At 39.8% G+C, this 144,179-nt stretch overlaps 2 protein-coding genes across 2 annotated transcripts; one reads left to right on the top strand and one right to left on the bottom strand.

The window, feature by feature from the left end:
* The first annotated feature begins 15,105 nt into the window (after positions 1–15,105).
* LOX (lysyl oxidase) lies at positions 15,106–22,814 on the top strand. Its single transcript, XM_086629723.1, has 6 exons — positions 15,106–15,832; positions 16,315–16,423; positions 17,703–17,840; positions 20,088–20,244; positions 22,472–22,567; positions 22,695–22,814. Exons 1-6 carry the CDS (start codon positions 15,106–15,108, stop codon positions 22,812–22,814), a joined length of 1,347 nt encoding a protein of 448 aa, XP_086485849.1.
* Positions 22,815–32,681: 9,867 nt separating this feature from the next.
* On the bottom strand, positions 32,682–117,758 carry SRFBP1 (serum response factor binding protein 1). The gene is made up of 8 exons (XM_086629534.1): positions 117,696–117,758; positions 84,996–85,084; positions 83,886–83,958; positions 57,044–57,115; positions 36,105–36,186; positions 34,422–35,163; positions 33,962–33,999; positions 32,682–33,227 (listed from the first exon to the last, which is right to left on the bottom strand). The coding sequence occupies exons 1-8, from the start codon at positions 117,723–117,725 to the stop codon at positions 33,040–33,042; spliced, it is 1,314 nt and encodes a 437-aa protein (XP_086485660.1). The 5' UTR covers positions 117,726–117,758; the 3' UTR covers positions 32,682–33,039.
* Positions 117,759–144,179: the final 26,421 nt, after the last annotated feature.

Below are 144,179 nucleotides of genomic sequence, written 5' to 3'. Positions count from 1 at the left end.
CTGGGGCGATACACCTTGGGAACACGTTCCTAACCTGCAGTTGCAGTCCTCCTGAGCACAGCTGCTTTCAGACCACTGGGTTCAATAGATGCTTATGGTTCCGTCTTTCATTGTTTTCTCAACTCGTTTCACAACTCCTGGATTGTGGTCTCTATATTATCCAGCATTAGTGAGTCCACAGGGTAATTATATTCTAGTGAAAAAAAATCTTTCTTTTTTAATACGTAAACTTGACAATGGTCATATTTTTGAGTACTAAAAAATTTTCTCTCTATTCCCCTTCTCTGCATCAGCCACGATTTTTAACCTCTGCCATTCCACTGCCTTCATCAGTTTTCTCCTTTATAAAATGAAAGGTCTTATTCTAAAGAACAAGCTCATCAGATTAGAACATGGGAAACTCTGGCTTAATATTAAGAAAAATGATTTACTGTGAAGGTGGTGAAACTCTTGAATGGGCCCAGAAAGCATATGGGAATCTTCATCCCTGAAGACAGCCAGAAATTGTCTGGGCATTGCCCTGAGCAAACTGTTAAAACTGGGCCTCATGTTTCACCAAGAACCATAACCCTTCTGCCCTCTGAGAGATCCCTGCCTGTAAATAAATTTTATCTCATAAGGGCTTCCTTTTATTATAAGTATTTAGTGCAGGATGTTATCAAAAGCAATTTTTCGAGTTCAAGTGTTGCCCAGTTTTCTGTAAGTACGTGTCACAGATAAATACTACAACATGGGGAGCAAACAGAGTTTACCAGGTCTGACCCGAGTGCTGCCTTTTAGCGTGTTTCCAGGGCACTGACGAGAGAGGTAGTTTGTACTACCTGAAAAAACACATTCACAAATCATATATTGTCATATATTTGACTGGAAAAAGAAAAAAAAAATCTGTCGGAGGAATGCATAATATTCTCAGGAGACCTGTTTAGGATATTTTAAACCCCCAAAATTACCAGATTAAACCAGGAGAGGGCAATGAGCACACAGAATACTGTCGATAGCTAGAAAGGCTAGAGTTCCTGAATGGTATGGTATTTTCCTCTTTTTAATCAAGGGGTTAATACCTATTTACCCCCTCATTGGCTCTAAAGAAGCTGCATTTCTGAGGTTAAATATCTTTGCATTGCACACGATAGGTCTAAGAGGGTCTCAAAACAAAACAAAGGTTTCCACATCAATCTTGCTGAATAAAAAACAAGTCAGAATTGCTGCCGAGAGTTTCCTCTTGGGCTAAATGGAAGAATTTGTTTAGCTGGACAAATTCCCAGAATTAATGCCACAGAAATTTGCATTAAAAAAAAAAATAACAATCAGCATTGAGAAGTGGAAAAACCATTGCAAAGATCTGTTCTAAGAAATTGCTTTCACAACAGTCTTCCCATGAATGCATTCTCTGAGTTGCTTCCTCCCCAAAGCATATTATTTTGAAGAAGCCTATTTAGTGCATTTTGGTCTCTTTCAGAATGTTTAACTTTTGGTGAACTCTGAAAAATCTGTCTGTCCGTGAACAAAATGAGGGCAGCATTTGTTTGGCTTTCCCAGAAAGAAAGCTTGGTGCTATATGTGCTGCTGCTAGGTTCACTGCAGACATAAACAACAATGAATTGTCATGCTGGATTGAGGTATATAATTTTCTTAGTTTTCTTTAACAGGAAACTCCCTTTAAAAAGACAGGGTAACTTCAAACTTCAAAGATGCAGTAACACACACACACAAAAAAAAACCCAAAAAAGTTGCTATGGCTGAAAAAAAAATAACCTTTTCCAAAAGCAAATGAATAAGGTACATCATTATTCTCAGGTGTAAACAAGTGCAGAGGTTTAAACTGGAGTTTTTTATAGCTGAAGTGGAAATATGTTCCATAAAAAAAAAAAAATATCCAGAAGCTTGAGCCCTGATTTTTTATTTTTCAACCTTAGTAATCTAGGTGGCATGTGTTGGGTTCTGTTTTTGTCCTAAGGTATTGGTTTAACATTTTATAACATAATATTTAAAGTCCTGAGGAATTCAGAATACTTTCAGTATCCACGGGAGCAAACAAACACATATTGCTTCCATACCTAATAGTCTAGTGGTTTACTGTAGGGAGAAACTGCCCACCACATTTTACAGTTTAACCTCAGTGCTTACTTTTTTATGGGTTCAAATGAGTTGAGTTTGTTTTTCTCAAGGATATCACTATCTCACACTTTACGTATAGTGGGTGCACTGCTTGGAACTTCTTTCCAAAATAATGCATTTTAAATACCTGTATAGTTTACGAGAACACAATTTCATGTGGTATTGAATGACAACGTGACCATTTTCTGTCACAGCGAATGACTGAATTAAATCTTATGTTCTTAAACAAAATAAACTTCATTATTTATGAGAGCAGTATTTTCATAATCAGGGTGCTGCCACAGTGAGCAAAATAAAAATGAAGGCAAATTTATCTTGATGGTATTTTAAAAACTAAAGAGATAAGAGATGCTCTCCAGATGCGATATAACCATAACTGATTCAAAAGAACAAGAAATAATGTTCCAGTAGTCTCATTTTGCTTGTAGGATTCTTGGGAGAGGTACATTTTGATAAGGATTTGACCACATAGAGAGCATGAAGGTGCATCAGACAGTCTGGGGTGCACAGGACTTGCTGGGACTGCACAGGTGAGACAGGACTGACCACAATGGAAATTTGGCCTTTGTTTCTGGCCTCTGTTTGACATCTTTTAACCCTAAAGAAACAAGCTGGGCAGTTCCTTCAGGTATGGGATATAGTTTACCGGATATATTTTAAGGCTAGGCAAATCGTGGTGCAGTACTGAGTATGTGGAGCTCCGTGGTTCCTTGCTATCAGGCTTTTTTAGAGCAGTCCCTCTCCCCAGTATGCCTTTTCACTAGAACGTGGATCTTAAATGTAGTTTTATGTACTACAACTATGATCGTGTGTTCTGAACATAAATTTTGAGTGGTGAAGGAAATTTAATTTTTTCAAGCAATGAGGCATTCATTCTAATCCCAGTGTTTAGAAAGCAAAAACCATGTAACAAAAGAGAAGACTTTCCGATTTCTCTTAATTAATGTGTTTGATGACTCCTACAGAAAAAGGCGTCAGACTGTCTTTAGGTGCTTGGATATCAAAACTTCCCAAAATGCTTCTAAGAGGTAAGCATGCCTCTTTCCCCCTGCTGACACTCACTGGTGGTTTTTCAGTCCAGCAGTGCTCCGCTGTTTGGCGTGGAGAATGCAAAGTTAGATAAATACATTTTTGGCACACCAGGTGCTGCATCCATAACTGCTCCTTTACAGCAACATGCTCCTTTCTCATAGGTAGAAAATTGGGGAAGGACAGTCACTGCAAATACCAGGTAATGGTAGAGTTCATTTCAAAAGGTGCTTCAAAGCTGCTGCAGCTCTTCAGCACAACCCCGGCCCTCTCTCATGAAGCAAGCAGCCAGAAGGAAAAAAGTGGGTGAACGAGAACAGTGAACAAACTTTGCTTTATTTTTCTGACATCTCCAGTCACTGCTTTTCATGCTTAAAGCATGTTCATGCTTGTGTTAGCAGGTGCTTTCTTACTACAGGTGCTGTCCTGAGTGACAACTTCAATGGAGGTGTTCAATTCAAATTGCAAATAAGGCAAAATTTTATTTTGTTTTGAAGTGAAGGGAAAAACTATTGCATCAGTTGACTTTGGGATGTGGTGTGCTCTCTATCATTTGACCTCTCTAATCCAAGACTGTCTTTCTAAAAAAGATATCTTAGCTCAGTGACTAATTATGACCTTTATGCAGAAATTACTGGGTGAAATTCCATTGCCTGTGTTATGCAGAACATCAGACTGTATAGGTCCTTTTTGGCTTTAAAATTTTGTAAATCCAAATTCCAATCCAAATTCTAACACATGTAATCTTGCTTACAGATTTCCTGAGCAGTTTCTATAACAGAGTATTTAATTGTCTTTCTGTCTGACACTGCTCATTAACACTACTTTAACGGAGATTACATGCTCTTCCTCAGTGGTGCACAAAGAACAGTGATGGGACAGATTTCTATAACGTGCTTTTGAATCTGACAGTACAGTAACGACGGAAAGGCAAATGGTAGTTTGAGAAAGACAGCATCTTGCTCTTTTCAGTTAACTCTGTCATTTTATACTGTGCTTTGCTCCTACTTCCTGTCACAGTCAAATTTAAACTAACAAAGCAAAGTTTTACAACACAAGAGTTGTGCTGGAAACCATTTAATTTTTAATGCAAAGTAAAACGAAAAGCCAGAGCTACAATAAAAAATGTGAAAAATACAGTGCCTGGAGGAATTTTCATTCTTTAAAAGGTACATCACAGGACAATACAAACATGTTAAATGCTCTACTCTCAGCTGCAACGTCCCACCCTGGTGTAACTCAGCTGATTTACACGGGAGTTGTTCACTAGAATTGAGTATTGTCCACAAAACTTTAAAGGGCAATCCAAACACACTGTATTCCTTGTGTGTCTGTGGGAGAAACATCTGCTCCTGGAAGCAGACATTCTGTAAGCTCCATCCTCCTCAAGCAGCATCTTTGCTTCACAAACTTGCCAATGCTTATTCAGGTTCTCTCTTCCTACAGGGTCTCTTCTGCTGATATGATTCCTAGAGAAGTCCTATAGGAGTTCCTATAGACTCTGCTCTTTATTCATCAAGAAGTCCATGACAGTTAGTAAAACAATGTCACCAAGTCAAGACTTTTTTGTTCCTTATTGATTTGTAATGGCTCTTTGGAGAAACTCTTTCTGGCTTCCTTTACAAAGCTGAGTTCAGTGAAGCAGTCACAATAACCTTCCACTAGCAGAATATCGAGGAGCAGGCACACCTCCCTACAGTTCTTTCAGATCGTTGTAATAGAAGGTGTAATCTGTCATGGTATGACTGGTGAGACACTCCATTCTGCAAAGTAGCTACCCCGCTATTGAGTTCCCCATAACAAAGCATGGCTGGTGACCAGAAATATAAAATCTCTTAAATCTTAGGACTGTATGCATTTATGATGGTCTGTGTATTTGCATAGATCCAAGAGTTTGATTTTTTTAAGCTATGCAAGGAAATGGTACTTGTACCTAGGTACAATATTATATAAATAGACACATACAGGAAGTTTTTAAACAAGAACAAGTATAGAAAGAAAATAGCGTGGTAAAACAAGACTAAAAGAAAAACTACTGTGGGCTTAGCTGTAGATTTATTGGGGAAGACAGGTAGGGGGTTTAATTGTTCCAGTTTTTCCACATCTTATGTCCTCAAGTCCAGCTCCCACGCCACCGCACAGATAACTCACACAAACCCAGCCACTGTGAGAAGGCACAGCTCTTCCCTAGTGCCTCCAAAGCTACAAAGAAGTCAGTGTTGCACCAGAGTCAAGACTGACTGTCACCTGCGCAGTCCCTCATTCCATCACCTGTCCTCTTGCAGGCCCTATTGGCAGCAGCACCCAGTCGCGTGTCCCGATGCAGTCACGCAGCCCAGACAGACGTATGTCACAGGGGAACAACACAAGTCAGCTGGAGAAACGGGGAGGAGGCTCCACTTCCTCAAACAATGGCAGCAGCCACCTCTGCCACTACAGTATTCAACTGAAATTTGCACAACTGAGCGTACACGTTTCTGAATAATGTATCTATTTTCATGGATGTTTCTGTTTGGCTACAGGGCATCAAACGTTGAGAAAACTTTGAATGCTTTGAAATGACACACATGCAGTGCAGTTTAAATGAATTACTGTTTTAGGCTTCAACTCAGGTAGAATAAACCAAATGAAATCAACCTGGCATACCATAATAGTTTCCGAACTTACCCTCAAAGATAGGTCTTCAATTAGTAGCTGCTTGAGTCTGTTCAGTGTGAGAAGAAAATAGTATTTACTTTTAATAAAAGTATCAGCTTTTATTTTAGCTCATTAAAGCCAAACAAGCATTTTCTAAGTATATCTCTTTTCTTCTACTTTTAGTTGGTAAATATTACAGTCATTGCCCTGATATACCTTTAATATCTTTTTATAAACATTCCTTTCAATCTAACTGCATGACTTAATGTTTTACTTCAAATAATTTCTCCAATCATCTGAGCCATGAGGAGACCTAAGGTGAAATCTGATAATTACCTGTGGATGAAAATAGGAATTACATTGGGAATGTATTTCAAAAAGGAGCTACTATACTGCAACAGAGAAGAATAGTAAAAGAGTTCATCGTATTGGTATGTAAGACAAAATATTATGATGAAATTTAGACCAAAGGGAAAACCACCATGGGTGTTTTATTTGAGTCAGAATTGCTGTGTGTCAACTTTGTTCAATAATACACACAGCTGCGTGAGGGCTTTCACATGTTCTAAATGTTGCATCTGTTCAATACAGCATTCTGTATTCAGTGGCTGCTCTTCATTATTGCAGCAGTGGCCAAAAGTAATAGACTCTGTGCCCTACTGTAGACATCGCTGAGCCATGGTCCCTGCCCTGCAGAGCTTACCATCTGTCTTGTGAAAGGACATAGCAATTGGAAAAAAACAAGAAAGTAGTTAAGAGGAAAGATAACAAGACAAAGATCATGTATTTGGATAGGATGAGAATGAGAATATGAACAACAAACAATTTCTCAACAGGTTTAGTGTTCTCTTCATCTTATAAGGTAAATAAATAAAGTCAGTGCTTCCCAAGACTCATTCAATTAGACACTACTTTTTTCAGTCTTCCTAGAATATTTATACTTAGTTTTGCCTAGAGAGAGAAATGCTCAGCAGCCAAGAAATGCACACCAGTCCAGATCATCAATTTAGGTAAACTGGCATGTCTCCACTGTTGTATGTAAGCTTATTTGTTTCAGGACTGGAAATGTACCTGTTTTCATAGAAACATAGAATGGTTTGGGTTGGTAGGGACCTTCAAAGTTCCAAGCCCTCTGCCATGGGCAGGGATATCTTTCAACAGGTCAGCTTGCTCAAAGCCCCATCCAACACTATCCTGAACACTTCCAGGTATGGGGCATTCACAGCTTCTCTGGGCAACCTGTTTCAGTGCCTCACCAAGCTTGTAAAAAATTTCTTCCTTGTATCTAACCTAAATCTACCTTTCAGTTTAAAACTGTTGCTCCTTGTCCTGTCACTGTGACCCTTGTAAAAAGTGTCTCTCTATCTTTCTTATGAGCCCCCTTTATATACTGAAAGGCTGTGATAAGGTGTCCCCAGTGCCTTCTCTTCACCAGGCTGAATAGCCCCAACTCTCTCAGCCTTTCCTCATAGGAGAGATGCTCCATCCCTCCGATCATTTCTGTGGCCCTCCTGTGGGCCCACTCCAATAGGTCCATGTCTTTACTGTGCTGAGGACTCCAGAGCTGAATGCAGTACTCCAGGGGAGGTCTCACGAGAGCAGAGGGGCAGAGTCACCTCGCTTGACCTGCTGCCCACGCTTCTTTTTATACAGCCTAAGAAACAATTGGTTTTTTTGGGCTGTAAGCACACATCACTGGCTCATGTCCAATTTTTCATCCACCGGGATCTCCAAGTCCTCCTCCTCAGGGCTGCTCTCAATCCATTCATCCCCTAGTCTGTACTGGTAGAGGAGATCGCTCCAATCCTTGTACTTGGCCTTGTTGAACTTTATGAGGTTCACAAGGGCCCACTCCTCAAGCCTATCAAAGTTCCTCTGGATGGCCTCCCTTCCCTCAAGCAAATCAGTTGCACCATTCAGCTTCGTGTCATCCACAAAATTTCTGAGGGTGCAATCAGTCCCACTATGTCATTAATAAAGACATTGAGCAGTACTGGTCCCAATATGGACCCCTGAGGGACACCCCTGGTTACTGACCTTCATTTGGACATTAAGCTGTTGACTGCAACTCTTTGGATTTTGATCTCGGTGAAGCCATGTTGCCTGTCTCTACTTACCTGTCTGTCATCCATATGCCTTGACACAGCTTCCAGGAGGATGCACCACCTCTGTTTACTTAATCCACACAGAAGCCCTTTTTCAGGGTTTACAGACAAACATCCTAAACATAACTGATAAGCAAACCAGAGCCAATACGTCTAAATAATATCAAATGTTTTCTTGCCAATACCAAGCTAGGAGCCAAGACTGACTTGCAAATGTGAGGGTATTTGTTTTAGGAACATCCTGCCCCCTGATGAGACATTTACATTTTGACATCATCAGATACAGCAAAACACTGCTGGAGACATCGAGGAGAGATTGGAACTTGGATAATATAAGTTACCTTATAAATATGAGCCTGCATCTCCGTCAGAAGACCTTTGGTCAGGTAGGTTTACGTGTCCTGCTAGAAGCAGATCTCGCTGGGGACAAGCTGGCCCATTTGTTTCTATTCTCCCCTCATTCCTTTTCGAGTACAAACGGCAAACTCTATTTGTAATGTCCTTGATACTCACCTCTAAAACACTCTAATGCAAAGGTGTGGAGTTTTCGTTTGTTGTTTACTGTGTACATATTCTTCTGTGAAAATAAAGTAGCAAACAATAAAAATCCTAGTCACAGGGATACGTGAGGTCCTATGCCACTTCATAATTACCTTCATCATTATCCCCTCTTTTATGCATTCATATTTGTATTATGAACAGCATTATTGATTGCTATTTTAATTGAGCCTTTGTATGCAGCTTATCAGTATAACATAGAACTATTTTCCAATGTCAATTATGAAAATTCACCTTGGCATCTGAATGTGGGCTCTTCTCTGGTATTTTTCCATCAGACAATGAAGTTCTACAAAGAAAATTACCTGTTTCTGTGACAGCCGTGCAAATTCAGGGATGGTAATAAAGACAAAGATGCTATACACTAGATGGAAAAGAACAATCAGATCTAGGTATATAAGAGAGTTAGGAATCATATCTACTTGCAGACTAAGCAACCTAGATGCAGTGAACAAGACACAAAGAATCTGAAGCTCCTTTATGCTATTTTTACAAAGTTAGTTTTGTTTTAGAAATATCACTGTTGCACTGTCTAACTATCTTTGATGAGATGCAAAGTAAAATCATCTTCCAAAATTTCTGCCAACATGTTCTGCTTTTACATTATGTTGGACAGTGTTCCACTTTGTGAAAGGTTTACAAGGACTTCGTCCCTACTCTTCCTTGAGGAGGAAAGGAAAATGATGGATTTGAAATACTGTCCATTCCTCTCCCTTCATACTTAATGTTTTTAATCGCAGAAGAATCTGGTGAATGCCTCAATTCAAAATTAACTGTTTTCTCAAGTCTTCCTCATCTTGGACTTACTAACCGGGGTGTGGTTTTTTTTTTTTTCGCTTTTGTGCAAAATACGCATCAGGGAAGACTTGTTTTGGAGCCCTGACACAACAAAGACATGTCTGTGTATAGAACTGTTCAGCAAAACATTTGCTTTTTCTGAATTTACTTAGGTTTTTCAGGTTTATCATAATAACCTCTTCTCAGTATTCAAAAACTTCAAAAAAATCAGGTAGTTGTGTTGACATGGTAATTGGCTCTTGAGTGCATGCTCTGCTTATGAAGACAATTCAGGAGTGAACTCCCTAAACAAAAATGTACTGTTTACACTTGCACTGCACAAATCTACTTTTAATTTTATTAACCTTGCTAAATTAACTGGTAGCTATCACAGGTGTTAATGCACAGACAGTGGGCTCTTTACTTTGAGTGTCTTGGATTTCTAGTCCTTTGCACATGTCATCAGACAGCTTGCTGAAATCAAAACAAGCATACCTGGTTATATTACTGATGGTAAGTTTTGCATACCATTGCAATGAGTACTTCAAAGACAATAGTTAGGGAAGCTTTCACTACAGATGCTGACGTGTAAGAAAAGAAATAACTTTGGTGGATTTTCAAATCTCTGATTGAATTTGCAGTAGCTGCCTGTTTATCTATTCACCTCACTTTTTTAGAAATCTCCCTTGTTACAGAAACCTTTGGGACACCAAGAGAAAACAACCAGAAAACAAATAGAAAAGTTAGAAAACAATATTCAAAGATGAAACACACTATAAATTCAAGAAGGGAGAGGCTTTTTGCTTAATTTTCACTATGCTCTTTTAAAATCTAGGTTCAAGTAAGAAATCATGTAACTGCATGCTGTGGAAACATTCATATTCAGATTGACCAACACATCAACACTCTACTCTTAAAAAATACTGCTATTAAAACCTTATGGCAAAATCCTGATTTGACAAAAAGCCCACTGACATCAGAAGGCTTTTGTCTTCAGGTCTCACGCAAGAGAACAACAGCTATCTCAGGTCCTGTAGCTGCTTTTCTTGATAATGTTGTCAGATCCTACAGAGACAGATACATGTGCTTAATTTTCTTCATTCAGCATAGATACGTGCAATTCAGTAGCTCTACCCACAGTGATGAAACAAAGTAACTGCAAACTACTTTCATAATGCAGATAGATAAACCCAAAATATTAGACAGGGGCCGGGTGGAATTTTGGCTGATAATTTTGAATTGAGGAGATTACCTACTAATGAATTTCTAACCATTTTCATTCTTCAACATATTGACAAGTTCATTGAGGCAACAAAAATCTATGTGTTCCTTTATAAATTCAGAGCAGAAAAAAAGGTCAGAAAGTCTACTTTTGCACTTTAGTTATGGTCAAAGGAAGCTGCTTGATTAGAGACTTCAAAATCAGACCTACAAATGGTAGCTAAATTTAACTAGAAGATTAGCTTTCGTGAAAACAAATTCTTACAGTCTGCTCCAAAGAGCACTGATGTCAGGAAATGTCTACAACCGTGGTCTCTAATTAGGTTGGTTTGTTAAAAAAAAAAAAACAAAAACAAACTCATTACAGACCTGAATCTGAAAATACCCAGTGTTCTTAGTTTCTAGTGAAGTTCACATGGTCTAAAGAATATCTTAACATCTTAATTCCAACTATTAAGGGGGATTCATTATAATTAGGAACCTTTTAATCAAATGCACTGATAAGTGAGTTTCTAAATAAAGATACCTGGACTTGCTGTAAAATGTGCTTCAGAAAAACGTAGTGTTCTATCGTGCAACAAAATTACCCAATTTTAATATTTGAATGCAAAACCAACAAGTTATAAAAAATAATATAGGTGAAATCCATAAAACAAGATAAATTTGAATAATCTGGTTCCAACTCAGTGTTGATGTGAACAGAAAAATCAGAGTAAGTTCTTTGTCTACTCAAGCATAACTCAGATAAGCAAACTAAATTTTTCTCAGACGCAGAAAGCTGAAACCAACCACTAGTCTTCAAGCTTTTTCTCACAGCGACTCCTTAATAAGCAACCCTTCGATCCCAAACAAGTAAATACCAGCTTCAAAGAAATATACTTAACACATATTAAGTTTGTCTAGTTTCATGTTAGGATTTTATAAAACTATTTATATGTCTTGCTTCATGTGTGTGATTCTAGCTAAGCATCCCAATTTACCACTAAATAAGAACAAAAATTAGCTATCCTGTAACAACAGAATTGATATTTTTTAAAAAAGAACATTAAAAGTAACAAAGGATGTGATTGGTGTAAACTGTCTGTCATTTAAAATAACTTCCCCTTTTCTACACTGTCACACTTTTTTCATCCACACACTAAACAACAAGCTTAGAGAACGTTAAAATGTCTTTCTTCGGACATGTACTAAGACATGTCAAATTCAAATATCTTTGGTTCTGTTTGGGGTTTCTTTGTTGACTTTTTTTGAAGAACAGGTTAATCTTTTTCTATTTTCGAGATTCACAAGTGTTAATAGTGGTGTAAGCATAAGGAGGACTTGAAATGCTACACATGCCATTGAAGACATTTTTCCATTTGTAACCTTTGAATCAGGACTGCAACAATCTACCAATTAAATTTAAATATAAAATACCTCCTAATCTCTCAGAGTTTGAGAAATTACTGCAATTACTTACTGATATCTGTTTCAATTAGTGTCATTTTCTGGTGAGGGAAAATTTAATTTCTCAGTTGATATAGACCGTATTTATTCCTGTAGATGACGGATATGAAAATCCTCAGTGCAACAAGTATCCAGGTATACCAGGCATTCCAGCTAAAAAAGGAAGAAGTAGGTAAACACTTGAGCAACAAAATGAACTGCAATCCAGTATCAGAACTGGGCTTTGCAAAGCAGCTGTATTGACCTCACAGGAAAGCTTAATACCAAAGTACTCAACAGTTTTTAGGGAATTTTTAAATCAATCACAGTACCTGGCTTGCTTACACAACTTTTACGGTTTTGCATATTTTTTCACCTCCATACCTCTGGTCACAGATACTGGTGGGCTTTTTGATGGTCTAGGCAGACCCAAGGTATGAAAGCTAGGTATAACTAGGCAACCTGTGATGACAGCACAGTAGCTGAATGGACACAGGCACCAAATGGTGAGTGAAGGACGTGACTCTCTAGGAATGCTGACAGTGCTTGCCATGCTTTATGAAGCCTAAATTCATTAACAAATAAAATTCATGCTATGCAGAAAATGACACACAACATGAATGGCTGACAAATGGTCAGGACTAGCCTCAACTATGCTTTCTCCAGTTTCATGAAAAATAGTTACTTAATCAGGCAAAAAAAAATTATGGCTACAATCCCACTATGTGGAAACATTGTCTAATATCACACATTGGGCAAGAACCTGCTGTTTGTAACACTAGTAAGATTTAGGGGAAGATTAGAAAGACAGAAACCTCATTCCTTCAGTGTTGTATTTTTCCTGTCTTCAACCTTTCCATTTTACTCAGTCTTAGTCACTGATTGTTCCAGGCAAACCCTTAAATGGAGAATAATATTTTCAAACCCACAATAAGAAAGATCAGAGCGGATGAGCAGTCTGCAAAAATGATGAGCAAGAGAACCCAAATCCAACCACCTTTGTAGCAGGCTGCCCAGACTAGCACTTACTGAGCATCAGGCACAACACACTTGTGGAAAGTCATCTGTTACTGGTTCTGGTTGGGGACCCAGGCCAACTGATGCACCCCATCAGCGTGGTGCTGGCTAGCAGCGATAACAAACACCTACTTTGCTAATGAGGGTATTCCCAAGTGAGAAGCTGTTGCTTTCTTCGATGCATACCTGCCCTGTGCTCCTCGGTGTCATCCAGACTGGGAATTTTTACACTTGACAGCTGATTTTCCAGTGACTTTAACCCTCTAGGTTGTTTGGGTGACCGCAGGGGAGTGAACAGTGCTTAAATCCACCAGGGAGCACGCTCATCTGCAGCACAGGTCTCCCGAGACCAAGAGCCAAGCAAGCAAGCCTGGCTTGGTGAGCAGCCGGTACCAGGCACTGGTCACAACCTCTGGTCCACTGGTCCATAGGAGTCACTTTGACACCCAGGATGGCACCACTGATTTCAGCAGCTGTAAAGAACTACTTTAAAGCCAAGTATTACTACTCGTAATTGGATAGCAGTGTAAATCGGCATTCACAATACACCACATCCGCAAGGCGCAATCACGTTTTTCAGGATTTCGAGTAAGTGTGAATCATTCGCAGCAATATGCAATTAAAATCTAAAAATTACAGGAGAACTGTCTGGAGAATAGCAAAATGCAGTGGCAAATATCTGCCCGGACATAGTGTGTGGACTGTTAATTCAACAGGGGGAAGCTGGCAACAACGGGAAGGCGCCTTGCGTCTACCTCAGTAGGGTAAAAACTTCCACCCTGTGCTGATCATCTTTGACAGGAGTCACTTAAGACATATCCTCACCACCAAACTTTTGGTGAAGGAGAACTTTTGTGTATTCTTCTCCATTCCTTTGCACGGATTCATAAGCAAACAGCCCTTGGAAAAATACACCCAAAAGGAGTTTTGGCTGAAGTCCATGGACCTCGATTCGTTTGCCTCGCTGGGTGATTAGACTTATCAAAACACAGCGTTGATGAACTCTTGTAAAAGCAGGAAGGGAGGGGGAGGCTTCTGGGCCACAGCCTGCTCCTCTTGTCCCAGCACAGTTTTGGGGAGACACTGCCCGCGCCAGGTTTATTTGTTCTGGTGATGGGGATAAGCCTCTCCCATGTGAAATTTCACTTTTCAATGAAAACTTACTCCGGGAGGAGCACCGCCAGTATATTTCTCGTGTGACTCATACACAAAAAAACCCAAAAGTCAATAGTCAAGAGTTTATTTGATGGAGGTTTTCTCCTAATTAAGAGGTCATTAAAGGGATCCGACTGTTAGCGCTGAGACGAAGGTCCCCAGCAGCCGCTCCAGCCCGGCAGATGTGCCGGCCAGCACATTTTCCAGAAACATGTTTCCTCTCTCGCTAGCGGCCCCGTCCCCCTCCCCGCCACCCCGTTTCTAGTCTCTCCAGCGCTGATGAGCTAATAGCATTTTTCCTTTGCATACTTTGGCGCTGCCCCACGGCATACTCTGGCAGCCTACGTGTGTCTGAGCGCGCCCGCCCGCCGCAGGCTCGGCTCGGCGCGGCGCGGCGCGGCTCGGGGCGCGGGGGGAGGCAGGGAGGGAGGATGGGGCGCCCCCGCCGCGCCGGCCCCCGCCGCCCCGTCCCGTCCCGTCCCCCCCTCTCCCGCCCCCCGGCCGCCCCCGCGCGGGGCGGGCGGCGGCGGGCGGGGGGCGGCCGTGGGGGAACTGTCAGGGCCGCACGTTTCCAGCCGCATTACGTGAACAAATGGCGGGGGCGCAGCCAGCCCAGCCAGCGGGGCTTGTGTAACTTTGCGAGCGTGCCAGCAAGTTTAAAGTCCCTGGTCTCTCCTCCTCCTCCTCCTTCCCTCGCTCCAGACACCAGCGCGGGCCGGAGGACGATGAGAGGCTGATTGTTTGCTCCGGCTCGCATTCGCATCCCCCTCGCCTATAAATACCGGGGAGAAGAAAAGCCGCTCCCGCCGCCTCCCCTGGACCGAGTTTCCTCCCCGACAGCCCGACCTGCCCGATGGCACCGCCCGGGTGCCGCCGCGCCTGAGACCCTGCTGCCCGCCTAACTCTTCCCGAGGCGCAGCCCGCACCTCCCGGCCTCCCCCCACCCCCACTCACCCCCGCCCCGTCCCGTCCCGTCCCGGGCAGGAAGCCGCCCCTCGCTCGCCGCTCGCCCCCCGGTTTCGCCCTTTTCTCTCCCCCGCCGGCGCCCAGGAAAGAGGAGAAGATGCATTTCGCGCCGCCGGGCCTCCTGCTCGCCCAGCTCCACGCGTGCATCTACTGGAGCTGCCTGTGGCCCGCCGGCTGCCAGCAGCCGCCGCCGCGCCGCGACCCCCCGCCGCCCCCCGCCACCTGGAGGCAGCGGATCCAGTGGGAGAACAACGGGCAGGTGTACAGCCTGCTCAGCCTCGGCTCCCAGTACCAGCCCCCCCGGCGCAGGCAGGCGGCGGAGGCGGCGGGAAGCCCCATCCTGCTGTTGCGGAACAACGGCACGCTGCCGCGGGGAGCCGCCGCCCGAGCCGCCGCCGCCACGCAGACCCAGCCCGCCGCCGGCAGCCGGGGGGCCTCCGGCGCACGGCACTGGTTCCAGGCCGGCTACCAGGCTCCCTCCGGGGGTCGCGCCGCCGCCGGGCAGCGGAGCCAGGCGGCCGCCACCCCCGCGGCCGCCGGGGCGGCCAGGAGCGCCTCCCCGGGCGCGTCGCGACCCAGCGCCCCCAGCAGCCCCGCCGCGGGCACCGGCACCGACGGCAACCGGAGCAGCACCGGGGCCGGCGGGCTGCCGCCCCTCAGCAGCTTCAGACCCGGGCGGGAAGATGTCATGGTAGGAGACGACCCTTACAACCCCTACAAGTACACGGACGATAACCCCTATTACAACTACTACGACACCTACGAGAGGCCCCGCCAGGGCAGCAGGTACAGACCCGGCTATGGCACCGGCTACTTCCAGTATGGTAAGAGCCCTCCTTTCCCTTCCTTTCCCGTCCCTTCTCTCCCCTCCCGCCGGCCGCGGCCCCGCTGCGCCGCCTCGCTCGCTCCCGCGCACGCCGGTGCCAGCGCGGCGCGTCCCGACGGGATGCGGTGCGGGGGCTCGGCGGCCCTGCCTGCCCCTGGATCGGGGCAAAACCTGACCGGGCAGGCGTTTGCACGGCCGCCGGCCCCCGGGAAGCCCGGTGGGCGGCAGTCTCCGCGGCCGGCGTCGGGGCGATCTGCGGGGAGCACGGCGGGAAGCCTAAGCCCGGGAGTCCGGGCGTCGTGCTCGTGATGCGGTCTTGGAGAGAAGCCGAAGGGCCCGAGCAAAAGGGAGAGCGAGGTTAATGGGGGGCAGGGGTGCGTGGAGAAACGACGGCTCCTAACGATTGGGATGGAAGCCAAGTATTTGCAGACGTGTCCTGGGTTGATCTTGCTGTTATGTGGTTGGTTTGATGAACTGCAGGTCTCCCTGACTTAGTCCCGGATCCCTATTACATCCAGGCGTCCACATATGTCCAGAGGATGTCCATGTATAACTTGAGATGTGCTGCCGAGGAGAACTGCCTGGCAAGGTAGGCATCACCTTGGCTTTCGCCCGTTGGTTGTGGGTTCTTGTGCTCCTGTGCCCACCGCAGAGGACCTGAGGACACGGTGAAGAGTGGAGAAAAGTGGGGCTGGAGGGCCCGAGGAAACAGCCCAGTCTAAGCCTGTGGCAGATGGTAGAGTGTGCACGTAAGACAACGATACCACCATATTAGAGAGACAAACTACAGCTGCTTTGAAGAACCTACATTTTGTGGAAAGTTATATTGCACATTTCTATTACCAGGCTCATTTGAACATATCTGAATTTTGCAAAATGGAGGCACCTAGAAAAACCACTTCAATCTGGTGATTCTCATCTCCCTCCTCTAAGCCAGCCAGATCATATTCTACTCCATTTAAAAAGAAAGAAAAACCTATTCTAAACTAGCATAAGTTACTATTAAAATTTAACATGCTAATTGTTTCTGAGCCTATGCCTTGTAATGTCTCTTAAGACTAAAATCTTCCTGAAAAGTGTTTCAAAGTCTTTCAAAGGCTTGAAATAACAATTTTGCTATGAAGTTAGGTCCTGTCCAGTTGGCAAAGAGGGATTTTTCCTGTTTTGTTTGGAAAGCAATCAACGTGGCTGTTTTTAACCATTTTAACTTAAGTTTGATACCTTATCATGCAAACCAGATTTATTTATTTACCAGCATCATTAATTGATGTCAGACTGTTTCCAAGGTCATGCTCTTTCTTCACTTGCTGGAAAGAGAGAATATGGCATAAGAAACAGTATTTTTTTGCTGACTTTACAGTGAAGACTAATTGAAATGTTCTTGCTGGCTATCGATTGAGTTAAATATTCCAGTATTTACAAGACCATAGATAGTAGCTATGTGAAACAGGAAAATATAGCCTGAGGCATGTATTTATTCCTTTTTTTTTTACAATAGAAAGAAACATCTGTTGTGTAATCGTACATACACAGTGAGTAATTTTGGTTAACGGCAACTAATGAAATTGTATTTTTGGTACCAGAGTAATTTTACAGCTACGCAGTGATCTGCTTCAGAGACAGAGGCAGAGAGTCAGTGGCCAAACTCCTGTGTATATGACTATAAGCAGATCTGAATCTAACTCAGGTCTTGGTCTCACACCAGGCGCTTCTGAGCACAGCGTGTGGAATTGTTGTGTGTCTCCAATGCTTGACTTTTAAGGGGGCTGGAAAGAACCGTGCTGTATCAGTTACTTCTGAGACAATATAAAGTGTTGTTTTAAAGTATTTCTTGCATGTACTTACAGCTCTTTTTTGCACTATTACAGTTCAGCTTATCGAGCAGACGTTAGAGACTATGACAATCGGGTGCTCCTGAGATTCCCACAAAGAGTGAAAAATCAAGGCACGTCAGATTTTCTGCCCAGCAGACCCCGTTATTCATGGGAGTGGCACAGCTGTCACCAGTGAGTGAAGTACTCAGTATGGTACTTTCTAATTATCTTTTTCACTAACACATTGTCACTTAACACGTGACATTTTCTAAAACTGCAGTGAAGTGGGGGGGAAGCCATGGGGAAACTTTAGCCTATTACTGTCTGATTAATTTTATGGTAGTGGTAATTACTCTTTATATAGCCACATGAAAAAAAAAGTGGATATAAAGCTTATCTGTAAGTATAAAACTCTTACAAGTATAAATTCATTATAAATACAGGTCTCGAATCAGTTTTGACAGTGGCACCGTCTCCCTCTAAGTAGATTTTATATAGGTTATAGTCCCGTTACATCTAAGTGGAATCAGTAAATAAAAGCCCCCATCATGTTAAAATAACTGTAGAAACCCTAAAATGTACATTTACTAGCATGTTCCTTATAGTACATCACCGTAAACATTGACCCATATTTCTTGACCTGAATTTCAAGGGTTAGTTCTTGACAAGGTCTAGTCAACATGGAAAAGAGAAGATAGTAAGTTGTCTGATCCCATTATCAATATCCTTATCATATCATGATACTTTCACATAGCAGTATTGCTCTAGAAATAGCAGAATTACTGGAAACAGGGCAAGGCAAATGTAATAGAATATTTTCAACGTTTTGGGAGCAGGTAACACTGCAAACTCGTACTTTTTCAGAAAAGTCACATGCAACAGTTTGCAGGTTTATTCCAATTTTCGCTGTTTCATAGCAGGACTGATTGTGAAATACTAGAAAGCTTACCTTACTTCCACCTTAAAATACAATTCTGGTGTTCTGGGGGCAAAAGTGATAATATTATTCTGTTAAAAAATAATACATAATGTGGTCTTGATCTAAAGGCCCCTGGAGTTAATGGAATATTTCTCTTTAGCTTCAGAGGCTTTAAGCTTTGAATCAGTATCATTAGATCAAATTCTTTAAAAAAAAGACTGATATTAATAGTTTATAAATCTTGTAAGGATCAAAAAACTAAAACTACATCAAACCAAACAAAAAAAGCCTCCATAAATGCTTTAGTTAACCCGCACTCCTGAAAAAAACCACCACCACCACCAAAAAAAACCCACAACCCTGGTGCTTACAAAGTTGATAAGTGGATGAAACGGATAGAGAGCAACTGAAATCTTCTATTTGTAGAAAAGCAGTTTCTTACTATGCCATGATAGCCAGATGCAAAGTGTCTCTGATGTTGATTCAGTTCTTGGACAGAATATACATTGCCTACAAAAAAAAAGCATTTTTGGTGATCATTTCCACGACAGTGAAACAAGCTCATTTTGGAAATGAACTACAACTGCCAATTAGTTTGGCTAGCCATCAGACTTCACTGTTACTCATCATTTGTAGACTGGTTTTAGTGTTCTTGACGTGCATGCTTGTGAGAGTTGTGTGCTCCTCTTTGTTTTAACAATACATGTGAATTCTGTTTATTTATATTTTTTAAATATACCTCTTGAGCTGAAAGCATTCATAAGTGACAGCAGCCAAATGCTGCATGAAGTGCAGGTAGATAATACTTAAGTTTCATTTTCCATGTGTTTGGAAAAATTGCAAGAATAATAGGTGTTCAAGTCCACAGTAAGAGCTAGAATTCACTTTGTATGAGAGCAGGAAAAATGTATTACTGTGCCCAGATCAACAGCACACACACTTTTGAAACAGAGACTACATTAAGTATAGGCTACAAAAATCGTTGACATGAATTTGCATTGCCAGTACAGAGAAGCTGTGTAGGTTTTGTTTTCACTAGTGCTATGAACGTGTTACATTGATGGAGGGCCATGGAGATGTGAACGTAAATTGTTGAGGTTTTGCTAGCAAATAGCAAACTTCCCTGGAATTCATAGTACGTAAGGTAAGCATTCCTAGGGAAACTCTGTCTAAAGGCAGTTATAAGATGTACAATTCGAATATGAACTACTTAATACTTGCTGTTGTTATTGGAGAAGCGCTGAAACAGGGAATTTTGGAAAAACTGCTGCTATGAAGTCTTTCCCTTAACAAATTAAAATCTGTTCTTTATTTACAGAAGGTGGCATTTTTATAGTCACTGAAAATCAGAATAATGAAAATAAAACGCAATTGAACAGCCAGTAATAGGAAAGTATACTAACACACAAGTTCTGTGTAATAAATAAAATTTGGAGAGATCTAACAGAAGGTAGATCAAATAGGAATATGTTAAAATATTATTTGACACGATCTTTAATAATGTTTCTTGGGTTTAACAGGCATTATCACAGCATGGATGAATTCAGCCACTATGACTTGTTGGATGCAAGCTCACACAGAAAAGTTGCTGAAGGACACAAAGCAAGTTTCTGTCTTGAAGATACCTCCTGTGATTACGGATATTATAGACGGTACGCATGTACAGCGCATACACAGGTAAGAGCTGGTGTGGTTTTCCCCGAAGGGCTTTTCGCTTCTAATTTATCTTTGGATATTTCTTCTACTAGTAGTCTGATGCTCTAAATTATCTGATGCCCTAACTAGCTCTGACATTCTCCATCATAGAGGCCAGGATAGCAACTGGGAGATTTATAATTTACTCAGGTGCTGTGAAATGTGGGTGTCTTGAAAAATGCAGGGACACTCATTAGCCTAGCATCACTGGTAACTGAACTATATTAAAACACATGACAGGTTCCTGTGGTTGTAAGACTGGTCAAGTGAGCTAAAGGGAATTCAAGACAGAGTCAGTAAAGAAGTCATTTCCAGTGTTCATCCCCCACAAACTGCTCAGCGACGTCCCTGGCTGGCCCCAGAGTTCATAGCTAGTATTTCTCCCATGCAGAGCATGAGACTGCAAGGTGCTGGATTCCCTTAATACCTGTAGCTACCAGCTGGCAGTCCTACACAGAAAACTTACAGCATAATTTTATGCATGTGTAGAAGGCTGTTAAAGAGAGTGGCAGCCCTGTGAACATTATGATGGGTCATACACAAATGTAAAGCAAGGTGTTCGGGCTTATTAAGGGGATAGATAAAAAAATGAAATGTACCGTTATAGTATGCAAATCCGTGATAATCTTGTACCTTGAATATTGCATGGAGTCTGAGCTGTGTCACAGTACAAGCATTCAAGGATATCCGAAAGAACTCTCAGAAAACAGCTTTAAAACAGAGAGGAGTGGTCTTTTGACACATGAATAAAATATTAAATTCCTTTCCATATGATGTTGCATAGTCCAAAAATATCTACATGGGTTCAAAAAAAATTTACACAAAGTAATGGAGGCTATTAAACACAAAAATCCTATGGTACCCCGTGTCTTAAATACAGTTAAATGCCTGGTGGAAGGAATTTGCCTGGGTAAAGGATATTACACATCTCATTTCCTACGTTCTTTTCTCCTCAAGCTTCTGCTGCTGACCACTGGCAGAGATACAACACTGAAGTTGATGGATCTGTGGTTTAACTCAATGTGACCATACTTATACATAAACGTGTATCCCTTATTCTGCAGTTTTTAATCTAGGAGGTAGTTATTTTATCACAGAGAAATGACAGCTATGCTTCACTGGCTGACGTGTCCACATTTGAATTTTAAATATAATGAATGATCTGCAATACATAAAGGCTTTGAAGAGGTTTTATAAATATCTTTTTTCCTTCTGTAGTCTATGACATCTAACTAAGCAACATACATATTTTACAGCTGGAGTATTTGTGCCACTAGAATCATGGCTGTGTCAGCGTTTCCACTGGAAGCCCATATTTCAGGGGTTTGTAATTGGACTGTAAAACTTTCCTTCAGCCTCAGACTTGGCACATATATGCAAGAGTCTGAGCTGATCACCAGCTGGGTCAAGAGGGAATTCCTGCAAGACTTGGGTTTTGTTCACTCTCTGTGTCACCAGAACAGATCAGCTTTGCCTACAGCGATTTGTATTGGCCACAGTTAAAGACACCAGATTTGAACCACTGATACATTCATATATGGAGGTTCTCACTAATGTTCCTAACAGCGAAGATGTTTTCAGAAAATATTCCTCAGGAAGCAAGGCTACATTTTCAGTTCTCTCAGATTCTTGTGTCACTCTTTGCTGGAAGAGATGCCATTTCTGTGCAAAACTCAATATGAAAATGACCTTAGACTCCACTATTCAAAGATGGCACTTTGGCAGAGTACCTCTATAGCAAAAAGTTGCATCATTCCTAAGGGTAGAGAGAGGTTATCAAGTTTGTACTCAAGGACCTCAGAAGCTATTTACCTGAGATTTACAGATATTTAGGTCCAGCCTTCAGTCATTTTTGATTTTACTCTCATCTTCTGTAAAGAACAGTGAGTAATAGCATCAACGATATTTACATAAAAGGAGTACTGTAACAAGTGATACTAAAATACAGATATCTTACAGATGATCAACAGTGAAGGTGTTTCTCAAGCAGCAGTAATACAATGCTGCCTATAAAACTGATATGTTAGGCTTTACATATCCTAGTCTAGATATTCAAACAAAATGCCAAGAAAAAATAAGCCTCATTTCCTGAGATAATTTTCTTAGTGAAACGTGATGGTTAAGTGAACTTCAGTCTGAGTGTCCCGTATGTCTAGAGTATTACTATCCCTAATGTTTTTTTGATATCCATCTTAACTTCATTTTTAAGGGACTGAGCCCTGGCTGCTATGACACTTACAATGCTGATATAGATTGCCAGTGGATTGATATTACAGATGTAAAACCTGGAAATTACATTCTGAAGGTAAGGGTATTGGGAGTGGGGAGATTTGGTTTTTTTTGTTGTTGTTGTTGTTGTTTTTTAAAGAAACAAATCTTATGTTATCAACTCAAATCTAGAAGTAGACAACACTGTGCTTTCTCCTCTTAAGGTGAGTGTAAACCCCAGCTATTTGGTGCCTGAATCCGATTACTCCAACAATATAGTACGCTGTGATATACGCTATACAGGCCACCATGCATACGCCTCTGGCTGTACAATTTCACCGTAAGTACATTCCTTTGTCTTTGCAACTGTTTTGTATTCATAGTACTAAAGTTGACAAACAGATTTATAAAGCTTAGAGATTTACTTTATATTGACAAAATAACACTCACCGTTAATTCTAGTGATACCAGTTTTTTCAGTATGTTGTTTCTTGGGTTTCAGGATCTCGTGTGTTAATTCAAAATTCAGATGGTGCTTTTTAAAAGGTCTTTTTTGGCAGGAATAATGGGAACAGATAACTGCACAGCTTTCAAACCCTGACCTCTGGTAATTAAACTTTTTCCGCAAGGCTAGCACTGATTTTAAAAAAACATTTAGGCTTGAAAAACAATCGTAAGTGAGAATCTTGCTCTTGCAGTTGTGCCATCAGGAAATACAGCAGCACTTTCAAAATCACTGCTACTGTCTGAGCTGCTGGATAACTACCTCTGGCTCACGCCTTCTTTGTATTTGCACTAAAACCTTTCTGCGCTCATTCAATTCCTGTTTATAGCATCCACACAGAACTGTTGAGCAGTTATAGAGCTCTTAAAACATTCTGCAAAATCCCACACATGTATGTTACTTTGCTCCTGCTGAGACAGCAGCCATCCTCCCTGAAACAGTTCTTCAGACACACTCCATTCACAGTTTATTCTTTAAAAGTTTAAAGAATACCACAATTATGCCTTTTTTTTTTTTCCTCCAAAAAGGCAAATTTAATTAATGAATGCTCTCACGGTAGATGTACTGTAGCTTAGTATCTGTGAAACACACACACAAAAATAATCAGTCTTCTGTAACCCAGAGGTAAGCAGTTCTCAGGATAACGCATTAGTTGCTTATACAAAATATTTATCAAGTGGTTTCATTTGGATTGTGTAAGGAGTGAGTATTAACATTGTATGGAGGTTCATGCGAGATAAATTCCAGAGCAGGAAATGAAAAGTAAAATAAATGACCAGTATAGTCTGCTATAACAGCATCAGAGAAACAAACGTACTGAATTAATGTGCCTATCGCTTAATTAGCCTTTCAGATATTAACTCCTTACTTTGTATTAGGAAGCCAGTAGTTAACTGAGGCTAAAATGAGAAACATTTTTTTCACGCCAGCGTGGAGATCTGTATTTATCATTACGCTTTGGTCATAAATGTGACAGGTGAAATGGCTTGAGCAAAATCCTCTATTTGTTCTTGCCGTGCCATGGTCAGACTTGCAGGAAACGGAGGACAAAGAACAACAGGAGTCCTACAGGCCGTGAGCGGTTATTTTTGGTGGACCTGTGGCAGGGGCTTCTAAAGCATTTCTGTGGAACAGGACTGACTAATTGGTACCTCTAGGATCACTTCTTCTCACATTCATGTGGGAGGGAGATTTAGGCTTCAGGGCTCTAGCTTTTAGCTTCCCCATCTTACCTCTGTAAATGTTACCCAGTAAATGTATTCATGCAGGGTGAGGAAAAAACATTTCTATTATTGTTTGTTGTTGTTGTTGTTCAAGCTGACCAAAGGGTATTTAGCAGATACTCTTTTTGTATCTGCTTGGTCATCTGCATAACATTGTTTCTTTTCTTTCAACAGATACTGAGAAAGATGCAAGAAAATGGATGAGACGGTCCCAAATGTTTTGAACTGAAGTATCATTATATAAACTTCAATAGGACGTAAACACTATAGAAACAAAACTACAGAACATACACACATACACCCACACACCTTATGTGATTTTGAAGCCCTTCAGCTGCTTCTCAACCAAATCTGTAACTGAATTTCGAGTTTTTAAATTGGCATTACTTTTATTATTATTGAAATGTGTGGAACTGGTGATTCATGCACAGATACTTTAAATTTTGAAAATCTAACTCATTCATAAAAATAGAAGCATTTCTTAACTCCTGAAAATTTGAAGTTTAGGTTATAACAGACTTCTGTAGGAATATTACTGGAGAATGAGTTGAACATATTTTAAAAGGTAGCAAAAATTTATGTAAAATTAATTACATAAAATGCAATAGAAAGTACTAATGTCAGCTATCTCAGAAAATACCAGAATGAAAAAGAGCTTCAGAGTAATGCTACAGTACCATTAAAATAAAACTTGCTAGGACACATTGATATGAATGAGAAAAGTATGTTCAGTTTTCAAGGAATATTAACATATAGCAGAGAAATACATATATATATATATATATATACACACACCAGTTATACCCCTGCAAGAAAAGTTACGTTTACATTTTTAATACCTTAGAAGTTTTTCCATTTTCTTAAGTAAAAAACAGATGGGGTTTTGAAAGAAACCTTTCATCTGTGGAAATGAATTAAAGAACTTATCCACCTTTCTATGTTCAAGAGATTTTTCAAGGTGGGGCTTTTAAAAGTCTTCTGCAAACTTAATGTGGATAAAAATAAGTACCTGTCAAGAAAAGGGCTCTTGGAGATGATGAAGAGTCCCTGATGTAGTCATCTGTGAAAAACATCCAACTTGAACAGGTTAACCATCAAAATAATACAGGCGATTAACTCAGGTGGCAGCACAAACAGAAGTAGGTCAGATTCGCTAACAAAGTATTTTAATTGTGAAAAAGCCTACTACCTGCTTCCCCCTTAAGTACTGTATTTGACTTTTAAAATGTATATCTCAGTATTCAAACAATGAAGTTGAAAATATACTATATATAGAGGGAGAACAAAAGTCATTGTATTTAACGTCCTACTTTAGGCTGTTCAGGAACCAAACACAAGATTGTTAAGGGGAAAAATTTCCAGCCCAAATTTAAGTTTTTGCTGAACTGCTTGACTGGTGCTGGCTATACCACTCCTCCTCCCATCCCAAATTATTTTGCTTTTGCAGTGCACCCTGCTGTAAGCTACAGTAGCTGTGATTTTGTTTTTAAACTGTGAAATAACACACCACAAGGGGATCTGGCGTTTTTTTTTCAGAAGATTTCTCATCATGTAAAATGAAGGATCTACTTTTGAAACAAAGGGACCTAAAAATATTGATTGGTATTGGTTAAGTTTAATCAGCAGTTCAAAACACCCAGTGAAACACAGAAAGCTCAATACATTTAAAAAATAATTGAAAAATACATGTGCTATTCAGTATAGTTGAAAAATCTGAGGAGTATGGAGGGGTTTTATTATCACTATTGAGAATACTTCAGGCAGTATTTGGATGTATTTTACACAATAGAACCCTATGGATTTAATTTGGAAGTTTTATGAATTATTGTAATATCCTTTAAGGATGAACTTGTTCTTTACTACATATATTTAAGCTTGTTTCACAAATACAAAGTATTTCTACCTTAATTGTAACTTGGTTACAAACTTGCAAAACTAGTTTGCATACTTTAAAAGAATCTCAGAACCAGCTACCCAGTGATTACTGCGCAACGTTGGGAGTGGGTGCAGAATGGATACCATTTATATGTGCAGGTCCCTTTTCGTTTGCCGAGAGATCCATTTTAGCAATCGGGCACCAGCATGGGCAACAAACAGAAGCAAAATTTGGAAACTGGATTTATTAGAAAGCCATTTATTACATGTGCCTGCAAAAACGAGGGTCTGTTTATAAAGTCTAGGCTTCTGAAATCTCAGCCCGAAGTGTTTCTAAGATTAAGCGCATTCACCTTTCTATAGACTTAGGTCACAATTGAGGTGAAAGTCCTGATAGCAGCTTGGGCAATGGACACGAAAGCTACTGTAACGGAAGCTAGGCTGTGGGCACGGGCTGCTTCCCGCTAAGAGGTTGTGTGCTTGTACCTCATTGTGCCTGATGCTGGATGTGGGATAAGAGAGCGCTAACTGGACACAGAGCAGCCACAGAAATTGAGTTTGGCAGTAACCTGCTGCTCACATGTCTATACCCAAACTACTTGCAGAACTCCACTGAAGTCAGCGAGGAGCCAGAGGACCTTGAGCATCTGTGTAGGTGGAGCAAGTTGTTGATAACTGGACTTCAGTGGGAATGGCCTGGTTCGGAAAGGTGTTGAACGCCGTTAACTTCAAATATTGGGGATATTGTAGCTACAAAAATGTAGCTTTTTTTTCCGTAGCAAAATATTGTATTTGTTTTGAAATGTGTGTTAAGCAACATGACAGTGATGTACAATAGCACAAAACTGCCTAAGATAACATGAACAGTCTATTTAGAAAAACAAGGGATTTTAGGATTAAAAAAAATGAAGGAATGTGACTTTAACTTCCCCTGTTTAACTATAGGAAATCACAACGCAGTAGAAGAGTTTATTGTGTAGCATGTGTAGAAGTAGTTCTACATAGGGGAGTGCCAACCAGTATTTTCAGTATCTTGGCTCTGCAGTTTTGACCCAGACACCTTAATTTACTTTTTCATACTGGAATATATTTATGGGATTACGTGCATTTTTGTTGAAAAACATTTTTGATAAAAGCTTGTTTTATACAGCAAATTATATTTTGGAATCCTTTTTACCAGACATAGGGCTTATTCCCATCATCTTTGAATGGCATCTTGCCGTTGGTCTCAGTGGGAGCAAAATCGGACCTAAATTTTGTGAGAATTCTAGTAGGAATTTGCTGTCTTGCAGTCTCAAATGTCCTTTGAAAAGCCAAATCGTAAAAATGTGTGTGAAGCAATTACCTCCCACATTTCAGATCTTTAGATAAAAATTGCACATAAGGAACATATTGTATGTCAGGCTCATTACAGGAGGGGTTTGTTATATATTTTTTTTAATCCTGAAATACATTCGATATTTGCATATTTCTAAAGTGTAACGAAAATGACAGATTGGTCACTAATGGAACCAACATACTGTGTAGATGTTGTTTTTATGTTAGTCTACTCGTTTTCTCTCTGCTCCAAAGTTTACTATGCCGTGTCGAATGAGTGCAAACACCAAATGTACCTTCCTGTAGTCACTCGTGCATTGTTTGCAGTGCACTCATTCAAAACCAGCAGGGTGAATTTCATAAATGAGACATTGAAAGGTGGTTTATCCTGTGTCTCACATTTATGCCGATAAGGCATTTTCTTTTTCTCCAAATCCTAAAAGGTGCTGAAAGATTTTAACTTGAATTAAAACCAAAGAGTATGTTATCGGGAGGTTTTTATTATGCAACTAAATGCTACAGATACAGTGAAATGCCACTTGTTTTTGCAACTTTTTTGAAGGTTTTTGATTATTTCCTTCGCTTTTCTTCCAAGAGTCTTAATTTCAATAACTTTGCATCTTTATCTGAAGAGCTCTAATTTATAATATTCAGGCACTAGCTTTGTATTCTTCATTGCACTTTCATATTCTTGTGTTACATGCCCGTATTATGGTTGCAAGTTTATGTGAAAATGACTTGAATAAAATGTTTCAAGCGTTCTACTCGTCAAAGTATTATACTTAATGCATAGGCCAGATCCATCTCTCAATGAGAAAGCTTCCACTGAAGTTGTTATTTCTATATGAAAATGCGGAAGACTGTCGCACTGACATGGTCTCAGAAAAAAATGTCACAAGAAGTTAGAAACAAGAAAGAAAAAGTTGCAAGGCATGGTAAATCACCTCTCAGACTACACAAAGGCTTAACACGTGAAGGCCTAACAGGATGAGGTATGGTTCCTCTGGGTATAAGATTTCCTTACGGTATCGGCTCTCTCTGTAGGAATAGGAACTGAGAAACCACTTGCAGAATTTCTGCTGCAAAAGCTTTACTTTCATGGAAAGAACATTTGAGCAGTCCATGGTAGCAGTCCATCCATTTAACACTAAATTACTCCAAAAACATTTTATCTTTTGTTATTTACATTCTCTCAGTATGAACAAATGTCCGGCTGCCTCTTCAATCCGTATGGCAAGCTGATGAAATAGGTTGAATTGTGAAGCATCTCTTGTCCCTTCACTGAGGGATTAATACAGAAGAGCATGGTTAAAAACTTCAGAATGTTCACTCCAGTAAGAGGTTGACAAACACTTAAATATCAACTAATGGCACTCTTGGCTTTCAGTAAATGGAGACAAAAACAATGGAATTATCTTTTAAAATTCATAAAATAAATGTAGAATTACTTCAGATACCAAAAATGTTGTGATGATGTTTCTGTAATTTATTTATCTAAATTATTCCTATACTACTACATATTAGAGCTAAGAGCTTCAAACCGAGCATGCCTGCAAGTGCTATCCCTTGTGTGCAGAACCTGGTGTGGATCAGAATCCACGCAAATACAAAAATGCAGTCAAAAATGCCTAATTATTGCTGAAAGTATATTCAAATTTATTGAAAATAAAGCATCTCCTGGTTTCCAAGTATCTTTTACCTGCTATTCTACTATCTCATTTTCACATTAGATCACCCACCTAGTATCGCAAAATGATCTATTGCCAGTCTACAATTAGAAAGCAGCCCAACACTTCTGGTTAAGGAAGTACTGCTGTAACTGAATTTTCCTTCAAGCCCTGTTTCTCTTGATCCAATCAGTCCATAAAAACTGATGATAGAAATATTTATGCCCACTTGGAAATCTTCAAACTGGTGCTATCAATAGTACGCCTGTCTTTCTTAAAAAAATAATCACATTTAAACTAATACCAACTCTCTTAAAAGACATTGAAAAATCTGAGAATGTTTTTTCGGTAAGTCTGAAGTGAAAAAAACTGTGCACCTGAAGGAGTCTAGTAGTACCTGACAGTATGTACCCTGACTAAGAACATTTCTTCTATGGTATATTACTGAACTGGAAAGCATATTTCTCAAGGTTTTTTAAATCTAATCGTCACAGAATGAAATAACTTTCCATATCACTATAAAAATAAATTGGTAGTACTTTGAGAGAGTTCTCTGTCTAAACAGTACTACAGATAGGTGCTAAAATCATGTATATACGGAAAATGCTATATTGTTATAAATGAGGAGAAAATGTTCTGAACTTTATCAGCAATCTCCAGGCAAGTTCACTGGGTTTATCAGTTCACAAAAAACTGCCTAGTCGCACATAAAAAATATTATCAAGTGTCAACCATCACTACTTATTTGTATAGTGCACTAAGGCTGTGATCCAGGTGAGTCACTAAGCACCAGCTAAAAGCAGTAGCAACCCACTAAAATAGGAAGCAATGCCAGTAACTTAATCTCTCTCATTCATGTTCAGTGTATGTATGTTATCTTTCTTCTTTTCTTTAGAGTTTAGAAGTGTTTTTGAAGACGAAAAAGAAAGATGTTTTGATAACGTCAGGCTTCCTTCAGGAAGAATTCTATGGCCACAAATTACACCTCTGAGAATGGAGTAAGAAACTTGCTCAAATGCCAAGATAAACCAATGCTCCTAGATCTCTAAGCACATGCAAAAAAGTGCTTTAGAACATAAGCTCCTTCAAGAGTCTTTTTAAAATTTTTTCTGAACTATTTGCAGTCCTTAAATTTTTGGTCTTTAATGTGAATCAGCTCTTAAAATAGGGTGCTCACCTGCTGAAAGACAGACAAGCTGACCATGAAAAACTGTATCATAGCTGATGACATCTACCAAAGTAATTTTTTCTTGCCTGTTACTGGAACCAGAGAAGTCGCATACCAAACATTTGTTTGGTGTAGCATTCAGCTAGGATTTATTCACTTATTTATTTAAAACATTAGGCATCAGCATTTGCATCTGGAAAACTTAAAGAGCTTGTATATAGCAAGTAAATGCATGGCTTTTTCTACAAAATAGGATCCTTCCCTAGAACACCACAGTAAACATGTTTCCTTCCATGTTTTATTTTGATGCTTCTGGTCTTAGATGTTGTTCCACATAGTACAGAAAAACGACAACAAAAAAAACCCCACTGGGAAATGGAAGGTTATTTGAATTTCTAATTCCTCTGGGTGGCAATGCCATTAAGGAAGATAATACCACACATACTGAGAGTTGTTTAGGATGCAGAAAAGAACGCGTAACCAAGCAGGGCTAAGACATGCCTAGATAGTAACAGAAAATGGACCAACTGGAATATTTAGCCTTCAAGAACTTAATGCAGGATGGAAGAATGGGCAGAAATTGCTGGGCTATAAATACTAAGATACAAAGTCTGCAGGAGAGAGAGGAGGCCATACCAGCAACTGAGAGGCACTACCTCAAAACCCATAAACTTGTTCCTGCCATTTGACTCAGTCGTCTTTTCAAGTGGAATACACTGAGGTATCACACAGTGACTATACGTTTTAGACACACCCAGTAACTCCCCTGCGGACCCGCTGCTGGTTATCGAGTGAGGGCGTGTAGTGATAGGACAAGGGTCAACGGATTTAGACTGAAAAAGGGTTTAGATTAGATTTAAGGAGGAAATCCTTCACTACTAGGGTGGTGAGGCACTGGAAGAGGTCGCCCACAGCAGCTGTGGCTTCCCCATCCCTGGCAGTGTTCAAGGCCAGGCTAGATGAGGCTTTGAGCAACCTGGTGTAGTGGATGGTGTCCTGGCTCATGGCAGGGGGGTTTGGAACTAGATCTTTAAGGTCCTTTCCAACCCAAACCATTCTATGATTGCTTGACTCAGCTGTAAGTATACAAAATCACAAGGAGCAGATGAGGTAGGAAGAGACTTCTGGATATCATTTAGTTGAAACCCACTGTACAAGCAAGGTCACCTTGAGATGGTTACCCAGGACTGTGTCCAGTAAGGTTCTGAGTATCTCCAAGGATGGTGACTCCACAATCTTTCTGCGCACCTATGACAGTGCTCTGTCACTTGCACAGTGAAAAAGGTTTTTCTTGTTTAAGCAGAATTTCTTGTATTTCAGTTTGCGCCCAGGGCCTCTTGTCCTGCCTCTCAATAGCATGGAGTAGAGCCTATCTCGATCTTAACACTCCCCCTCCAACTCCTGTATTTATACACATTGACAAGATTCCCGAGCCTTTGCTTCCCCTGAACAGTCCCAGCTCTCTCAGTCTCTATTCATATGTCACATACTTCAAGTCTTTAGTTGTCATGGCCACCCTTTGCTGGACTCATTCTAGTCTGTCCATGTCCCTTGTTTACTGGGAAGCCCAAAACTGGACCCACCACTTCAGATGTGGCCTCACCAGTGCTCAGTACAGGGCAAGGATCACCTCCCTCATCCTGCTGGAATGCTTTTTCTTAAGCAGCCCAGGAGGCTGGTGGCCTTCTTTGCTGAGACACAGAAAAAGACTGTTTCTCCTACGAGTGTAATATGTAGGAAGGACTTCTACATCTTAAGGGACTACAGAATTCCACAAGTTTACATGAACTTAAGAGCAGATAAATCCGCAGAAAAGAAATTCATTGAAGATTTTTAAATACAATAAGGTACAATATCACAGAACTGGTAGCTCAGTGAGTTAGAAGTTGGATGATGCATGACTGTGTGCTTCCTTTACCCCTATGCTTAAGGCATGCCTTTTTGGTTACTGTTGAAGATACTAGGCTAGATGGACCTTTGGTCTGATGCAGGGCTATTCTTAGGCATTACAAAATGTTACGTGAACTGCAGTGTATAATCTTACACCCGCTGCAGTAATTTACCAAGTTTCTGAAATAATTTGATTATGAAAAATAAGAGATTATGACAGATAACTATATTAAATAAACAACACTGTTAAAGATTAATTACGAGTTCATAACTTGTTTCAATTCAGCAGTAGGAAAAGCCTTTGGAGAAAAATACAGTGAAGATTTTACCCCATATCCCAAAGTCAAATGAACTGTCAAACTCAGAGCGGCACTTAAAAGTCAAATATTCCTTAGTGTACAAAGACCTTTCAGTATTCCAGTATTCTTTCAGAAAGTGCAAGACAGACATGCTAGAGCACCCAGATGTACCCACCAGGACAACATTCTTACAGACACTCTTTTAGTTCTTCAAATCGGCAGTATAGTCAAAGGACAGAGATCAAAATTTAGCAGGTCAATATTTTATTGCTCTCCAGAAATTTTCATATCATGAATACTACTGATTGGCTTTTCCAGCTACCTGACATATTCATGAATTTGTGAAGTCTGTCCAAGTTTAAGAATCTCTTACTTTTTCTCAGTTGAGATGTATTTGATTCCAACACCATATGACCATACATCAGTTAACGGACAGTATACACTGAATAATTGAAGCAATCTTCATTGTTAACAGATGGTTAAGTTCTAGCAGTTGTTATTTTATAGGTTGCAAAGGATAAGGACAGTATAACAAAGTGTTCAAACAGCAGTTGTTACTTCATAGGAAAATACTATGAGATACAAATCTTCCATGATCTTTCTTAAAATCTCAATTTACACATAGCTAGTCTTCAAATTTAATCTTTTTCCCTTGGAATGCTGTAATTTGAGACATTTGTTCCCTGCGTCTCTTGCTTGCTTCCCACGAAGGATGAAGAGGCTGCTCCGAACACGCTTTCTTATTGTTGCCTTTAATACTTGTAGCTTTTGCAAACGGTTGCTTCTTGAGCTGCGGTTCCTTTTTAAGAAAAGCTGCAAAAGAAGTACAAAATAAAACATTAACTACATCATGAACCTTCATGAAAATATGGTAGAACTGCCTTGAGATTGCAGATATTTTCAAGAATTTCTTAATGAGCCATGGGTAACACATTCATCTGAATGTTCACAGCAAGATTACCTCATCTTGCAGCCCAGTAAATTATCATTTGGTATTCTGCAGGTGGTTAATATTTATTATTACTGACCACATTCAAAATTTGTGTAGACAAACATTCAGCACAGTATCAATTTTTTTCTTCACAATAAATCAATGAGATATTACGCAGTGTCACTCAGTATGACTGAAATGATACCCCTGATCCAATGAATTCCAAAATGGAGTCATATACTATAAATGGAAGAAAAAAATGAAGAAGCTATTGAAGGAATTACTCATGAGATAAGCTACTTGTTAAATACCGCAATCTGACACCTTTACGTGTGCGCAGGTAACACTAACTGTTCAAAATGAAGACATATGGACAAGCACTTTCTTGTGTAAACTTGACTTTAAGTATTTCTAATATTCAAAAATAGCAAGCAGCAAACAACATCCACAGATGAAAATGAGAGCTCAAAATTTGACCATTTAACAAGAAATGTTAAAATATGTGCCACAAAATTGAAATGAAGCAAAAACCGGCCTGTCATGATTAGATGGCAGAGGCAACAAAATTTCAAGATGTTTTTACTCTTATAAATTTGCCAGGTTAAGTAATACATACCTGTTCTTCCATTTTTGAGAGGCTGGTCTTTGGTATTTCTAAAAATAGAAAGAGAATTCAGTGTTTTTCAAGAAACTTGTAAGATGACAAAAAACGGTGAATAAAGAATCGTCATCACCAAAACACCTGTGCAATGACTTTGCAAGCATAACGTACAAAACCTTTATATATTCTTTCCTGTTTGTTAATAAAGAAGTAAAAATAGAAGTATTCAGTAGCAATTTAATTCAGATGCAGCTCTAGCTAGGAATCCTATGTATGTGTCAGTGCTAATGTGAGTATGAAAAAATATGAAAGTGTCAAGAAAGCACAAGACGACTGCAGAGCAGTTTACGTGAAAATGTTCTAAGCTGTAATTGGCTGAAATTCTTCTTGCTTGGTAAAAGCTACTAAAAATCACAAATTCCATTACTGGGAAGGAGAGAAGGAATGGAGAACATAACAAGGAGAAAAGGTTTACCTTCTTCTGTTTTGAGATTTCTGATTAGAAGTAGACAAAGAACTGCAGAACATTGATTCTAGCTTGCTTGCTTTTGCATGTGGCTTTCCTTCTTCCACAATCAAATCTTGCGCTGTTCCAGGTGCTGTGTTCTTTTCTTTCTTCACTATGTTTTTCTGAAATCTACCATTTTCTTTTGCTGAAGAAAGATCAGTAACAGCTGCTATCTTTTTCTTTCTTTTTACTTTGCCAATGAAGAAATCATCGTTGCTGTCACTGTCAGAATCTGATGACTGGTTATAAAACCTCTCTTCAGTACTATCATCGAAGTACTCCTCTTCTTTAGGTTGTTCCTGGTCACTATCATCATTAATTATTTCTTTTTTTGCATTTAATTTGTTCATGCTCATACTTTCTTTCATTTTTTGACAGCCAAGTTTCTTTCCTGTTTCATTCTGTGTGACTGCTTGCATTTTGACTGCTTGAGATGAAGATTCTTCTGGAGCATACGCTCTCTCCATTTCCACAGTTTTCTGCTCAGATTCACTCTCACAAAGTTCTTCAGCCACCCTGTCAGTTTCTATTTTCATACTGGTTTTTGTTTTGTGTTCACATCCTTGCTGTTTTTGAGCTAGTTTAAGACCTTGGTCATCCAAATTGCTATTGAAATGTGTTGATTGAGGCTGTTCTTCTGACTTAGCCTTTTTCGAAGGAGTGGCATTGGCTGTATTCTTTCTTGCATCCTTAAAAGCTTTTACAGCAGCTATAGAGGGGCAGAAGAAAAATATTTTGTTGCAGCTACACGAGTTTACATAAGTTATTTTAATATAATAAAACATTCTTGCAAGTTAAATAGGTTGTATTGAGTAAGCGTATTTTGAATGTCCTTATCAGTCATTTACTGAACATATGGGGCAAGAAATACCTTAGAGCACAGCATCAGCAAAAGTGAGGAAAATGAATTATTACCAACTGAATACACCGTTAAACTTGGGTTTAACTGCGAACTTTTCTTTCAGCAAAAAATGTTCGGCTGATAATAATTTTTATTTTCATTTAGGGCATTACTTTGTGTGTAAAAACTGCAAACAAATAGGAAATTGCTCAGATATAATTAAATGAGTATTTGACATGCTCTGGTATTAACAAAGTAACTTCGTGACATTATCACTGAGACTTGGCTCTTTTTAACATCAATTTTAGTCAGAAAATTGGAGTTTAAAGAGAAGGTTTAAAGAACCAGGAAAGACTCCCTAAGGATTTTGGGGACAGTTTCCAGGGAAGCTTAAGGAAGCAATTTGTAAAACCTTTTAGCTGTCTTTGGAAACTCAGTTGTAATACTCCTTTTACCTTTCTATCTGCATGTTATTGTGCTCATTGTCTGTTCAGTCCTGTTTAATTTAGAGATGCTCCGTTATATCCATTCGATTTTTAGAGTTCCCATTATGAGCTCTGTTTTTCCTACACCCTGTATCTTAAATGTCATACAGCACACTGTCATGAATAAGCTCATTTTGACCAATATAAATGACCACAAACTTGTGACATTTAGTCCACTGCTGCTAGTTAAAGTAATTATAGGAGCTTTTCAGTTTTTTTTTTTTTACTTTTTATGCTGGTTATTCATGTCAGGAATATACAGGAACAAGGTAACACACTAGTAAGATACTGAAGTCATAAACAAATTAATAAAATACTTCATACCTTTAAGTTCAACAAATCTGGGTTTCAAGGTGGGGTGTGTTGCAAGTCTCGCAATGGCTCGCTCAGTTGCAGTACAATTTGGCTACGCAAAATAAATTCAAGGGCATGAAGTCAATAGAACAGTGAATACTTATACAGGCCTGTACCAATTACGCTACAACGCATATTAATGTGATTCCGGACTATTAACTGAACAAGAGGAAAAGCTTTTGACACTGTAATATTTGAATATTTCTTATTTTTCCTGTATTACTGTCATGCTGAATGAGGAAAAATCTGACTGCCCCAACGTTGACAGAAACGTAACAGACATGCAAATCTGCTATTTCTCAGGTGCTGAATAGTGCAGCATGGATGCCATAAAAGTGGGCAAAATGATATTGCAGGTATTGAAGGAATATACACTAAATGTGGTTGAGAGGCAAGGTCTAACCTGACCTTAAAGACAAACAACCTTGCATTAGAACTCTGTAGACTAATTCAAAAGAACAAATATGATCTTCAGGCTTTAATTTGAAGAAAAAGGAGAAAAGTAGGAATTGCTTCCATTTCTGTGTACTTCTTTTCTATATTAGAAGTCACAGGTATGACACATTGTAACAGATATCTCATTTTCAGGTTCTTGTCATCACTCTGCTTGAAGAACAAAATGATAGGTATCTAAGACTTTTCCAAAGACAGATTTATCTTTTCTCTGAAGGGAGGGAAGAGTGTGTAACAGACTTGTAAAACACAAATTCAGCAGGAAGATTTCTTAAAGCCTGCAGTGGAATTCTTTGGGACAAAGGAGAAAAGATATTTCTTCCTCCTAGCGGTACTGTATTGGATGTATGTTTAAATTGCGACCTGTGATTAGAGCTATATGCTACAGGAAGTGCTACAGCAGGAGCCACCCAAACCAACAGATGATGAGCCTTGTAAAGCACCAGGCAAGTGCCTTGTGATCCAACCTGAGCTGGTTTTGCCGCCCAACAACTCAACACAAGACGTTGCTCCTCCTGTCCTGAGTGACCGCTGCATCAGATGGAGCCTGAGTCACAGGTACATCAATGGTAGGGAACACGGGGTGGAGATTGCACTGGCTCTGCCCAGGGATGGAGTTAACTTTCTCCATAGCAGACAAGAGTGCTGTGCTTTGTGTTTGTGACTAAAACATTTCAGAGTTGGCAACACACCAGTGTGTTAGTTATTGCCAAGCAGTGTTTGTGCAGCATCGAGGCCATCTGTTTCTCACTCTGTCCTCCCAACAAGCTGGCAGGGAGTGGGCAAGAGGTCGGGAAAGAAACACACCTGGGACAACTGATCCAAACTGACCAAAAAGATACTCCATTCCATATCAAGACGTGCTCAGCAATAAAAGCTCAAGGAAAGGAAATGGAAGGGAGGGACGTTTGTGGTTACAGCCTTTGTCCTCCCAAGTAATCGTTACACAAAATGAAGCCCTGCTTTATGGGATGTGGCTAAACATCTGCCTGCCAATGGGAAGTAGTGAATAAATTCCTTATTCTCCTTTGCTTGCACATAGAGCTCTGCTTCACTTATCGAACTGTCTTTAGCTAAAGCCATGAGTTTTTCTCACTTTTGCTCTTCAGATGCTATCCCCATCCTGCAGGGGTGGGGTAAGCGGGCAGGTGCTGAGTGCTTAGCTGCTGGCTGGGGTCAAACCATGACGCAAACACTATCTAACACATCAGTGATGCAAGTTTAAAGTATGAGATTTGCTTGACATAAGAGAGCTCAGTGGAGAATCTTGCTTGTACGCATGTTTTCTTCCAGCAGAATTATGCCACTTAGTATAAACAGTTAGGTATTCATTGTGCAAAGAAAGATGGGACGCTTCATGGCAATTACTAGTGCAGGAGTCACTTTCAGTGCTTTGATCTGGAGGAAGGAGAGCAGAAGAAGACACTACAGCTACAGCAGAGCCAGTACTTCTAAATGCAGAAACATTTAATTGGTGTGCAAAACGTAATTCTTGTTCCTCAACCAATGCAAAGCAAATCCCATTAGCCTTTCTTTGCTGTAGCTCTACAACTTCCAAAATATACTCTGGGTATGACTGCTCATATTTCATGTTTGAAATGCAGAGCACCTGGGAATTCTAGTACTTTACTTTCTCCTTGAGTCTCTGCTAGTACGACGTTGTTTCTTCAGGTTAAGGAAAACTGGATTTTTTTTTTTTTTTTCCTGTAGACTGTCTACAGGACTACGAACACCAGCCAGAGGAGACGGGTCAAAAGATGGGTCCATTTCCAAGGGCTACAGACTGGCCCACTTTCAGGCTTGCCTAGCTCTGAGAACTTGAAATCTGAATTTTGTTCTCCATGTGACAGTGCTGCACGCTGCCACCAGATTCCTGGGACAGCAAGCTCACATTTCTGAAGATCAAATGCTATTTTCTTTGGAGATTTTTCTATAGCTGGAAAATCTATTTCTGAAGTTAATTAATACACTTTTTCCCTCAGCTACTTCCTGTGGGTTTTGAAAGAATACACCATTAAGTTCAGAAAGCAGCAGCAGCTTCTGTGCAACATCTGGTGTCCTTTAATTCAAATATTTATAGAAAGGGTTTGAGCATATACATGCCAATCCATATGGAATAACCACATTTTTTCCTTATAGCAAAATACTTCACAAACACTACTCACACTGATAGACAGTGGCCAACAAACATACAATACGACATTCACATTCTTTAAAATTTCCCATTTTTCTGTTTGGTTTTTTTTTTTTTTTTTTTTTTGGGCATATCCAATGCTTGATTTATTTTTCCTCAAGTATTTTTCAGTATAGAAAACCTTGGCAGAAAACGAAACTTAACAGAAAAATGTCAACTGCATTTACAGCAGAACACCCTTTCCCTCTCCCACTGCCCCCAGTACGTTTAATTATGCAGATACTGGACTTGCACACATTTATCCTTACATGTCCTGCTACTTTTTATATTATTTTGCACTACTCATTTTTTCATGCAAGAATGTCCTAGTACTTTCCACAGGAACGCTCCTCCTCATTCTGTGTGCAACTGAGCAGCATACAATCACACTTTCAGAGAAAAGCTGTAAGTGCTACATCTGGAACCACATGAAAGTCGGAATCTCCTCAAACTTTTTATCCTGGTAAGTGAAGCATTATTTCTGCATGTAGGATTAAAGACGTCTAGCTATCATCACTGCCATGTTTCATTAAACTCCACTTGGATATTTAACTGAATTAACTGCACTGATCTCTGCATTTTCAAATCTCTTAAAACGAAAATAAACTCAAATTGCATAAACAAGCATTCTTCATCCTGAATGGCAGATGTGCACACAGATACGCAAACATCAAAACATAACCTGTTAGTTATAGCATAATAAAGCAGCAACTGTATAACATACACGTGCAAACACACACGCAAGTCCCACATAAGGGAGACAAACTTTGTACAATGTGGCAATGACTGGGAAGAGAACGGACATCACAAGCACGTGCAGACAAAACCAGATATACAATGCAGCTTTTGAGCTGGAACAGGAGTCAGAAGAAGTATGGAGTGTCTCTGAGAACTGGCAGCACTAGGTTAAAAAAAAAAAAAAGCAGTGTGATGGAAACATCAGGCAGAAGTTGTGTGGGTAGCACCTGCTTCATGCAATGCAGGCGATTAAGTGAGAATGAGAAACTGAGTCTCAGGGACTTGGGGCAGATGGGATTGAAGGAGTTGAAAGGGATACCTCGTTAGCACGCTTGAGACAGCAGACCTTAAGGAAGAATTAAAGGGCAGAAACCTATGCTTAACTCCAGAACACGAAACGGAGGCTTCTGACCATCACTTTCTGATTACTCTTCCTGTTCAAGTCTACTTTGCTCATACCCTCTCTGCTATAATTATAATCAACAACAGGAAAGAAAGAGGTCATACTTCTGTTCTTCAATTGACTTCTGTATAAAAAGGCATTGCCTAGTTAAAACTCTCATCAGAAATAAAACTTCTACAAGAAGAGTGCACTACTACAAAGGCTACTACTAGAATTTCAACTGAGTCTCTCAGTTATTCAAAATAATGACATTTGAGCGGAGACAGTCAAAAACCCCACAAGCATGCAGCACATGGCAAAAGCCATGACACAAAAAGTAACTTTGAAGCATGGCATACTCAAATTTCTAAACTAACTGGAAGTGCAGTTTAACATCAAGTATAAAAACAGTCTGATTTTAAGCAAAAAAGTGGCAGAGATAATGCTAACCAGGGTAAGTACAAAAAAAAAATAAATCCCCAATTCTGGGCCAAAACAAGATGTAATTGCAATACCCTTTGTAGCAGCTTAGGAGAAGAGCTGTGTATCTACTAAAAAAACCCTCAGAAAACCTGTTAATCCACACGTTCTTCCCAGAGCTCTAACTAGTCACAGCTGTCCTTCATAATAGCAGATGTGGTTAATGTGGAGTCACAGGGTGGCTGAAGGTGCCAGATTGTGGCTGCCACCCAAGTCCATCCAATGACCTCATACTGCTTTGGAATAAAACCCTTGAGAAAAGTTACTTTTTGATTGTGAGCTGCTGCTAGTTCTAGTGTGTCTCTAGTAAGACACACAGTATGTAACTTGTGGCCATCAGACATGGTGAAGTTTTTGGTATGACAGGCCATCAGTTAATGGCATCACTCGTGGCAGCACTGTCGTCTCAGCTCCTGACAGTAAGATGTTGTTTGTCAACTGTGTCACACCTTGACAATAGGAAGATGAATCAACTAGAGGATGCAGGAAATAGGTCTCTGTTAACTGTGGCAAGAGTTTAAAAGAGAGTAGTTCTCCTAAATACAGAAAAAACAGAGAGCAATCCCATAGTATTCAAAGGAGAGAAACATCAGTACTAAATGCTTCAGACTCCACACTAGAAATGTATAGCCAAAATCTGTCAGATTTTTAATCAACTTTTACTCAGTTTTTACTCAAGCTTTTCCAATTTTCCATGTAACATTGAAGCGATGTTACACGTGTTATGAACAAGTAGCTATATAAGCTTAATAGCAACACAGGTGAGAAGTTCTTATAGCAATTCTGTAAGGATCTGAGGAAATCATGCAAGTTTCAATAGCTTTTTTTTCTATTGGACTATGTACAATTTTTAAAATAGACTGATGAAAAATTTCCAGCTGAAGCTAAAATGTATGTCCTAACAGATCTGAAAAATTTGCGAAAAACCTCAGCAGGATAATGTCTTGTAATAGAACAACAGAAGAAAAACTGAGCAATTTCTTACAAAACATCGAGATACACAAGTAAACCTAAGTCCCCCTTGGCTTCTTGTTTATTGCACTTTTCAATGCTTCCCAGAGTTTATATTAATTTACATTGTTTTCTGTTATTGCATAATTCAACCACGAAAATATTCAGATATTTAATTTATTTATCTTGCAAGCTGTGGTGGGTTGATCCCGGCTGGATGACAGGCACCCACCAAAGGCGCTCCATCACTCCCCTTAGCTGGACATGGAAGAGAAAATATGACGAAAAGCTCGTGGGTTGAGATAAGGACAGGGAGATCACTCTGCGATTACTGTCATGGGCAAAACAGACTCGACTAAAAAATTAGTTTAATTTATTACCAATCAAATCAGAGTAGGATAATGAAACAAAACCTCCATGTTAAAACACCTTCCTGCCACCCGCCTTCTTCCTGGGCTCTGCTTCATTCCTGATTTTCTCTACCTCCTCCCTGCCAGTGGTGCACCGGGATGGGAAATGGGGCTTGCAGTCAGTTCATCACACGTTGTCTCTGCTGCTCCTTCCTCCTCAGGAAGAGGACTCCTCACACTCTTCCCCTGCTCCAGTGTGGGGTCCCTCCTACAGGAGACAGTCCTTCATGAACTTCGCCAACATGAGTCCTTCCCATGGGCTACAGTTCTTCACAAACTGCTCCAGCATGGGTCCCCTCCATGGAGTGCAGTCCTTCAGGAACAGACTACTCCAGCATGGGTCCCCCATGGGGTCACAAGTCCTGCCAGCAAACCTGCTCCAGCGTGGGCTCCTCTCTCCATGGGTTCACAGGTCCTGCCACGAGCCTGCTCCAGCATGGGCTTCCCACAGGGTCACAGCCTCCTTCAGGTGCACCCACCTGCTCCAGCGTGGGGTTCTTCACTGGCTGCAGGTAGATAACTGCTCCATCATGGGCCTCCATGGGCTGCAGGGGAACAGCCTGCCTCACCATGGTCTTCACCATGGACTGCAAGAGGAATCTCTGCTCTGGCACCTGGAGCGTGTCCTCCTCGCCTCCTCATTCACTGACCTTGGTGTCTACAGGGCTGTTTCTCTCACATATTCTCAATTTTCTCTCCCAGCGGCAGTTGTGCAGGTTTTTTTTCCCCTTCTTAAATATGTTAGGACAAAGGTGCTACCACCATGGCTGATTGGCTCAGCTTTGGCCAGCAGCGAGTCCACCTTGGAGCTGTCTGGCATTGGCTTTATCAGACATAGGCAAAGCTTCTAGTAACTTCTCAACAGAAGCCACCTCTGTAGACCCTGCCACTACCAAAACCTTGCCACACAAACAGAATACACAAACATTATGGAAGCTGAAGACCCATGGCAACATGGGGTACTCTGGATGACTTTTTCGCTCATCTGCAGAACTGCACACAATAGAAGGCAGAGGTCCAGAGAATCTAACTGATCTGGCACTGATGGCAGTAGCACTGACTGTCAACTGATCACTGACTTCCACAGACTCTTGAATCCAGCATCAGGGAGAAGCGTGAGATTCTTCTAAATACTGTCAAGGTGGTTACACTGCCTTAACTTTACTTGTATGTCTGGACTAAAGCTGTTCTTTTCCCCACAATTTGTTCACTTAGATTTACTTTCACTCCTACACCCAGTTTGGCTCGTCTTTTGTCAAAAAGGAGTATGAAGTATAAACTTGTTTCTATCATTATCTCCTCTTCTTTAAAATAAGAACTTCAAAACAGGCCATAAATTCAAACAAAACCAGATTTCTTCTTGTTCTTTGCTGCATGGTAAAAAAAACCAACCTACTATCCAAGCATTTGAAAAACTTGAAAAGCCCTTTAAGAAGCCTAGCACTTTACAAGTGTCAGAAGTCCATATTTAATTGGAGTATAAAAGACTCAATACAGTTTCTCTGGATTAACCCGTCACAACTAATTTAGCCCACCATACAAGTGTAAGTTAGACACTTATTTTTTGGATTGGGAAATGGTCAAAAAGAAATTGAGTGATTCTTCCCAAACTACCACAGCGATCTACAGCAGAGCTTGCCATAAATCTCAGACCCATCCAAGTATGAATTATATACTTAATCTTCTAGTAATTCTTTCCTTCTTCTCTTTATGCATAAAATAATCTCTGATTGTTTCAATAAAGAAAAGTCAGAGAAAAAAAATCCAGAATAAAGCAGGCACGGATTCTTAATTATCTCCTCATGGTGAACGTCATCTCTAGGTGTAAGCTGGAACAGCAAGACTGTGGGAAAACTCAGACGCTGCTAACTCTTCTTCAATTCTTTCAGGGCTAGTAAGAATATGCATCTATAATCCCCTCAGCCTGGCGTTCCACACAAACAATGCACATATTTTTAAAGAAAAAAACGTTAACTTCTTAAGGTTATGAAAGAGGACATAAAGCGAACACTGTGCCAACTCCTCCACAGAGCTGTGGTAGTCTAACTCGTTTTGACTACCAACAATGGAACCTGCTGGCCTTTGAGAAAACCTAGAAGCATGTTGAACATTACTTTATGCTATGGACAAATGTGTCTATGATGTGGACAAATTCCCAGCAGAAATCAAGTGTGAAGAAAGTATTGCCCATATCAGATTCTTAAAAAATTATTAAGAAATATCTGTAATGTAAAAATATTACATAATTTAAGTTGTGCATCCAATACAATTAACCAGTATAAAACACAGTGTAAAATCAAATACGTAAAATATAACAGTATAAAGGCTACATGGTTTTGCTTTTTATAAATAGCTTTGTATAAAAAGCTATGTCCCACACGACATCCTTATCTCTAAACTGGAAAGACATGGTTTTGACGGATGGGCCACTCGGTGGATAAGGAATTGGCTGGATGGTCTCTCTCAAAGAGTTGTGGTGAACGGTTCAATGTCCACGTGGAGGCCTGTGACAAGTGGTGTTCCTCAGGCGTCGGTCCTGGGACCAGTGCTATTTAACATCTTTGTCAGCGACATGGACAGTGGGATTGAGTGCACCCTCAGTAAGTTTGTAGATGACACCAAGTTGCGTGGTGTTGTGGACACGCTGGAGGGAAGGGATGCCATCCAGAGGGACCCTGACAGGCTGGAGAGATAGGCCTGTGAGAACCTAATGAAGTTCAACAAGGCCAAGTGCAAGGTCCTGCACATGGGTCGGGGCAATCCCACGCACAAGTACAGGCTGGGCGGAGAATGGATTGAGAGTAGCACAGAGCAAAAGGACTTGGGAGTGCTGGTGGATGAGAAGCTCAACATGAGCCGGCAATGTGCGCTGGCAGCCCAGAAAGCCAACCGTATCTTGGGCTGTATCAAAAGGAGAGTGGCCAGCAGGTGGAGGGAAGTGATTCTTTCCCTCTACTCAGCTCTCGTGAGACCCCACCTGGAATACTGTGTCCAGCTCTGAAGTCCCCAACACAAGAAGGACATGGAGCTACTGGAACGAGTCCAGAGAAGGGCCACGAAGATGATGAGAGGGCTGGAGCACCTCTGCTACGAAGACAGGCTGAGAGAGTTGGGGCTGTTCAGCCTGCAGAAGAGAAGGCTGCGGGGTGATCTTACAGCAGCTTTCCAATACCTAAAGGGGGCCTCCAGGAAAGCTGGACAGGGACTTTTTACAAGGGTGTGTAGTGATAGGACAAGGGGCAATGGATTTAAACTGAAAGAGGGCAGATTTAGGTTAGATATAAGAAAGAAATTCTTTACATTGAGGGTGGTGAGGTACTGGAACAGGTTGCCCAGAGGAGTTGTGGATGCCCCATCACATCCCTGGAGGTGTTCAAGGCCAGGTTGGATGAGGCTTTGGGCAACCTGGTGTAGTGGAGGATTTCCCTGCCCATGGCAGGGGGGTTGGAACTAGATGATCTTTGAGGTCCCTTCCAATCCTAACCATTCTATGATTCTAAAATATATGAACACCACCCCCCCCCCCAAAAAAAAAAAAAAAAAATCAAGAAAACACTGCCGCCCTCCCCCAAATCAGGCAAAAGACAATCATATTGATAAAGTAAACTGGAAAGCAAAACATGATTAAATAGATACTCTGAAGCAACAAATACACTTCGGGGGGAACAGAAACAAAATGCGTCTCGGATAACTGTGAACAATACAAAGAGAAAGGTCTTTGCCACAAAATTCACACAGATTTCTTCAGAGAATATAACGAATTTTGGAGGAAAGGTCATATATAAATTAGTTTCACAACCACTATATGTCAGATTTGAAACCACAACTGACTTTTGCAGAAAAGTGAAGTTGACAGATCGTTTGCTTATAACTGCCCATCTAGAGTGAAGGTTTGAAGACTCAAAATAGGCAGTTGTTTATTAACTCAGAACAGGGAGGGAGTTAAGCTGGCCAATCTCAACATGAAATTTTAAACAACCACTATCTGGGAAAACAGAATTTAAAAAAATGAATTACTTATTTGTTACAGAAAAGAGAGCAGAAACACAAAATAGACGAATACGCCTCAGGCAGTGCTACAAGTTGAGCAGGAAACAGAATTCTCTGAGTTCACTACAACCTAAATGCATCTGAGCTCCCAAGATCCAGCCTGCGCATCACGGGCATGTCCAAAGACTGAGTAGAAGCAGATGGTAGCAAAGAAATTGGCAAGATACAGGGATGAGCTCCATATTATTAAAACTATTTAATGGGTGAATAAGTTCATAGTATTCTGCCTTGGACGAACCTGAGAAGTTTCAGAATTGAGATATGCACCAGTCTCCTTATGAAGTCAATCTGGTAACAAAATTCTGTACCAAACTTTCAGGGATGTAATCTTGAGGCATCCTTACAACATTTCACTGTAAAACAGACGCTCAAACCTCAAATTATCACTTGTCAGATGCAGCCTGACATACAGCACCGTATGTATAAGAAGATATGAAAGACAGTTTGTTAACAGAGAAAGTAGACACAGTTCAGAGCTTCAAATAAATCTAAAACAGATGCAAAGCTTCTAAACTAGCAAATATTTTAAAAACAAGCTCCAATTTAATCAGGTATATTTCAGGTAATTTGCAACGTAAAGGTAAAAAATTTATTTCTGCCAACAAAGCCTGCCGTGCCCAGACCTTCCCATTGACAAGCATTGCCACCAGGGAACACACCTATATACAACTGAAGTATTGTCAAGTCAACGCCTTCAGATAAGACGCTCAGGAGAGATGTATTTATGTTCGGAGCACTGCTGAAGGAACTAAACATGAGCGCCAAGGATATGAAGGCACAGACAACTTAAAGACTTCATGCACACACTAACCAGGGGCAGGCCATGCTATAATATGCTAATCAAAACAAGACAAAATTTCTTGGCATACCACATTGCAATTTTCGTGCACAACTGAAAGCAGATTTCTTTTAATCTATATGTTTTTCAGCCACTTTCTGAAAAAGACAATGGAAATACAAATTCAGTTCACTGAAAAACTATTAAAACATCTGAGATAAACATACCAGTTCTTTGGCAATAAAGTGCAGATTTTCCATCATTAAGTCCATTGAGGGAGCATATGCATTCGAAACTTACTCTAATGATAAACACATGTCAGATATATATGGAAGCCCTAGTATTACTTGAGCATATCAGCAGATGATGGATGTAAAATAAATGGAAATCCTGGATGCTCACATTTTATAGTGGGTATTTCACCATATGGCACACAGAACAGTCACCTTTATGCTTAGAGGCTCTTGGGCATCTTCTAGGCCGTTACATTATTATTACTTAACTTTGGCATGCAGAATTTTCCTAATGTGTAATCACTCAACCATTTCAATTACCATGCACTTATTTGTATTCCAAATCCAAGAAAAACTAGACCATCACCCTGTAAATTTAATGGTGTTATACTTTCACTAACTGGCTAGTTACCTCACGTTTCCCATGCTTTCTCTTACCTAGTAATATTGCCATAGACAGACAGTATGCTGTAAACTTATGTTCTCATTTTACCAAGCTGTAAATTTTTAATGTAGCTGGTTTAGCAGCTACATTCATCGACATCCCAATGGATGAGATTTTTCTTTGAATACAAATCCAACAATTCAAGAATATCTGATTTTTCTCCTTCTACAGTTATGTTTTAAAAAGCTCAAGCAATAGTGCCTCCAGCACTTTTCATCTAATTTTCCAGTGTTAGTAGACTGACGGGCTTCATATTCAGCTGACAGAGCCCCCCTAATTCCATAACTTCCTTTTTTTTTCCAGTTTTTATTTTTATAAATTTCAATTTCCTAATTCTGAGTTGTAGCACTTTAAAAACTGATCTGGATAGGAAAGGAGGGAAGAAATTGGAACAGATTTGTACTTTATTTTTATATGATATATAATGAAAAACTGATAGAGTTTAATTTATAAAAGTAAAAAAACCAGAAAGCAGCAGCTGTTTTTCATTTTTAGAAATATCAGGAATGTCAGATGTATCTTTTTCTGATTTTGTAATGCAATTCTGCAAAGCATATATACTGAAAGAGCTTTTCCAACTCGCAATATGTGAGTAGCTGTCAGTCTTTAACAGAAGTGATTACAATTGTTTGTATAACATTAAAGACATCTTAACACTTTAACTTCTCTAAGCAACTAGCATAATGAAATATTTCAACTCATGTATGTTCTACCTTACATTCTGTCTCCTTCCACTTATCTTCTGTGCCAACTCTATGGTGCTTCTCACAAGTTCAAGAGGTAATGAACTACAGCCACCTTTCCCTCAGTGGTACACTGATCTTGGTTTCTCACATGAAAAAAATCCAACTCTATTAGAAGTCAATGCTTTTAAAACCAACTCCAGTACCCTTGGTTGAAATTGCTCAATGGGTACCAATACTTGGAGGATTAGCAGATAGACAGACGACGGCAAGACAAGGAAAACATTTTGCTTTTTCATTTGGATGAGCGAGCATATCTTTCTCCCAGCTTCTTCATATGGATGAACTTTATAAACCGATTAATTTCCCTATGGATACATAAAGGATACAACTCAAAGATTCTTTCTTTAGTACCCAAATGAATTAAGGGTAACTGAAAACTCTCACTATTAATATCTGTCCTAAATTTGTAGCTTCCCTAATCTCATTTAGCATTTTCTGTTTGTCATCATCATTCAGACTGGAGGCTGTAGCACATTACTAGTACCAAACTTTTACAACAGTTGGAACTTCCATTCAAAAGTCTTAGTGCTTCTCTTTCCACGTAACACTTCTGTGCTGTTAGACTTAAAATACTGTGGTTCACAAGACGAAGCTCGCTCTGAGAAGAATGTTGATAGCAAGCTGATGTTTGTAGTTGGCACTGAGGTCTCAAGGACTTTTCAGCTTGCCGGGTTCTTGCCAGTGTGCAGGAGCACAACAGGATAAGGGGGGATCATGGCTGGAACGGGGAGTCCACGACTCTCCTTACGATTTGTACTTGGATGTAGGATTGAGGCCAAACTGGCCAATTAGTATTCCATATCATGCAGCGTCATGCCCAGTATAAAAATGAGGGTCAGCTGGAAAGAAGGGCTTTTGCCCTTCTGGGACTCTCACTCTTGGACTCTGAGTGCTTTCTTTCTCTCTCGCTGTCTATTTCGGGCCTCCCGTTCATCTGGGATTGCAGTATCGGGATTTATCTCTTTCGGGATTGCAGCTTTGGGAAGAGACAGGCCTCAGTCAAGGGGTAGTGAGCAATTACACCGTACATCACTCGTTTGTATATATTTATCCTCGTACATATCCGTACATATATATATTGGTAGCAGTGGTAGTAAATTGTTCTTATCTCAACTCATGGGTCTCTTTTCTCTTTCTTCTTTGATTCTCTCCCTCTTCCCTGGGGTGGGGGAGGGTGAGTGAGCAACTGTATAGGGTTTGGTTGCTGGAGCGGCCTAACCCATGACACTCTCATGCACATACATGCTGCCCCACTATCCTTGTAAAGATATTATCTTTCATTAATTATGTTGAAGACTTGGTGGAAAGAGGATATCCATTATTTTTGTGAAGACGTATGTCAAGTATTCTAGTTTCCTCCCATTAATTTTTTTTGGTTCAAGGATTGGTATGGAAGCATTCATAATTTACACTCTTTCTCTGTAGCTTAGTATTGAAGCTGCCCATCAACTGGCACCAGAGGCAGTCTGACTTAAAATAGGAATGAAAGTTGAGAGTTGCTTGTCTTTCATGAGTGCTGTGATATAAATCTTTCTGGGACTGAAAAAATAGTCATGCATGTGAAGTACCATTCATCACAACATCACCGCCACAGGCATATCTGAGCTTACAAACACTGCTCTTCTCCACCCACCTTTTTGTCCATTTCTGCTCTTGCAAGTGTGTTTATTGTGCCTGAATTACTTAGATGACCCAAGCCAAATATCCCTTATAAAAATGTGAACTGACTCCCTCTGAGCTTTACTGACAACAATATGCCTGCCCACATTCTGGTCTGACACATCAAACAAGCGAAATGAGTATATTCAAATTAGAAACCATCACATCACTTTTGAGACTGAACTTCTCTAAGGACAGGGATACACTTTAATAATCTTGAACAATCACTTCAGCCAGGCAACAAAAATCAAGTAATGCAGCTTCATAGGAATGCAACTGAATGGTAGAAAGATCCCTGGACTAGTAATTTACAATTTGACAGGAGACAGCCTTTTTATGTCGGAGATAATCATAGTATCTCTGTGAAAAACTGCCAAAATTACTAGCAGTTTATTTCAATATTGAACTTTAAAAAGACTCTTTCCAGAATGGACAAAGTCCAAGCTGTAATTAAACTGAGATCACTGCAATTGCTACTCTGGTGTTGAAGATGATGGTAATTTTGGTCCAGTCCATATCCTTGCTTTCAAACGGTGACCCTACTGAGGCACATGTGTGGCACCCTAGTTGGAATGCAAAGGGGATAACGGAGAAGAGACCTACAAATTGGCCCAGAGAAAGTAAAGGAAAGAGTGTGGTGGGGGATGGAATGGCCAACCAAAGATGGGAGGGCAACGGACAGAACATAGCATAGACAGGAGCCTGAACTCTCCCACTGGAAGTCTGGGAAGGAACTGATATTGGTTGGGCTAGCAGACAGACAGACAACCAGATGGAGAAAGATTTGTCAAAAATTCACGGACTTGATTTTATAGTGACATAAAACTTCAGATGCAGCCATGGATTCTAGGCTCTAAAATATAGCCGAGTATATATAAAAGACATGCTCAATAGCTCGCAGTTCAAGTGATCAAATTTGGAAGATAAGGAACCTTCAGGAAAAGAAAAGAAAAAACAATCAAGCACACAGAGAAACCATTTACGCCTGAATGTGATATTTGTCACTGAATGCAAAACTCTTCACTTCATCAGTAGTCTTAGGAAGACCACAGACATTCCTGTTTAACGTTAACATCTGGTGTTTGACATGGAAAATTCTCAGGAAACAGTGGCTTTCATACATTCAGTTTAACTTCCATTTGAACAGAGTCAAAATACTCAGGACAAAAAGAATTTAACTTCGCAGCACTCATTCCCAGCATCAGGCCAATTATTTTAGCCTGTGTTACAGGAAATTGTGCTATTAAATCGAAGCATCACATTTCCAAAAACATAAGATGTTGACAGATGCAACTATTACACAGAGAAAAGTATATCCAGTATCTGATATGCAAATGAATACCTTTATTGCCATACTGAAATAAGAAAGGAACATAATATAACATTTTATCACGTAGGAAAATAAATGGAGTATTATTATTTTACTATTCTCAGCATAAACATGTTGGAGAACGGAAACATCTTTGTACCTAAAGGCAATACTTTCATTCTGAGGCAAAAGGAAATAAAGTTGACAACAATGTTATCAATAACTGATACTTAAATAGAAGGGGGAGACAGGAATGAGATTGTTAGGAGTCCAGATAATCATTAAGCTATTAAATTATCACATATTCTTCTTATAATTATTCTCTGGTTGTCTATACATGCCTTCTAACTTAGGAAGAGTGTAACAACCAGAATTTAGCTAAAAGAAGAGAATGAAGCTTTTCATGGGTCCCTCAAAAACATCAGGTATTTGCCCCCACATTGCCAAAATCAAACCACAAACCAGCGAAGAATTAGTGATGATAAGCATGTTACACAAAGCTGATGGACTATAACATCAGTATTACACAAAAGACTGATTCATACAGTAGTCCTCTCCCTATGGTTTATGGATTGCAAACAAAATATTTTCATAAGCAAAGAATGTTAAAAATCCACATAAGTAATTATCTAGTTATGCTATTAAAGGCACTAACAACAGAAACATAAGTTTTATATCAATAATACCATCTATCCTAATCAGAATGTTTTTCTAGTGAGTAGAATTCTTCAGGGGGGTGTTGCCGGGGGGCGGGTAGGGGGGAGAGGAGAGGAGCCATGGAAAAATCCCTCAAAGTTCAAACGAAAGACAGCAACTACTCTGTGCTTGATCCTAACCCTTTGCAGTTAATAGAAAATCTTCAATTAAACTGCAAGAGACTTTGCATCAGGCTCCTTTTATGATTTAGTGCAATTCCTCAGATTAAATCCACAGAGAATACAGAGGTTTTGTTTTTATATATTTTCCACTATAAAGTACACTTTTAAAATAAACTAAGGCAAAGAGGACAAGTGTACATTTAGGATTGTCTGGTAAAATGGAATCATTTATATTTTTCAAAGTTAGAAAATACATATGACTGTTCTGCCTTGGATGCAGATTACTCAAAAGTTCTAATTACATCTTCTTTTCTTTCCCTGTCACAGAGTTAAAAAGTACTAGCGGTATCAAGCTTAAAATATCCTTAATAAACAAGTGTATTCATTAAAATAAATGTTATGCATTTATTGGTTGTATAACCATGTCTCGTATGTTAGTGTCTTGTAACCAAAGATTACCATCTAGTGATATACTCTGGGGAACCCGATGCTCCCAATAATTACTTACTGACTGCTAATTAATGCCTCCAAGTCAGTAGCCTTTCATAATTGCCTTTCACAGATTGTTGGTGTGAAACATGCTTTCAGTGTAAATCTACAAAGAAGAATGTAACGTCACCTTTTTTGTTCCTGTCTGTCTTCGGCCGAAATAACTTTCTACCTTTCTCATATCCTTCTTGCCGAAAGACTTCCTTAGTCCCACACCAGAGATCCAGTGAATTCACGGAGGAGTTTGGGAGGTGAAAAAGGGTCTTCTCATATGGAAGCAACAGAACTCTCACTTGATACATCACAGAAAACCTTTTCTTATTCCTGTTAGTATAATACTTTTACCTAGTTCCCCAATCCCAAATTAATTAGAGCCATACAAGTAAAGAGCTAAAACCTACCCACCCCTGAAATAACCCCCGGAACTTTAACTGTAGCATAACAGCCTTTAGGAATCTGCTAAAAATATCGGGACCTGAGGCTAGGCAGCACTAATGTAGTATCTCCAAAAACATGTGAAGTACAGCTGTCCTCATCAGGCAGCTTAGAGTTTTAATGATCAAAATCATACTGTGCACCAGGCTGCTCAGTCAAATCCTGGCACGTCTCTCTACAGCCGTCATGAGCTGCTTGAGATCCTGTTTCTGAAGCCTTTGAATTCCTTTTAAATTCCAAACAAGACAAAGCTGGTTCCTGAACATGAAGCAATCCAAAATAAGCTCACCAGGCCTTACATTTGAAAAAAAACACTTCTAAGAGCTAGTAATGACTTACATTTCTGGTCTAGAAGAAATTTCTCAACACACTCAGAAATTGTGGTGAGCTTTTCAGTAATCTTGAGACTCAAGAGGGATGTGGTGTGGCCCCAACAAACTTTTAAGATTATAATATACTCAAAATTTGCTGTGCAGAATTCTCTTTGCAGACAAGCATCTGCAGGATTCAAACATGACAGGATTTGAGCAACAGATGAAAATACAGGACTAAGTAGGAAAAGGTGGTGCTCTTCAAGGACCACAGATTAGAGCTCTGTGCAAAAAAAGGAAAACTACGCTACTATGTGTACGTGAAGATTGTATCTGGAAGTAAAAACCAGAAGATGTTTTTATCACCTGTGAATATTTGTTTGTATTTCTGCACATCAGAAGCATCTGTTCAATTCAAGCTCTGACAATAATGTACACTGGTACTCTATTCTTCACTTAAAAATACTGTAGTTCTTTGCAGTTTCAGCTTCAATTCCCACCTCAATCACCACAAAATCTGAAGGTCGCTGAATTTTGAAGCACATAGACTTTATCATTTAGAAAAAATCAGAAGTATTTTAACTCAAGGCAAGATGGCACTCCAGATCACTGCTTGTAGTAGAGAGTTCCGTTACGGTGGAGCAGAATTCTGTTGTTCTCACTCAGTGTTTAAAACACAGTTTGTTGTTGTGTTTTTTTTTTTTTCCCTCTCATTTCCTATATAACAAAGACTTATTGGAAGAAAAACTAAATGAGATGCTGCAATAAGTTAGTTGATATCTGTTAGCACTAGTGCAAAGGCAACAAAACCAACTGCAATTATGATGAAGGTATTCACAGATGCACCATTGTCCTCGTTTCTGGAGAAGCAGTGCAGATGATATATACAATGTCTCTAATACCAGAAAAATATTAATACATATTAACCTATCTACCCTGCCTATCTTAACCTATCTACATCACCTTAAACCTACATTAACAATAAGTTGAAGATAACACTTAAGACCTTTGTCTGCTTGTAATGAACAGACTTTTTAGGATTAGCTTCTGATTTGTAACTTTGGTGTGCTGGAACAAGTCTCTTGTAACAGTTCAGGTACATATGTTGTAAGGAACACTGCAAAATGCAATCCCAGCTGGAAATACCAGTTTAAAAAAACATTAGATAACAGATCTGCTACATGTTTTTTAATTGTATTAATGGCTGGCAAAAGTATTTGTTGCAGACAGTACACAACTGTGTACAGAAAGTGCGTAAAAACTTAGTAAAAGCTAGGAAATACAGGTTCTATTTTTCAACAGCTGTAACTAAGCACCAACAATATAAAGTCTAGTTAAAGTTGCATGGCAACATTCACTACAATTTTTACAATAAAATTTATCACCTGTGATAGCAATAGCGCCAGCTGCAGCAATATTACAATGGATTCAAAATATTTTAGCAGAGGTGCACAAAGACTATGTTCATCTATGGTTTCTTCTCTCACAGTAACGTGGCAAGCCCTATAACGTTTTTATAAATTAGAAAAGGAAGAAGTCTTGTGTCATGTGGTTGGTGACTCTTGCCAATTCACTCTGCAACTATCATAAATTTGATTTGCTTATTAGCAATCATCAGTGTATCAATATCGACAACTAAATTGTAAGAACTCAACTTCAGTGCCGTTTGCTAAACACTTAGCACAGTTTTATTGTATGTATTATATTTTATTTATTGTATGAAATCTATGCAAATTCTTTTTAAATAGAAAAGTATGCTTATCTTATTCTGAAAAACATATGAGGAAACATAGTAATAGAACACAAAATCTCAGTGGGCAGAAGGAATTAAACAAGTATCTTGACTACACGTCCACTATGCAAAACTAATATTCAGCATTCCACCAAGAATTAAAAGCAGATTGCCTTTTATCAATGAAAACAAACCCATCCTGAAAATGAAAACAGCCACAGGATGTTTTCCTTCAAATATTTCAAAACTCAAGTTAATGAAAAGGTAAACAATGTGGTCTGTATTTCATGTGACCTACAGAATATTGCTACGGATAGAAAACCAATGATTTTTTTTTTTTTTAATGGCATGTATAATAACTAACTGTGGGAAAAGAAGAAACTATTGGAAAATTAACTGTTGTTAAAACACAGAAGAGACACTTTCCTTAGTCAGGGATATGCTATGGCCAACCAATTGCAAAGAATAATGTTACAATGGCTTAGCCACTACTTGTCAATAGTACTGTAGTAATTAATTGTATATGTTCTTCTACTGCTGTGAGGTTAAAATCCCTCTATGGGTTTAAAAAAGCATCAGCACCCATCGATAAACTTGATTGGAAACATGAGACTCATTCACTACAAGGTGTGAGATTAACAGACTTTCATACCACTGAAAAACAAGACCAGCAGCAGAAAGCAACAGAAACAACAGTTCTAAAACAATTCCATGAACATATCTGTATTACCACTTTTCAAGGATTATAGCTAAATGAAAGCCTATTTTAAGTAAATATGGAAACCATGCAGTCAGCCATGGCTATAAATACATCAAAAATAACAGGACAAAATAAACTAGTAAGATTCATAATATTCCTTCTGTATTCTTGGCAATAAAACTGTCCTTGTAGAAAATAAAATTCCAATTGCAAATTACTTTGAAACAATAGCATCAATAATTTCATTTTGAGGCTCCTCTACTTTATGCAACCAGCGTAAGACTGATGCATTTGAATTCTTGGCAGAAGAATCTCTTACAGGAAGTGACAAAATGTCTGTTTGAATTTAGCATCTCTCTTCAGGCATGAAATCTCTCTCCACGTGTCCTCACACACCCAGAATCTTTACTTCCACATCATTTCTAACATTACAGTAACCAGTTTCTGAGTAGCTCACCTTCAGACTGGAAAATCTTGGTCAACTAAATTTAAAAGAAAAATGCTGCTTTTTAGCTCTGTGTCAGTATATCTGTAACCTTTTCCTTACTCTCTTCTTATGAGGAAGAAAAGCTGTAAGATGCTTCCATCCAAAGACTGCTCCAGAAATACCAAATTCCTATGATATTTTCCTATTAACTTGATTTTGCTCACATGAAACATGGAAATCCTGCTGCACACTATGCTAATAGCTGAACTACAATCACATATGACTGTGCTTTGCAACAGCATGGTTATATTACAAACTAATGATGTCATTATAAGAGGAAATGACCTAATTCTACATTAAAACTTAGCCTGTGGACTATAAGCATTTCAGATTCCCTCAGTGGACCACCCATAGAAATTTAAAATAATGTGGAGCAAAATACAAAATTTCATGTATCGATATTTTTTGATTCCGAATTGCTTTCTAGCATCACTTCTGCTGCACAAACCTTATAATGGTACTTATTTCTGCCCTTCCTCACTCTTCTTTTAAAGTCTCCTGTCTGCTCTCAACCTCAACTGTTTATTTCAACAAGCAACTTCCCACTTGTATGTGTATGTATCGTCTCTTACTGACATCACTAGTCAGACAGTTAGTATTTAATAATGTACCATCAGTGGGCTTCAGGAGAAACATTGCACTGACATTAATAAGCCACAGTGTTAAAATTCCACTTTTAGTTCAGGCTAATGTTTGTCCCGTTTTGTTCACAAGTGGAAACTTCTCTCTGAATCTAAAAGTATTCAGAGTCTTTTTCCAAATGTTGTTGAAAGCTTAGATTATTTACATTCACTGAACCATGTATATGTACTATATAAACAAACCAAATCTATTTATAACGACTCAGAAACCACTACTATGCTTTCTGGTATGCTATTCCAGTTACCAGGCCCACCAGCCTAGATGACAAGCCACTTGTGCTAAACAGCTACACAATTTTTTGTAGCTATGTCCTAATGAAAAAATTTGCTTAGGAAAGGAAGCAAAGTCTACAAAGCATATGTAATATAACATCCAGAACACAATGTGCAAATGCACGTTCTCCTACCCTTTTCCTAGGCACGTTTTCCTAAGGAGTGCTCCCACGCTCACAGAAGCGGGGGCAAGAAAACAAAAATGACAAGGCTTACCTTTCTGCAGACACTTTCAAAATTAACTTCAGTCCGAAGAGCAAGTCTGGTAACTTCATCTGGCTTTATTTCCTGTGGACAAAAGGCATATTTATTCATCTTATGATCAGACTTTACGAAATCTTTCTAAGGTTCCCCTTCCTTATAAACATTCATGAAAATTAGTTTGTTACACAGAGATTTTTTTTCGTGTGTGTATGTAAATACTACATTTACTGACTTCCAAAACCATTACTTACACCTCATCTGACTGTATCCACTACCACTAAGGGGAACCGAGATTTCAACAGCAAAATAGGCAGAAAGGTGATTTAATTTACAAAAATGTTTAAATTGACTGTATGTTGTGCTACAAATAAACTTTGGAACATTTGAAATGTCCCACTTGTCTCAGACTCTGAGGTTACATCAGAACTTATCAACATATGTGAATATATACGTTTAAGATGACAAAAATGAAGTAGAAAAGAAAAAAAAATTCTGTTTTCTGAAGAGACTGACTACATATGCAGTTTTCATTCCTGGACTTGAGCATTTCTACTGGCAGCTGAAATAGAGGAATGAAAATCCTGGACAAGTGGATTTTTTTATAAGTTGAATACTTTGTGAAACACGCTCCCATGACAAATTTCTCATTATTTTAAAATACATATTTATATATGTTGTATTACAAAATGCCTTATTAATCTTATTAATTGAATACACTGAATATTGGCTTTTTCCTTCTAGGGCACTATGTCAAATAAATCATGTTACATACTCGTTGTTTGCCCGATGGCCATTTCAAAAGCACTTAACTACTGTTAACTAGTGTTATGCAGAGCCCATATAACTACCACAAATTCATAGTTCTGAAAAATGAAAAACTTCATACAAGTAAACCTAGTTTCTGATAGATTTTATCTAGATATAGCCTATATCACAAAGCTGGTGGGTTCAACACCTGAATAAAATTATCCACTTGCTGAATTGCTAAAACTCTAGGAGTAGATGACTTAAATATAAAATACAGTAATTTTGCAACACTTGTGGTCAATAAAGAAGAAAACCTAAACTGGAAGTGCCCATGCAAATTATTATAGTTTGAGAAAACGAGACATGTCCAAGTGCTTGGGCTGCACCTATAGTTAACATTATGCTCAGATCTGGACAACACAGATGCCAACTGAAAACCGTAAAAAACAACTGCTGTGACTCCTGGCTCAGAATAACGAATGTATTAGCAAAGATGCAAATAAAACTCAAGTTATGGGAGACACGATAACTTAGAAATGTCCAGAAAAAAATAAAGTACTATATAATAGGGAAGCACGTTTATGTTCAATAACCAAATTACATTTTTTCCTTTCTCTCTTTTCCCTACTTAATCATCCTTGGTAAGTATTCCAACAGTTTCATTTAACATCCTGCTCCACTGTTAAGTTTCCGTATTCTACCCTGTTTCTGTCCTAAATCCAGAGCAGTCTGCACACTTAGATGTAACTTCAGGAAGAACCAGGTAGATTACTTTCTTACAGAGGGTCATGCCTTGTATCTCAAGATCTTATGTTGTCCTTCCTTCTACACATTAGATACCTAACAGAGAGTCTGCATCCTACCTGGATCTTTAAGGTGTTGCATAAATCACATGTCTTAAAACTATAAGCAAGCATATACTAATGGGAATAAAGTAACAGAACAAAATTAAATTAACAAAAGAAAAAAATCTGTTTTTGTGAATGTCAGAAGAGCTTCATTCCTGACAATGAGGTCTAGAAGTCTGCAAAATCATCTCCCAAAGGTACTGGTGGAAGCCCAATCACTTGGAGGACAGAATTCAGACTGGAAAAACACTGGTGGATGTAGGAAACAATCTTCTACTGGCAGATGGACAGCTGGATGACCTAATAGAATCTAGAGATGGAAAAGACCTATGATTCAGTTTTCCATGACTTTTCAAAGCATTTCACAGATGGTGAAAGTAGGACACAGTGGTTAAGTGACAGGCTTACTGTCACATAGTTGGTTGGGGGCTACGAGTGAAGCTCAGGAACCCAGTGCTATTCATTAAATCAAGCTGTTGCTTTATAAAAAAAAAAGATAATTTATCATCCCAAATAAAACTGCCTTTTTCCTGTCTCTTTAGGATTTAAATGCAGCAATCTGGTTTACAGATGAGGAAGGTAAACTTCGGCAATCCCCACGGTAGAATGTCAAAGGTTAAATTTTTATATGACAATATTGCAAAACTCCCTTAACATTGCAGAATCATGCATAATAATGGAAAAAGAATAACAGTTTGGAATGTGAAGTCATGAATGGGGCTTCACTGAAATGCTTAGTATACAGAACGAGGCCAAGAACCTCAAAGTTAAGGCTTAAACTCTCTAATTTATAAAGCATCTACTTGACTTCTCTTAGCTTTAAGGCAAAACAAGCATTTTTGAATTAGATAGTATTCAGCAGCATCCTGGTTTCGTAAAGGCAGCCATATAAGTCAAGTTATTGGAACAGACAGACCTTTCTTCTGTGTATATTAATGATCAGTACCAGACAGGAAAATAGAAAAATGATATAGTGATATTTTTCCCAGCACAGTCTTCTCAACTTTGAGATCCATGTAGCTCAAGAACTCTTGACTCACAAAAAGAATCTTTCTATTGAATATCTACTATGAAATCTTCTTCCACCAATTATGTTAAGGGATGTTTTAAGTGACTGCCACTTCTGGCATCTTTGGAACTCGACCAGGGATTCCTCCTGCCCTGCTGCTGGAGCCCAGTCCAGTCCATCCAGAGACCTAGAGGTCTCCATCTCAGGTTCACAGAAGTGGCAGTTGCCTTCTCATCAGCAGGTTCAACCAGTACTGAAGCTCAGCTATGCAGCTAAGCTGCCACAGACAAGCCACTGCCTTGACTGTCCCCACATATAATACTCCCAGGACTCACATACGCTTAAGTACAGTCAGACAAGATCTCTTCCTCCTTTTTGTCCGGCCAGGACTGAAGATCACTATTGAGAGCACACCCCCTCCCACCACCTCTAGATTCATGAGCACATGTACATTCATGGATCTCTCAAATACTAGCACAACATACCCCTCTGTTCATCTAATCCCCTCTGCTTGGGTCCAGAGTTCTTTCATCCATCTCATGGGCCTCCTATTTGCTGGCTGGCAGCAAGTCGCCAGCAGGCAGACGCATGCATTGACACTCTTGTCTTACAGCCACCCCACGCTCACAGCTCCCTCCTGAACACCAGCACAGGCTCTCTACCTGATACCCCCGCCTAGGCCCAGCGCCTTCCACTTGCTGATAATCCAACCTGAAGTTTCCTAGTGAATTACACATGCCAAAGAGACACATGTGACGTCAACCCACATTGCAAGGTACGGTGAAAATACAGACACTCTGCCGGCTTCCGTCAGTGGCAGGCACCAGGCACATGAGCTGAAATCTGCCGTCCCAGTCCAGATGCTGCATCGAGAGCCTCACTTGCTTCGCTCATCCCAGTCTCATCCATAGCTGTGCTCAGGACACACACTGTTCCTCTCCTTCCAGCTGTGACCTGTGCTGCTCCTGCCCCTGTGGCTGGAGCTGAGACCCTCACCCGCTCCTGATGCCACGGGCTCAAGGTACCGGCATCCCTGGGCTGACTCCAGTTGCTCTCCCTGTATCCACCCATGCTGATCCTCCCAGCAGCTGGCACCTAGTCCTTACAGTGCTCACACACATAGGATAAAGAGTGAGATTACACAGAGAGTTAAGAAAAGATTTATAAAAAAGATGACAGACGCTGGTGATCAGACAGGGCTTGGTCAGATACTGGCACTGGCTGGGACTGGCCCCTCTAATACCCACTCCCATCTATGTCCCCTCAACACTGTTTAGTAAGTTTCACATAGTCCATAGGTCCCTCCGTAACCCAAATCCTCATGTTCATCTTGTCTCCCCTTCTTATCAGTTACGAAGTCCACGATGGCTTTCCCCAAAGCAATACCGATAGTTTCTTAATGGTCTGTTACTTAGTGACGGGAGACTTTTTGGTCTTTGCCACTGTCTCTGTTATCCCTTGTCCAACAGCTCTGCTCCTCTCTGTGTTTTTGTTCACCCCTTTCCCTTAGTATTGAAAAGGTCCATGACTGGAGGTTCGCAATGAAGAATGCTCTCACCATAGAATCGTAGAACGGTTTGGGTTGTAAGTGACCTCAAAGATCATCTAGTTCCAAACCCCCTGCCATGGGCAGGGACACCCTCCACAAAACCAGGTTGCTACCATCTTCCATGTGCCCTCACAGATTATATCTGCATTTTGAAACCACATTAATGCTTGGTATCGTAACATCCTGTGCCACTAAGTTTCCAAGATTAATGAGGTGCTATGTTCTAAGCGAAGAGGGAATACAAAAGTTAAGAGAAAACCAGGTAAGTACATTATTTTATGAAGTATTTGGTCCACAATAATCACAGATTAGGTAAATGCAGACAAAAGCTCCCTACCAACCAACACACAGACTTTCCTTCTCTCCTTGAAAATAATCTCTGACAGACACTTTAAACAACTTTCAAATATCTTAAAAAAAAAAAAAGCCTTAAAAATAAGGTGTTGAAGTATTGGCTGCCTCTTGAGGGATGATGAAAAACAAGTGTTGGGATCGACATTACCCATAAGGGTAATTGTCATAGGTGATTCCCTTCTGAAGGGAACAGAGGGGCCAATATGTCGACCGGACCCAACCCACAGGGAAGTCTGCTGCCTCCCTGAGGCCCGGGTCAGGGACATCACTAGGAAACTCCCTGGTCTGGTATGGCCCTCTGATTATTATCCATTACTGGTAATGCAGGTCGGTACTGATGAGGTAACAGAGAGAAGTCCAAAGGCCATCAAAAGGGACTTTAGGGCATTGGGGCGATTAGTCCAGGGGTCAGGAGCCCAGGTAGTATTTTCTTCAATCGCTTTAGTGGCAGGAAAGAATATAGAAAGGAACAGAAAAACAGACTTGATTAACAGATGGCTCAGAGGCTGGTGCCACCGATGGAAATTTGGTTTCTTTGATCATGGGCAGGCTTTCGCTGAACCAGGTCTGATGGCACCAGATGGGACTTGCCTTTCTCAGAGGGGAATGAGGGTCTTAGCGCAAAAGCTAGCTGGGCTTATTGACAGGGCTTTAAACTAGATTTGAAGGGGGAGTGAGGGAATATCAAGAATGATAAAGATATGCTCGAAGTACCTGTAGAACAGAAGAAGCAAATTCCAGCCGCTGCAGCCAGGAAGACAGATTTATCTGGGGCCCAACTTAAATGCCTTTATGCCAATGCACGCAGCACGGGGAACAAGCAAGAGGAGTCAGAAGTGTGTGCGCGCCTGTTGGGATATGATCTTATTGGCATCACGGAGACGTGGTGGGATGAATCCTATGACTGGAGTGTCAGAATAGAAGGGTACAGGCTCTTTAGGAAGGATAGGCAGGGGAGAAGAGGAGGAGGAGTTGCCCTCTATGTCAAGGACCAGCTAGAGTGCATGGAGCTGCACCTGGGGACGAATGAGGTCCCGACTCAGAGCTTATGGGTTAGGATTAAAGGGAGAGAAGGGACAGAGGATGTAGTAGTAGGGGTCTGCTACAGACCACCTGACCAGGAGGACTGGGTGGATGAGGCCCTCTACAGACAGATAGGAGCTGCCTCACGTTCACGAGCCCTGGTCCTCATGGGGGACTTCAACCACCCTGGTATCTGTTGGAAGGACAACACAGCAAGGCACAGGCAATCCAGGAGGTTCCTGGAATGCATGGATGATAACTTCCTTCTCCAAGTGCTAGAGGAACCAACGAGGAGAGGTGATACGCTGGACCTTGTTCTCACTAACAGTGAAGGGCTGGTGGGGAACGTGACGCCCAAGGACAGCCTTGGCTGCAGCGATCATGAAATGGTAGAATTCAAGATACTTAGAGAAGCAAGGAGGGTGCATAGCAGGCTCACTACTCTGGATTTCAGGAAAGCAGACTTTGGCCTCTTCAAGGATCTCCTTGTTAGAGTACAATGGGATGAGGCCCTGGAGGGAAGAGGGGCACAAGAAAGCTGGTTAATATTCAAGGATCACCTCCTCCAAGCTCAGAAGCGGTGCATCCCAACAAACAGAAAGTCAGGTAGGAACACCAGGAGGCCTGCATGGATGAATAAGGAGCTCCTGGACCAACTCAGGCACAAAAAGAAAGCCTATAGGGGGTGGAAGCAAGGACAGGTAGCCTGGGAAGAATACAGAGCAATTGTCCGAGTAACCAGAGATCAGGTTAGGAAAGCCAAAGCCCTGAGAGAGTTAAATCTGGCCAGGGACATCAAGGGCAACAAGAAAGGCTTCTATAGATATGGCAGTGATAAAAAGAGATCTAGAGAAAATGCAGGCCCTCTCCAGAAGGAAACGGGGGACCTGGCCACCCAGGATATGGAGAAGGCTGAGGTTCTCAATGACTTGTTTGCCTCAGTCTTCACTGGCAAGAGCTTCAGTTGCACAGCCCAAGTCACAGAAGGCAAAGGCAGGAACCGGGAGAATAAAGAACCGCCCACTGCAGGAGAAGATCAGGTTCGAGACCATCTAAAGAACCTGAAGGTGGACAAGTCCATGGGACCTGATGAGGTGCATCCACGGGTCCTGAGGGAACTGGCAGATGAAGTTGCTAAGCCACTATCCATCATATTTCAGAAGTCGTGGCAATCTGGTGAAGTTCCCAATGACTAGAAAAAGGGAAACATAGCCCCCATTTTTAAAAAGGGAAAAAAAAGAAGACCCAGGGAACTACAGGCCAGTCAGTCTCACCTCTGTGCCTGGCAAGATCATGGAGCAGATTCTCCTGGCGACTATGCTAAGGCACACAGAAAACAAGGAGGTGACTGGTGACAGCCAACATGGCTTCACGAAGCGCAAATCCTTTCTGACTAATTTGGTGGCCTTCTATGATGAGGTTACAGCATTGATGGATAGGGGAAGAGCAACTGATATTGTCTACCTGGACTTATCCAAAGCATTTGATACTGTCCCACACGACATCCTTATCTCTAAACTGGAAAGACGTGGTTTTGATGGATGGACCACTTGGTGGATAAGGAATTGGCTGGATGGTCACACTCAAAGAGTTGTGGTCAATGGTTCAATGTCCACGTGGAGGCCAGTGACGAGTGGTGTTACTCAGGGGTCGGTACTGGGACCAGTGCTATTTAACATCTTTGTCAGTGACATGGACAGTGGGATTGAGTGCACCCTCGGCAAGTCTGCAGATGACACCAAGTTGTGTGGTGTTGTGGATACGCTGGAGGGAAGGGATGCCATCCAGAGGGACCTTGACAGGCTGGAGAGATAGGCCTGTGAGAACCTAATGAAGTTCAACAAGGCCAAGTGCAAGGTCCTGCACATGGGTTGGGGCAATCCCATGCACAAGTACAGGCTGGGCAAAGAATGGATTGAGAGCAGCCCTGAGCAAAAGGACTTGGGAGTGCTGGTGGATGAGAAGCTCAACATGAGCCGGCAATGTGCGCTGGCAGCCCAGAAAGCCAACTGTGTCCTGGGCTGTATCAAAAGGAGCTTGGCCAGCAGGTCGAGGGAAGTGATTCTGCCCCTCTACTCAGCTCTCGTGAGACCCCACCTGGAATACTGTGTTCAGCTCTCGTTGGAGTCCCCAACACAAGAAGGACATGGAGCTACTGGAACGAGTCCAGAGGAGGGCCACGAAGATGATGAGAAGGCTGTAGCATCTCTGCTATGAAGACAGGCTGAGAGAGTTGGGGCTGTTCAGCCTGCAGAAGAGAAGGCTGCGGGGTGATCTTATAGTAGCTTTCCAGTACTTAAAGGGGGCCTACAGGAAAGCTAGAGAGGGACTTTTTACAAGAGCGTGTAGTGATAGGACAAGGGGCAATGGATTTAAACTGAAAGAGGGCAGATTTAGGTTAGATATAAGAAAGAAATTCTTTACATTGAGGGTGGTGAGGCACTGGAACAGGTTGCCCAGAGGAGTTGTGGATGCCCCATCCCTGGAGGTGTTCAAGGTCAGGTTGGATGAGGCTTTGGGCAACCTGGTGTAGTGGAGGATTTCCTTGCCCATGGCGGGGGGGTTGGAACTAGATGATCTTTGAGGTCTCTTCCAACCCTAACCATTCTATTATTCTATGATCTCTCCTTCATGCTGACCATTGCTTTCTCCTGTGGGAAAGAGACTACAATTACAACAGGAGCTACTGACCTTCAGATACCAGCACTGATGGCACCAGAGCCCTAGCTTGCAAACGCTGTCACACTGACGGGTAATGGGGAGTAAGAAACAAGGGGAACAGATTGTTTTGTTTTAATTACAGACCACATCCCCCTCTCAACTTCTGTCACGAAACCCTTAAAGAGACAAGGACGTGAGCAAGGGAAGACTCTCTGCAGGCTGATGTACACAGCAATGCACAAGTGTAGCTCTCTATGTCCTGGTGCCTGAGCTGATCCAACAACTGCCACAAGAGCACCGAAGTGAGACTGGAAGGAGGTGACAAAGGCAATGGAGCAGGAGCAGAAGGACCAGCCTGACTCTCAGTTGAGAATTGCACAATTTTTCAACATTTTTCACAGTATGGGGATTGAGGCCCCTCCAGACCTTTGCCGATTGAGCAGTTGCTCTGTGCTGCAGTAGGGGGATGTCAGGCCATTGGACCTCGTTACAGCTGCAGGCAGATGACTAGACCTTGGCCTGAGATTAAGCTGAATAAAGAGGATGTGAAAAACTACTGGACATGACAGAAGAAAACTGCTGGATTTGACAGATAGTGCAGGAATCACAGAATCACAGAATGTTAAGGACTGGAAGGGACCTCAAAGGATCATCTAGTCCAATCCCCCTGCCGGAGCAGGACCACCTAGATCAGATCACACAAAAACGCGTCCAGGCAGGTTTTGAACATCTCCAGAGAAGGAGACTCCACAACCTCTCTGGGCAGCCTGTTCCAGTGTTCTGTTACCCTTACTGTAAGTGGTTGGATTTCACAGATCATTGAGAGAGAGTTACGTGAAAAACAAGACAAGCTCCATGGAAAGCTGAACAGGAGTATGGGGCAGCTTTTGCAGGGGATATCTTGCAAGGTTGATGGTACCGAGGTAACTGTACCGGTAACAGCACACAAAGCCTATGAAGTCACACTGAGATACCAAATTTGGGGAAAAAGTAACTATGAGTGGGCAAAGACTTGCCTGCGCTGGGGCACAGGAAGGGATATGGTGGCATGCAGTGGGGTAGCTGTGGGGCAGCTGTGCAGCTCTGCTGAAGCCAGTCCCAAAGGCAGAGAGCTCACCTCACTACTTACAGAAACTTAGAACAGCAAAGGCTGCTGGTTTTGGTGCTTTTTTCCCTTCCCGCCCTCACCCCATGATGAACTTATTCAAATAAATCATAACTATCTTACACAGAAAGGCAAGACTATGTTGAACAGAAGCATGTCAATCATAATGGCATCTGAAATCATGCCAACATTTATCATGGTTGCTCAAATGACACTTCATCCAGGTGCTATTGAGGAAGATAGTTTCTAACTTAACAGGCATGGAAATGTAATTTATTGAATAGCCTTTGGAAGACAGGAAAGACACAAAAAACCTGTCGGACGAAGCTTTGACACATCTCAGAAACGCAAGATTATTCACATAAAACGTATTCCCAGCTATGCTGTCTAAGGCAGTTTTAGATGACTCAGGAAAAAAAAGTTTGCCAGTAGTGGCCTGTGAAAGCAATTTAGGAGTCCTCACACTATAAAAAACCACCCAATTTTCATTTTGTTTTGACTAGTACTTTCCTTTTACTTTTATCATGCAATTAATTAATTTTCCTCATTATTTTTTCACATTTTCTTAGATGTTCAAGTCTTAAGCCTTTCCTTAAGAAATCACTCTATATACACCACCTTTATAAGATGATTTTTGTTTGTCTCAAAATAGAGTAATTTCTACACAACATAAGTAATAGAATCAGGTTATATACAAGTAGACAACAGAATGTTCATAACAAAAATCAAATATTTCTGGTGAAATCAAACTACAACTGTAGTTTGTTACCCATTACTGCACTTACATCTTTTAAACATTACCACAATTTTTACCCTTGCACAGGTGTTTGAGAATGCCTTCTCAGTGTTTCTTATATTTTCCCACAGCATTCAGTCTCATTTTGCAGTTTCCCGTCATTTTGCTAGGATCCTTAGTGAGTAAAAAGATAGGAAAAAACCCTAAACCTCATTTCATAACAGATCTTTTCTCTATAATTTAGTAACTGCATGGCTTCCTGTCATAACCAATTTGATCCCTTACAGCTGTAAAAGTTCAGTACTTTAGTCATTCAGAGCAAAAGTAGTCTTTGACTCTTAGTGTAAATACTACCATTGAGAAAGTACACAAAAACGGGATCATGAACTTACATGCAGGATATCTTCAAAGTAGTGAAATAAATCAGCCAAGGTTCACCTTGAAGTTTATATGCTTTTCAAAGAGAAACTAAATCCATGATAAGAGTACAAGTTTGTTTCAGCTACAAAGGCCTATTTTCAAGAAATGTAGGCCACTTTTCTCCCCTAACAGTTTACAAATCTGAATCGTCAGAAACTGTGACCCAAATATATATATATATATATATATATATATATATACACACATGCATACATGAAAATTTCTATAGATGTCTCATTAGTGGGCCACCATAACAAACTAAATGGCACTCTATGTAAAAAAAAATCCCAAATTCATCCCCCAGGCCATATTGCCAAAGCCCCAATTTTACCAGATGTGAAGTCAAGATGAATAGTATTGCCTAGAGGGGAATTTGGATAAAATAAACAGAGCAGTAGGAAAGAAAATTTAAACTGGTAAGTAAAAACTGACGTTGTCTAGTTAAGTGTGGCTTAAGCTTATTAGTAAGTTTATTAAATATATCAGTGCTACACTGAGATATCAATTCTTACAAAATCACTAGGTAATTTTACCAACAGACAAAACTAAACTTAATTTCAAGTAGCTGGCTGCCTTCCTGCCAGTACTTACAAACTATTATCAATTCATCTCTCGAGCTTCCTTTTGAGTAATTAAATGTTCCGAACTTCATCTATCACAGAAAGAAAATCTGTCTGTATGTAACCTCTGAAAGTCTTTTCTGCATTTGCTTTCATTTTTTAACTGAATTTTTTAAAATATAAATAAAATCGGATGCAGTATCTGTCTCGCTAATATCATATCAAAGAAGAGCACTCTCATTCTAGAAAAAGAGTCTGTAGCCTTCCTTACTCCTGGAAATTTAATCTTCTGTTTGGCTTTACTTTTTTCCTCAATGGAATCCAGGCAATCCAGGTCACTCTCAATTTTTATCCATCACCTTTAAATTACACAGAATCCTTCCAGAGTGGTCTACTGATTTGTCTCAAATTTCCCTAACTGTAAGCTGATATTAAGTAAACACAGAACACTGTATTTGCTACTTGTTTGTGACTGCACCTTCTGCAATAAAGCTTTTGACACCTAAAGACTCAGACTTCCGTTTTAATGATTTCCTGCTTCGTTGACTGTGACAAGCAATCCTGAAAACCCATTTATCTCTTCTGGCCAAATGACACGAGAACGCCCAAATGATGAAACTGCACCCTTTATTTCAGTTGTTGCTAAGAACTAGATTGGATAAGTTAAAATGTTTCCTTCCTAATTAACAAAAATATAAGCTGATACATTAATTTAAATGAATATAGTAGCGGTATTTTGATACTAAGAATTCTGTTGCTAGCAGCCCTGAGAAACCTCCACTCTTTGCACCCATATATTTCTACTAAAAATACAGCACAATCTGAAAGCATGGCAAGTGAAAACTAATGTTTTTTTTCATCAGGAATTCAATCCATCATTTCGGCATTTTAATTCTAAAAAGACCTGCCATTACCTTCTGTTGCAACAGACTGCAAACAGAGGCTTTACATAATACTTCACATCAGTGGATGTGAAAGCGTGAGTTGCACCACCATTACCAAGAGTTTCAAATTACTGCTGAGGAAGACTGAGGTTTTCAACCCACAGGTGACAATCCTGTGATGGCTGGTTAACAGTCTCAATAGAGGCAGAGTGATTCACAGGGAGCCTAGGATGGTGCTTTTAGGGCCATCCCTGACACAGGTCTGAATTTGACTGATGCCCAGAAAACCTCCCCCAGTTTACAGAATCCTGCCATACTACACAGAGAAGGGCCTTGCTATGCCTCCCTCAAGCCACACTCGGTTCATGCCAGATTTAAATGAAATGCAAGTAGAAGCACTTATTTGTAATACTCGAAACAGACATAGAAACATTTATAAAATGCTTAGGTAAAGAAATGAAAGACAAGATATGCTTCATCTACTCACACTAAGGTTAAAGATCTCTCCGCCTTACTCAGGTTGGCTCACCATTCTTCCTGGAAAGGTGACGCTCAGGACTGTCAACGTGTGTGCATATTTATGCCACAGCATGCATCCTTCAGACAGAAAAAGCAAGGGAGTCTATTTGGGAGCTACTGTCTTGGTTTCTTTGGTGACTCACTGGCACCTCACTGGCACAAACTCTTGCTTTTTCAATTACAGATGGACATAAAATCTAAGTGGTGCAAACACATAAACCTTATAAAAATACACAGCACTCTATAGGTTGCTAACAGAGACCATAAAAGACAGTAATTAACCAATGTAGGGCGAATGTGTTTGGGAAGATGGATTCTCAATCTTGTCATGTAGTATAATAAAATACACTGACAAAGTAAAGACTGCGTATTGAAGCATAAGTGCACTCAAAATTAATAGAAACAAGACAAACAAATCAGTATATTACTAATGCCTTCTGTTTCTTAAGTGAAAATGACATGTCACATTACAATGGGGGTAGGAATGTCTTTCCAATTAGCAATGCTCTGCCCGTTGTGGGAACTTCTCACTATTAAACTGTTTTCATACTATCAGCCTTCAAAATGTTTACTAATAATGTTTGAATAAATACTATTTCAGAAGTTTGCACATTTTCAGGAATGATATCTTCTTTTAATAAATGACTTCAAGAAGTTAAATTTTTGCTAAGCTTACAGCCAATGTAGTAAGTCTGATAAAAGTTCAAAGTGTGCAGATATACAGATTTAGCTTTCCATAGAAGTAAAGTTTTACCGTAAATACTTGTGTCATAAAGAACAGACAACTACACGAAAGCAAAACCACAACAAAAAAAGATTCCATAGATCTTTTTTTGTTCCACCAGTCTAGCCAACGAAGCTTTTCCCTGCAACCTGACTGGATGACTTGATTCTATATCATCACATAACGAAACCAGAGGTTTTATCCAGTAGAAATGAAGCCATTTTCTCTCTAATTGCAGACAAATTAAGTGAGTTATAATTTAAATACACTCCCCTGTGTTGTTAGGGTTTAAGGTTATGTCCTACAGTAATTACAGTATTTTTCACTTATCAAATATCTAGATTCTGTATTACAAAGACAAAGGAAAGCATAAAAAGAAAGGGTTCTACAGTTGCTAATTTTCTTAAAGTATATGCTAAAGAAAATGTCATGTATTTTTGAATGACTTTGCATGTTCCATTGATTGCCTTACATTTTCAAAAGCCTTATAGAATTTAATGTTCTGGTCTTTTATCTTAATATATGAGTTCTCAAAATAAAAAATACTCTTCCTCAAAATAATTAATTTTCAGCCTTGTTGAATTAATAACGAAGTGGGCAGGAATATCACAGAATAGATTCAGAAAAAATAGTAAAACTGAATTCTCATTTTAAAATAAGAAAACCAAAGAAGTCACTACAGGAAATTATCAGAATAGAACTTCTCAAAAAACAGAAAGCTGTACAATCATCTCAATTTTAAATGAGTATGTGGCATTTGATTTCGATGGGAATTAACTATTACCAACCTGTTAAAAAAAAGGCACTCTAAAATTACAGTTAATCATTGGGAACACAAGAATGTATTTCAAGTGGAATTTGTCTAGCAATTGTTCTTTTTGTAAACTACACTGGTGTCAGGTTTTTGCTGGCACCAATTTTAAACATTACTAAATGTCTACAGTATTGCTGTCTCAGTTTAGATCCAAGTGAAATTCAATGTCAACCTGTGAGTTTTCATCTACTCCGTTTCACACTCCAAAAATTTATAGTTTTCTGTTTTAATTGTTCTCCGGAAAATTCAAGTTATTAAAATACTTAGCAAACAAAACTACATAATATTCCTATAAACATAGTTTTTTTCCAAATGGTTATATTCCTCTAGCTAAATACCCTTATGCTGCTACACTGTACAAACTCTCTTAAAAGCAGAGCACACAGCTGAGGCAAAGACTACTTATTCATATAGTTTAATAACAAAACAAAATGAAAAAACAACTCCCTAAAGCAAGAGTTAACATGGCTAGTTTGTTTAAGCTGTTGTAAAATACCCAAACTTTATTTGGCAAGTATAGGCTGCTCTTTTCTGCCACGTTTATAAACTAATTTAATATTTCAAGAGGTATGCAAGTCAAATGCCAGCAATTACATCAGTCTACTGAGATGAACACTGTGAACTTGGCACTTTATTTAGTCAATTAGATTAAACGAGTTGTTTAATTTTGGAGGTTCCCATCTGATTCAGTAGCCACATTCAGGGAGCAACAGTCACTCTTTTTACCATAGAATACAAAAAAAAGTTAGCAAGTCTGTAATTGTGAAAATTTCAGAAGTAGAGGGTATTATGAAAGTAAACTACAATTACAAGCATGCAAAAGAAAAGTCACAAAAAAGCAAAAAAAAACAAGCTCACTGGATTATTCACTACAGCAAGCATGATTATGCCAAAAGTATTGTTACTTGAATATTCTTTTTTCTTCAAACATCTTTGGTTCTGAGTATCAGTGTCCACTTGCACTGGTACAATCTGTTATTTCACTCTGTACTGGCAATTTGTTCCACGCTGCTTTTCTAATATTAAAATAACAACCACATGCAATTTCAGGGTTAACATATTTCCAAGCAGTCCTGCGTTGGCTGGAACTATCTTTGGTTTTGAATTGCTATCCCCGGTATTCACAACGGTTGCCAGTATCGCTGGTTGCCAGATGAACTGTTTTTGTAAAAATTAAAGAAAAACAGCGTTACCTGCCAGAAGGGGACGCTACACACAACTAGCAGAACATCACCTCTTTCTCAGTTCAGCCTTTTTCCTCCCACCAAGAGCTGGAGTCAGCAAGACTGCCACCAAAGCAGCCAGGAAAAGGATGTGCTATACTCTCACAGTGTTCCCAACGAAGACAGTGACTGACAAATGGGTGCAATCCAGCCAATAATCCCCACTCGCTAGATTCTAGTTTGAAATAGATACAGAAACAGAAACGAATAATAAAGACAGAAGAACCAGATAGATGCACAAACAGGCAGAAGAGCGGGAGTACACAGAGCCATATACACAGCCCCTTTGACTGCTTCCAGAAGGCATAAAAGAGTTCAAAGATTAGACACAATGGCGAAACTACGTACTAGGAAAGGGAAGAGAAAAAGGAAATTCTATCTCCAGGAAAAGTACTCCTCTTCCAATCTTTTCTTAAAGTGCTATGGGGAAGAAAATAAATTACTTCTTGTCCTTTCCTACAGATCTTGAAACTTGATCAAGACAAACCTGCTACCTCATTTGCCCAAGTCGAGAGGTAAAGGTGGAAAGACGAGATCTGGCAACAGAATATGAAAAAATTATTTTTTTTTTTTTTTTTTTTTCAGTATTTGCAGATCTCCTGAGCAAAATATTGGTATATAAAAGTGCAAAAGAAATATCCAGGACAAATACATGAATTGCGTAAACCTCCAACATCAGTAGTTCACCTTGCATCCTGGGAAATCCTATTTCAGTTTTGCTACACCTTCTGTAGATGCTATGCCATATCTCTGCTAATCCTTGACACTTTTCTTTATACTTTTTCTAGAGTTTGGTTGTTGTTTTTTTTTTTAAAGACACTAAGATAACTTACACAGTATACATGAAACAATTGATTTAAGCAGGAACAGACTGTCTTTTGTCTGAAGGCAGCAAATAGCAACATAGCATTTTCACATAGGTATCCACGGTAACTCCAATATCCACCTCCTCACTGGTAACAGTAAGAAAATGAACCACTGGAAATGTAATTCTCACCATCATCTCATGCATTAATTTGTATTCATCACTATTGAACTTCTTTAGTAATTTTATTGCACAGTTAGTTTCGTAACAGTATTCTGCAATGTCTTAGTGTTAGTATATTCACTATCCTGAAATTTTGGATCATCAAGCTCTGTCATTCATTCTCTTTTTCTGAATCATTTCCAGCACTATCTTCACAGAACTCCATTGTCAGCTTTCCAACACTATGAAAGCTAACCATCTATCACTCTTTTCCACTTATACTGTTTAACTCTGCGACTAAAAGAAGAAAACTCGTATCATGATCAGCTTCTTTAAAAAGATAAAAAAAAAAAACAGGACAAAACCAAACCACAAAAAAAAATAAAAATCACGAGGCTTTGGTGAAAGCTGGATGGCTTTTTTTGAAATTTAGAACAATACACAGACTCAATCAGCAACATCCACTGCATATATTTATTCCTTCAAAGAACTCCCACCGATTTGCAAGGCATGACTTTCATCTCCTAAAGGTACAATTATTCTGCCTCATCCTATTCATCCATGTGTTCACTAAATCCATTCTTTAGTGAAAGTGCCAATGAGTCTGTCCAGCACTGAAGTCATATTTACATTAGTATTACATTTCCAGAACAGACTATATATTTTTTTTTTTTTTTTGCAAGCAGGAGGCAACCGTTGGGGAAGTAAGACTTTACACACAAAAGCATCAATTGGAATAATGAGTCATAGCAGCTGCAGTCACCATTCTGAATTAATTAGTTTCTAAGTGACTATAAAGATATTTACAGTAGGTCTCCAATTTCTTTTTTTTTTTTTCCTCCATGCTACAACCCCTTCAATTAGATGAAATAAGAATAAAACCTTTACTACAATATTTGAGAATAGTTTCTTTTATAGCTGTGAAGAACAAAAGACCTAATTTCTGTGGGAAATTTCTTCAGAAGAGTCCCAAAAAGAACAGTTGATTAAGGACATTGAGATGGTTTAATATTGATCCACCATACTAAGCAGATTCATTATTTACTGGAGATATTCTTCTTAGCTTATCCAGAACAAATTAAATACAAAGATCAGCTAGTACAGAGCAAGAAATTAACCAGAACTGCCTCAGAGATGTCACAAGGACCATCTTATCTGGCAGCTATTAGTATACCTCAGCATAGTATGGTCAACATCTAAAGAAAAGGTATGCAGTGCTTACAGAAACATTCTTTTCCATTTCAGGTTCAGATAAATTATAAAAAAGGTTAATGAAGAGGCCTAAGTTGGTCCGCTAAACTGAAATATATGTTGGGATGATGAAAGAAGTAAACAACAAAAAAGTATCTATTTGGAATATGCATAAATATTTTCAAAATGAGCGCAGAAACATGCTGACACTTCTGTCATTATTTTGAATAATAATAACAACAAGCGTTTTTGTTTGCTGTCACTGCTCAGTTTTCAAATAAATTAAAGCATATGGGTTGCATTAATTTGTTTTTTGTACTACTGCAAAGGTTGCCTCTTTATTAAAATAAACAATAAAAATACTTATGCAGAATTCAGAAAGGAGATGAAGTTTCATCTGCAAGCCATATTTTTTAAAAAGTGAAAATAGCTTATTTTGCATCCTTACAAAAAAATAAGATAGTAAAATTCTTACACAAGACTCAAGAGGAAAAAGCTTCATCTGCAAGCCATATTTTTAAGATAGTTGACAACCTTTACTTAGAACCCACTTTAATATTTTCCTGAAGTTGTCTCAAATCCAACAAAAAGCTGCCTTTGTGATCTGTTTTCACTTTGTAACTAAGAGTCTAGTGCATAAGAAAAAAAGCACATAACTGCTTCTATTTAAGTATCTTGTCAATGATGAAGTCTTGAAAACGAAGCTGGTGATATTTTTACTGACTTTTATATTTAAGAAATGCAGCCCATCCTTTTTAATGCAATCCAAAGCAGTATTTGTGTAAAAAAAAAATTACTTATGTTATCATAATGAAACAAAACAGTAGTAATGGCTGTCAGTTGCTTTCTCATTCCAAATTACAATCGTAGAGCACAAGATTCCCCCCCTCCATTTTTCTCTCAGTTTTCCTTACAATTCTAAGTCTTCTTTTATACTTGCCATCTAGAAAAAAACGTATCATATTCTACAGGTTTCTCATGCTGAGATTGTTAAGCTTGCTCTCTTAAGATATTTTGACCCTGCAAGAGGAGCAAACAGGAGATTGACTTGGGAAAACCGTTATATTAAATACGGGGTTTCTTATTTTTGCATAAACGTGAATGGAAGCAATGTATCAGTGAAAATAATATGAAATGCTATTATGAAGATTAAGAGGAGAACTGAACTTGGTCAGTGAATATACCAACCTGTCTTCTCACTGTTTTAAGAATGGTGTCAGAAAAAGGTGGTAGGTAGGAATATTAAAGGAAAACGGGCATGCTGAGGAGACACGGTTATGTCGTCTCCTGACAAGGTGTTCCTTCCTTCTTATTAATCAAGAATGTAAAGAGCCAGGCCTTAGACCTCATAAACATTGAGAAAGACATCCCAACAGTCATTCAGGTCATCACTTCTGTATGCTTTTACTCCACCTCAGCTTTGAAGACCAAAACATTTCTGTTTTGATTAAAAAAGGTCATCATCATTCACTTCTAAGGATAAGCACATGTACATACTGGTAGACAGACTACGTGAAATTTCCATGAAGTAAATTCCATTAGGAAGCAACATCCTTACTGTCTTGACTGTCAAGCACTTACATACACCAGTATTTGCTTCAGAAATAATTTATATTTGTTCAGACTCTCTTATTTTTCTCTGGAAGTGTAACACTGTCTTTGTCTTTGCTCATTATTTCTCTGTTAATGTAATGTTTTTAATTTCAGAAAGAGAAGGAAAGATTTTTCAAGCACGAATTAGTTCAGTATCAAAAAGTCATAATACTTTTGAAACAAAACACTCATGAATTACTGAGGAATTATCTCCTACAAGGATATCACAGAAAAGGAATTCCATAGAATTTCATAATCAGAAAAAAGTAAAAGGCATCAGTGAGCACATCAAATCACCTATCATGATAGTCTTGACAGACGCGCTGGAGAGAGAGCATATTATAAAAGTGAAAGGGACAAAACCCTGACCTTGAAGTTACAACAACCCTTTTTCCCTTCTAATCCAATGGTCAAGATGCTTCACTATTCATATGCAAAGGATGATAAAACGCCACGCCGCAACTAATTAAATACAGAAATATCTGTTGCTTTCTTCTCCACCTCCAGTCATGAGACATCGATCATCATACAACTATCGTTGCCATTTTTGCATGGAAAATGTACTAAGGGCCACTTGTTTACCTCTTCTCTGAAACAGGTCTATTTACTGGTAGTATCAGTTCAATAACACAAACTAGCACTGAACAGAATATCCATAAGTTTATCAGTTCCAACAGTATTGAATTCCACTGTCCAGACAAGTAGAGGTATGGTACTGCTCCACATAGTATCTTCTCAAGCACTTGATCTAGCTGTCTGTATTCAATACTGTTTATGATGCTCTTCCACACATTCTTTGGAAGGTAAATCCACAGAATAGCACAGTTATTCATGTATATCAAAACCTAGACATGCACCTCTATTGACATATTCCCAAAACTATTTCTTAAAAAGGAAAAATAACGACTGACCGAATTAGATTATTTTCACTCTAACTACTGCCCTCTACAACTACCTGAAAGGGGGTTGTATCAAGGTGGGTGCCTGTCTCTTCTCCCAGCAGCAAGTGACAGGACAAGAGGAAATGGCCACAAGTTGCACCAGGGGAGGTTTAGATTGGCTACTAGGAAAAATTTCTTCACCAAAAGGTTGTCAAGCACTGAAACAGGCTGCCCAGGGAAGTGGCTGAGTCACCATCCCTGGAGGTATTTAAAAGACATGTAGACATGGTGCTTAGGGACACAGTTTATCATGAAGTTGGCAGTGTTAGGTTTACTGTTAGACTCAATGATCTTTTGGGTCTTTTCCAACCTAAACGATTCTATTATGTTTCTGATCAGGCAGTGTATCGCAGATATAACAATATTGCCCATGTCGGTCTGTCTGGTAATGCTGACCCTTGTGCTCTTAACTGGTTCATTATCCATCCCAAGGGCAATTTTCTCTTTCTTGTCTTCTGGGCCCTAGTTTGGCTATAAGGAGATTACAGGAAATTGTTGTCACAGCCTTTGCTAAAGTCAATATACAACATTTGCTGCTTCCTTCTTGTCCACGTAGACAGTCATCTCATCACAGAAGGTAATCAGGTCAGTCAGGCACAATTCACCCTTTGTAAATCCATTCTGGCTGTTCCCAGTCATTTTCCTGATCTTGTTCCTGGAAGTAGGTTCCAGAAATACTTGCTCCATAACCTTCCCAGAGATTATGTTGAGACTGATCAGACTGTATCTGCTCAGATCCTCCTTCTTGAAGTTACGCATGATGTTTGCCTTTTTCAATTACTCTGACCTTTCAAAAATGATGAAATCAGCCTCATCATAACACCAGTCAGCTCCTTCTGCAGTCCAAGTATAAGATATCTCGTCCTATGGACTTGAATTATGCATTCCTTAATGGCATAGTTTTCTGCTGTAGGTAACACTGCACTCCCACAGATTCTGCTTGTGGGCTCTCTAAACTCAGAAGCGAAAGGGCAGAACTGAGCAGTAAAAACCAAGAGGAAAAAAGCACTGAATACCTCACCCTTTTCCATATTCTCTCACTGAGCTGTGGACTTTTACTTCCCTTCAGCTTTACTTTTGCTCCCCATGTACTTAGAGAAGCCATTCCTGCAGACCTCCGCATTCCTCACTAGTTGGAAATCCATCTGAGTTTTGTGTTTTCTAATGCTACTCGTGTGCGTTCAGGCAGTGTCCCTACATTCTTCCCAGGTAGTCTGCTCTTGCTTTCACCTTCGGTGGACTTCCTTTTTGTGTTTGGGCTCAGGAACACACTGTTTATCCATGCCATCTTCTTCTGTGCTACATTAGGTGCTCTTTACATTGTGTTTCCTACTTGGAAGAGCAGTCTATTTCAGCCCTGACAGAATCTGAGGTATCTGTTAAATGACTATTCAGAGATTGTAAAAGAAAGATAATCTGCCTTACTAGGGCATACATTACCTAGACAAGCCACATAATGCCACTGACAAAGTAGAATGTGCTGTTGAGAACAAAAGCAGTAAAATCCAGTGTTTCCTAAAAGTGCCTGTCTTCTTGCATATGCACACATGAGCAATGCGCACGTGAATCTATCCACCACTGAAGCACCAAGTTTCCTGCATTACTGAAGAGAAACGCATCATGCATGGATAACAAGTCAGACATTTGCCAAAGCAAGGATCTGCATTGCTCCATTGACAGAAGGCTGAATGTCTGAGTTCTGCCCCTTCCTCCTTCCCTGAAATCGTCTATAAGTGACATCTGGCCCACACCATTGTGAAAGCTGGACCATCTCTGCCTGTGTCTTCTGCTGAGAAGCATCAAGGACCCTACCTAAGCTGATAACACTAGAGTCTAAGAGCTTTCCATTACTCTTTCAAAGACCTTTGAAGGTTAAAGATTCTATAACATTAATACAAAAGTCTGCTATCTATTACAAAAGAAAATATGCAAAACAGTTGGATACATATGCTAGGAAGAAAAAAGAAAAACTGCAGAAAAGTGCATTAGTGCTCACTCTTAAGACAATTCTACAGTGAGATGTTAACTGAATCCAAGGCTACAGAAGATGAAAACAGTAACTAAAAAAGAAATCGCTACTGTTCAAAGACATTAACAAGGCTTTTTCAAAAAGTCTGGTATTTCAGGATACAAAAATTCCATGCAAAGAGACCATACTAAAAGAAAGATCTATCAAGTGCCTTAGTTAGACCTACTCTAAAGTCATTAATTACTCAGTTGTGAGCAAAAGCCCTTTCTTACCCATATCACTATTACTTTCATGAAATTGGATTATTTTTGTTCCAATGCCAAAGATTGTGAAAACATCCTTCAGACTGAAGCTCTGCCCTTACAAAACAACTTGGCTTTCAAAAACTTGACAGTAAGACTGGAGCTTATACTTAACTCTACTTCTGTCCATATCTTGCTAAAAGATAAAGACTTTGAGGAAATAACTTACAATAAAGCATTATTTTTTCCTGTATCTCATACTAAACTGATTATTCTGAGAAAATATTGTGTTTCAAGTGTATTTAAACAAAAACATAGTATTGACTTATCATTTATCCAGTGACAATTTTCAGAATAGAGAATGTATCTTTCCAAGCCATTTAACAATGGCTGTAACCAACTGCTGCTCATTCCCAACAACTGGAAGACATTTTCCCTTTCCATATCTCATTAATGGACATCCTCCAAACATGATACTGCTATAGCAACACCTGCTATAATCCAGAGTTTTCACTGTAATATAAAGGCAAAAACTCTACTCCTAAATACACAGTAAAGCAATCACCTGAAGTTGTATTAAGATGTAATTTCAGCCAAGAAGCTTAAACAATTCAAGATAAGCTACATGTTACGAAGAAATCACTAGACAATCAGTTTATTTTGTATAAAAAACATTTTAAAATATCACAGCTTCCTAAATATGATAAGAAGTCTTTTATAATGGATAATTAATCCATTTGGACAGTAACATCAAGCCTGACAAACAGTAAAAAAAATCCTGTAAGTCTGCACAATTTTATACTTAAAAAAAGTACTATCATGGTAGAAGGACTAGAATGGATCATACTGTTCTTTTTTCCCATCTTTCGTGAATTGTTAAATAAATATTTTATACGGTTTTGGCAAAACAAAATCTGAAGAACTGAAAAAACAGTGTACTATTCCAATAGCTTTGAGAACTCCTGCAAACAATTAACCCAGCTCCTGCATCCACGTAGCTGGAATTTTTAACTGCTCACATTTCCCACAATGTTTACTTCTGATTGTTGTGCTTGAGACATTATTAATTGTATTTTCCAATCAAGTTATTTTTAATCTCTAGTTCTAACAACGAAAATATATAGAATAAAAATTTAAATGTCATAGCAACAACACCACAACAACATATACTATCTGCAAATTCAAATAACAAAAAATTTCTTAATAGATCCCATCACCCACGCTTCCTAGGCTTTCAATATTTGCAGAACTGCGCATGTGTGAGTATGTAGAGGATATTAAAAAAAAGTAGAGACAGACACAGTATTTGAACTGAAAAGTGAGCCTCTAATTATGTCCCATTCCTAGGAAACAGTATATTTACAGTAAAATTATGTCAGCCGTGCCTGTTTAGAGTCTACCTGAAGACAACAAAAAAGCATCCACAAGAGTCAGTGATAACACAAGAGTTATCAAATAACAGCAACCATTTTCTCCTTCCTGTAATACCAGATTCTAATTAGTAAAGATCCACACTAGAAAGAGAAGGTAAGATGTTGTAACTGAAAGCTTGTATTTGTTTCATTCGGAAGGACAGCAGCTCTTAAGTCCTGCTGAGCTGTAGGCAGTCAGCCTCTAACAACAGACGTACCATTAGGCAATTGATTTTTTTTTTTTTTCTTGTCTGCATAAAAGATAAGTTGTTCCAGGAATTGGCAGCAGCCATATTGAAACACTGTCTAACCAAGAAACAGATTTCCCAAGTAGATGAACTAGTACACAAGGTTTGTGGGTTTACAGGCAGCTGAATGCAGAAATGTAATTATTATGGCGGCAAGGAATTCTCCCTTATTGGGATTTCAATCCCTCAGATTTTTTTTCTTGAGTAAGAGAAACATAAGCCATCGCATTAAAAACTTCAGTAAGACAGACAACTGTGTCAAGGTCCTAGAATTTCAGTCTCTCTTCCCTGAGCTTGAAACAAATTCCTTGTGAAATGGAATCCTCCTCTCATGCCTTCTGAGGTCATTGGGATACATGAAGTCCTTCACAAAAGATCATGTTCATACCAGCGGTCCCAAGAAGGTTTGTATTTTTTTTCTGGATATGTGGTAGTGGAAAGGTGGTCTGAGTCTGTTCTTCACTGACGGAAGAAAGATACCTATTTAGAAAGAGGTGTGCTGGTTTCGGTAACGGGGAAAAACTCAGAAAAAAATCATACTATTTTCCTTTTCTTTCAAAGATTTTCTTCAATCTACAGCAACCTTCATGTCTTTGTCCAACAAACAAAGAAGTTCTAGAAGCTGCAAGTAGCCATCTCAAGAAATCTTTTACACTAGAAATACATGTGTTGACAAACTCTGGTGTAACATCCACCTTCTGGCTCCAAACCGCTTTGGCTGCTGTAATTATTTTTGTTGGTTTTTGTCTTTTCAACTGAACTTCTCTTTGCGGCTTGCTCTACTCCTCAAGACTAAACATTCAGTAAGAAGGAAGGCAGATATTTTTTCTTACACAAAACACTTAAGTAGAAGCTTATGGACTATTTCTGCATGTTACATGGGAAATGACCAATTCCTATATTCTGCACACAGACAGTCCATCTGTTTTGAAAGGATTTGCATCTCCTCTGCAAGTGTTTGGGATCCACACATGGAAACTGCTAGAATAGTCTGGATAATACAAGCATGCTTTATGTTGCAATTCCATAGACCACTTACCAATTTACCTTATTAAACATTTTTATTCTGCCATTCTTTCCTAACAATTCTAAAATATCCATTTGGGTTATGCAAAGAGTTCTTCATGAATCCTATGATCAATAACTTAAGATAAAAGGTTGCCAAGAGTCATGTTATACCAATATACAATACCACTGATTCCTGCAAAAGCTGTCTTGTTATTTTTCCATGCTGAATGAGGAATATTTCTACACCAATTCTAAAAAGTTCTTTTAGTCTAGAAATCAACAGTAGTGAAAGAATATGTAAACAACTAGTGCCTTTTAGGCTGTGATTCATAAAAATCAGGAATTTTTGTTTCTTCCAAGAAACAAATACACGGTAGAGGTAGTACGTGTCTATTTGTTCATTTTTGAAGGTTAAAAAACTCCAAGAAAACCAACTTTTCTTGCTATAAAAATATTACTAATATAAGGGCACTTTTTTCTAACAATAAGGACCACTTAGAGTACAACTTCAGATAACTGAGCACATTTACTAGATATTTGCTTGAGAAGTGGGAGAGCTTTTCCTTTTTATCAGCTGCTCACTTGGAAGACTCCTTCCTTTCTATAAACTATTTCAAAGCAAAATTTGTTTGCCTTCAGCTGTCCAGATTACAAACCTATCCTCTCTTGACAACTGCTCCTAAAGCTAACACTTGCAAGTCCTCTACTCATTAACACCAATTGAAGAAACAGCTTGAATGTAATTGACCAAAGCAGTCCTGAGAGCAGCTAGCCTTTAAAATGTCTGCATGTGCTTTTTCCGGAAGGAAATCACAGTGCAGACAAAGTGAACGCTTCTGGGAGATGCATGCAGAATGGATCTTGTGGTGAAACCCTCTCAGGAGAGCTCACCAGAAGCCCTGTAAAACATGGGCTTGTGCAATCAGTGCTGCACCACACCTGATCACTTGACACATACTCTTAAAAATTCAGACATTTCCAGAATTCTCATCATGTTCCAATAGTCACATAAATGTGTTATTCACACAAAACCAACCAAACAAGAAAAAAACAATCACAAGACCAAGTTTAAGACTGATGGCAAGCCAGAAGAGCAGAATGCCTCAATATGACTCTCACGTTGGTTGACCAGTGCTTTACTGTTTAATACAGTGCAGCCCATTTTCTTTTCCCCTTTACTGATTTGTGAGGACTCTTGCTTTGTAAGTACTCTGCTAAAAAGCCCCTATGATTCCACCTGATATATCTGGCACAATGCGCATCTAAAGAGTCAATGAAGCCTTTCCAGTTGCCAGCTCTTTTAAAGACTAAGATCTGTGCAAGGATCAGGAAAGATAAAAAGAAAGGTTGAAGAAAAAAAAAAAAGTGGGAGGGGTAAGGGTGATTTAATCACTACAGTCAGCCAGGAAAATCAACAAAACAGTAATTTAATGTGAAACCAGTTTTCCTATACAGGACTCTTGTGCTCAAGTCTCATGACTGGAATTTGTACCTCATTTCAACACACACAATTTTAAGGAATATCAGTTAAAATTGAGATACGACTAGTAAAAAACATTATGAAGTTATACAATTTCTGAAGCGTTTGTTGATATGTCATAATGTATAAGACACTAAAGCTGTATTGACAGCAAGGCTGAAGATGATAAAAGGTCTGACTCAAGCACTACCAGTCCCTTGCAGTTAAAATTTCAAGCTACTACAGAACTCTGTAGTTGAAAGTAAAATACAAGTAGCATCACACTTAAAGAGAACTGACAAAGAGGGTACTGTATTGTCCGGCACATAAAATGCCTTCCATACTCCTGAGTGGCATGAGAACTTTAATTTCTGTGTTTCGACTGTTACAGTAAAAACTTCCAGCACCACAAATTTCTAAACAAATTCAGTTTAGTCTGGCAAGCTTAAGACTCAAATTGTCTAACACCTTGACAGATGCAGCAACAAACATGGAAAGTGGTAAATACTCATAATCTTCCAGCTGTGTTACAATAATGACCAAGCTGATTCTGGAAATATTTCGGTTCGCAGTCTTAGGAAACAGACAAAGCTTTTTGCTACTAAAATTAATTGCCTCTAATATTTAAATATCTAAACATGGTATTACCTTCATGGCATGGATTTCTTCTATTAATCTCTCAACTCGTTTTTGGTTCTTTAATTTCAAGTCTTCTGAACCCCTGCAAATGAAGTCTGTCTTTATTAAAAAAACCCTGATTTTTGTTCATTTCCCTCTGTGCTAATATTAAGTAACAAAATAAAAATACTATAAGAATGAGCATAAACACATTCCCTTGTTGTTAAATGAACATTTTAGTAAAGAGTTGAACATAACCTAATGCTTTCGCTGTTCTGAACCAAGGAAAAAAACCCCGAGAATTTACCAGAATAATAATACAGACAAAAGTTACTTAATTATAAAATAGCAACTACAATTCCTATCGACAATACATAGGAGACACAGATACCTCAAATATAATTACATTTTAAGATCTGTATCATTTAAATACAAAAGATCATTGGGCTTCCTTCTTATTTTGCACAATTTGCTGAAATTGTGGGGGAAGAGTATGCTCAATTTATACTTTGAACACAGTAACAGATGTACCTGATACTGTTTCCAATAAGACACCGCGTTAAGTTACTTTGGGCCCGTTATCTTAAAAAATCTAATCTATGAAGTGGTTTTTTTTTAAAGTATTTACTTGTATATTAATTAATACTAATTAAAATATTAATTAAAATAATTGGTATAATTACTATTTACTAATTAGTAACTATTAATACTGTTTATTAAAAATCAAGTATAACCTGTATATCTATGCAAACTCAATATTTTTTCGCTATATGACATTGAAGACAACTGCAGTGAGGAAATGTTGCACAACTTCTGTTCAACAGCAGAATAACCTAAAAGATCAATCTGACACTTTTAAAAGTGCTGTAAAAGGTTCTGTAAGTGATTTGGATTAGCTTCCAATACACTAAATCCTTTTTAAAAAACGTTATCCCAATTTTGCTTTCTGAAACTTTTTAGTTAGTATTTTTAGTCTATCTAAAGTGACATAAAAATAAGACAAATAGAATTTATGCATCATAGTGCCTTAAGTTTTAAATGTAATACATGTTTCTCCTACTTCTCCATTCTTGGGAAAACAATTAAGATACTGTTTCATTTATAAACATACAAACAGAAATACTGATATTCAAAACTGACTTTTTCAACTTTAATTTCCCGATGTGTCTGGTTAGTCTGCGAATAGTCAGGACTCTGGCCTTCTTCACATCTTTTCTCATCTTCACAACCTGTCAGAAAGATGGAAGACATTATAAACCTTGTTTTCCTTGATTAGTTTCCATATACAATACATTCGTTACATTGACTTAAATTAATTCAACAAAAAAAAAGCCAACCATTTTTGAAAACAGAGTGCATTCCCTTGCTAACCAAATCCCAGTTCAAATGAATTCAGATTTCATTTAAAATCAAACTGCTTCCATAAACATCAGAGAAAGAACAACCAACAGTCTAAAAATGTGTCTGAGGTCTAAACAGAAGACAAGACATTCCTAACTAGCCATACTTTAATATTATTCTTAGAGCTAGACTGAGCTAGAGATTTGAAAAGACTCACCTTTTGCCTTCACTTTGTTTATTTTTGTCCCAGTGAAACAGCACCAGCACTTTTCCATTAGTACACAATATGTAAAAGCATTTTCATTATGAAACATTTTGAAAGATTAAGGAAAGACTCCCAAACTAAACATTATTTATTATAGAACAGAATTTGAGATATGAAAATCTTTTTATGTTTGAATTAATTTTTGTTGAAAATAAAATCAAAGTGATTTTCCAACTCTACTACAGTCTCTTTCAACTTCCTATCCTACTCAGTACCCTGTTTCCAAAATATATTTCAAAGTAGATAGTATTAAAGAAAACTTGACAATGATGTTTTGGTCTTATTTCTCATCCCAAAATAAAAGAAACACTTCTAGTTATTATTAGACAGATGGTAGAAACAGAAAAATCTTTGGAATCTTTTGCTGTTAAATTCCATCATGGGAAACCTGAGGCCTAGACATTGTATTGTCAATGAGTATATTTTGGAGATACGGGAAGTCAACAGTGACTTAACCCTTGCTTTTTTACAACTCAAATAAACCTCTTACTTATTCAGATTACTTCACTATCACTATTAAGATTTTTTATTTAACAGCTAAACGTAGAAAATGTGAAATATTAAAACAGACAAAAAAAATCAGTCTGCCTGACAAAAAGCCAAAAGTCTCTTAAATTTATCCAGTGAGCTGAATTTCAAAATAAGTTGGCACCTCCTTCTCAAGAAAGTTCTTTACCTCGGATTTCTATTTTATTTTCCAGTTTCTCACAGATAACATCAAAATGACTGCACCATCAATATTCCACCAGGAATATTAGTATTAGAAACCTGCATCACGCTTGACCAAAAAAAGAGAAAAAATAAATCTTCAAAGCTCACAGAGGAACATTTCACACCTATGATGGAAAGCTTGGCTAGTATATATCCCCTGTGCAGAGGTCATAAAGGTGAGATCACTATTTAAAAAAACAAACAAACAAACAACAAGACAAACCAAAAACACCCCACGAATTTGCACACCTGACGATGTTCGTAGGCAAGCAAGCCGTTAAGCCTTGAACTGCGCTCAGCAGTGGCTCTACTGACAGCTGAATCAGCCAGAGCAAAACAATTTCTAGAGAGGGGCACGTGTTGATTGCTGGCCCCGCTTCTGCCAGGGCAGAGGAGGAGCGTGTGGAGCTGCACTGCCTCGAAAAGCAGAGGAGGGGAATTGTAGTGGGGCAGCATTACTGGCACTTGCACAGGAGAAGGGAGAAGGTAAAGCAGTTTTTTGGGGACAAGAATGGCTGACTTAAAATTGGTCTCCTGTTCTAGAATTTGTACAGCAAAGGCCAGCACTTACCTCAGTGACTCCAGTAAATATAACTGTGCACATAGGCCTAGCTATAAGCATTTCTACCTCAGCTAACAGCAGAAAACACATGCCAAAAAGCACCTGTGCTGAGTTTCTGCTAGAGAGCAGTACTGCTCAAGTCTCCATGTGCTAAGAAACAAACCCTTAACATATCATTTGCCATCTGAACATGTAAGCATTTCTTTTTATAAGATATTGAATGGAATTACTGCAGCTCCCTGTATTATGTCATCTTCTAAATGAAAGAAAGAAAATAAAGCATCTTCTGGCTGAATACCTCTTAGATACTACATACATTCAAAGAATTTGGCACTTAGATGCAAACTGGGTATGTCTTCTTAGAAAGCTTAGGGTAATGGGGTTTGTTTTGTTTGTTTGTTTTGTTTTTTTTAAATAACCATTAAAAACATCCACATGCTACAATATTTTGTAATGTATTTTTTAATAGCAATACCAATGCAGACACAGCATGTTTCTGGGGCCTACAAGAGCCAAAACCCAGTCTCTCCTGCTGCCGGCAAATGAAGGCCGTATAGACATATGACAGGAGGAACAAGGGAAGGTATTCACTCTTTGGCAGACTAGGAATATGAATTTACGTAATCCACAGTCACTGCTTTCACACGGGACAGTATGCATCAACTGTGTTCTTGGAAGTACTCATAAATTTCTCAAGAAAGTAGTTAGCTCTTTGGGACAGAAATCAAAACAGGTTTGCCTTAGATTTACAGTATGCCTGAAACAATGGGCTTAGACCACCAGGGTGGCTCCTAGGACTCACTGAACTATCCGCCTCTCCTGTTACAAAGTGAGACAGGAAACTTCCTTGAGTAAAAAACAAACAAAGAAACAAACCAAAAAATTCGCCAACAAAGCCAGGTTTTTGAAAATTAACAACAAACATTTATTTGTATTAAGAAAGATCGCATTTTTTATAAACAGGTTAAGAAAAGACAAGAAAACGAGAAGTCTTTGCACTAAAGTTTAGGAAGGCTGCAGTGTAAGTCAAGGTTAGACTTACCAACACTTTTAAGACTGGGCAATCAGGCTTTTTAATGTACTCACAGGTGGCAGTAAACACAAAAGAATTACAATCACAGGCAAATCTCAAAGCAAACATTTTCTTCTATCAATAGGAACACATTCCAATATTCCTAGAAATTCAGGAAGTTTGCAGTTCTAAGTGGAAATAACCACTTCAAGGATTCTTTGCAATGAAAAACAGGAGACACTTTCCTTTGTTGAAGACATTTCTTTATTCTGTAGGAAAACATTATCTATGAGGTAATTAAGCCATTACTATTTATTAATACTAACAAATATTTATTAATTAAAATTCCTAAATAGTAAGTAGGAATAGATAAACCTAAGAGTACAAACAGATACAGATAATACATAAATTACTAAATCTAAAAGAAATCACACAGGAAATGAACTCACTTTTAAAAACAAGTGTGGTAGTAACATGTACTAGCCTGAAAGCACATAAGCGTGTTTCAAAAGCTATGGTTAGGAATGAAAATCACATCCATTCTGTGCTGTGTCTTCCACAGTTTATATTACTACAGATCCTAAACAAAGATGAAATACCAAAAAAATCCATAGCTGTAGGTATTCCACAAAGGGAGGATTCCACTACCTCAACAGCTTGCAATCTACAGTACACGACATGTACCAGCCAACCGCACACAAGCCGTTTCAAGACATAGGCAGACAGTAGCTGCTGCTGTTTCAGGAAAGGGCAAAGAGCAGAGGATGGCATCAGAGGATTACTCTCCAGACAAGAATTAGAAACCCTCTTCTGCAATCTACCTTCACCCAAGGAGTACACACATTACTGAGGGGGATTATAACAAGAATTGCTGACTTCAGCACAACCTAAAGTTGTGATACCTGCCACACAGCTCCCAGTACTCACTGCTAGTAGCAGCAGTATCTGGCAATAAAAAGAGCCCAAATTTGTATGGATGGGTACACTTGGCATGTTACAAAGGAACAAGAGGGTATACGTCAAACCAAGAGGGCTATTTCCCACAAAAAATGCATCTAACAAGCGTGTGCTTAACAGCATCATGAGAACTATATGTTTAACCCAGAATTTACAGCTGAGGAAGAGAGAAACCAACAGCTTCAGCCACTTTGCCTTCTTATGCCAGGTTGCTCCTGCCTCTGAAGGGTGAATAACCATTCCCAGAGACTTGTTCTCTTGTGTGGCAGTCCAATCAAACCCTTCCCAGTCCTCAGCATGCCCAAACCCTTCTTACACTCAAGCAAGGGGAATAAAGGCAGAGAAACTGACACAGGATTGTTTAATTGTACCTTTGATCTCTAAGTTGTTTTTTTTTTTTTTTTTCAAGAAAATAGTTTGCTTGAATACTGATATTTCAGTCATAGTTACAAATTACTTAATTTCAACTCACAAAAATCTTGGAACGGCTGAATCAGTGTTGGACTTGACCAGAAAGGGCTTCTAACCACATACATTACCCCTTTAAAATTGATGGGACATGGTTATTGCGTATAATACAAGACAAAACACACGGGTAATAGAACAGAAAGTTATTTTAAGAGCCTCCCACACAACTTAACTGTTGCAAAAAACCTTTTACACAAATTTTCAAGCTTCTTGAAGGGAAATCTAAGGTATTTTTAGATGAAAAAATGAAAAAAATCATCTAGTTTAGGTTCCAAAACCCTAAACCACTACAGAATAGTCCTTATATTCATGATGGCAACAAAAACACATCAACCAATATGGACAAAACAACAGTACAGGAACAACATTACATTCAAATTCACATGACTAGTCTAAAGTATTTGCCTTCACACTTTTAAGACAACAGCAGCAAAGTTCTCAAAGGAATGCTACATTAGAATAAAATGTTATGCTTGGCCACTTCTGAAACTTGTTTTAAGGTCTGTACAGGCAACATGTCTCCAAACTAAGCTAGTGTTCAGCCAATTAGAAAAAAATAAAGGAAAGTGTGACTAAAGATTTGTAGATGTATCAAGAAAGGTACGTGTCTACTCTGAACCATCATATCAACTATACTTGACCAAAAAAAACCCAAAACCAAACCACTCTTCAAAAAATATTAATCCAATAGATTAAGATAAAAACAAGCAATAACATGTTTCTGCCTATGACGTGTTTAATATATTCTATTCAAAACCACTGAAATTCTATAGGAACTATGTAGGTTCACAATATGAAAAGTGTTGATTTCATGTTACCGTGTACAAAAGCTAGTACTAGTACATGAAAATACCTGAAAAATCCAGAATGTCTTAAATTCTTCTTAAATCAAAGTTAATAAAAGTTTACTTATGCAGTTGGCCCCAGCTACCCCAAATTCAAAGCCAATAAACTGACAGCCATGTCTTCTTCCCCTGAGCAGCCTGAAGCACATACAACTGTTCTCTTTGGGCTTCAGCCCATGAGGTGCTGATCATTTTGGTCCTGACCCAATAATGCACTTAAACAAATTATTAAATTGTTAAACAACCAGCACTAGACAGAATGGAGTTTCTTCATCCACTTCTGCTCTATGCCAGCACATAGTCTAGCCCTACTTCTTGTACAAGTAACCAGAAAAGACAAATCATTCTATTCTTCTCAAGCAAGGTCATTGCACCTAACCACATCCAGTGAAAAAACTCATTGTAAGAGTTTATAGTATTCTGAACTATCCATAATGTTATACAAACACACACTCCTTTAACGGAGGCCTCCCTCCTCTCCCCCAACATACTGAAGCCTCTCCTATATGAAGATTGTCCTCAAGATCCATACGTAATTGGAAAAAAACATTCATTTACAGTTTGAAAATTTCATTTACATCATTCCTAAGCAACGTTCTGTAATTTTGTAAAATTTGTAGACATGTCCAAATCCAGTTCATAATATAAAGTCTCTTTTGCCTTTTCTATCACTTGATGCCTGAAAAAAAAAAAAAAAGAAAAGAAGGCAGCTCTGAGTTTGCTTTTCTGGTTCAGTTTCTTCCTGTGCTCTCAAGGTTAACATGCTTTACTTGACATTAAGGTCACACCTGAGAGTCGGATGACAATAAGAAAATATCAAGAATCTACCTCATAAATTCTATCTCAAGAAAGAATCTACTTTAAATATACCTGATCATATTGCTATCAACAAATTACCAGATATCTGCACAAACTAGGTCTAGTGAATGAACAATACCAATAAATTAAATTGTAGGTACACACTATACCTCAGTCCTAGTGGAGGCCTTTCATGCCAAGGGCACCGTAACAGGTTGAAATGAGTCCGGGCCCATTAACATCAAAATGGCTCAAAGCAAAAGGAAAAAACTATTTACATGTTCCCAAAGGTACACAATAGTTTCTTGACTTTGCTGCATTAAGAAATTTGCTTCTGAACTCCCTCTAGTTTAAGCAGCACTGCTAAAGTAGAAAGGGAAAAAGTCATTAAAAATACACCAAAACTAGTTGTGTATGTTGCTTAAATTATGTATCAATAAATGTTGAAGTAAGAAATCCAACTTAAAAAAAGTGAAATAAATTTGAGTATTCAAGGTCTCTCCAATATCTTCAAGAAAAACATGGAACTAAGTAATGTTTCAGTTCTTACTGATCTTCTTTCCTTTCCTCATTTTAGGGCACACTGTCGTGGTTTTTGGACTGAGGATCGAGACAAGAACCGGAAAGGGAGCACCCACCAACCATGGTCTCGGGCAAAACATGACTCAGGCTTATCTTCTTAAAAAAAAAAACAAAACAATTTATTAACAGTTACTAAACAAGGGACATAGGGGAACGAAACCGGTTACTTGAGAGGAGAAAAAAAAAAAAAGAAAACAAGGCCAGATCTTAAACACAACAACCTCCCCACCCCCTATTTTCCTTTCGTTCCTGGCTCTGTCTTCCCCCCAGCGGCGCAGGGAGACAGGGAATGGGGGAGTACAGGTCAGTTCATCCATGTTGTTCACTGCCGCTCCTTTCTTAAAGGAGGAGGAGTCTTTACACCATTTTTCCCTTGCTTCGGTGGATCCCCTACTCACAAAGAAAAAGTCCCCAAACTTTTCCAAAGTAAGTCCTGCCCGCAGGATTGCAATCCTCCCCATGGATCGCACCAGTTCGGGCTTTACCAGTCTCGGCCTCTTAGGGAGCTGCTGCCACTCGCGTCGGCGTGGGTCGTCCCACGGTCTCCAGATGCCTCCACGACCTCGTCGTGCATTCCATGCCCCATTATCAACAGTACCTGGTCGCGCATCCCCTGCTCCACGACCTCTCCTGGGCTCAGGCATCTCCTTCCCGACGTGGGTTTCTCCACAGGCCACGAGTGGGCCGCTGCTCCGCCGAGTACACCCTGGCTGCAGGGGGGCCGCCTGCCATCTCACACCGATTTGCAAGGGAAGCCTCAGCTCCAGTACACCTCCTCCTGCTCCATCTTTGCTGACCCGGTCGTTGTGGTTGTCTTCTCTTAGATATTAATCCTCTCTGGGGGAGCTCGGCCCGGCGGGCACCCCGGGAGCGGGGCGCTTACCGAGTCCCCCATGCGGCTCCCCCGGCGCCATCTTGAGCACATGGCGCCGGCCCGGGCCCCGAGCGGCCGCTCGGCCGGGAGCCGGGAGCGAGGGCAGCGCCCTCCTGCTCTCTCCTCGCTCCTGAGCAAAAAGGCCCCTTCCCGCCCCTTTGTCCCAACTTAAATAGGGCAATTCGCAGAGGCGCCGCCTTGGCTCAACCTCCCCCGGGGGGGATGGGACTCAGATCTGGTGGCACAGGGAGCAAATCCCCTCCCCTGCCACCAGAACACCCCCCCACACATCAAACTATCACATTCCACCCCTCGCCTCTGCGAATTCCCTATTTAGGCACAACTTCACTTAAAACATTGAACAAGAACACACATTTCACAAACAATCCACCCCTAGTCCCTTCACCAAACACAACAATCAAAGTTTCCTAAGGTCCCTCTGTTTTCACCACTCTGGAGTCCATGTTTTGCCCGTTACCTCTCCCAATCACTATTCCTATCTCGAATTCCTCAGCCCCACGTTGGGCGCCAAAATTGTCGTGGTTTTTGGACTGAGGATCGAGACAAGAACCGGAAAGGGAGCACCCACCAACCATGGTCTCGGGCAAAACATGACTCAGGCTTATCTTCTTAAAAAAAAAAACAAAACAATTTATTAACAGTTACTAAACAAGGGACATAGGGGAACGAAACCGGTTACTTGAGAGGAGAAAAAAAAAAAAGAAAACAAGGCCAGATCTTAAACACAACAACCTCCCCACCCCCTATTTTCCTTTCGTTCCTGGCTCTGTCTTCCCCCCAGCGGCGCAGGGAGACAGGGAATGGGGGAGTACAGGTCAGTTCATCCATGTTGTTCACTGCCGCTCCTTTCTTAAAGGAGGAGGAGTCTTTACACCATTTTTCCCTTGCTTCGGTGGATCCCCTACTCACAAAGAAAAAGTCCCCAAACTTTTCCAAAGTAAGTCCTGCCCGCAGGATTGCAATCCTCCCCATGGATCGCACCAGTTCGGGCTTTACCAGTCTCGGCCTCTTAGGGAGCTGCTGCCACTCGCGTCGGCGTGGGTCGTCCCACGGTCTCCAGATGCCTCCACGACCTCGTCGTGCATTCCATGCCCCATTATCAACAGTACCTGGTCGCGCATCCCCTGCTCCACGACCTCTCCTGGGCTCAGGCATCTCCTTCCCGACGTGGGTTTCTCCACAGGCCACGAGTGGGCCGCTGCTCCGCCGAGTACACCCTGGCTGCAGGGGGGCCGCCTGCCATCTCACACCGATTTGCAAGGGAAGCCTCAGCTCCAGTACACCTCCTCCTGCTCCATCTTTGCTGACCCGGTCGTTGTGGTTGTCTTCTCTTAGATATTAATCCTCTCTGGGGGAGCTCGGCCCGGCGGGCACCCCGGGAGCGGGGCGCTTACCGAGTCCCCCATGCGGCTCCCCCGGCGCCATCTTGAGCACATGGCGCCGGCCCGGGCCCGAGCGGCCGCTCGGCCGGGAGCCGGGAGCGAGGGCAGCGCCCTCCTGCTCTCTCCTCGCTCCTGAGCAAAAAGGCCCCTTCCCGCCCCTTTGTCCCAACTTAAATAGGGCAATTCGCAGAGGCGCCGCCTTGGCTCAACCTCCCCCGGGGGGGATGGGACTCAGATCTGGTGGCACAGGGAGCAAATCCCCTCCCCTGCCACCAGAACACCCCCCCACACATCAAACTATCACACACACCAAAAGCATTGGTTTTATTTTATAGTTACTTGGCAGTCTTCTAACCAAGAAATCACCATGGCAACGGAGTATTCTAAACGTTAATTTTTGGTGCTATTTAGCAACAGAGAGTTTTAAAATTCAAAACACCTGCAGCTGGATCACATGTTAGCCAGAACTAACAATAGTACATAATCTTTTGAGTGAATAATCTAAGTGAAAAAATGTTTCTTGAACTTCATTACAAATATTTTTCTCTATTATCTGGAATGTCAGCTTGAAAGATCTAACGATTTTTAGAGTCTTAGGAAAAGTTAGGAATCGCCAAGTTTACTTTTTTTTTCTGCTTTAGAAAAAGAATCACTGTATTACAGTATATATTTTATATATTTCAAAATACCTGGAAATAGCCAGTTATAGCTTCATATATTTGCATCATAAAAAATATATTAAGTAGGGAGGTAAAGGTAGCAAGAACAACGTCAATGTACTCGTGGTGTATCAGGGTTCAGTTGCTCAGTTCCAGGGCAGTTTTTACACAAATATATATCCACAAAGAAGAAAACTCCTACACGTCTTAACCTTACAAAAAAACAAAACAAAGTGAGTTTTCAGTCAGATCAGTTTCCTGAACTGTTTCCCCTCATGGTCACATGAATGCAGGGCAAAAGAGCAAAGTGAGAACATACAAGAGGAGACAAGAGAGCTGGGCTACAATAAACCATACTCCGAACAACAAGCTATCTCCTTATTTAAGGCAAGGATCAAATCCCAGCATAGAGTACTAAGGAACACAGAGTTTCTTCAGCTACTGTCTATGCTGTGCCATCATAGCGCTAATCTTGCCTTTGCCATCCTCAGCTAGATGCAAACAGGTTTGAACCAACTGGACTGAATTCTATCACAATACATCTAACAAAACATAGACAAGCTCGTGAACCGTGAGGCAACTTTTTCTGGATTAAAATATAGCAGCACCCTGCTGCTCCAAGCAGGCAGAAGCACATCAAGGACTGGAGGCACCCACAAAGCAAGATACCTGCAGCATCTCAGGCCTCTGGGCATGCACCCCGTCAGGTTCCTGAGGAGGGCTGCTAAAGATGAATGAGAAAAAGCACACTGCCCACTTGGGCACGTTTTCACCTTTCTCATGGGAAAAGTAACACACATGCTTCTTGTGAGTTGCCGTCAAACCCTTCCTCCACAGTCTGTCCATGCCACTTTCTTTGTACTTTCTCAACTGAAGCACTGACATACAAGTTTCTTTTTCAGTATGGCATCATATTTCCAACTGCATGAAGAACAGTTGTCATTTCTAGCATAATTTCTCCAAGTGAAAACCACAATGAGTACTCAGAATGCTAGCAAAGATCATTTTCATCTTAAGGTTTTGAAAAGCAATTCCAGGTATCTCAGATAGTTGGGAGGGAGTAAGGCTAGTCTAGAATTACTTGCTCATTGCCAAAGACCAAAATTTAATGGATTTACCGCTTCAAAGTCGGTGCCTCACTGTATGGAGTCAGGCTCTATGTAGTACTCCAGAAAGCATTTGAGCACTCAAGTACAAACCAGGATCATGAGCTTGCTAGACACGTTTCTAAACCCTAAATAAACAGCAGTAGTTGTAAATGTCCAGATAAGAAAAAACTGTGATAAGCTAGCCCAAAGATGCTATATTACATAAATCAGTGCCTAGGTCACCACATGGAAATAAAAATTACACAAGCCCTCAAAACAGAAGACTACCCGAAGGCAATTTTCTAACCCTGTATTTAATTGATCAGCTGAACATGAGTTTGAAAACTCCCAGCTAGCACTCTGCTAAAAATATTTCCACAGAATGTTGCAGGAGGATGTGATCAAGGCAGTCAACACAGCCAAGCTCAAATCAATGGATTTCTATGTCTAGGATTTCTTAATTAGATCTGAGCTCTAGCTAGAAGCCACATGTGAATTTCACTCCCCCTTAGGCTTTGATTTCACAGGGAGATAGTAATAGCAGAAGCTACAATAGCAACACAAGAATTATCAAGATGAAAACAAGTGAATAAATAATGAGAGTGGTGAGGGGGTTTTCTCCTCAAATGATGAACTTTTTAAAAGCAGATGAAAAAGAAAACACTACTCCCATGGCAACACTATGAATCCCTACATTACTTACATAATCTGAAGTAAAACAACTATACCTTGATTATACTGACTCACAAACAATCTGTGCAATTTTTTGCATCAAATATACAAATCGTAAACATTATGCAAGCCTGTAGAGCTGCCTTCATGAAACGAAGATTGTGGTAAAATTGAGTATGACATCTTTCACATAAAGTCAGAAATGCAACAACATTTCCAGTATTAATTTGGAGGTGGTGGTGTGATTGCTTTGGCTTGGGATTGTCATTATCTTTGTTTTTTTTTCCTTTACAGATGCACTGTTATGTTGCTATCCCCTCTTCTTCCACTTCACATAAGATCGGCACCTTTCCGTAGAAACTGCACAGTTGTTTAAAAACAGAGACAATCAAAAGATGTTACAAACTTTCACTCCTGTTCTGAGGATATTTTAAAAATATAACATGACTCAGGCTGATGTATAGTTTTTAAACATTAACCTCCTTTTTTCTAAAAATGAGCCTGAGTAACACTGTTGAGCACCCACCACCCTTTTACCTACCACAATTCACGAACCACAGTATTAGCCCAACCACCAGCAAGGAGCCAGAACTCTCTTTCCTAACTGCCTGGTACCAGATCAGCAAGCGTTTTAAATGGAAGTCAAATTCAGCCCGTCTGTCAAAGCCCCAAAACATCCAAGGATGTGTTAGTCTGACAGAACTAAGAGATGCAAGACTCCTTGCTACATAAGCCAGCAAGAGGTCTATTAACTACCAACTCCTTCCCAACAGAATGCAAAACTAAGGCGTTTGAATAGATATTCTGGGCTGCATCAAGAGGAGCGTGGCCAGCAGGTCGAGGGAGGTGATTCTCCCCCTCTACTCTGCCCTCGTGAGACCTCACTTGGAGTACTGCGTCCAGTTCTGGAGTCCCCAACATAAGAAGGACATGGACCAGTTGGAGAGGGTCCAGAGGAGGGCCACGAAGATGATAAGAGGGCTGGAGCACCTTTCCTATGAGGACAGGCTGAAAGAGTTGGGGCTGTTCAGCCTGGAGAAGAGGAGGCTCCGGGGTGACCTTATAGCGGTCTTCCAGTACCTCAAGGGGGCCTACAGGAAAGATGGGGAGAGGCTGTTCAGGAGGGCCAGTTATGATAGGACAAGGGGTAACGGTTTTAAAATAGAGGGAGGTAGGTTCAGGTTGGATATTAGGAAAAAATTTTTTACCATGAGAGTGGTAGAACACTGGAACAGGTTGCCCAGAGAGGTGGTGGATGCTCCATCCCTGGAGACGTTCAAGGCCAGGTTGGACAAGGCCCTGAGCAACCTGATCTAGTTGGAGATATCCCTGTTCCTTGCAGGGGGGTTGGACTAGATGACCTTTGAAGGTCCCTTCCAGCCCTAACCATTCTATGATTCTATGATTCTATATCACTCCATCTTGCAAGAAAAGTAGCAGTAGAAAAAACAGTTGGCAGCTCAGCTGAAAGGACAAACCAGTGCATCAGATTATTTTCCTTCATTCTACTTCAGTTTTGCTGGCTCAGTCACGGGGTATCAGTCACTTGAAAAAGTGCACTGTAGAAATGTTTACAAGAGTGGAACGGTAACAGAATGCAAAAACTTTGGCAAACTGTAAACGCAGTGCTGTTTCTCTTATATTCTTCTCTACCTTTCCTCACCTACATGCCATGTTACGTTCACATAGCACTACTCCCACATAGCACTTGACTGTTGAACACTCACAGAATCATAGAGCAGTTTGGATTGGAAGGGACCCTTAAAGGTCACGTAATCCATGTCCCCTGCAATAAGCAGGGACATCTTCAACTACATCAGGCTGCTCAGAGCCCCATCCAATTCGACATTGAGTGTTTCCAGGGATGGGGAATCTATCACCTCTCTGGGCAACATGTTCCACCACCCTCATTGTAAAAAAATTTCTTCTTATATATACCTTGAGTCTACCCTCCTTTAGTTTAAAACCATTACCCCTTGTCCTAATACAACAAGCCCTACTAAAAAGTCCGTCCCCATCTTTCTTTTAAATCCCCTTTCAGGATTGAAAGGCCTCAGTAAGGTTTCCCCAGAGCCTTTTCTTCTCCAGGCTGAACAGCCCCAACTTTCCCAGCATTTCCTTACAGCGGAGGTGCTCCAGCCCTTGGATCATTTTTGTGGCCCTCCTCTGGACTTGTTCCAACAGCTTCATGTCCTTCTTATGTTGGGGACCCCAGAGCTGAACACAGTATTCCAGGTGGGGTCTCACAAGAGCAGAGGAGAGGGGCAGAATCACCTCCCTCCACCTGCCGGCCACACTTTTTTGGATGCAGCCCAGGATACGGTTGGCTTTCTGGGCTGCACATGCACATTGCCGGCTCATGTCGAGCTTCTCATCCACCAGCACCCCCAAGTCCTTTTCCTCAGGGCTGCTCTCAATTCCTTCAACCCCCAGCCTGTGCTGATACTAGGCGTTGTCCTGACAACGGTGTAGGACCTTGCACTTGGCCTTCTTGAACCTCATGAAGTTCAAATTAACAGGCTAGTAAATTGCACTTATTTAAACGTGCATTTCAAGAAACCTTATACCATTCCTCTGGCCAACCAGTTGTTCTTCACATGCTACAGTTCATTTTCAAAGAATTACACAACTTCGGCATTCGTGGATGATCCATCCCTTATCAACAAGCCTCCAATATCCTATGGTCAAACAGTCAGCAGATCAACTGTCATACTGTCTCACTCAGGATGCAAGTATGCTTTGTCATTAAGTAAAACATCAAAATACATCAATGTAAAAAGCTGCTCAGCTCCAGCTGTAAGATGCGTCTGCTGTGCTAGGGTACTAACTGGGGGTGGGACGGGAATGGGGAAATAGGGACAGTGACAGTTGTACACCAATTACCATGCAGCCCCTTCTTTTTGCACTGGTAGAACTGATCTCATATTATTCATGCATTCATTTGTTTTGGAAGTGCTCTGGACAACATCCACTGCAGGCAATTATTTGTATCCAGAAAGGTGGCACAGCTTATGACAGGCTTTAAAAGCAAGCAGAGAATCAGCACACCTGAGCTGACTCAAAGCTTAAGATGGAAATTCTGAAGACTGCCAGCCAAGCTGATTGTTCTACGCATAATTTTGCTTTTTAGTATCTTATTTAGACTTGGAGTTCTTTAAACATTACATCAATTTGTAAAACTACTTTTATGTAATACTGGTGTTATGATAAATTACTTTATTTACACACTCAAAAAATGAAGGAAAACATATCCTATCCTACATTTAAAACATACTGTGTCCATGTCATCTCAGAAGTCCCACTTTCTCAGCTTTGTTTCAAAACCTAGATTTTCAGAACTTGTTTGCTGCTCAGTGTCTCCAATGGTGTTTAATTAATGATCACTTTTGCAAAGAGATGGTGGTGCCGGCCTCGTAAGTCAGGAGAGAAAAACCTCTGAGTTGTAAGAGCCAATACATTACAACTTTTCTCAGCTGTCCTGAGAGAGTGGAACGTTAAAACTTTGTGTATTCTGGAATTAAATTTGTTAACCTGGTTTCTGAGGAAATTAAGTTTGTCATCACATTGTTTGCCTGTCAGTATCCCTCCTCAGTAACTTTCGGGCTTACTAAACAGAAACCAAGTTTGACAAATCAGCACAGGCCAGAGCTCCTACACATTTTGTGAAAAGTAGTAGCCAAGTAGGAGATAAGGACTAAAATTAGCATGCCTAGCATGGAAGAAATACACAAGTAGAATTCAAGTCTTTTCCATTTTGGCTGCCAATTAGTACATGCATACTCATTCGCCAGCACATCTGGCTCTGAACCAGCCACAGAACACCAGTCATGTCTCCTGATCAGCCAAACAGGTGGGAAACACAGTCCACAACTACAATTACTAATTAGCGCTCAAAGACAGCAGCTCCAAGGATAACAGACTAAAAAACTGTAGAGACAGAGGAATAATTGAGGATACTGGTATGAAGTTTTAAGGAATACTGGAGTCAAAGCTGTAAGATGCCAGTCATCACTGGTTCTGCAACTTATACAATGTGTTTTATTCTCACCACATTCATTGGACTGATGTTTTCAATCTGGTGATCAAAAGTTTCAGGGAAATTAGAACACTGATAGTTTGCTGAACTGGACAGAAGAAGGAGAGATTCTTCTGTGCAAGATACTTCATGTAAAAAGAGATATTTTTATAGTTACTTCAATTACCTTCAGCTTACGCTAGTCTCACACACTAAGCAGCCAGAGAAAGAATGGGAAGCCTGTGCAACATTACAGCAGCACCACATTTGCCAAATATTCATATCCCAATATTACCAGAAAAATGATTAATTATTTTTGTGCATCTATCATTAAACACAACCACTCATTTCATACTTTGATGCATCCACTTCAAAATTTCTACTTCAGTGTCACAATATAGTTGTTACTATGCAGGCATAGAGGAATCGTAAAGGAAAATTGGCTTTACGTTCATCAAACAAATAAAACAAAACTCAGCATCAGCTGAGGAATGATCAAGTTGGAGAAATACCTATTAAATCATTTCTCTATTTCTCTATACATCTGAAGGATAAAAAATGAACTAAATGCCACAATTTTTAAATTGTCTATAAAGTATACGTATAATCTGTTTTAGTGAAAAATGAAATTAAAAGTAACTGCTATTACAGTGATAAGAAAAATGAACTTTTGTTTTAAAATCTAAATTACTTTCCTTCAAACTCTTTCTTGTCCCTGTCCATACACGTAAGAAGACGAATAAATACTAGGAAACCAAAAGACAGAAAGGTTCTTTAGGTATATGAAAACTCCCATCAAAAAAAGGGAAGGTCTCAACTGTCAATCCCTGCTGCTAAAGTGAAACTCAATATTAAGTTTAATTAACTTTTAAATAGAAGCAAACCACACCTCAACTTAAATCTTGCAACAGTGAAACTTAATTTTCATCATATTAGTAAGTATCACCAGTCCTGATGCATTTTGGAGGAATAAGCAGCTCTCCATTTACTACACTCTTCTCGCAAGCCAAAGGAACTTCCATTGTGAAAGTATACTTTAAAATAATGATCAAATTTTCTCCTGTCACTAAGCTATAACTTGCAAGAGTGTCTACTTTCTTGTCTGATGCTCAAATATGACACTTCTGAAGTTTAGACAGAAAAAAATAATCTATATAACTAGCATCATAGTATCATAACGCAAAGCATCACACAGGAGGTAAGTAGAGAGCGGTACGTCACAGAATGAGAGAGTATAAGAAAAGTAAGGAATGACGTCTAGTCCAATAAAATGACTAAATAAAAGTTACAGCAAGTGAAGCTCTAGCTGGCGGGGAATAAAAAATTATAACCACTTTTTTTCTATGTCTGAAAAAAAAGCTGTAAAAATACGTAATAAAGATTTAACATTCAAGTTTCGAAAGGAAGAAATTCTCCACTAAAAAAAGAGAACAAGAAAACAAGGAAAGAACAGAAAAGATGTGTACATAGTTAGACACTTTCAAACTCTTGGGTATCTTTGCAAAACTTCTAACAAGAACTCTGTCTTCTCGTTATTTAAAAAACTCTTAATGAGCAGATTTCAGACTACTTCTACTAATGGACTATGAAGTCTAGCATAAGGCTTTCCATGTGCCCTGTGCTGCCCCCAGAACAAGGCCACCCAACACAGACATAAAACATACATATTGCAACATGTCCAATGAGTACAACCCCTCTTCAGACCTAGGGTACTCCAGTGACTGACAGGTCATGACCTCAGGGTCCACATTCTGATAACCACTGATTTAGGGAAATCCAGATTTGCATCACAGATTTTTCCGACTTACTCACACAGGGTGAATATTCAGCCTCTGTCAGACACTACTAAAATCACCAGAATGTGAAGTGAGCTTCTGTTGACTTCAAACATCTTCAATATGTTGGCCCGTCAACTCTCAAACAGTATACGACTCCCCACAAAAAAACCTGCTCTTCCATTAAAGTGATTTCTGCTATCATGTCTCTATGAATTATTTTTTTTATGGGAACTCCTCTCATACACCAGTTATGCATTAGGCCAGAAAATAAAAGTGGAGGTGTTTTAACAGCACTACCATATAACTTAACTGTTCAGTCTTTTTGGAAGGACAGGAAGAATTCTTTCTACTGGGAACGGAGAATTACCTTGCTACCCAAGTTGGTGTTCTTTATTTCCTGAGAATAGATTTTAAAAAATTGATTTAATGATAAGAATTTTTTATGAACATCAAAACATGGGAAAGCCAATGTTTGGAAAAAAAAAATACAGAAAAACCTAATAATCTGCAATCTTCCTTGAATTTTCTTCATGACATAAAATAGAAACTGGGGAAAAGGACAAGTATGAAATGCAGAAGGAATAAAGAGCTTAAAGTATCCCTGCCAGATGTCTGAAATACACTACACTTGTTTAAAAACTGTACCTTCAAGCAATTAGTTCTCCATCAGGGAATTGCCAAGATACCAGATCTGTAAGAGCCTGTGTAACTAGCATTAGTTACTAACAACTTATATCAGTGCTGGAAGGTTCCTGCAAAATCTTCTTCATTGTAACAGAACGAGTGCTCTTACATCAAAAGGCCAGGTTTTCAAGGCCAGGTTGGATGAGGCTTTGGGCAACCTGGTGTAGTGGAGGATTTCTCTGCCCATGGCAGGGGGGTTGGAACTAGATGATCTTTAAGGTCCCTTCCAACCCTAACCATTCTATGATTCTATGATCACCCATCTATTTTAGGTATGCTCTGCTTGTTATACAGTCATTTAGAACTTCTCTCTCACACAAAATGCTGGCTGTTGGGAGATTCCCTTCTTCTGAAACTTGCTACTTTCTTCTTCAAGTATCCAGCTTTTCCATCCCAAACAAACGTTTCCTCTCCTTATGAGCTCTCCTCATTCCTCATCCTATTTCCTCTTGTCTAACACCTCATTACCCACCTATCATTTTTTGACTGCTACAATATTTAAAGAATTACCAGATCTCTCTCTCTCTCTTTCCTTTCATCGTTTCTGAACTGCTCCACGAGCAAGCAATTACCTAAACTGCCCTTTCGCTTTATGTCGTCTGGAATTCTTGTTTTATCATGCAACTAAGTGTAAGTTATGCTCTCCTGTTCCTATGCTACTCATTTCCTTTGCAGCAGTCCCCTAGTGATTTTTGCCTCTGGATGAAATCTCTTATTCATTCCTTTGAACCATTTGTTTTTCAAAACAATTCTTACCAGTCTCTCATGCAACCACTCTCTATTCACTCATCTCTTTCTATATTAGCATATCTGTACATGACCTCAGACTTTTTCTAATGTGCTCTCATAAAACAGCAAAAAGGAATCATAGAACCATTTTGGTCGGAAAAGATCCGTAAGATCATCAAGTCTAACCATAGGCCTAACACTACCAAGTCCACCACTAAACCCTGTTCCTAAGTGCCACGTCTACAAGTCTTTTAAATACCTCCAGGGATGGTGACTCAATCACTTCCCTGGACAGCCTGTTCCAATGCCTGATAAGCCTTTCAGTCAAGAAATTTTTCCTAATGTGCAATCTAAACCTCCCCTGGTGCAACCTGAGGCCATTTCCTGTTGTCTTGTCACTTGCTACTTCGACGAAGAGACCAACATCCTCTTCTTTGGATGTGCTCCAGCATCTCACTGTCTTTCTCATAGTGAGGAGCCCAAAACTGAAGATAATACTCCAAGTGTGGTCTCACCAGTGCCGAGTACAGGGGGACGATCACTTCCCTAGTCCTGCTGGGAAGACCTATTTCTGATACAAGCCAGGATGCTGTTGGCCTTCTTGGCCACCTGAGCACACTGCCAGCTCATATTCAGCTGGATGTTGACCAACACCCCCAAGTTCTTTTCTGCTGAGCAGCTTCCCAGCCGTTCTTCCCAAAGCCTGTAGCATTGCACGGGATTGCTGTGACCCAAGCGTAGGACCCAACACTTAGCTCTGTTGAACCACATACAATTGGCCTCAGCCCATCAACCCAGGCTGTCCAGATCCCTCTGTAGAACTGTCCCACACTCAAGCAGATCAACACTCCTGCCCAACGTGGTGTTGTCTGCAAACTTACTGAGAGTGCACTCAATCTCTTCGTTCAGATCACTAATAAAGACACTAAATAGAACTGGCCCCAATACTGAGCCCTGGGGAACACCACTTGTTCCCCAAGGAACCAACTGGACTTAACTCCATTCACCACAACTCTTTGGGCCTAGCCATCCAGACAGTTTTTTACCCAGAGTACATCCATTAAAGCCATGAGCAGTCAGTTTCTCCAGGAGAATGCTGTGGGAAACTATGTCAAAGGCTTTCTAAAGTGCAGGTAAACAACAACTGCAGCCTTCCCCTCATCCACTAAGCAGGTCACCTTGTCATAGAAAGATATTAGCTTAACCAAGCAGGACCTGCCTCTCATAAACCCATGCCAACTGAGCCTGACCACCTCGTAGTCCTCCACACACCACGTGATGGCACTCAAGACGACATGATCCTTAATGTTCCCCAGCATCAAGGTCAAACTGACCGGCCTGTAGTTCCCTGGATCCTCTTTCTGGCACTTCATGTAAATTGGCGTGACGTTTGCTAACACGCAATTGACTGGGACCTCCCCAGTTAGCCAGGACTGCTTGTAAATGATTGGAAGCAGCTTGGTGAGCCAGTTCCCTCAGTACCCTCGGGTGGATCCCAAGAGTATAGCCAAATCTGAAAATAATGAAGATAGCTTGTTATCACAGTAAAAATTCTGAGATGCCATCTACCTGACACATCATAGTGGCTACAAATTTAATAGAACGTGTTCCCCTAACAACTTAAAGATTCAGATATTCAAACTCAGTATTTACTGCTGGCTCTATGTCAGTGATGTACTCTGTGTATTGCTTATATAAAATCTCATTTCTGTTTGCCCTCCTTCATTATCTTTAAATAATTTGGTTTTTTGAAAGGGTGAGATTTCTTGTGAACACTTTCTTTCAAGAAAAAATAAATGTTATTTCATTTTTTTTTAGTTTAAAAAGTATTAAGAGTTATATCCTGAGGACTAAGTTTTGTTCAGAATCTAGAGAAATGAACTAAGAACTCCTGAACCACAAAAGAAGAGAACAAAAATAACGAAGGAATAAAAACAATTTTGTAGCCATTGTAAAGCATGTTTAGAGATTTTTATTTGAAACGGGCTTCTTGTTCTTCTTCTAGTTACTTGGAAACTGAGTAAGTCAAATCACAAGATGGCACTCTTTCTAGAATAGCTTGCAAACAAAGAGCTAGTCCAGATCCACTGCTTACATTTGCACCTTACTTTAAACACACAGTATCTTTTAGCAGGAAGACAAGCACTGATTCCAACATTTGACTCATTAAAAATGGGAAACATAAAGACCCTCACATTTTACTCCTCACTTTGAAGTCCTGCTCCTACTGGAATATTACTAATTTCTACTCCTAGTCAGGGTAACAAATTTTTGAGATTGAACTCTTTCACACTGAATCAATTTTAAAGACCTTGCAATCTAACTTCTTACCCTATCAAGCTGCTGTACAATAATACTTTAAATTGACAGTTGTCCAATTCAACCGCCAAGTCACTTTACGGCCAGTCTTTGCTTGACCACAGATAAAAAGAATTTAAACAAGCGTACAAACATATAATAAACTAATTACAAGACAACTGAATGAATCCAATCGTATCTCTAGATAGTAAACACAAACTTACAGGTGTGATTTAGAGCCCCTAGGTTATTTTTGGAGATCTCATTATCAAACTCACTGACGATTTAAACGGAGGTTCCTTAAGAATCATTATACAAATACTCCGCTGGACCCAATTTTGACCCGTTAACACAAAAATTAGAGAACAGAAAAGAATGACTAAGGTGACTACAGAATAGAAAATACACTACATGAAAATCACAGAATGTGAGAAAATACACTAAATGAAAATCACAAAATCACAGAATGTTAGGGATTGGAACGGGCCTCAAAGGATCATCTAGTCCAATACCCCTGCTGGAGCAGGACCACCTAGATTAGATCACACAAGAACGCGTCCAGGCAGGTTTTAAACATCTCCAGAGAGGGAGACTCCACAACCTCTCTGGGCAGCCTGTTCCAGTGTTCTGTTACCCTTACTGGGAAGAAGTTCTTCCTCATGTTCAAGCAGAACCTCCAATGTTCCAGCTTATATCCATTTCCCCTTGTCTTATCATTGGATGCCACTGAGAATAGCCTGGCTCCATCCTCATGACAGTCACCCTTCACATATTTATAAACATTTTTGAGGTCCCCCCTCAGTCTCCTCTTCTCCAAGCTAAAGAGACCCAGCTCCCTCAGCCTTTCCTCATAAGGGAGATGCTTCACTCCCTTCATCATCTTTGTGGCCCTGCGCTGGACTCTCTCAAGCAGCTCCTTGTCCTTCTTGAACTGAGGGGCCCAGAACTGGACACAGTATTCCAGATGTGGCCTCACCAGGGCAGAGTAGAGGGGGAGGAGAACCTCTCTCCACCTACTAACCACACCCCTTCTAATACAGCCCAGGATGCCATTGGCCTTCTTGGCCACAAGGGCACATTGCTGGCTCATGGTCATCCTGCTGTCCACCATGACCCCCAGGTCCCTTTCCCCAGTACTGCTCTCCAACAGTTCAGTCCCCAACTTGTACTGGTGCATCGGGTTGTTCTTACCCAGATGCAAGACTCTACACTTGTCCTTGTTGTATTTCATTCAATTTCTCCCTGCCCAACTCTTCAGCCTGTCCACGTCTCTCTGAATGGCAGCACAGCCTTCAGGTGTCAGCCACTCTTCCCAGTTTAGTGTCATCAGCAAACTTGCTAACCATGCACTCTATTCCCTCATCCAAATCATCAATGAATATGTTGAACAGCACAGGTCCCAGAATGAACAGAATGTTTGCATTCTAAAAAGGATGATAACTAGATTTACATTCTAATTACTTAGTTTTGAATATTTATGCACACACACTCCATTCAGTATTAAATGTCATACAAATAAAAACGAATCACTGTGACCCATCTTTGTAATGGAAATAATGTCATGGGTTGGTTTTTTTCATATAAAATCAGTACAAAAATTTTAAATCCTTTTCTCTTACGTGATTTAAAGGACAACCAATAAAGTCACTGAACTCAGCAGCTGGCGACTCTTGTGCTGAAAAGTTTTTTAGTTAGGGTTTTCCCTTAATTGCTCTTCACTACTGACTTCCACAGCATAAGATAAACTGAAAAGTATTTAATCATTGCCATACCAATTGGTAATTTGCAATGAATTAACAATTGATTACTATTCTCCTTCTAGAAACTTCCCCTCCCCCAAGCTCCCAAACTCTTTTAGGAACAAATCCAACACCACCCCTTCCCTTCTACACCCATTTTAGTCCTGTTTCCTTCTTCATTTGGCAGCAAGCTTCAGGCCCAGCAATGCAGAGGTTACAGAAAGAGGTCTGCATTGACAGCAGTAAGCAATTAAGTACATTTACCATAACAGAATCATTTTTTAAAATTGTATTTTATGCAGGCATATATATCCATAAATTACATCTGATAAAATACCATACTGTGTCCTGCAAGTATCTCACAATTCCTTTAAAATAAAAGTTACAAAGTTTCCCATGACCGTGTTTGCATGTTTTTTTCATTATTGTACACTACCACACCAAGGAACCACAGATGTTTCGTTTTATGAGAGCATCTTACTAGTCTACGTGGCCTACCACACACACTTTATATAAACCACTTGAGCTAGGGAAAAGTTTTCATTTCTGTCCTGAAGCACAGTAGTTTGATAATGGCTGTATACAATACTGCCAGAAGCAAAAGACTGCGTAGTTTGCAATGTTTAATTGCTTCAGTAATCTGCTGAAACAAAATCTGTGTGAATAGTACATCAGAATTTGCTGTTAATATTAGTATAACTGATGATGTGGCAACTCTAGGAACTTTAGAAACAGCTGCTGGAAGAGTTCCTAGGAAAAAAAAAAAGCCACAATTCCTCAGAATTCTATCTCAGAGTATAAGTTTGGAAATTTCATAAGCTTTCAAAAGACCTTTTCCTTAGGACATTTACATGGTCTGTAAAAGAATGTCAGTAATTTAACACTTGAACTGTTTTAAGCAGAATTCGAGCCCAATCTAGCACAGTTCTCTTCTCCTTCAAGAAACTGTTGTGCTTAGAATTATTAGTAACACAAGTAATGCAAGAATTTTTACATGCATTTCCATAGAGCTAAAATGACTGCTGCCAACTATTCCAGTGTTTAAAGAGAAAGTCTTGTTTGCTTTCTAACTTTGCACAGACTTGTAGTTTACTGCAAAAAGTAGTGATTTGCCAGCATACTGAGAAATATATTCATGGAATAGATTAGCTATTTGGTTTTGAATTGTGCAGAAATTTACTTTTTCTCAGTGCTTATAACTTGTTTATATTCCTTTCCAAGACTTCAGACTGATTTCAGTGACATATAACGGACTGTATGACCAGCTTCAAGGAAGTATTTAAGACCACAGGCAAGCCAGGGATACACAGAACCTGGCAGTGTCAAAATTCAGCCACAGCTGCAGTTTTGACCACAGAGCATCCTAGGCACCTGTACTTTTTCCAGGAGTATCTAAGTGCTAACCACTTTATCTTAAGAATAATTTTGAAGTGGTCACAGATGAACCTAAAGCTGACTTAAGATGCCTAAGAGGCAGAGTCTCCCTTATATAGCTCAACCATAGTGGCAGATAGCTCAGAACAATACCAGAAACCGTGTCCACCATCTAAGGAACAGCCTGCATCTCAGGGCCCTTACCAAAAGTGAAAGCCTAAAATTACAGACCTTTTTCAACGTGAGCGAGTCTAGGACAAATGCTTTTCCTTCAAGAGAGCGGCTTGGCCAGCATGCTGGATAGGTGCTGGAACAAACAAGGCTCCTCAGCCAGAGACAAAACAGCGCAAGGGAACTCATCTGTACACCAGCAAGAACTCCCTCAGGGGTAAAGAGTTCTGGGTTCCAGCCTTTCCTCTGAGGGAGCTCACGTATTTTATGTTGATGGCAGGACAGGCAGCCTCTGGAGCACCGCCCAGGCCTCTTCCCGCCGGCGACACTCACGACCGGGCGCCCCTCACCTCACGGGAGCCGCCGCGCCCGGCGCGTGCCCGCCCTTGTGATCAGCGCCCTCTGCTGGTCGCCGGCGGCCACGGCTCCGACCCGCCCCGGACGGCGGGAACGCACCACCCGCCTCCGCAGCCACTGGGACGTTCTCCCACAAAGGCGGCGTTCAACGGCCATCGCAGCACTTCCCCGTCGGACACAGGGCAGGCTTTGAAAGGAGGCACGATGTTTTTGAATCGTGCGCAGTACGACTCCTGAAGACAGGCTGAGAGAGCTGGGGCTGTTCAGCCTGGAGAAGAGAAGGCTCCGGGGTGATCTTACTGCAGCCTTCCAGTAGTTAAAGGGGGCCCACAGGAAAGCTGGGGAGGGACTTCTTCCAAGGGCGTGTAGTGACAGGACAAGGGGCGATGGATTTAAACTGAAAGAGCGGAGATTTAGATTGGATATAAGGAAGAAATTGTTCACTCTGAGGGTGGTGAGGCACTGGAACAGGTTGCCCAGAGAAGTTGTAGATGCCCCATTCCTGGAGGTGTTCAAGGCCAGGTTGGATGAGGCTTTGGGCAACCTGGTGTAGTGGAGGGTTTCCCTGCCCATGGCAGGGGAGTTGGAACTAGATGATCTTTACGGTCCCTTCCAACCCTAACCATTCTATGATTCTATGATCTCACAGCTCAGTCTGGTACCAGATAACCGGTCAGGTACCTCACCACGTGCCTCGCCTGCCCTTCAGGTGGCTGTGAAGTCAGCACACAGGAATATTAAACGTCCCTAAAGGAACTCTTAGATTGCCACATGGCCCACAGGAGAGCACTCGAAACAGTTCTTTGGGGGTAGCTACTTTATTTCAAAGAGAATACTGGCTGGCTGCCCAGTACTTCAGGCTGCTTTCAACACCATAACACCTGCAGTTATTATCATCACTGGTAAAGAAGGTCCAGGAATGCACTTAAAGACATCACAACATTCACAGAATGACAGAATGTTAGGGATTGGAAGGGACCTCAAAGGATCATCTAGTCCAATTCCCCTGCCGGAGCAGGACCACCTAGATCAGATCACACAAGAACGCATCCAGGCAGGTTTTGAACATCTCCAGAGAAGGAGACTCCACAACCTCTCTGGACAGCCCGTTCCAGTGTTCTGTTACCCTTACTGGGAAGAAGTTCTTCCTCATGTTTAAGCGGAACCTCCTATGTTCCAGCTTATTCCTTAGGTAACACTAGCCATTTGGATATAATACACTAACAAACCAAATGCTCACATCCCCTTGTTCATAATAGTGAAAAGCAATTCTAAAGAAAAACCAAGGAAGAAGGCCTGAGTGTTCATTGCTTCAATCATTGTGGGAAATACAACTCCTTGAAATTATGTTTTGCTCTACTTATTACTCGACTGAAATTAATTTAAAGAGTTCTTTTGCAACAGGTGAGAGAACAGGGTTTTTCTACCCCTTTGATACACTCTTGGTCACGTTTTCCAAAAACGAATATCAACTTAAAGTGTAACAGTGAAATTATAAGATTCTTCTTTCAAGCTGGTACATAACTACTCTCCAATGAACTCATTATGTAACACTATCAAGATCAGACAAATACAACGGTTCCTTTTGCTTCCTCTTTGAACCCTCATGTTCTACTGCCCTTAGAGCCTTGATCACTAGTTAATTTCTATAACATGAACACCTGCCAGATGACGTAACTGTACATCATATCATCAGCCTGATTATTTCAGGTTTTGCTGGCTAAACACTCCCCAGATCTCACACTTACTTCACAGAAATGCCACTGCCTAAAGATAAACAATTGAGATGAAGAACAGAACAGTTCTACCAGGCCCCCAAGTCAACTGAACAGCTTGCTGTGGTGGAAGGGAGAAAGTCCATCTCCATCCCTCCTCTATTGCCCTCCCATTCATCCCTGTCCCATGTTCCTGCCGCTCTCACTCCCTGTAAAACCCTGCTATCTTACATCAGTAGTAGAAGACGAGCTTCTGAAAAAATTTATTCTGCTCACAGAAGAGAGAGGCAGGACCATGTGGCTGGAATGGGTGAGGAGCAAGGAGAGTAAGCAGCCCCAGCTTCAGAAACAGTGACTTCAGCTGCCCGTGAAACAACAGGTGGAGAATCACACTCCTTCGGGGAACATGTCACATGTCTAAGACACCACTCACTGAACAGCAAAGCGATTCTTCACAAAAAGCCTCATATGAAAGGCTTTTCAGTTTTAAAAACTGTACCAGTTTCTATAGTCTAAAACGTGGGGGAAAAAGGTCATTAATAAGCAAAATCATAGAATCATAGAATCATAGAATGGTTAGGGCTGGAAGGGACCTTCAAAGGTCATCTAGTCCAACCCCCCTGCAACAAACAGGGATATCTCCAACTAGATCAGGTTGCTCAGGGCTTCGTCGAACCTGGCCTTGAATGTCTCCAGGGATGGAGCATCCACCACCTCTCTGGGCAACCTGTTCCAGTGTTCTACAAAATCTTGAATTACATGTCTAAACTGTCATCTTAAGTCAATGAAAACAGAGAGAGGCGTATCACATCTGAGTGACGTGGTAGTCATAAAGCTGAAGAAGGCTGAAAATAGGGTAAATGCAAATAAATACCACGGAGAAGTCTTAAACTTACTTTGTACAGAATATTTCTCTTCAAAAATGGTGATCGTTCAATGACAAAAAAAAACTTAAGTGAATTTCACTTCAAATCAATTTAAAATTGACACTTATATAAGCATGCAGGACCTACTGTATCAATAACAGAAATACATAATGCACTAAGGACTAGCTTGGGTAAGTAATCAGGTGTTTCACAGTTAATGCACTTTACAAAAATCATGATGCAGTTCCTGGCTATACAAGTGAATTCAGTTTCAGGAGGAATGCGTGACCATCTCAAATTCCTCTCTCCTCATGCTTCAATAACTCCACCCGATATCCCAGTCAGACCATGTTTTATCCACTGCTAAACAGAAACTTTGGCCACCAAAAGTGACATATTTTTAGAAGTATGCACTTGGCCTTTCAGAAATTTGTGACTGAAGGTAAGCATAAAAGCAATTTCAGTAAATGATTTTCTGTTTACGTTTGTTACCTTAGCTATGTCTGACCACCTAATGACAAACACAACACTTATCCATGCTACACTATGTCAACCCAGCCTTTATAAAAGCATCTCCAAATATACATTTACTTCTAGTTGCACTGTGATAAAAGATGCAAGTTTCACAGAGTTACAGATACAACTCAGACTGCAGTTTCAGATTTTCAGAGACAGTATGTCAGACTTTATTCAGAAGTTAAGGACACTTCCCATGGCTTTTAGTCTGACCTTTTTTCATAATCAGCCATGCTATCCATCTTTGACTTTACTGTATGCCAGTCTAAATCCTTGGCCATATGTCCTGATTGCTTTCTAAACATGTCATTCATCTAAACCGCAGTCCAGCTAACTCAGAGGTCAAGATGTCAATCTTAAATCTAATGAGTAATACGGCCTCAGTATTGCCACACTGAGTATCACCGCACAAAGTGTTGGGACCCAAAATGCTACTGAACAGAAAGCACCACCTTGAGCTTCACCACTAAGCTCCTTACATAACGTTTTTAAAAGCTGCACTTTGTTTAGCAGACTGAAAAAACGCGCGTGCACACATATTACTCTGAAGATATACTTTTATCGTGACTCTATCTTTTAGGAAAAAAAAGAACACTTCAACAGTGGATGACAAGTATTATGTACGTTTCAGCTTCTACTATCTAAAAACCATAGCTTTGTAAATAAAGCTCAACTTCTTCTAATTCAGTAAGAGGTCTGCAACATTTTTGCAGAGAGAAATTATTTTGGTTGCGTGTACTTGATTATTGAAGACAAATTTAAGAGAAAAATTCACCTGATACCAAAGTTTGCATATGCAAACGAGTTTGGCAAATTCATGTGTCCCATGGACAGAAACAACCCTCAACTCTGAGAAGATACACATTTGCTTTACATAACATGATGCCTTACTAGTATTCAACTTCAGCCATTACAGCACTCGTGGAGATACACATTAGAACGTTTATTTTTAAAACAATTCATACGGACATAATTTGCATTAACTTCATGGGCTTTCTGCAGCTTAATTCCTTCATGTAGTTTTAAGCAGAATTTAATTTCAAAAAAGAAAAAAGCTGGGCAGAGACATAACTGTATTTGCTACCAGTATCACATAATTACAACAGAGTATCACTGTAAAAACAGAACAACACAATTTAAGAAGAACAGGTTCTGAAAAAACACAAGTCTGGGTTAGTCCTCAATCAAGAGCTTCACTTTCATACCATTGTATATTGCTGATCAACAAAGATGATTTTTCACATTAAACATGAGCTATCTCCCTTTAAACCTGCCCTTGTCCATGGCAGTTGATGATTATGTGCTGCCATCTAGCAAACGCTTCCAGAAAAGTTTAACTTTGGAAGCTATTCTGTGACAAGACACCTGAAAATTCTTAGAAAGCTTATTACAATGGGAAATACATAAAAGACAGCAATAGTTTTTAAAAAAGATTCCTTCAGCCTGCGTGCCTATAAAATTAAACATGAGAAGAGAATACAATTAGGCTTAATACAGACAAATCCTGCAAAAGCATGATCATATGCAGTTGATACATAATAATTGCAAAATCGAACTTTTTCATTCTACAAGTTAAGAACGTGGTAAGTAGAAAATGGTAAGAAATACTGCATTTTCCTCCTCTTTCTCAAAAACTCTAGTCGTCACTGTTTCACTTTGTTCTAACTTTCCGCAGTCTTCCTCCTCCGCCTCCCAACTCCTCCTTGGGCACAGAAATCAAAATGCAATAATCCCACACAGGAATGGCATGTTTCAATTACTAAAACATTCGTGTTTAACTCTTTTCCATGTTAATTTTTCAGTCATGCAGTCTCACTAAAACTGTACCATGTTATCTGCCAGCAGCAAGCTGGTGGCTTCTTGAAATCACTGGACCTTGCTAACTGCTGGTTCTGCCAAGATCTTGCTTTTTGCAGTTATTACCTAGGTGTATATATAATTACAGAAAAAGAACATTTATACAATTTTGGCACAATAGTCATTTGTTAATATGGAAATAATGTGAGTTTCTGGAGGTGTTATACCGATATAAACAACTTTACATGAAAAAATAATTGCACGGAATGTCTAAACTAATTATTCTTCACTAGAATAGCTAAATAATTATGATGGATTTCTTTTATTTTTCCTCTCTTATCTCACCTCATTACAATAACTGCAATTTCTTCTTACTTTCACCCAGGATCCTTAATACTGTACAATAACTTCAGATCCTATTCATACAGTCACCTAAACAGTACAATATTTTCATTCTTTGTTCCTATGAGATCAGAACAGTTGGGAGCATGTTGCTTCATGGAAGTACCATTCTTTAACTAAATTATAATTAAAAAAAAAAAGGCAGAACTTTTGACGTTTCCACTCCCTTTCAAATTCTCTGAAATTAGCCAATGATTTCAAAAGCTGTCAGAAAGCAGACACAAATCACAGTCCTTTATCTGTCTCATTTCATTGGAGGATCAGATTTTCACAATACTAATATTCAACTTTCACATTTCTCTGATGGTAAGAAATTAAATCATCACCCAATTAAACATTCTTTTATTTCAAAACACATATACACTTTACTTCATTATACTACTGGAACCAATGGCTTGACTTTCACACTATACTAACAAAGCTTTCCATTAAGAGTGAGAGAGCTTTTTCTGTTCTCACCAGGACAGTAATACCAGAACAACTCCTGCCATTGAACTACACGGAACTGAAGTTACCTACTTAAGTGGTAAGTAATTATCCTTCCCATTCAGAAATAAAATAAAACAGAATAAAGAGAAGTCTATCTTATTGGTACAAAACAGATATTGTGCAACCTTTATCTATGACAATACAGTTTATAGGAATGCTGTAGACACTCAGAACAAAGAAGTTTTTGGACATTACTAACTATTTATTTTCTTAGTTACTAGTATCAAACATATAATGGGAAGTAATGAAACTAAAGGGCAATTAACATTAAGAAAGGTGCCAACTTATCTTACTGAGAAACACTGTTCTCAAACTATTTGTTCTTCCTACAAACAAAACATGAATAGGTAAAAATTTTGAAACCCATCATCCTGGAATTTCTTAAGACTCCATCATTGAGCAGGTCATTATAGTTTACGATGTTCATTAATAGCAGAAGTCTGCCTTTGCCAGAATTAAAATCTGGAATACATAAATCTAACACAGCTGAATCTACAAGGCCTTACACAGAACTGCTGTAAATTCAGCTAAGTCAAACAGGTTTATCAGCTAAATAAGGGCCACAAAGTTCTTTCTGTAACAACTACCATCATGCCTATCTGATACAGCCTAATGGAGGAAGAAATTTGTATGATCCCTTGAACTGGTTGACTGTGGAATGCCAAAGCGTACAGCACAAAGCTGCTTTGTAATTACAGTATATCTTTAGCAAATTGGAACAATACACAAGAAAAATTCAATAGTTTGTTTAAAACATTAGACTTTCTAAAATCATTACTTTATTTATGCGCAAATACTACTATTTCATCTTTATTAGAGGAAAATACATATTTCTTAACAGTAAAACGTGCTCTTACAAAAACACCTCAGTAACTATAATAAATAGGCAGAAGATATCCAAGTATTAGTAAAAAAAAAATTTATTTCAGATTTTATGACTAGTCATCATACTAATTAATACAACTCTGATGCTTATGAAAAAGCATAGGTGTGGAAATGGCAAAAATTGTTTAATCTATTCACACTAGATCTCCATACTGCTCTTAGTCAGCCTGACCTTCTGTCCCTCTTGATGAGCTGGCATCCAGGATTTCAGTCTCTGTACCACCTTATATCCCAGATGGACCTATTATTAGAGAATGCCTACTTTTTGTTCGAGTTCTGAAAGCTCCCACCTCCAGAAAATCTGACTACTTACTTTTAGTTTCCTCTTAGGATAGGGTGATGTTTGAACTGTAAGAATGAATGGCATCCCCAGTGCCCTTACTGAAATTTTTCATCTTTGTACAGAAATTCATTGTATTCTCTCTTTTTCTGAAGGAATGCTTGGTCATTCCTCAGACAAACAATGTTTCTTTTTTCATCCCTTGTTGTACGAGTATCTCTTTGGTGAAAGACCAAATCACCACCTGAACTTGATCAATCAAAAAAATCCTTGCTTCCACAATGAATGAAATACTCTCTACTTTCTTTGGTGATTCGCTGGTATGTTTTAATGTGAAGTGCCTCACATTTCACCTTACATTTGTTAATGGCATGGATGAAACGCTTGTAACAAATTACTGAGTAAATAAATTGTTAATTACACATAATATCTATATTTTATGTAACATCAAACTACATTTTTTCCGACGAACAGGCTCCCTCTCACTAAAATCTTGACCTGCAACATAGCCTCTCTGAGTTACTATATGCCTAGAACATAAAACTTACTTTAAATAAAAATGGAATCTGAGAATGCTTGTATACTCTGCCATTTTGGTTCTGTTGATGACAAACAGTAACTTTAACCATGAATTGTCTAGGAATCCTGGAAGTGTACACTGCCATCTCTAGAAGCTGATATAAAACACACTCAGCAGAACTGTCAGCTATTATTTAGGTGCTGCAGCAGCAGTTTAAAGAGGTCAGTTTAGCCGTGTCAGACTTACGATACACAATGATCTGCAAATGTGTAGTCAAAAGCCATCACAAGTGAAACACACCTAACTAATTTAATTCACGCTATACAGAAGAAAGAAACTCTGAAACGCCAAACTTCTTAAAGAAAAGAACAGGAAAAAGTTAGCTCTAACCTACTAATTTCTCATTCTGAGCCCCTCCACCTCCAAGAAAATAATCCTGCTATCCAGGAGACAGGTAGCTCAAACTGCGGTAGGTCCCCTGGCATCACCTGTAAAGGCTCGGTGTGAACACACACATGGTAAGACAAGACATGACACGACACGGTGATGACAAGACACTCAACGGCAGGATGCTGAACCGAGGCCACGGACGTCAACAATCGCGTGGCACCCCCCCTAAAGGTGGTTTATCTTCGCAACACAGAGCTTTTATTTCCCTCGCAGAGCCCTTTCGCTGCGCGGCGCGCAGCGTTTCCCAGGGCGACGGCGGCGGCCGTCTGAGGCCACATGGCGACAGCCGCGGCCTCCCGGGACCTTCCCCACCGCTCCAGGGAGCCACGCCAGACCCAGGGAGGGCCGCGTCCGGCACGGCCCGGCTCGGCTCAGCCCAGCCAGCTCTCAGTCCCCTCACGGTGCCCCGGCCCCTTCCCAGAGCCGCCGGCTCCACCCGCCCCGCCGGGCCGGGCCCTCCACGGCCCGAGCCTCCCTCCACCGTCCGCGCCCGCCTGCTCCGACCGCCGCCCCAGAGGACGCGAGGCGGGTGGCTCACCTCGTTGTTGAGGTTCAGCACGGGCGCCATGGCGCCGGCCCCTGCCCGCAGACGCCCGCCGCCCCAGCCGCCACGGCCTCCGCGCCGAGCCCTCCTCACGCCGCCGCACCGGCAGCGCGAAGCGAAACCGCGCGCATGCGCCGCGCGTGCGGCAGCAGGCCCGCCCCAGGCGGAAGCTCTATGGGTAGAGCCTCTCTAGGCCGCTATCTGTGGCCTCGGTCCTCCGGTTCCGCCCACCCGCGCCGTGCCGGGTGGCGCATGCGCAGATCGCTCCGCGGCGGCAGCGCCGCCCGCCCGCCCGCCCGCAGCTGCCGAGCGCCCCGCGGGTGCGCGCCGCCGCCGGGCACCCTCGGCTCCCCGCTCCCAGCCCAGCGTCCCCTTTGCTTTAGGAAAGAGGGTCGTGGTTCTCGCGGGTGATGAGCGACGCGAGCAGGAGGAGTATGCGGAGGCTGACCCGCCTGAGCGCGGCAGGGGCGCTCGCAAAGACCCGCAAAGATGTGCGCCTGTAAATCCTTAAACTAAAGAGGCATCTGCCCCTCCGAGTAACTTACAGTCTTAGAAATAGTACGGGGGTTTTTGCTCTCCTCGTCTTGTTACTGCTGTTACGGAAGTAGCCGAAAGAAGGTTACATGAGTTGACAGCGAACGGTGCATCTCAAGACTTTGCTTTATCCCCTCCTCCGCTTTCAGCGTAACACAAAGACTGTGACAATTCCCAAACCGCTTCAAAAATCTCAAATTGTGTTGTTTTGTTTTTTTTTTTTCCATTTGTGCAGAAGGCAGAGTATGGATTTTGCAGAAATTAAGTCATCTGAAGCTTTAGTCGTCTGTTAACTTTTGTAGACATGATTCATCTTAAGTAGCTGTGTGCTTTGGACTTCGTAAGTTCTCAGTCTGAAAAGTTTGGCAAAGTTTCATGAGAACTTTTCCTCATTATCTCCAGTTTATTGTGCGAGGAGGAACTGTTGATTTAAATTGTTACAAGTATTTTTCTATTTTACCGAAACGTGACTTTTACAAAGCTCACGCCTAAACGTAAGCCAGTCCTAGCATGTCTAAAGAATGAATCGGTTATTGTTTCGCGTTACTGTTTATCTGTTGCAATATCCGAAAGAACTGAGATCGTATTCTAAAATATTTGGGGAAATTGTTTTTAATACAAAACCTTGTTGTTTATACGAATAAAATTGGTTTCAGGAAATTCTTTCGACATTCACCAGCATTTCGCTGGCCCCTGGATGGCACTGTTGTGCCTGGAATACTTCTGCTTTGAAGTCTGACTCTTTAAATAACTACAACTGTCAGCTGTCTCTGTAATGCGTTTTGTCTGCCGAATCTAGCATTTAGATCTTGTTATATTTTAATGTTCGATTTCTAACCGGTGCTTAGGCATATTCTGCAAATGAAATGCAACTATTTCACCTTTGGCTCTAATTTCCTTTAAGGTCTTACATGCAAGTGGGATCGGGCCTGGCTAGTCCTTCAAAGTAAGACTTTCATTTTCCATATAGAATGTTTCAGGAGGTGGTACTGGTTGTTCAGTAGCAGTCTAGGTTTCATTTGGGTCAATAAAGAGCGAACTGAAACAACTTTGAACCCATCCTTTCATAATGTTGTAAAGGTATTTTGTCCCAACAGGACCTGGACTTCAGGTTAAACATACAGTTGCTGAGATTGCTTTGGCTCTAACTGCAGGTGAGGGGTATTTGCCACAGCTGCTGTTTCAGAAAAATGCTGACTTCAGCAGTAATATCCAGCCTGCCTAAAGGCAGCCAGCCGTCATATACTATTCTTTGTTTTTTAGTACCACTGATGGCAAGCAGCCATAGTGTTCAACATGAGAAGTAGCTGCATTTGATCATATCTGCGTATAAAACAGTCTTGCATGTGATGCACTCAATACCGTCAATATATTTTTAAAAATTAAAAGAGTATGATCTCATATAGCGGCTGGATTTCTATGCACTGAGTGTAAAATTGGAATCAGAGACTCATAAGGAAAGATTTTTCAAGGAAAATAAAGAGGTGCTTCCCTTTTTCTTGATCTTTCATGCAAAACTAGTTCCTAGACATGCCAGTCACAAATGCCATTGTGCGCCTTAGCAAAGAGAAGGACAAAAGTGGGACCAGAGAGCCAGCTATGATTCTGTGACTCCTATCAGTGCCAGCCTGGCCTCACATCAATTAGAGTTGTTCCCTGTCTATGTAGCCTACGGGGTCATAACTTCAATTTTCCTTTCAATTTCCTCTGGAAAGTGAAATAACTTGCTTTGGAAGTTTCTTGTAGACCCTGATGACGTAGTTCTGGCCTGGCTTCATCTGACAATTTTGTTTTCTTGTTACTCAGTCGGTCACTGATGAAAATATGTATTTTTATTGCTTTCATCTTTTTAAACCTCAGAGGCCTTCCAGAGTTTAGAATCGCTGTGCCTCACGGCTGGTCCATTGGCTTTTGTCATACTATTTTTTGACTTTAATTCATTCTAAGTCGAGATTTTTCTTGTCAGCTTGTCACAGTCAGGATGCTTTGAGGCATTGCCCCATAGAACACTTTCCTACTTTGATGCTTTGTTCTGACCTTTCTTCCTTTCACGTCAGTATTTCACTCAGATATTTTGGCATGCTTTCTCAGTGTTTGAATGCATTTTTCTGGACCATCTTCTCTGCTTTGAGAACAACTGCCTGTGTGTGCACGTGGCAGGACAGCATGTGTATGTTGCAGAACAATACAGAGGAGTCAGAATGGTAAGCAATTTAAGGACAAAGAGCATTATGACTGGTTCCTCTTCATCTTGGCACTCTCCAGGCTTTCGTGATGTGGTAGCAGCCATGCTGACCATCTTGCAACTACATCTGGCCTTGGTCTTAGAGGCCATGCATATAAGTCATATTTTTTGAGTACTTACTGGAATTTGTGATTATTGCAGATACTTGCACTCTTATGCACAGTACAGATGTAATGAAATATGCAATGTGTGTTTTTTATTGAAAACGATAAGTAAGTTTTAGCCATTCCAATTAATTGTTAATATTTTCTTAACCAAATTGAAGAATTCAAGAATTTCCACAGATGAAAGTGCTGATAATGTTAACTAGACTTTGAAGACCACAAAACGAGAAGGTGTTCTGCAACTCATAGATTCCTGTATAGCAACTGGTGCTCTGACTTTTCCCAGAGGGGTTTTGTTTTTACGGATGCCAAGGCATCTGTTCTAGGCTTGCTCCCTTTCTTGTATTGGAAATTAAATATTGTTTTTTTTGAAATTATAATGAAACTTGAAGGATCTAGCTGACATTAGGATCCCTTTTTTTTTCTTAGCTCTCTACATATGTGTAATAAGAGAAAATTTCAGCGTCACACAACAAGCAACTGAAAGAGCCAAGTGGACTGCTGAAACTGCTTCTAAAAGGAATATGTAGGATATAGGAATTATTAAGTGATTTATGATGGGTTGCAGAAGAAAACGATGTGCATTATGCATTTAAACTTAACCTTTCAGGTTGGAGTTCACCACAAGATCATCTTTCTAGGCTCTGTTTTTGATACACATTAAAATACTCATTAAATTCAGAAATATTTTTAAAATCTAAGAGCTCACAATGTGGCTAAACATTGAATGGATTCTAAGTAGGAAGCAATCTCAAAGTTAATTCTGCTTCTTTAATAAAGGACAGATGTTATCACTTAGGATTGAAATACACTGAATTTCACTGAAGAGGATGTCCTGATGTCTACGTAACAAGGGCAGTAGCTGGTAAGTGTGTATAAGACACACAAACTTTTAGAAGTGGAGAACGTATTAAGAAAAATAAGTCTGCAATACGACAGCCGTATTTTTTTTTTCTGTCTTAAAAGTCAAAATAACTCTTTTCGTAAAACATTTTTATAAATACCAAGATTTTTTTTTGTATCTACTTTTCAGTCTTATGTAAATAAGAATTCACTTTTAAATACTATAATTAAATTAATAACTAGATTCACTATATATTCATATGTGGCTTGTTCATGTGTTGAAAACAAGGTCAGTTGCATTTTCTGACTAATCCTTTTCTAAAGAGCATGTTCACTGGATTTTTGATGTGAATTAATATCATTAAATTACCCATATTACAGCAACCTCATGGCATTCACAAAACACACCGTTATGGAAAGAATGACACTAGCATTTTGAGACATGTTGGCTTGACTGAAATAAGATCCAGGTAAAACAGCTTATATATACATGTACAGCATAGTAGATTCTGTGTATTCAGAATATAATACAAGGAACTTAAATGGAAAGCATTTCACATGTTAAGCATAATTTTATTTTTTTTACGTGATGGGCTAAGACTTTGTAACAATTTAAAATCTTAAATATGGGAGAGTCTAGAAACACTCCACCAGAGGTGTCACATTGTCTGGTATAGCAGTTTTGCAGCTGCTTTGCAAGTGGTGTATTCTGTCAATATATCCGACTGAAATTGCTACTAAAATGTATTCCAGAACTGTGGCAGTAATCACAAAAGCATGGAGCAAAACTTCTTGAGAGAAAGGTGCCGGTGTTTTAATAACGTTTCTAAGAGAGTAAAAGCCTGTTTCAAAATATATTAAGTATGCTTTTTCAAATACTATGAAGAAATCAAGATTCTTCAAAGTCTAAAAGTAGTTGGATATCTGACAGAGAAGAAAGAGCATGTAATAGTTGGTTCTCTGCAAAGGTTTTTGGCCGTCTTGCCTTTCCTAGTTTAAAGCCATTTTAGTGTATTTTTGTCCTCCTTTTCATACTACCTTGTACATGTATAAACACATTGTGAACAGACATGAAAGTGCTCTTCTCCCATTTCAAATACTGTTTACTCGTATTCAAAGTAGACTCAAGCTTCTTTTTCTCTGAGTTGTCCAGAAGCCGTGTGAGTGTGATTTTTATGGCACTTTTGTTTGTTTGCACTAGTGAGCAGCACTGAGAGGCAGACTTCAGGTTTGACGCTGCTTGCTCCCTCACCTCACCTTGCTAACTGCCCATATGCAGTTCTCTGGTGACACCAATAGTGTCTGTGAAAGAATATTAGGATCTTGAAAGTCAAAATAGTCTTGTATTTAATGCATAAGGAAGGCTGCAAAGAGAAGGGTGTCAAGGTGCAAATTACTTTCTAGGAAGATGATCTATGCATACTGCATTTGTCAAGGCCACTGACAACCATCTGGCAATAATTGTGTTAGAAAAGTAATAACAGAAACCTGCATGAGAATATCGGCTCCATGAGTGGATAGGAAAGACCATATGTCGGAGGCAAAATCATTGTGCCTTAGACAATGAAGTTCTCTGAATATTCAAGGCCCAGTATATGAGCTCTGATGCCCGGTATATGTCTGTTGAAAGGATGGTGCTCCTGTCATTGTTGATTCAGGAAGGATGTGGGAGAAATGGCTGGAGGGTAACACTGGGGTAGTAGCTTAGTTGATGATTAGACCTGACAGGATATCAGGAAGACAGTCTGAAACATGAGTTTGACTGAAGGGCAAGTTCAGAGTAGAAAGATGCATCTGTATGTTTCAGTTCAGAGATGACTACTGAATTTGTGATAGCAGAAAAGCTTACTCAAAGGTAAGATTCAAGGAGAGAAAAGGACAAAAGACCAAGCTCTCTCCAATCCCTTGCAGGAGCAGCACTTGAAAATTAAACTGCAGAAGCACTCTCTTTAGATCCATGAGCAGAAGCTGCATGAGCATACAGTATCAAGATTAACAGTGGGTCTTCATCATAGCACACAAACAGCTCACATTCTGGGAAAGATGAGAGTGGAGAAGCAGATCTGACTCTTGCTCAGAGAGAGATTTTTGGAATTTGTAGTGAAAGATGTACTGGGAGTGCATATGGCATCTAAGGTGAAAGCTGTATAAGATGAGTCCTAACACTGAGCCCCTGGAAGGGAATTCAGAAGTCGGTGATGGAGCTTGGAGATGGATGTGAAAAGGGTCTGTGGGATAGTAGCTAGAGTTACTGATGGGATTAGTGAGGCTGTCTGCTGACTGTTGTGAAGAAAAAGCTGCAGAGAATGAGTGGGCAAGGAAAAGATAAATTGTAATATGAAATTGAAATTAAGTGTGATCACGGATAGCATTGGGTTATTAGTGCAAATATGGAGGTTTGAATAGGAGAGTACGTGAGAAACTTCTTGGCTAAAACGGAAGAGAATTTAGCATGTATAGAATAATGTTAGTTACTTGTACGAAAATATAAAGCAAAGCATCACAGTTTAATTGTACTCTGACAATTCAGAAATGATTTTATTTCAGAATTTAAATTTTGTAAGTATGAATTTTCTGTATAAAAAATCCAAAGGCCAAAATTTATCACACCCAATGTTAGGCTTTTAAACAGCATGTCTAATCTACACTAATTGTCCCTTCTATTCCCTTCAGAGGGAGACAGAGGGATACTTTCAGACAGCAATTAAGCTTATCTAAAATCTTGCTGCTAAGGATAATAGAAGTCTAGGGTGACTAGATTCTTCACTTAAACACCTTAACTGAAGACTAGTAAAACAGGATAAACCTTGGCATGGGTATCATTGTAGTTGTGAAGAAAAGCTAAAAAATGTGAAGAGTGTAGTTGGTATTTACTGCCTATCTAAGTCTGAAATCATAAACAGGTGTGATTTACTCCATATATCATAAGGTGTTTCTTGAGTACTCCCAGTGATAATTAAAAGTCAGTGTTTGAGTCAGTGTCATCTTTCATCAGGTTCATGTACAAAAGTAGTTGGAGGATTGAAGTCTCATAATGTATTCCAAGGAGCATCTGACTAATAAAGCTGGCTCCCTGTTTTCTTTCCTCTTTAAAACTGATCTAGGAGTTAACTCTGTGGAGCTCAGCAGAATTCAGCCAGGATTCCTTCCCCAGAGGAGTGGAGTCAAAGGAACTCATCAAACTCCACAGACCAGAGGGTCTGATGGAGCCCGCTCACTTTTTAAGTGAAGCCTTGGTTTGGTAACTCAAATGGTTTAAGAGTTTTTCGTAATCAGAGTTTGGAAGGGTACTGCTTTGGAATTGTATATTTGCACGATGTCGTTTGGTGATGATTAATAAGTATCCAGTTTCAGTGTTGATACTAACGATAGTTTTGATATATTGAGAAGGATAACAGTCATACAAGAGCAAATTCGTAACGGTGTAAGTTCTCTAAATTTCCTTCAGTCTACTAGTTAACAGTTGTTTTTACCAGAATGTGCAAAGGATTGTTGCATTTTAACCTAACCTTCTTAAAGGGATTGTTTCTTCATGTCCTATTCTCAGAGTAAAGCAAATTTATCAAAAAAAAAAATCACCTTTTTTCTGAAGAAAATCAGCAAAATGTAAACAAAAGTCTAGAATGCACTATAAGTCATCTTAAAGTAATTAGTTACTCACAGTAGTTCTTGGAATGATCACATCTTCTGTCACTGCTATTCTGGCTTTGAAGAAACAGCTGCTAGCACTTATAAGAATAATCACATAACTAAAGGAGGTTCTGAAAAGTTTGGGTAGCCAAGAACATGAGAAAAAGTTGCATTACTACATGCGTACTGTATTTTGTGTTCTCATACATATTTCATAAACTTCCCTTATGTGTCTTCACCTGGCTATCTGGTACAACTCTGAATAGGGAAGTACATTACTGGTCAATTTAAAGATACATATAACATAACAGATGGATTGTAGCAACTTCAGAGCAGTAAGTTCTACTTGTAAGCGTGTGAGTCCAATCAATCAATACTCATTTGTAGTAAAAAGTTTTCAAAGGTAAATGCGTCATATGTTTCCTTAAAATGAGCAAAAGATTAAAAGTAAATTTTGGATCATCTCTCTTCAGAACGTGGTTTATAAAACAGGCTGCTTTTCAATTTATACAATTTACAGGAATGAAAAAACTGGGAGACTTTATGCTTTACAATTTTTTTTTTAACGTGGTCCTGGCTTAGAAATAGTTTACAATTAGTCTTAGAAAGCAATCTGAAGCTAATGTTAATACCTAAACACAATTTTATGATGTAGCTTTGAGAGCAAGAGTCTGTAGTGGAAATTCTGAATGATGAATCTGTAGCTGCAGCAGCGTTAGCAGAGTCGTGTTTTGAGGGTTTTATAAATGGAGTTGAAAAATACAGGTGAAAAATTAATAAGTCTTCTTAATTCACAAGGTTTTTGAGCCAGCAAAAGGGTTTCATTTAAAAGCACTCTATATCATTGCAAAAAAATACATTATGTGATATACCCAGATTTTATGTAACATGATCCTTTGGCAAAGATTAAAGTTACTGAGCTTTCAAGCCACAAAATGATGACAAAAATCTGCTGCCTTTCCAATGTCAAAGCAATTGTTAAATATTTGCTGTTAAACCAGTAAAAACTGGACGTAATTTCCTGAATTCTAAAGACTTAATACATATGATATTTAACTTCAAATATATCTTTTCTCTATTACAGGAATGTTTCAGAGTAACATCAGTGGCTACACACTAGTTTCTATATTCAGTTTGAAGAGAAGTGGTTTTGGTATGAAAGTGCTGATAAGGGAGTCACTGCTGTGATGTTTATGCTACAGACACAGATATTCCTTATTTTAGCGCTTCCAGAAAATTTATGGTGCTGACTTCATGTTTCAGTTTTGTTGTGTTTTCAGTGAAAATAATTCTTTGTGGGAATTTAGATACAAAATTTCTAGTAATAAACAACATGTAGTTCTTAATTTGTTCTGCTGATTCCAGTGGTTATACTTTGGGATTTTGCTAGTTTTGAAAATGTAGCAAAATCACACATTAACAAACTCACTAAACTTTTAACTGACTTTCAATATTACCACCAGAGTCTAAAAACTACGGAGTTGTTTTATAAGAATCTTTCAGATATTTCCAATTAGGAAAAAAAAACCTTTTTTTTTTTTTTTTTAAGTGTCACAGAGAACTGTTCTAGGATTTATAAACATTGGGAGCACGGATTCTGAATATACCTAAGTGACTCCTGAGGTAGGAGTATTATTTTTTCAGTTTTGTGCTTTGTTCTCCAGGTAATTAATAGAATCATAGAATCAGTTAGGTTGGAAGAGACTCGTAAAATCATCAAATCCAATCATAAACCTAACTCTGCCAAATCCCAGCACTGACCCATGTCCCTAAGCACCATGTCTACAGGTCTTTTAAATACCTCCAGGGATGGTGACTCAATCACTTCCTTGGGCAGCCTGTTTCAATGCCTGATAAGCCTTTCAGTCAAGAAATTTTTCCTCATGTGCAATCTAAACCTCCCCTGGTGCAACTTGAGGCCATTTCCTCTTGTCTTGTCACTTGCTACTTGGGAGAAGAGACTGACACCCACCACACTACAACCTCCTTTCAGGTAGTTGTAGAGAGCATTTCTTCCCTCAGCCTCCTTTTCTCCAGGCTAAACAGCCTCAGTTCCCTCAGTTGCTCTTCAGAAGACTTGTGCTTTAGACCCTTCATCAGCTTTGTTGCTTTTCTTTGGAGATGCTCCAGCACCTGAATGTCTCTCTCCTCCCGCCCTTGCCTCACACCACCTCCCAGGACACCACACGCTCCAGCTGGCTCAGGCCTGGGGACTTGCCCCAACCCCTCAGAAGAACGAAGGAAGCTGCCTTGCCACCTTGACTGGGCAGAAAGACCTCCCGCCTTGCAGACCGCAATGCCCATGGGACAAAAAGGAGGTGGGAGGATGGCCCTACACCCATTAGCACGCATCCGGGCAATTTCCATATCATGTGCGAGGAGGCTTTGGAAGGAGAACAAGGAAATCCAGGGCAAGAGAGGAAGGGACAAAACCCAAACCAGAAAAGGGCAGAGGTGAAAAAGTGTCCAAGGTCAGTCTCCCATCCCACGACTGACTCAACCTATCCCTGCTTAGCTTATGATACTGGCCCTGTTACAAATAGTGTGGCTCCACACACTCTTCCCTGCTAGTGCTGCTGCCAGTGCTGACCTAAGCCCCTCCACCCTGCCCTGGCCCTGCTTTCCCCACCACCAGCTTTCCCTCATGGCTGCGCACAGCCTCCCTGGGGCATAAGCGAGACCTTCTTCAAACATTAAAAGAAGCCTGTCCACAGACTTGAATCGCCCCACTGTCTGCTGCAGTGATATAAACCACGGCTGTCAAGCAATGTGGGAGATTTTTGGAGAGCGATGAAGACAACTCTGGCGCAGGTGATTGAGGAGCCAATGATGGAGGATGCTCTGCTGGACCTGATACATACAAATAAGGAAGAACTGGTCAGCAAGATGAAGGTCAGGGGCAGCATTGCTAGCAGTCATCCTGAGATGGTGGAATTCAGGATCCTGAGAGAAAAGAACAACAAAAATTAAGCAGGATCACAACCTTGGACTTGAGGAGAGCAGAATTTGGCCTTCTGAGGCAGCTGCTCGAAAGAATCTCATGGGAATACTCCCTGGAGGAGAGTCCAGGAGAGGTTGATTTTTCAGGTATCACCATCTCCAAGCTCAAGAATGAACCTTTTCAATATGAAGGAAGTCAAGCAAAGGCAGCAGGAGGCCTTTGCAGGATGAGGAAAGATATTATGACCAACTCCAATGTAAAAGGGAAGCGTACAAGGTGGAAACAGAAGCAGATGGCCTGGGAGGAATGGAGAGTTACTGTCCAGGTGTACACCTGTAGTTGAATACGGTGAGGAACATGAAGGGCAACACAAAGGACTTCTGCAGGAATATCAGCAGCCAAAGGAAGACGGGGGAAAATGTGAGGCCACTGATGAGTAGACAGGAGATTTCTGATCAAGGACATTAAAAAGGCCAAGGTACTCAATCATTCTTCATTACAGTCTTTACTTGTAAGAGCAGCCTTTAGGAATACAGTGGGAAAGTCCAGACCAAGGAAGACTTATCCTTGGTAGAGGAGGATCAGGAAACACTTACACAAAGTGGACATAGACAAGTCCATGGAACTTCTTGGAATGCACCCATAGTTGGTGAGGAAGCTGGCCATTGTCACCAGTATCAAGTCATTTTTGTAAGGTCTTAGTGGAACCAATGAGAGAGGAGATGGTGGGGGTGAGATTCCTAACAGCTGGGAAGAAGCAAATGTCACTCCTATCTTCAGGAAAGGCAAGATGGAACGTGAGGGGTACCTCTCAATTGCTGAGGTGATGGACGGAGCAGATAGCCCTGAAAACCATCTACAGAAATACAAAGGACAAGCAGCTGATTTGGCATAGTCAGCATAGGTTTAGAATGGGGAAATCACGTTTGACCAACCTCATAGCCTTGTATGTTGAGGTGACTAGCCTGGTGGACGAGCTGAACAGTAGTTTTTTGTCTCTACTTCAGTAAAGCTTTTGATATCCTCACAGAAAACTGAAGTATCAGGGCCTAGGTAAAGGGACAGTGGAGTGGATCAAAAACTGGCTGGGCTGCTGAGCAAAATGGTTTTGATAGCAGCACAAAGACCGCCTGACTGGAGGCCAGTAGCTCTTGATATACTGCAGAGTTTAATACTGGAGTTAATAGTATTTGACATCTTCACTAACGATAGGGCAGAGCACTTGCTTAACATGTTTGCAGAAGGTAAAAAATTGGGAAGAGTAGGCCAGATGATTGTACTCCTTCAGAGGGACATGGACAGGCTGGAGAAATAGAGAGGAAATCTCATGCAGTTTAGCAAAGGAAAATGTCAAGCCCTGCCCCTGGGTAGCAGTAAACCCTTGCACCCATCTGTGATCCTTCCCCTCTACTCAGACCTGGTGAGAGACATCTGAAGTTCTGGGCTCCCCAGTGCAAGAAAGGTATGGATATGCTGGATCAAGTCAAGTGAAGGGTTGTGAGATGACTATGGGACAAGAGCATCAAGGAGCAAGTGAGAGAACTGTGACTGTTCAGCCTTGAGAAGGCTCAGGGGGATTTTATCAAAGTGTGTAAATACCTGATGGAAGCAGTGGTGCCCACTGATAGGACAAGAGGCAATGGGCACAAACTGATATTAAAAAAATGAAGGGTATAAGTAACTTTTGGGTGTTTATTTTTCTGTTTTGAAACAGAGCATAGGTAAGTGATGGAAAGTAGTCTATGTAGTTTCTAACTGATCAGTGTTTATAACGCAAGTCTCAATTCTTTGTTTTTTTTAGGCAACTTTAATAACAAATCTTAGGGGAACACCTCAGTGGTAGAATCTAGTATTTTGGTCATCTGACTTTCTGCTAGAACAATAAAGAGATGTTAGTCAACAGACTTGAATGATTTGGACAAAGGAGAACGCATTCCTATTTCTGATTTTTCATTTTCTGACATGTGATTTTCTAAGAGGGTGGACTGTCCTTTCTGTAGCAAGTGAGCGGAGGAATATGCTAGAACATGTGAGACTCATGAATGATATTACTGCATAATTAGTTTGGGCACCTGCCATTATTTTCTTCAAACTCCAATTTAGGTCTGGCTTTTCAGTCCATTGAGAAGTAGACTGAGTACAGGCTCTACCTTGTCAGGGATTTCATGATTTCTCTTCCTGTCTTTTTTTCAAATCTCCTGAATTATATACATCTGGTCTTTGTTCTAGCTTGATCTATCTTTCATTTCTGTAATAAAAGCGTGTCTTTGATGCAATAAGCTGTGACACAGAATTTGTAAGTAGTAATGTCTGGGGTTTTTTTTCATTTTCTCTTGCCAATGCATTGAAGTTTTCAGCTAGAGCTCTAGCAATTTTATTAACCACTGTATTTTAATTTATAATAACCATAGGAATAATATTCTAATTTCTTATTTGCTTTTTTTCTTTACTTTGTAGTATCAGCAAATTTCTTAAGCCTGCTAATAAATAAGTTATCATACATAAGTGTGTCTTTTTTATCACTGTTTGACTTCTGTGTGTGTGCACACGAGTGTCATGGACCTGTGACTTTGTTTTGATACTACATGAGAGAATAAGTAGAAAAGTCTTTTGGACTACAGAAGAAAATTTACAGGAATTCATTCACAAGGTCTTCCTAACGCTGGTGCAGCGTCATCTGCACAGCTGAGTTAGTGCAGACACAGCTCTTCTGAGATTTTGTTTCTTTTGAAGCAAATAGAATAGGAGAGGAGCTAAACGAATTACTTGGCCTCTTTGTTGCTTCTTTTGCAACAGAAAACTCCCAAAAGCATTGAGAACAGTGGCAGACAATTGTTCAGTCACAATATTTTGGGACTCGTTGTGGGCTCTTGATTTTTAATAGTTTTAGAAAGTGATGACTGGCTTGATATAGTAAGTAAATATGCATATGAGTTCTCATGAAAATGGTCACCGTAAATGAGTATCCATAACTGGATGGCAGTTACGGTGATATAGGGCTCTGAATGAACAGCAGTTATTTTATGAAGAAATGCATGCACATAGTGATCTTGTCTGGTTCTCTGCCACTGAATGCACAAAATCCCTACAGCCTGTAACAGTGTCTTGATTAATACCTGATTGTAATTCTTCCACTCATGGCAGTCATACCTGGAAAATGAACAAGAATATTCAGCTTGTTCCAATCAGAAAGAAGCATATTTCAGGACCAATTTTCAAATGAATAGATGAATAAGAAATTTTTTTAAGTGATTTCACATCCTCTGATTTCTCGCTATCCAATGATGTGTACCCACCTCTGGGATAATTTTAGAGAGAAGGACAGACATAACAGACATGTTAAGAAGGTCTTTTCAGACTGCTCAGGATTTAAGAATGTAACTTGTTAAGATCCTAAGCAGCTTGCTCAATGTTCTTGCTCAAATTTGTGATCAAGCCAAGGAAAGAAATTTGGTTGCTGTGTTTCGGCTTCATGGCCTATCTACTGCATGAAGAACATTTTAACCACTGGTTTCCAAAGGAAGGTTATATCAGTTCTTCCGGTTCCTCATTCATTTATTTATAGGTGAAAGGCCTGACTCCGCATGACTGTTGCACAATGCAAGAGTTTTAAAAAGTAGGTAGAAAGTTGATAGCTCAGCCTGCATATGACTTCTCTGCGTTACTTCTAGGGAGGAAAAGCATGCTAATGGATTCTGATCGTACTCCTTACCCTGACATGGAAGCTCCTGGGTAAAGGAAGCAAGGTCAGGATAGTCCTTAGCCACTGAATTGTTCCCTGCAGTTACCGGCAGCAGGCTATCAGAATGCTTTAATTTATGTGAGGGTCAAGTAAGCCAATTGCAGGGCTGTCGGAAGTTCAAAACTGGCAAAACCACAATGCTGAGCATAGCTCAACTGGGAACCAGAAAATCTAGGGTGAAATTGGTGTATCTGAAATCTGCACTGCATAAGCATCCTTGTGTGTAGGCTTCACACATAAAGAGTTTGGCTTCAGCTCATGTAAGTAATTCATCCACTTAGCCAGACCTTTTTTATACAAATTAATTTCAAGTCTCTTGTTAAAGCTCTCTAATTAGATTTCTCTAGAGTCCTGAGTGGTTTGGAGGGGCAGAAGGTTAGTTTCATTATAATGATCTGACCGATGGGGATTTTTCTACTATGTCTTGGAGGTGTTTCTTTTAAAGATGATGAGTTTGTTTATGATAGCATTAAAATGAAAAATCGGTGAAAAAGACCAGAAGCCAATTTCCACACTGCTTTTTGAATGATTATACAGTCATTAAAGTAATACATGAGCCTCCATGGACTATGCAAGTACAGCAAAAGGAATGAGGAGATTCACCCTGCACGCATAGCCTGAAAAATGCTGTATGAATAATTTATTTTTGTAACCTGGTGTCAAGCCTGGAAATGTGAAGGAAAAAGTTCATAATTACCTGATTATAAATTTAAATTAGTGGTCATTTACATCAATATTGCACTTCTCATATAAACCACAGCTTTCCTATTGTGTAGAATAGCATTTGGAAGAGCATCTAGAAACAAAAAATTTTTCCTGCTACACCTTTCTTTGTATTATTGTCTGAAAAATTATTGAAAAGTTATCAATAAATTACCACCACTTTATTCAAAGAAGTTCCTGTACAATCTTTGTTTTGCCATGTTGTTTTCACAATGGATGGCTGAATAGTTAAAAATCCCCATTTGTTGCCATGTGTGATGCTTTGGATGATTCTGTTATTGAATTATGAAATGCCTGCTCCACCTGAGGTCCTTGATTTGGGTTGTCTGTACTACATTACTCTTGTAAGATTGTGACTACTGAGTGACAAATTATCATTTTCTGATTTTATCAAAATTTTTATATTTTCAACAGGTTTCCCTGTGCATCCTGAGCATTAGTGAAAGCATATGTGTTCTTGAAACACAAGAAGATGTCTCCTGACTTCCTTAATTAATATTGATATTAATAACATCAATATTCCAGTCATTTGAATATTTCTATCAAGTGTGTTGTAGCAACTTAATCTACTATTTGCTCATGTGTTAGGAATTGCACTCTCTTGGTTCGTCCTCATAGTTCTTGTGTATGAACTTCTAAGCTGTTCTATTAATTGATCTTGTATCTGCTTTCTGAAGTTACACAAATTTACTGTTCAGTACAGAGGTCTGGAGTCTGGTCTAGAGTCCAGGTTTTGGTATTTTCTGGGTTATGTTCCTTATGAAATGGGTTATAGAGTCTTCCTCATTTTCTCTGTCTCTCTAACTCAACAAAAACATTTATGGAACACCTTTTAAAAGAAAAAAAACCCACCTTCAAATATACCATAACATGATGTTTAAAATACTGTCATAGGAAATAGCTGTTCTATTGCTTGTGGTGAAGGATAAAGTAGAAATAAGCCCAACCATAGGACTTTTAATAAATGATACAATCTCTTCTCCCTTGGCTTCTGTATTCCAGTTTCTATTCCTCCATTTTTCGTCTCTGAAATGAGTAAGTTTAACCCTTTTTTTTTTTTCTTTTTGGTAGCTCTGAGTTGGTTACAGCTGGATTTTCCAGCAAATAATTTATTAAAATTTACTCGTCCTTGCACCATATAATTTGGAGCCTCTGTGACTAAACCTCTTTCATAGTTATGTTTGTCAGTTCAATGGCAAGAAGTGTTAAATGCATTTGAATGTTAAATTGAGTAATGGTTGTACTGGCAGCAGAAGTCAGTACTTCCTCTAATGGTTTGAAAGCTGAAAAAATGCACAAATCCTGCAAAACCCTATTTTATATGACTCTCAGAAGGCTGATTTGCAATTAGGATAATGCATCTAGATGAAGAAATCCTACAGAGTTCGTTATTGACTATTATCAGTAGGAGGTCCAAAAACCATCAACATTCATTTACATGAATGTTCGGATACATTTTGTAGCACATTTTTAGTGATATGTTGATTAAATGGAATTTCAGTCTTAAGTCAGCAGAGAGAAAATAGTTTATAATAATTTTAAGGTAATACTGGCCAAATTCTCTCTGCTTTATGCATACAAATCCATGAAAGTGCTTGTTAAAGTATGCTGAGCAGGTATTAGGTCACATGTCTGGTATGTGGTAATTCTACATAAGAGGAATAGTAGTCTGTGAAAATAGTTAGCCACATGATATAGCCATGGGGCATACCACATCTATTGGAACAGTATGTATTTTCTTTCTCTCACAAGAAAATGTAAAGCTGATATTTGTAACTTTATGTTATGCAACTACTGATTAAGGTGGATATGAAAGGAGAAATTCTCCAGCTTTTAATATCACCGAACATTGCCTTCAGACATAACTTGACAGTCAGATCTAATCATTTATTACAGCTGTTCTTACAAATTTTGCCCTCTAACAAATAAATAGCCTGTCTTCTATAACCAAAACCTGGAAGTACCTTTGAGAAGGAAGTATGCACTGACCGAAGGAGACTTTTAACCATTTATAAGCATGCGTGTCCCTTCTTTTGTTGTGTTGATATGGAAATCCTTTTATTTTTACTGATAAGAAAGAAAATTAAGACTACTGCTGGAGTTATTCAAGGACTTGGCACTGCTAGAAGAGGCAGCTTTCTAAAAGTTTACACTATTTTTCTTAAACTTCACGCTGTTTAAAAGAACTATTTCTTTTTCAATCTTCAAGGAAAATCTTGACAGCAAGGGCGGGATGCAGAGACATTCAGGTTATGAGAGATCCCTTTTTCAAGATAACAAAACTCTTAACACTTGTGTATCATTAGTTGATTTTACTGCCCTGGAGTTTTTTCTTGTTACTCTGTTTAATATCTGAGACGTTGAAAGTATCTGAATAAATTAAAAATCTATGAATAATGTTTTTTAAGTTGAATTCAATCTCAAGATCCTTGGTTTTATTTAAAGATAAGAGAAACTGATTGGGTGTTTTTACTTTGTTTTGAAAGTAAGTGTTCTCTAGTATTGCAAGTTTAACATCTTCTAAAATTTAGGTGCTGGTTTATATACAGTGTATAATATTTACATAAAATACACATATATAAACACATCTCTATAAAATACATATATGCACATAATGTAATGCTTAGATATGATCTTGACTTTAAGGACAGGCTGGAGAGTTGGGCGGGGAGAAATTGAATGAAATACAACAAGGGCAAGTGTAGAGTCTTGCATCTGGGTAAGAACAACCCTATGTACCAGTACACGTTGGGGACTGAACTGCTGGGGAATAGCACGGGAGAAGTGGATCTGGGGGTCATGGTGGACAGCAGGATGACCATGAGCCAGCAATGTGCCCTTGTGGCCAAGAAGGCCAATGACATCCTGGGGTGTATTAGGAGGGGTGTTGTTATTTGGTCGAGAGAGGTGCTCCTCCCCCTCTACTCTGCCCTGGTGAGGCCACATCTGGAATATTGTGTCCAGTTCTGGGCCCCTCAGTTCAAGAAGGACAAGGAACTGCTTGAGAGAGTCCAGTGCAGGGCCACAAAGATGGTGAAGGGAGTGGAGCATCTCCCTTATGAGAAAAAGCTGAGGGAGCTGGGTCTCTTTAGCTTGGAGAAGAGGAGACTGAGGGGGGACCTCATTAAAGTTTATAAATATGTAAAGCATGACTGTCATGAAGATGGAGCCAGGCTCTTCTCACTGGCATCCAATGACAGGACAAGGGGAAATGGATATAAGCTGGAACATAGGAGGTTCTGCTTAAAGATGAGGAAGAAGTTCTTCCCAGTAAGGGTAACAGAACACTGGAACAGGCTGCCCAGAGAGGTTGTGGAGTCTCCTTCTCTGGAGATGTTTAAAACCTGCCTGGACGCGTTCTTTTGTGATCTGATCTAGGTGGTCCTGCTCAGGCAGGGGTATTGGACTAGATGATCCTCTGAGGTCCCTTCCAATCCCTAACATTCTGTGAATTCTGTGATTCTGTGAATAGGGAGAGACTTACTTGTAAAACTGCATTCTTTCATGACGGTCTCGTAGCTTTGTATATTAGTCAAAATCAGTTTTGTATATACATCCTTAAATCCTATGCTTTCTTGCGAATATAAAACTTGTCTTTAAAAACCCTACCAAAAGTTTGTCTAAAGGTTACTTTAGTATTCACCGCCTTATAAGCAAAAATACAGTTAGAACTTCTGAGATTTTCTGAAATATGTTTAAAATTGATCCTTCTATCTACAAGCCACTGTTATTCAGGTTTAGATATGAACACTAGCCCACATATGTAATCTCTAGTTCTTGACAGAACAAGAAATGTGAGGAACAGAATTGTACTAACAATAATATTACTATTGATTCGCTCCAAATTGCTTGATACCAGGAAGATTTCTGGAGGAGCCTTCTGTAGGAGAGCTATTATTACAAATGGTTGTTGCCAATTTGTTTCATGGCAAAGAATATGGTGGGCTGAACGTAAAATTGCATCATCAAATCACGGTAGCTGAAGTTAGAGAAGAGAGTTTAAAAGCTACTCAAAAGTTTGAACTCTTTTAGAAAAGGCCTCTTCACTACTGCAGCAAAGGTGGCAATACTCAAGATTTGTAATATATGAAATAGTGAGAAATATACTCTAATACAGCTCACCCAGTATAAGTGTGTGAATGTGCATATGAAGTAGTCAGATCTATAACCAGATACAGCTTAAGGAAGGACATACATTTCTTCAGGTGTTCCTTTTGACTTCTTTACAAGGTATGAAAGAAAACAGTAATGAGACTGAGGTAACATTCCCTTCAGAAAAATATACCTGGACAAAGTGCCCTTGAAAATCCCTTGGACAGCCTAACCAACCGCCTGCAGTCACCTGGACACAACATATGACAGAGAACTCTTGCAAGGGAAGAAAATGAAGGAACAAGAGTTCAACAGGACATGTTCTCTTCCCAGATTCATGCATTATATGGAGCAGGAAGTATGTATAATGGTGTGGCAGAAAAGCTGTCTTGCTATACCGGCTCTGAGACTCTCACTGGAGAGATCACTGTGTTAATCTAACTACAAAGGGGAGTTAGCTTGCCTGTAGAAATAAAAATAATGCATGAATATCCTTTGTTGGATCAGTCTACATTATGACTTTTGAAACAAAATAGGACTTTCAGTTCAGAAAAGTCTTCACGGTCATTAGTGATTTAATATTATGACATTTAGTTTACAGGTACTAAAACCATGGTAGTCGCTGGAGCAGCTGGGAAGTTAGCATTTCATTGCTGACTCTCATTTCAGCTATGTTTTTGCCTATGATTTTAATTTCAGAACAATTTTCTGTCTAATAACTTTAAAAATTTATTACCAAGCTCTGTATTGTTAGTTTGGAACGTTATTCTGTAAATAATAAATTAATTAGTTAATAAATAATTATTTAAATATGGATTACTGTTTTCATTACTTTATAAGGTAACTTTTAAAAGCTGATGTGTTACTAATTTCCATCAGCATACTGATATATGCTTTGTTATAACATATTTTCATGACATTCCTGGGGTATTCAGGGTGCTGAAACAAATAGCTATTGGGACATTGAATGTTGTTTCAACACTTTTTCCCAACATCTGTTTCTTATTTGAACTTTCTGTACTCCCTTTTTTTCTTACCCTGTCTGGGCCTCACTGTGAAATGGAGCTGCCAAAAGGAAAAAGAAATAAAATGAAGTTTCTGGTCCCCTGAAACTGTAGTCAGGCAGCGATGTTCTGCAATGTTTTCTTTTTATACCACCAAACATGCAAATGTGCGCTCACCTTTATTCTACATTTTCTCTCTCAGGAAAAACTCTAGCCAACTTTATGACAGACGAAAGGCAGCAAAAAAAGGCTGATAGATGATTCTGAGGTTCCAAAAGATGTTTTAGAGATTGTGGTCTGCAAATAGATCTGCCAGTCTATTGATCTGGACTAAGTCATCCTTCATGGGAAAATTACTTACTAGGACTCAGTGGGCAGCAATCCTTCTTTTGAGAGTGCTTGCCTCAGAAGAGCCAAGATGCTCCAAAGAGTTGTTAGGACGTGGCATTCTGCTAGAGCTGGTCTAGCTTTTGCTCTGAAGAGCTGTCAGGACGTGGCATTCTGCTGGAGCTGATCCAGGTTTCACTGACAAAAACTTGCAGTACTACCCATCTCCCACCTCATCAAGTGTCCAGTGGAAACATTTTAGGAACATGTTGTTTCTTAAGGAGAGTTACGGAAACTGACATGTCTGTGGATCTTCTTAAATACAAAAAGAAGTAGACAGGTATTGTCAGAAAATTCTAAAGAATTTTTACATATGAATGAGATATGAGAATAAAATTGTATAGGATATTTTTCTAAAAGTGAAAATTTTTCTTAGAATCTGTGAAGCTGAAATTTCTCTAAAGCACATTGGCAGGTCACTCATGAGCTGTCAAGAAAAAAGACTCTGATGCTGGGAGACACAAACTAGTCTGACACTAAGAATGTACTTAGGTGGTAGCAAAGTTGGTGTATTTGCAGTGTGGTCCAAAACAGAAAATGAAATCTGTGCCATAAAAGAGTGTACTGTGCACAAAGTGTGGTAAAGAAAGATTAATGGAGGCTAGCATCTGTTTTGTGCAGACAGAAGTTTAGATAGACACTGCTTTGAGAGATACCAGTCAGCTCTCAGGGTTTTCTTTCAAACTAATTTATGGTGGCAATTTAGTGTTCCAGTAGTCAACAAGGTAAGAAAAGACTTATGTGAACACTTTGTGCCATGCCTTTGCATCCAGAGTCCTTTCTGCTTTCCAGTTCCTTCTACAATGAACTCAAATTTTTCTCTCATGTAGCACCAAGCAGCTCAAACAGAGAGAATTTCATACTGCATTGTGGGAAATGTTATTTGGAGATCCTGAGCCAAAATGGAATAGAAGACTTGACATATAATTTCCATAATGCAGTATAGTGCCTGGGAAATGCTATTTAATATTTTGTTATTTCAAAAATAAGAACGTCCTTTTTGATGCAGTATAAAATGTGTGAGTCAGAGACCTACAATAGAAGATTTGATTTTTTACTTTACTTCTGAAAATCAGGTTTTAGGTAAAATTGTTCATGTAGAAAATTCACAACGAGCTTTAGTATTAATATTAATTGAACAACTGTTAATTCACTAAACATGTGGAGCTGTGGTAGACCTAGTAAATTTTTAATCTGAATCCAACTCCTTCAGGAAGACCAACATTTCATAGAAACTGGTAATCTAACATCAGCCATATTCTTTCTAGTAAAAATTAATAAGGAATTTACTTTTAAAGACTATACATGATTTCTGTCACAGACATGTTTATACTCTGAGCATTGTGAGCAATTACACTGAATGGAAAAGCAAAGAGTTTTGCATGCCAACCCTAAACATGCAAAAAGAATTAATCACAGCATTTCCTTTCCCCCCTGCTCTCAGCCCCTACATGCAGAATTCAGTTCTTCCAAATTTTGATCTTGAAGCGTTTCTAGGCATCATTTCCTCTGCAACTACTTAGTTTGAAACTGTTTTTAACTAGAAGATGATGTTTTCAGGCAATAACCTGATTCTGAGCTGCTGCTCAATCAGTTCCATAGATGGCATCTGCCTAGTTTCGTGCTCAAATGTGGATCAATTTATATACCTTCACACTCTGCAACTTTGTTTTCACAATACTGTCTTGCAAGCAAGAAAATGCTGTCCTGTGTAGAGGTATGTGAACAAGTGTATACTAAAAGTCATCTGCACAGTTTGGAAACAGTAGCAGACAAGGTTGAATGATTTTACCAATAGTCAGAAATCCTACTGCTCAAAAATACAGAAAATCCCGTGGAGAGTAGGTAAGACCTCATTTTCTGCTCAGAGAAGCAGAGAACTGAAATGATACTTCAAAAATTGTTAAAAGTGGGAGAGGTTCACGTGTCAGTCTCAAATACTGTAGACATGAACACAGAAGGAAAAATGGTCATCCTGCCAGATGTCGTGGTTCTTACAGTCCACTCCATGTGAAAGAATAGTGTTGTGTACTTCATTGCTTTCTGACAAACACTTCAATACTCTTAATAGCATTGAAGAATAAAGCCTCACAAGTACTTTTTGAGGCCGTTAGGCAGTTGTTATTGTAATTGTTTTCAGATGTGGAAAACATCCAAGGTTATTAAGTATCTGAGACAGAGCTAGGGAAAAGACTGAAATTTATTGACTTCCAGTCCTTTGCCCTAACCAGAGGACAATGTTTTCAAGACTCTATTTCCTATTTCTGTGTTGTTTTTTTTTTTTTTTTTTCTTAGTACATAGCTGAAGAAAGATATAAGTTGGTTTGATTTAGTTCATTACTTCAGACTTTTTCTGTTAGGTCTGAATCTCCTGAAGGTAATGTGCCAAGGGCTGACTTGCATATCCTGTGTTACTGGATGGACATTAGGAAAAAAACACTGTGAGGATATAGTAAAGAAAGCGCAAAAAGTCTTTAAAGAGATCTTGCTTCAAAAGTTCAAGTCTCCGTAGCTCTTGTGAAAATACTATGTGATCAAAATCTGGGACTTACTATGTCACAGATAGTAAAGTAGTCGCCCATGAGATTGACGCTACTGTTATATGTGCAGGAAGTTCCTTCCTCAGTGCTGTAAGTGTAATGTTATCAGACTTAGCATCCTGAAATTCTGGATTTTATTACTGCCTAGTGCAGACTAATGGTGTTTTCAGAGACCCCATCAGCAGTTCTGCTCAGGTCTTTCCAGGTGGTGCCAGTTGTATCACTGGAAATGTAAAATTCTCATACAGGATTTTGAATACAAAAGGAGACTTTTTCTGCTTTAGCATTTTGTACGACTTGGAGAAGAATGTGATTTTAAAACAAAATTTGTGTTGCAAAGATGACTTTTGCCAGGCAGAGCTGTCCAAAGAGTTGTTTCAGTTATCACCTAGAATTTCTCCTAGCTTTCCTCCTGTTGAGGAGCTGCTTTACTAGTTTCTGAAAGGAAATGAGCTGACAGCCATGTGCAGAGCTTGCATGAAAAGATGATGCTGATGCTACAGTCTTTTTATTCAGATAACCTAGAGATTGTGATTTATTATTAAGACAAATGAGTGGCAACAGGAGATTGCCTTCCATTTATATTCCTGTGCATTTAATGAGTGCACAAACTAGCACTGAAACAATTCTCTTATAATTGGACTAGAATATAGCATAGACCAAAAAGAAACTCTTAAATGTTATATACTATAGCTTTAGAGTTATTAATTATAATTTTTTGTATTAAGATTTTTAAGTAGAAATTTTCATAGAAAGCTGTTAAATTATAAAACACCAGGCACAGAACAAAGATGTATCCATGTTCCATGGGCTCTAAGTTTTAAAAAGCAGAAGACTTCTTTGTCTTATTAACTTCCTTAAACACTTGATTGCACGTTGCCTGTGTTGGAGAGCTTTGAGTTCAGCTAAGGACACTGAGCTATTGCTCGAAGAACAACAGCTTATAGCAGATTTTGAAGACTTCCACAGTGTTTGCATTAATAGAGAACGTGACTACTGTTGAAAGAAAGACCGCTTTTCACTTCCCTCTCCACTGTTGCACAATGATCAAAGTCAGAAAGCCACATTTTTCTTTAGAAACTGATTTAAAAAAAATAAAATCAAGTGAAATGCAGTATTGTCTAGTAGTTACTCTTAGGCTGCCTGTCTATGCTGTTTTGCATGTCAAAAAATCCTTTCATCTAGGAGGCATTAGTGTAAAATTTAGGCAGGCATCTAGTGTTTTCTGATGATGTGTCATTAATAGCTTAAAGCAAGCACAGGTTATAAAACACTGAGTTGGTTTTAACGTGCTCCTGAGCTCTTCTGCTCTCTCTCTGAGATACACCAAAATGCAGTACTAAGAAAAGTAAAAAAAAAATCAAAACTTCATAATTCTCAGTATTGGGGCCAGTGCTGTTTAACATCTTTGTTGAACACAGAAGTGGGATCGAGTGCAGCCTCAGCAAGTTTGCTGATCACACCAAGCTGTGTGGTGTGGTCGACATGCTGGAGGGAAGGGATGCCATCCAGAGGGACCTTGACAGGCTGGAGAGGTGGGCCTGTGAGAACCTAATGAAGTTTAACAAGGACAAGTGGAAGGTCCTGCACGTGGGTCGGGGCAATCCCAAGCACAAGTACAGGCTGGGCAGAGAATGAATTGAGAGCAGTCTGGAGGAGAAGGACTTGGGGCTGCTGGTGGATGAGAAGCTCAACACGAGCCGGCAATGTGCGCTGACAGCCCAGAAAGCCAACCATATCCTGGGCTGCATCCAAAGAAGCATGACCAGCAGGTTGAGGGAAGTGATTCTGCACCTGTACTCTGCCCTTGTGAGACCCCACCTGCAGTACTGCATTCAGCTCTGGAGTCCCCACCACAAGAAGGACATGGAACTATTGGAGTGGGTCCAGAGGAGGGCCCTGAAGATGATCCGAGGGCTGGAGTATCTCTCCTCTGAAGACAGGCTGAGAGAGTTGGGGTTATTCAGCTTTGAGTCTTCTCAAGTCTCCGGGGAGATCTGCAACCTTCCAGTACCTAAAGGGGGCCTGCAAGAAAGCTGAAGAGAGACATTTGCAGAGGCGTGTAGTGATAGGACAAAGGAAAACGGCTTTAAGCTGAAAGACGGGAGATTTCAATTAGATCTGAGAAAGAAATTGTTCACTCTGAGGATGATGAAACGCTGGAACAGGTTGCCCAGAGGAGTTGTGGATGCCTCATCCCTGGAAGTGTTCAAGGTCAGGTTGGATGAGGCTTTGAGCAGCCTGGTGTAGTGGAGGGTGTCCCTGGCCATGGCACAGGGCTTGGAAATAGATTATATTGAAGGTCTCTTCCAACTCGAACCATTCTATGATTCTATGACTCTATGATTCTAATGAGTGTATCACTTCCTTCTATAAAAGCTAAATCTACTACAATTTATTCCCTTGGATTCTTCTTTTTAACTAAGACTACCACAAAAAGCAAATATATTAATCAAAACATTATTTTGCATTAAAATGGAGCTTTCTCGCTCTGATAGGAAATGGTAAAAGGGAAGATTGTTGAGTGGGGAAGGCTCTTCTGTAGTTTTCTGTGGGAAAACACTCTGGAACATCCGCGCTCTGTGTTTGTGTTGAACCTGAGTCAAAGAATTAATTGGTAGGTAAACAGAGCCCTGAAAAATAATATAAAACAGTTTCAAAGTAAAAAAAAAAGGTAGAAGTCAAGAAATGAAGCCACATTACCAATGAACTTTCTTCCATTATTTAAGTGCAAATGAGTAAAGAGAAGAAGTTATTAACAATTCAAGGTGAAATCTAAATTAAATTGAAGGGGATAGTAAAAAATTAAATGATTGCAGTATTAAATCTAATTTTCCCCAGAGGGAAGACATGACTAAACCATACTGGCTTCATGGGTAATAAAGCATAGATGATAAAGGAGGTACAGTGAAACAGCGAAACATAAATGTCAGTAAATGCATATACTTTTTTGAATTAGTAGTTTCTTTTAAAAAATGTATATATGCACTTTTGGAATATGAGATTAATATTTTAGGTTTGCTGTCTATGATTTAATATTAGAAGGTAAGCAAGAATGAGTCATGGTAAGAATATCAACTAGGCAGGCATAAGACAGAATTTTGAACTTACTTAATGTTCATCCTGAGTAAAAGACCATGCAAAACATTAGGGGCCAAATTCACATTTTGTGAAACTGTACTGATTTATGCAGAGAGTAGTTTTTTAGCAGTAGTTACAGAAGTTCAGATAAAAAAGATAGGTTAGAAAACAGCTTAATCATTTTGTATCTATAGCCAAGTCCAGAATGAAATAGTGATTAAAGCCAACAGAGGAACTTACAGTGAGTGTTAAATTTTGCATTACAACTCTCTGCAAATGAAATAAGCTTGAAGATCTCATCTGAGACCTTAGTAAATAATAAAAATCAGCACATCTCATATAGGGCCACTATAAATGATACTTTTATCAAAATAAGTAAAGCATGTATTTCTTGTTCCAAAGATTTTGCAGTTTACACAAAACATGAGAAATAACTACCTAACTCAGAACAACAATGAAGAACATGAGGATGTGCTGTCAGTTTCCAAGGTACCAGAGACCAGGCTGATTGTTCTCGGACTTCGAAGCACAGATTTGCTATCTGACACATTTCAAATGTGCAGAGTGGTTTTAATGGCCAGTTGTGCACTGACAATTATGGATCATACATGT

The sequence above is a fragment of the Tauraco erythrolophus genome, chromosome Z, assembly GCF_009769465.1.
Source record: "Tauraco erythrolophus isolate bTauEry1 chromosome Z, bTauEry1.pri, whole genome shotgun sequence".
In the NCBI taxonomy this organism is placed as follows: domain Eukaryota; kingdom Metazoa; phylum Chordata; class Aves; order Musophagiformes; family Musophagidae; genus Tauraco; species Tauraco erythrolophus.
The sequence above is the reverse complement of the archived record's forward strand: the minus strand, read 5'-3'. Positions and strand labels throughout refer to the sequence as shown.

What these genes read in the sequence shown, in the direction of transcription:
- LOX (XM_086629723.1), top strand. Translation starts at nt 15,106, where the DNA reads ATGCATTTCGCGCCGCCGGGCCTCCTGCTCGCCCAGCTCCACGCGTGC. An exon ending in GAGGAGAACTGCCTGGCAAG is followed by an intron (nt 16,424 to 17,702) that starts GTAGGCATCACC and finishes GCACTATTACAG; the next exon opens with TTCAGCTTATCGAGCAGACG. An exon ending in CTGGAAATTACATTCTGAAG is followed by an intron (nt 22,568 to 22,694) that starts GTAAGGGTATTG and finishes TCTCCTCTTAAG; the next exon opens with GTGAGTGTAAACCCCAGCTA.
- SRFBP1 (XM_086629534.1), bottom strand. Translation starts at nt 117,725, where the DNA reads ATGGCGCCCGTGCTGAACCTCAACAACGAG. An exon ending in GGGAAATTAAAGTTGAAAAA is followed by an intron (nt 83,959 to 84,995) that starts GTCAGTTTTGAA and finishes CTTCATTTGCAG; the next exon opens with GGGTTCAGAAGACTTGAAAT. An exon ending in TTGAAAGTGTCTGCAGAAAG is followed by an intron (nt 36,187 to 57,043) that starts GTAAGCCTTGTC and finishes TATTTTGCGTAG; the next exon opens with CCAAATTGTACTGCAACTGA.